Below are 144,179 nucleotides of genomic sequence, written 5' to 3'. Positions count from 1 at the left end.
CTTGCCCTTGGCCTGTTGGAGCTGCTTCCCCTGGAAATGCCTGTGAGATTATTCTCCTCCTCTGGTGCTGCCCACAGCCACGACTGACTGACATGAAGGGAGGTACAAAATTTTGGGCCCCCTTTGCCTCCAGGTGTGATAATTCTGTGGTGCCATTCACACTCCAGAACTCCTTGTGGGATCAGCTGAGGCTAGACTTCAACTGAAACTGCATCTTCGGTTGGCTTCTTCCCCTGGCCTATCCTGCTTCATTCCCTTCCTTACTCCTGAGTGCTCCTGAGAGCACTCCTTCCACAAATCATTTGTATAAGAATCTCCATTTCGGATTCTGTTTCTAGAGAAACTAAAGACACATGTTGTTAGCTGCTGTCAGATCAGCCCCTGACTCATGACAACCCCATGTACGATGGAAAGAAGCGCAGTCTAGTCCTGCACCAGCCCCATGATCAGTTGTGGATCAGATCATTGTCATCCATAGGATTTTCATTGGCTGATTTTTGGAAGTAGATCACCAGGGCTTTCTTCCTAGTCCATCTTAGTCTGGAAGCAGCATCATAGCAACATACAAGCCTCCATTGACAGACAGGTGGTGGCTGCATATGAGGTACATTGACTGGGAGTTGAACTTGGGCCTCCTGCAAGGAAGGCCAAGAATTCTACCACTGAACCACCACGCCGCTTCCTAAATGAGCTGGTGGGACAAGGTATTCATCTATGTGGATATTGAAATTTCCAGGAATTATGACAGGAATAATGTTAGAGAGAAAATGGGTACCTGGGTGTCAAAATCATTGAGAACAAAGTAGAAAGACCTGGGGATCAAAACAGGACTCCGTTTACCCCACATTTGCACTGAGCAGTTTAACATGATTGGAGAAAGACCTGTAACCACACCAGTGAGTTGCACTTTGACTTAGAGATCACAAAAGCCATATGCATTCTAGGTGCAGTCTGACCATCCTATTATATTTCTGAACCAACTTGCTGTCTGAATTATCTGTGTTTGTTAAGGCAATGTAAGCTGCTGAACAGATAACTCCCCAATCTCAGTGAATTAATGCAATTAAGTTTCTTTCTTTTCATGTAACGTCCAAAAGAGTGTTCCTGATTGGCAGTTGGCTCTACTCCAGGTGATGATTTGGGAATCCAGGCTCTTTCCATCTTATGGCCTTGCCATCTTTGACTCCTGGTTTCCAAGATGTTAGTTTGGGGAAGGAGCATGGAGGATCACACATGGGAGAATTTTATGGCTGCACATTGTTCTCACATTTATTGACTAGATGATGACTGTGTATAAGACCCTACAGTGACCAAATGACAGTATGTAAGTCTCCATGTATTTGACACAACTCTGGAGAAAGGGTGATGCTGAGTTGACTGAAATGAATTTTCCACCATTGACTGAAGGAGGGGCTGAAAACAAATTAATTTAATTTATAGAAGATAAGTCAAATGCCTTGGCAACCTGGGTTTGTGGACTGAGAGTCATGCATACTGCACATATTTGAAATGATATCTGGAGGGGATGATTCTGGATTAGAGAGAGGAAACTGGAGTAGAAGAGTGTGGATTGAGGAGCCTGATGAGAAAGTTTAAAATTGGTCCATTCAATGGGTGGACTGTAACATAGTAGTAGCTTTTGAAGCCTTTCCTGGTGAAACTCAAAAAACCCCACTAACCTGTGCAGAATTGACGCCTTTGAATTGTGATGTTGGCAAAGAATGTTAAATATACCATGGACTGCCAAAAGAATGAACAGATCTCTCTTGGAAGAAGTACAACCAGAATGCTCCTTAGAAGCAAGGATGGCAAGACTGTGTCTCACATACTTTGGACATGTTATCAGGAGGGGTCGGTCCCTGGAGAAGGATGTCATGCTTGGTAGAAGGTCAGAGAAAAAGATGAAGACCCTCAATGAGATGGACTGACACAGCGGCTGCAACAATGGGTTCAAGCATAACAACGACTGTAAGGATGGTGCAGGGCTGGGCAGTGTTTCGTTCTGTGGTACATAGGGTTGCTATGAGCCGGAACCAACTTGACAGCACCTAACAACAACAACAACCACCACCTATGTGGTGCTTCTGTTAGAAAAAGGACACAGCACTGTGTCAGGATCCATGGCTTTGGGGAGTGGAGAGTGGGCTGGGATTTTGGCTCCTACCACTCCTCTCACCAGGTGCTGTTGTGCAGGATACACCTGCATATCAGTATGTGGCAGTCTCAAAGCAGCTGCCTCTGCTCCTCCTCTGTGATAGACTGAATTAATGGACCTAATTTTTTTTATTCCTTCCTGCATCTACACCCTTTGCTGTATGACTTTGCAGTGTCTCCCACTCAAGAGGTGAACTGTATTTCTCTGATACTTGACTTTGACTTTGGCCAAGTGGTGAGCTTTGGCCGGTGGGATGTTAGCAAGTATGACATGATCAAAAGTAGAAGTACGGAGGCGGGGCCAAGATGGCTGACTAGGCAGACGCTACCTCAGATCCCTCTTGCAACAAAGACTCAGAAAAACAAGTGAATCGATCACATACATAACAATCTACGAACCCTGAACAACAAACTCAGATTTAAAGAGTTGACCTGAATGACAGAGATGGAGAACGAACAAATACGGGGAAGCAGTGACTGTTTTGGAGCCTGGAGCCAGCGTCCCAGTCAGGTAACCTTGGCGCTGGGCTTAGGACTGGGCCCAGGAGAGCTGAACACAAAATCTTGTGACGGCGCAAACAAGGGGCACAGCCCTACCCCCCTGAACTGACCCCGGAAGGGGGCCCAGCTGGTCTGCTTGGGTGGCGTAGTGACGCGGCTGGTGGGAGAAGTCCCCGGGAGGCAGTGACCGGTTTTGGAGCCGGGAGTGCAGCGTCCCAGCAGGGGAACCTTGGCGCCGGGCTTTGGACTGGGCGCAGGGGAGCTGAACACGGCATCTACTCACGGCACAAACACGGGGCACAGCCCTACTCCCCTAAACTAACCCCAGGAGGGGGCCCATCCGGTTCGTGAGGGCGGCGTGGCGACGCGGCTGGCGGGACAAGAAGTCCCTGGGAGGCAGTGACTGGTTTTGGAGCCGGGAGTGCAGCGTCCCAGCAGGGGAACCTTGACGCTGGGCTTTGGATTGGCAGCGGAGGATCTGACCGCGGCTTTAGCGGGCCAGACCCTCGGGGACAATCTCCACACAGCCAGCACATATAGGCGACAGATAAAATAGTCATCTCAAGCAAGATAAGCAACTTTGGCTATGTTCCGGGGTGCTACTCTCCTGTTTTTCTGAATCCCCCCCTTCCCAGGTGGCTTCATTAACATTGGAATTTCCTGAGCCAGAGAGAGAACGGCTCCGGCTCCGTGGCAGCTTTTCTTTTCCCTTTTTTTTTGGTCTTTTCCTAACCCATTCTTCCAGCCTGAGAGAAGCAACCACAAAAAACCCAGAGACCAAAAATCCTTCCCTAATTGGACTAAAAACACAGAACCAGCTCCAGCCAAGCATATATGATCCAAATCTTGGGCTCTCATCCTTACAGGGAACAAGGTGGCGGTTATAATCCAAAGGCTGTTCTGATAGGGATCTGACTGCATTTTTTTTTTTTAGCAGATTTACTGGAAAAACAAGTTTCCCAGGTCTGATATCTCTGCTTATTCAACAGAGTCCTAACTGACCCACAACAGGGAACTGAGGGCTGAAGCTCCCCCCAGACCACCTAGCCTATTGCCTTAGGGGTCTAAGGAGGGTGACATCTACCAATCAGTAGAGGTACTTACATTGGAGGCCTAAGGTACAGCTGCAGTGCCCTCCCACCAACGTGCTATAGGAATAGAGACACACCTACCTCACTGACACTTGGGGGAACCCTGTCAGCATCCTGCCCCTCCTGGAGTGTGAACCCCAGCTGCTAATAGAATCTGGCATACACAACTATCACCACTACCTCTTGAGGTGGATAGGTGTTAGGGTGCAGCACACACTTGATGACCCGAAATCAGATTCTACTCAAGAATAGTGAATAGACTCAGGCATATATATCTGGCAACAGCCCAAACCAGCTGGTAATAAGTCATAAGTAAGTCAAGGGCTACAACAAACAAGACAGCACAATCTAGTAGCCCATCCACGTATATTGAAAGAAAACAAAACAAGATAAGACTCAGTGAGCAATTATAGAATAAACCACTTTTTTATATCTTAGTGATGGCTCGGAGACAGCAGTCGATATCAAACCACATAAAGAAGCAGACCATGACAGCTTCTACAACCCCCCAAACAAAAGAATCAAAATCTTTCCCAAATGAAGATGCAATCCTGGAATTATCAGATACAGAATATAAAAAAACTAATTTACAGAATGCTTCAAGACATCACAAACGAAATAAGGCAAACTGCAGAAAAAGCCAAGGAACACACTGATAAAACTGTTGAAGAACTCAAAAAGATTATTCAAGAACATAGTGGAAAAATTAATAAGTTGCAAGAATCCATAGAGAGACAGCATGGAGAAATCCAAAAGATTAACAATAAAATTACAGAATTAGACAACGCAATAGGAAGTCAGAGGAGCAGACTCGAGCAATTAGAATGCAGACTGGGACATCTGGAGGACCAGGGAATTAACACCAACATAGCTGAAAAAAAATCAGATAAAAGAATTAAAAAAAATGAAGAAACCCTAAGCATCATGTGGGACTCTATCAAGAAGGATAACTTGCGTGTGATTGGAGTCCCAGAACAGGGAGGGAGGACAGAAAACACAGAGAAAATAGTTGAAGATCTCCTGACAGAAAACTTCCCTGACATCATGAAAGACGAAAGGATATCTATCCAAGATGCTCATCGAACCCCATTTAAGATTGATCCAAAAAGAAAAACGCCAAGACATATTATCATCAAACTTGCCAAAACCAAAGATAAAGAGAAAATTTTAAAAGCAGCCAGGGAGAAAAGAAAGGTCTCCTTCAAGGGAGAATCAATAAGAATAAGTTCTGACTACTCAGCAGAAACCATGCAGGCGAGAAGGCACTGGGATGACATCTACAGAGCGCTGAAGGAGAAAAACTGCCAGCCAAGGATCATATATCCAGCAAAACTCTCTCTGAAATATGAAGGCGAAATTAAGATATTTACAGATAAACACAAGTTTAGAGAATTTGCAACAACCAAACCAAAGCTACAAGAAATACTAAAGGAAATTGTTTGGTCAGAAAACCAATAATATCAGATACCAGCACAACACAAGGTCACAAAACAGAACATCCTGATATCAACTCAAATAGGGAAATCACAAAAACAAATTAAGATTAATTAAAAAAAAAAGCTCATAACAGGGAATCATTGAAGTCAATACGTAAAAGATCACAATAATCAAAAACAGGGACTAAATACAGGTGGCATAGAACTGCCATATGGAGAGTGATACAAGGTGATATAGGACAATACAAGTTAGGTTTTTACTTAGAAAAATCCGGGTAAATATTAAGGTAACCACCAAGAGGTATAACAACTCCATAACTCAAGATAAAAGCCAAGAAAAACGTAACGACTCAACAAACATAAAGTCAAATACTATGAAAATGAGGATCTCACAATTTACAGAGAAAAACGTCTCAGCACAAAAAAGTAAGTGGAAAAATGAAATTGTCAACAACACACATAAAAAGGCATCAAAATGACAACACTAAACACTTATTTATCTATAATTACGCTGAATGTAAATGGACTAAATGCACCAATAAAGAGACAGAGAGTCTTGGACTGGATAAAGAAACACGATCCGTCTATATGCTGCCTACAAGAGACACACCTTAGACTTAGAGACACAAACAAACTAAAACTCAAAGAATGGAAAAAAAATATATCAAGCAAACAATAAGCAAAAAAGAAGAGGGGTAGCAATATTAATTTCTGACAAAATAGAATTTAGACTTAAATCCACCACAAAGGATAAAGAAGGACACCACATAATGATAAAAGGGACAATTGATCAGGAAGACATAACCATATTAAATATTTATGCACCCAATGACAGGGCTGCAAGATACATAAATCAAATTTTAACAGAACTGAAAAGTGAGATAGACACCTCCACAATTATAGTAGGAGACTTCAACACACCACTTTCGGAGAAGGACAGGACATCCAGTAAGAAGCTCAATAGAGACACGGAAGACCTAACTACAACCATCAACCAACTTGACCTCATTGACTTATACAGAACTCTCCACCCAACTGCTGCAAAGTATACTTTTTTTTCTAGCGCACATGGAACATTCTCTAGAATAGACCACATATCAGGTCATAAAAAAAAACCTTTGCAGAATCCAAAACATCGAAATATTACAAAGCATCTTCTCAGACCACAAGGTGATAAAACTAGAAATCAATAACAGAAAAACTAGGGAAAAGAAATCAAATACTTGGAAACTGAACAATACCCTCCTGAAAAAAGACTGGGTTATAGAAGACATCAAGGAGGGAATAAGGAAATTCATAGAATGCAACGAGAATGAAAATACTTCCTATCAAAACCTCTGGGACACAGCAAAAGCAGTGCTCAGAGGCCAATTTATATCGATAAATGCACACATACAAAAAGAAGAAAGAGCCAAAATCAGAGAACTGTCCCTACAACTTGAACAAATAGAAAGTGAGCAACAAAAGAATCCATCAGGCCCCAGAAGAAAACAAATACTAAAAATTAGAGCTGAACTAAATGAATTAGAGAACAGAAAAACAATTGAAAGAATCTTTTAACAAAGCCAAAAGCTGGTTCTTTGAAAAAATTAACAAAATTGATAAACCATTGGCTAGACTGACTAAAGAAATACAGGGAAGGAAACAAATAACCCGAATAAGAAATGAGAAGGGCCACATCACAACAGACCCAACTGAAATTAAAAGAATCATATCAGATTATTATGAAAAATTGTACTCTAACAAATTTGCAAACCTAGAAGAAATGGATGAATTCCTGGAAAAACACTACCTACCTAAACTAACACATTCAGAAGTAGAACAACTAAATAGACCCATAACAAAAAAAGAGATTGAAACGGTAATCAAAAAACTCCCAACAAAAAAAAGCCCTGGCCCGGACGGCTTCACGGCAGAGTTCTACCAAACTTTCAGAGAAGAGTTAGCACCACTACCACTAAAGGTATTTCAAAGCATAGAAAATACTACCCAACTCATTCTATGAAGCCACCATCTCCCTGATACCAAAACCAGGTAAAGACATCACAAAAAAAGAAAATTACAGACCTATATCCCTCATGAACATAGATGCAAAAATCCTCAACAAAATTCTAGCCAATAGAATTCAACAACATATCAAAAAAATAATTCACCACGATCAAGTGGGATTTATACCAGGTATGCAAGGCTGGTTTAATATTAGAAAAACCATTAATGTAATCCACCATATTAATAAAACAAAAGACAAAAACCACATGATCTTATCAATTGATGCAGAAAAGGCATTTGACAAAGTCCAACACCCTTTTATGATAAAAACTCTCACCAAAATAGGAATTGAAGGAAAATTCCTCAACATAATAAAGGGCATATTTTTTTTTTTAATGCAAAGCCAACAGCCAACATCACTCTAAATGGAGACAACCTGAAAGCATTTCCCTTGAGAACGGGAACCAGACAAGGATGCCCTTTATCACCGCTCTTATTCAACATTGTGCCAGAAGTCCTAGCCAGGGCAATTAGGCTAGACAAAGAAATAAAGGGCATCCGGATTGGCAAGGAGGAAGTAAAATTATCTCTATTTGCAGATGACATGGTCTTATACACAGAAAACCCCAACGAATCCTCCAGAAAACTACTGAAACTAATAGAAGAGTCTGGCAGAGTCTCAGGTTATAAGATAAACATACAAAAATCACTTGGATTCCTCTACATCAACAAAAAGAACATCGAAGAGGAAATAACCAAATCAATACCATTCACAGTAGCCCCCAAGAAGATAAAATACTTAGGAATAAATCTTACCAAGGATGTAAAAGACCTATACAAAGAAAACTACAAAGCTCTACTACAAGAAATTAAAAAGGACATACTTAAGTGGAAAAACATACCTTGCTCATGGATAGGAAGTCTTAACATAGTAAAAATGTCTGTTCTACCAAAAGCCATCTACACATACAATGCACTTCCGATCCAAATTTCAATGTCATTTTTTAAGGTGATAGAGAAACAAATCACCAACTTCATATGGAAGGGAAAGAAGCCACGGATAAGCAAAGCATTACTGAAAAAGAAGAAGAAAGTGGGAGGCCTCACTCTACCTGATTTCAGAACCTATTATGCAGCCACAGTAGTCAAAACAGCCTGGTAGTGGTACAACAACAGACACATAGACCAGTGGAACAGAATTGAGAACCCAGATATAAATCCATCCACATATGAGCAGCTGATATTTGACAAAGGCCCAGTGTCAGTTAATTGGGGAAAAGATAGTCTGTTTAACAAATGGTGCTGGCATAACTGGATATCCATTTGCAAAAAAATGAAACAGGACCCATACCTCACACCATGCACAAAAACTAACTCCAAGTGGATCAAAGACCTAAACATAAAGACTAAAACGATAAAGATCATGGAAGAAAAAATAGGGACAACCTTAGGAGCCCTAATAGAAGGCATAAACAGAATACAAACCATTACCAAAAAGGACGAAGAGAAACCAGATAACTGGGAGCTCCTAAAAATCAAACACCTATGCTCATCTAAAGACTTCACCAAAAGAGTAAAAAGACCACCTACAGACTGGGAAAGAATTTTCAGCTAGGACATCTCCGACCAGTGCCTGATCTCTAAAATCTATATGATTCTGTCAAAACTCAACCACAAAAAGAGAAACAACCCAATCAAGAAGTGGGCAAAGGATATGAACACACACTTCACTAAAGAAGATATTCAGGCAGCTAACAGATACATGAGAAAATGCTCTCGATCATTAGCCATTAGAGAAATGCAAATTAAAACTACGATGAGATTCCATCTCACTCCAACAAGGCTGGCATTAATCCAAAAAACACAAAATAATAAATGTTGGAGAGGCTGCGGAGAGATTGGAACTCTTATACACTGCTGGTGGGAATGTAAAATGGTACAACCACTTTGGAAATCTATCTGGCATTATCTTAAACAGTTAGAAATAGAACTACCATAAAAAAATACAACCCAGAAATCCCACTCCTCGGAATATACCCTAGAGAAACAAGAGCCTTCACACAAACAGATATATGCACACCCATGTTTATTGCAGCACTGTTTACAATAGCAAAAAGCTGGAAGCGACCAAGGTGTCCATCAACGGATGAATGGTTAAATAAATTGTGGTATATTCACATAATGGAATACTACGCATCGATAAAGAACAGTGATGAATCTGTGAAACACTTCATAACATGGAGGAACCTGGAAGGCATTATGCTGAGCGAAATTAGTCAGAGGCAAAAGTACAAATATTGTATAAGACCACTATTATAAGATCTTGAGAAATAGTATAAACTGAGAAGAACACATACTTTTGTGGTTACGAGGGGGGGAGGGAGGGAGGGTGGGAGAGTTTTTTTTACTGATTAGGTTTTTTTTACTGATTTTTTACTGATTACTACTTTAGGTGAAGGGAAGGACAATACTCAATACACAGAATGTCAGCTCAACTGGACTGGACCAAAAGCAAAGAAGTTTCCAGGATAAACTGAATGCTTCAAAGGTCAGCGAAGCAATGGCGGGGTTTTGGGGACTATGGCTTAAGGGGACTTCTAAGTCAATTGGCAAAATAATACTGTTATTCTGCATCCTACTTTGAAATGTGGCATTTGGGGTCTTAAATGCTAACAAGCGGCCATCTAAGATGCATCAATTGGCCTCAACCCACCTGGATCAAAGGAGAATGAAGAACACCAAGGTCAAACGACAACTATGAGCCCAAGAGACAGAAAGGGCCACATGAACCAGAGACTTACATCATCCTGAGAGCAGAAGAACTAGATGGTGTCCGGCCACAACTGATGACTGCCCTGACAGAGAGCACAACAGAGAACCCCTGAGGGAGCAGGAGATCAGTGGGATGCAGACCCCAAATTCTCATAAAAAGACCAGACTTAATGGTCCAACTGAGACTAGAGGAATCCCGGTGGTCATGGTCCCCAAACCTTCTGTTGCCCCAGGACAGGAACCATTCCTGAAGACAACTCATCAGACATGGAAGGGACTGGACAATGGATTGGAGAGAGATGTTGATGAAGAGTGAGCTACTTGTATCAGGTGGACACTTGAGAGTGTGTTGGCATCTCCTGTCTGGAGGGGAGATGGGAGGGTAGAGAGGGTTAGAAACTGGCAAAATTGTCACAAAAGGAGAGACCGGAAGGGCTGACTCATTAGGGGGAGAGTAAGTGGGAGTATGGAGTAAAGTGTATATAAGCTTATACGTGACAGACTGACTTGATTTGTAAACGTTCACTTAAAGTTCAATAAAAATTATTAAAAAATAAAAGTAGAAGCACTTGGCATGATTGGGCTTGTCCTCTTACATCTCTGCTAATGTCTTGAGAATCCTGTGTACAGGCTATCTCACTGGACCCCGAAAGAGGATCAGAGATACATGGAGCACAGCCAAGTCACTCAAGCCCGGACTAGACCCTCTGACCTCCGGTCAACCCTACAGATACATAGTAAGCCCAGCAAAGATCTGAAGAGTAGCTCAGCCAAAGCTCAATCTAGATCAGCGGAACCACCGTCAACCCACCAACTCATGAACTGAATAAATGCTTATTATTGTCACTGAGATTTTGTGCTTGTTTGTTACATAGCATTATTGTGGCCACAGTGAACTGGTACACTCCTTTTGTCTCCAGGAGCCCTAGGAGTATGGAGCGTGTAGATTGTTGCTTCTGCTATGACTACCCTATCCCATCAGGAACTTGCATTCCTTTTCCGAATCAACCCCTTCCCATCCTTCCATCAGTATCAGATAAAAACACTCATTCAAAAAGATTTAGGGATGCTCAAGTGAAATGGTTCTGATGAGAAATCATCACAGCTGGTACTAGGTCCTATACCCAGAGAAGGAAAACAGTCAGAACTTATGGTCGGATAATTCTGATAAAAGAGAAGGGGGTAGTGGAGACGAGGTAGAGGGGAAATAGGTAAAATTCTCTTTCTTCTTGGTGATGAAGATTTCTCAGTGCCCCAGTGTGTCAATTCATAACTTTCCTTCTCCGGTCTATTTATAATTCTTTTCATGTAGGATTCAGAGAAGTAGTGTAATTTTTTTTGTGCAGGCCATAATTTTCTAATTATAGATAGGAGGGATGTCATTTTTCACATTGATAGAATACAGGAAATGAATATTTCTAAAACCCGTATAAAGAAACTAAAGGGACTCAGTAATTCTTGACATGTGATGCATTAGGTTGTTTTTATTTCCTATTTTTTCTGCTTGCCTGTCCTTGCAGATGAAACAGCTGGTGGCACTTTTATTGTCACTATTCACATGAAAATACATCTCCATCTATCTATCAGTGACATTGAATAATTTTATTAGCTAAATAAACATTTGAGCCATCAGTGAAACTCTCCTAGCGGCACATTGGCGAGATTAGATTGGTAGGTCCAACCAGAGCACACTGGAATAGCTGTCACCACCATAGAAAATGTCAAATGACGATTTTTTTCCTTTTGAATCTTGAAGGCTTTGGGGACCAAGCAGCAAGTCCACCCACAGCTATTGTCAAGCATATTTCTTTTTCCATCAGTAATTAGAAAAGATCATTTCCCTGCCTAAATTTAGTCATCGTAGGAAAAGATCTGGAAATGAGTGCAGCAATGTTGAATTTCTGGTGTTGTATTTTCTTCTTTTGGAAGTCTCAGTTTTTAATCTAGCCAGAACCTCAAATCCTAATATTAAACTAGACTGCCTAGATTTTCCAAGTCTTATTTACTACCTTGAACGTCCTTTCCTATAAGATTTGATGGGTAAGATAGGTGTCTTAAAAAATTCCAGTTTTCCTGTCTTTTCTGGTTGTCATCCAGTGTAGCTCATGAAAAATGACAGTTCAGTCCTTGGCTGTGCTCTTTTTGTCTGGTGGGTACCTTTGATTACATCTCCCTCAGTCTAAGGTCTAACTATATTCAGTGGGATCATATTTAAGCTGAATGGGCATAAACACTTTTATTTCCTTAAGCTAAGTGCTATCATGCATAGCAACACCAGCAGGTTGGGTTTCCTGGGAAGCCGAGCCTGAGATGGAGTTTCGTGGGCAGGATGTTTATTAAAGAGTGCCCTTGGGACCATCACATGTGGACAGGAGGAAGGAGGCATTATTGCTCATCATTTCCCTCTGCCTGGTTCTGCTTCCTTCTCCTCTCTTATACTCTTGTTTCTTTAGTTTGCATAGCATTTAAAATTAAATAATTACAATAATAACTATAATAAACAGATTTGAGAACAAAACTCAATGGATTGGTTTTTAAGCATGCAACGTAAAAGACGGGAGCTGAGCTGTGTGGGTGGACTAGAAAAAAGGCTGGTAGCTGTGCGCGTTCCAAGTGTTGTGGGCTTCCCTCACCTGGCTTTACAGAGGGAATGAACCAAAAAAAAAAAAAAAAAACTTAAAAAAAAAAGTTGCCATCAAGTTGACTCCAACTCGTGGCGACCCTGTGCATCAGAGTAGAACTGTGCTTCACAGGGTTTTCAATGGCTCATTTTACAGGAGTAGATCACCAGGCCGTTCTCTCAAGGTGCCTCTGGGTGGATTTGAACCTTCAACCTTTTGGTTAGCAGCTGAGCTAATGTTTGCACCACCCACAGATTTCCAGAGGGAATGAAAAACAAATAAAAACCCAAACCAGTTGCCGTGGAGTTGATTTCAACTCATGGTGGCCCCATGTGTTACAGAATGGAACTGCTCCATAGGACTTTCTTGACCATAGTTTTTACAGAAGCAGATTGCCAGGCCTTTCTTTTACAGCGTCGCTGGGTGGGTTTGAACCACCAATCTCTGAGTTAGTAGCCGAGGCAAACCACTTGTGCCACCCAGGGACTCCTAGAGGGGATGAAAAATAAAAAAACAAAAAACCCCACTGCCCTCGAGTCAATTCTGGCTCATTGCTACCCTATAGGGTTTCCGAGGTTGTAAATCTTTACTGAAGCAGATTGCCACATCCTTCTCCTGCGGAGCTGCTGATGGTTTTGAACCACCAACCTTTCGATTAGCAGTCAATCGCTTTAGCCACTGCACCACCAGGGCTCCAGAGGGAACAGAAGAGAAGACTTGTAGGGTACTTCTACCCTACTGCTACCTTGGAAGCAAACTGTGTCATGTCCTTGGCTGTACTTATATGCTTGGGTACAATATAAGGCACCTACAATACAATTTTGGGGCCCTATTAAGAACTCAGCTGCTAACCAAAAGGTTGGCAGCTTGAATCTACCAGCTGCTCCTTGGAAACCCTATGGGACAGTTCTATTCTGTCCTATAGGGTTGCTATGAGTCCGAATTGACTCGACGGCAATGGGGTAATAAAATTTTGTGTATTTTAGAAACATTAGGTATTCATTTTTGCTGTTGCTGAGTTAGAATTCTTGTGTCAAGAGAGTTCTAACATCTGAGGGGCCATGGGGTAGAGGTAAAAGAGAAGGAGCAAAAGCTTTCATGAGAAAAGCAGAATGTGGCAGGCTGAAGAATGGGCTATTCCCCAAGTTTCAATTAAGTGAGTAGCAGAGCAGAGATGTGTAGGCTCTTATGGCTGGAAGGACCTTAGTGGGAATATAGGAGGGTATTGTGTAAATAAAGGAGCCCCGATGGCACAATGGTTAAGTGCTCAGCTGCTAACTGAAAGGTTTGTGGTTGGAACCCACCCGGCAGCTCCGTGAAAGAAGGACTGGTGATGTCCTTCTGTAAAGAATACAGCCAGGAAACCCTACTGGGCAGTTCTTCCCAAACACATGTGGTCGCTATGAGCTGGAAAATTGACTTGAGGGCACACAACAACACCATTGTGTCTATAAGTGTGTGAATGGCCAAGTGGGGTGTGTGGGGACCAACTTTAATTCTGAATTTCATTTACTTCTTAACTGAGACTTTTAGTAATTATATGCATTAATTTTATAACTAAAATTAATTAAACACTTAGTAACCAAAACCAAACCTGTTGCCATGATGTTGATTCCAACTCATAGTGATCCTATAGAACAGAGTAGAACTGCCCTATAGGGTTTCCAAGGAGAGGCTGGTGAATTTGAACTGCCAACCTTTTGGTTAGCAGTCATAGCTCTTAACCACTGTGCCACCAGGTCTCCAAACACTTGATAAAACCAGAAACCAAACCTGTTGCCATTGAGTTGATTCCGACTCATAGTGACCTTATAGTACGGAGTAGAACTGCCCCATTGGGTTTCCAAGGAGCGGGTGGTGGATTCAAACTGCCAACCTTTTGGTTGGCAGCCATAGCTCTTAACTACCACTCTACCAGGGCTCCAAACACTTGGTAAAGCAAAAAACAAACAAAAAAACCCCAAGCCCATTGCCCTCGAGTTGATACCGACTCATAGCGACCTATACCAAACACCAAAACCAAACCCATTGCCGTGGAGTCCATTCCGAGTCATAGTGACCCTATAGGACAGAGTAGAACTGCCCCATAGGGTTTTCAAGGACTGCCTGGTGGATTCGAACTGCCGACCTTTTGGTTTCCACAGTCCCGTTTAATTAAACTGACTGAAAAATACATACTGATTTGTGAGCATACCAAACCAAGAGTGTGGATTCAATCGTGGCACTGGATTTAGCTGGGCAATGCTGGCTTCGGCAATTGATCAGAAAACACCAATAGCGTCTTCCAACCAGCTGTCATGGCATTCTGAGTCCACGGGATTTGATTTGTTAAATGCATTCTCTCAAACACACATTTAAATGAAATGATTATGGATGGAACCATTTTAATGCTGAGCTATTATCATCAAAATTGGTTTTCCTGGGAAACAAAAAGCCTGAGAAAGCATAAATTCCACTAAAGGAATTTCTGAAAAATCACAGAAATCTTCATATTTAGTAGACACTTCTAATCAAAGAGGCGAGATGGCTGCATAAGTGGATGAGCACTCACTGAGCACGTGCTTTCTTTCTTTTTGGTGCATTTTTTATGTTCTGAGAGAGCTGCTTTAAACGGCTCTTTCCCTCAGAGCTTTCATTCACGCTTAGTGCCCTTTTTGAGTCATTTTTTTTCCAGGTGGCAAAGCTGCGCGCATTAGCATAGCATTTCCTTTTACAGCAAAGGTGTAGTGTGATGGCTTCACTTTCCTCCTCTTCAGCAGAGAGAGGCAGTCAGCCCACCACAGGCACAACACCAAGGGGGCAAGAAGCAGGGAAAGGAGCCGTGGGAGGGACAATGGGGCGTGGGTAGGTAGACATGGAGGGAAGTATCGATGGCACTGCTGTTTTGTTTTTGAGTGTATGCCAAAGCAGTACCAGTTGCCTTCCAGTCTGACTCATGGCGACTCCACCTGTGTCAGAGTAGAACTGTGCTCCATAGGGTTTTCAATGGCTGATTTTTCAGAAGTAGACATCCAGGCCTTTCCTCTGAGGTGCCTCTGGGTGGACTTGTGCCTCCAACTTTTCAGCGAGCAGCGGAGTTCTTTGACTATTTGCACCCCCCAGGCATTGCCTTTACTTTGCTTCATTTGATCTTCCCAAGAGCTCTATGATCTAAGAACTATCATCTCCATTTTACAAATGAGGAAACCGAGTCTTAGGGCATTTAAGCCACTTGTCTAGGTTGCACAGGAAACATCATAATAATCTGCTGTAGATAAAAAATTGTAACCCAGGTGAATCTGACCTCCATGTATATCTTCTTACCCAGGATGCTCTGGGTAAGAGACTGAAAGTGGACAGCCAGGTGCCACGTGTGTAATGTGGGCTGAGCATTTGACAATGCTGCACCTAAAGTTGTCTGAAGCCTGTTTTTAAAACATCCTGGAGGCCAAACCGAACGCAGCCTTGGAGCTGAATTTGCACCAAGAATTAACATGCAACCTCCACAAATAAAGTTTGAAAGAAGTATTACACAGGTAAATGACACACTCAATGCTTCTTATCTTAAATTAAGGAACAAGATGGGGTGGGGGAGTGAATAAGTATGCAGGCAAATGAGAGAAAGCAGCTTTCACGGCCCAGAAATTATTTAGTGTATAGTAGAATGACCTGCCATATTTTGAAGACACATTTAAGTGGTATCCTACAGGCTAATGGAAAAGGGGTGATGATTTCCAAGTCACTGCCAATGGCTCTCTTATTCCAGGGTGTATCTGACGTAACAAAGTTCAAATATAAAAGATAGTTTTGACCTATGGAACTCGCTGCAGTGGATGCAACTATACCAGGGCTACTCAGAGTGTGGTCCATGGACCAGTGCCAGGCCGCAAATGGTTACGTGTCTGTGTGAGATAAGTACAGGGATTGAGAATAAGTGTTTAGAAACTTCTACAGCAATCTGACATTACTGTGACATCGTGTGATTAGTATACATGCATTTTGTATGCTTTTTATTACCATTTTTCTAATAATTGGAGTCCCTGGGTGTCACAAACAGTTAAGCACTTGGCTACTAACCAAAAGGTGGGAGGTTTGAATCTACCCAAAGGTACCTCAGAAGAAAGGACTGGAGATCTACCTCTGAAAAGTCGGCTATTGAAAACCCTATGGAGCACAGTTTTACTCTGACACATGGGGTTGCCAGGAGTTGGAATCAACTTAACAGCAGCTGGTTTGGGGTTTTTTTTTTTTTTTTTGGTTTTCTAATAATTTATTTCCATGGTATTTTATAAAATTATTGGTCTGTGACAACAAGAGTTTGAGAAACACTGATTTATGTGACATTTGAATTAAGAGGTTATTAATTAAGTCCTATCCCAGAACATAACTTCCCTGGGTGGCGAAAGCAGTTTACGATTGGCTGCTAACCTAAAGTTTGACAGTTTGAACCCATCCAGCAGCTCCACGGAAGAAAGGCTTGGCAATCTGCTTCTGTAAAGATTACAGCCAAGAAAACCCTATGGAGCACAGCTTTTCTCTGTCACATGTGGTCGACATGAGTCAGTGGGTTTTTGTTGTTGTTGTTATACCAGAGCAGGCTAAGACACACAAAGGTGCATAGTTTCAGTCTCTGCTTTGAGCAGTTTTTATTCTTTAAAGAGAAACCATGGGTACTGCTAGACAGACGTTAAGCCTCCTTCCTATTAACTGATTCAGTCTCAGATGCAATAATATAAAGTACAGGCACACTGGCATGCTAGAGGCTAATACGGTAGGTAAATTGGTTCTCTATTGGAGGCTGAGTACATTCCAGAATAGAGAAATAACAGCTCTTTGTATGCTCTAACAAATATCATCATGATAGCTCTAATTTTAAAAATATATAATAACACTTGAATACGCTGACTCTTAAACAGCTATTTGTTAAATGCCTCGAATGTGTCATTGTGTTTCCCTCAAGTTTTGAAAAGGAGTTTTATTTTTATCTTGAGTCTGCCTGGAATACACATTTCGTATTTACTTCTATAATTTCTCATATGGCAGCGACTGATTTCAATATCCATAAATAAACCCATTGTAACACCTAATTTGGTGCTTTCAAATGATTATTATTTGAACCCATTATTTGAACTAAATGACTTCTAGTTAATGTTCAGAAAAGCAGAGGTTGTTTCAAAATTAAAAGCTCTCTCACTGAAGGACCTGTTGTTGTTGTGGGCTGTCAAGTCGATTCTGACTCCTAGCGACCCTATAGGACAGAGTAGAACTGCCCCATAGGGTTTCCAAGGCTGTAAATCTTTACAGAAGCAGACTGCACATCTTTCTCCCACGAGTGGCTGGTGGGTTCAAATCACTGAGCTTTCGGTTAACAGCAGAGTGCTTACTTAACTGCTGCGCCAACAGGGCTCCTTGTGAAGGGTCTAGCATCAACCATTTCCCTTCCTGCAACATTCTAGAGCTATTGGCTGGTGTGCTGTTCTGGCAGGGAGAGGGGGCAATATGGGACTGGGGCAGAGGAAGATGGCTCCCCCAGATGCCACTGGGTCATAGCAAGCTCTGTGGTGGTTCTTCTCCAGTTAGGAAGATGCGTAGCAAGGTTATGGTTCAACCAATCACTGGCTCTATCTCTGGGCAATTTCTCCGTATTGCCTCTTTCCTTCTTTTTCTAAGGTCTTCCTTTCCTTTATAAAGCTATCACCTTTTTGAAGGGTCTCTCCTAATTTAGTTGAAGAATTGGGCGGGGTCTCTCCAGCTTCCTTGTTATCCTGGAAAGTAAGCAGTCCAGTTCTTTTCATTTTAAGGGTTGTTTGCCCTGATCTCTAGCTCCTGCACCCATTGCTGGGCGCTACCCAGGAGCTCCAATGCCCCCTTCTTAAGTCCCCGCTCACCTTCAGTACCTATCCGCTTCTGGTCTGGGAGATCCCTTTCTTTGCAAAATTTCCATTAGTGTCATTGATTTGTATGATGTTGGTGGTGCAAATAGTTCGCACTCAACTACTAACCTAAAGGTTAGTGGTTAAAACCCACCCAGTGGAGCTGTGGAAGACAGGCCTGTTGATCTGCTTTCATTAAGATTACAGCCAAGAAAACCCTATGGAGCAGTTCTACTTTGTAACACATGCCATGAGTTGGAATTGACTCCATGACAATGTTTTCATTGTTATTTTTTGGGGTGGGGGGAATTCTAACTAAAAATAATTTGATGTGTAATTGGTGCAAATCAGTTTTGATCAGTGATAACAGCATTCTTTCCAAATAGATATGTATTTTTCTGAAGGCAGCCCACTGTTTATTTTTTGTTTCTAGTGAGCCGTAATAGTATATTTTTATTTTATTTTATATTGCATGGTGGTAATGTTTTTTTTAATGTGTATATTTTCATAGCAATCCTTTCTAACCAGCTTTCTAGTTTATATTAACATTTTAAATGATGCAATCATGGTAAATTTACAAGCTATTAACAAATTAGCAAATACTGTGGCATTCACAGTATGCTTTTTTTTTTTTAACTGCTAAGACTCACTGGGCATGTTTAAAAAAATTTCCTGGTAGGGAACATATGAGGTCTACGTTGATTCTTCATTGAACTTCAGTGACTCATCAGAGTAAAGGACACAATTGTTCAGAAGTTGTGTGTTAATCGTGGATCCTACTTTTATAGTCAGAGAACTTTGGAAAAACAGTTTCTGACCTTCAGATTATCATGTTTTATTTACAAAATCAGAGTGTGGCGTATTTAGCTGATATTGCTTTGGGGGCTCTGGGAGCTGAATTCAGGAAGACACAACACAAAGAACCTTTTCTTTGCACTCTCAGTAAGTATGCCTGATGCTCAGAGCCAGTTCGATTTCCATGGAATCTGTAAAACAAATCAATTCCATAATTTAATTCAGCGAAGAGGAAAAAAATGTGGGTTTAACATGTAGTGATTTAAGTCCGATTAGAATGTTCATCTTTGGGGAAAACTCAGAGCCATGTATGTATTTCTTTTTCTCAAACCGAAACGTCCAGCATTTTTTTAATCTGAATTCCTGTGTTTTCTTGAACATGCCTTATATATAGTGTAAATAATTGATTTCAAGGATTTAAACAGCCAGTTAGACAACATATTCCATGACTTAATCAATGTGCATTATTGTAATATTTCAGTGGTCTTAAAACCACTCAACATAAAAAAATATGAAAATAAAGATTTTTTTTTCAGAACAGAAAAAGTCAAAGTTTTTACCAAATTATTCGTCAGTGAAAGTAATTGATCACAGGGTGATTTTTTTTTTTTACCTTGGCCTTTTCAAGGAGCTCCACTTTGATCATTCTTAAAAGCTTCTACTGTGAGCATTGTTACTTTAAATGGTCTGCTTGCTATGTTTAGCTACAAGATGCTTGACAAAGAACAGTGCACACAGTTGATAAACTCTTCATAAATTTATTATAAGGCAATATCTACTTGTCAGTCCTTGATTCATTGCTTTCGACATCGAGCTAAGATACAAATGGAAGATGAGCATAAAACCCCTGCAATTATTTTAAATGACTACCATATATCAAAAGGAGGGCTTGTTAATGAGAGAAAATGAAATTACATTTGCTGGCAAAGTGATGGTTGTGTTCGTAAAACCAAGAAGAGGTGGTTAAAATTTAAAGTTGATTAACCAAAACCTAAACCCATTGCTGTGGAGTCGATTCCAACTCGTACGACTCTAAAGGACGGAGTAGAGCTGCCCCATAGGGTTTCCAAGGCCGTAAATCTTTACAGAAGCAGACTGCCACATCTTTCTCCTGTGGATTGGCTGGTGGGTTCGAACCGCTAACCTTTCAGTTAGTAGCCAAGCGCTTAACCACTACACCACCGGGGACTCCACTTAAAGTTGATTAGGGTCTGGTGACCAAGCAGTGTCAGAATAAGTCTAGATTAAAAAATATTTTCACTGCAGTATTTTTTTCCTAAATTTCATTATGTATCTTTTCTACAAAATTTAATCAAGTTTCTCATTTGCAACTGCTGTTAAATTTGCATTCAAATTTTCCATATTCACTGACTACCCTGGTGCTGGAAACCCTGATGGTGTAGTGGTTAAGTGCTACGGCTACTAACCAAAAGGTTGGCAGCTGGGAATCTACCAGGCACTCCTTGGAAACTTCATGGGGCAGTTCTATTCTGTCCTATAGGGTCGCTATGAGTCAGAATCCTTGTGCTAGGTGCTGCTAAGGATATGATCTAGGGGTTAGCAGACATAATTTTAAATACATGGTTGTGATCATATGTTTAGTCATCTAGGGAAGGGACTGAATCCCTATTAAGATTCAACTCCCATTAAGATCAGATTTGGTGGTTTCAATAAATCACTTTACAGATTATTGAGCTAGCGTGGTCACAGATCATACATCATCCACCTCCACTGGTCCTTGCCCTCCAAGATCTTTAGTATAATTGGGAAGACAAGGTATACAGACATGAAAGGTTAAATAATCATCCTAGACAGCGATATGAGAGCGATCACAAGGGAGTACATGATTGAGCACCAGACGATGCCTCCTGCCTCTGAACTAGTGGCATTTATTGCTTGTACAGAAAGAAGAGACTGAGCCAAGAAGTGCTATAGGAGTTTAGAGGAGAGAACAGGGCTGTGGCCTGAAGTGCACAGAGGAGATTTCATGAAGGAGGCAGGACCAGAGATGGCCCTTTAGGGTGGGTGGACTTTGCAAAGATGGAGTGAAGGGCAAAGTGTGTCCAGTAACTCTATAGTTTGTACCTGGGTTCTTAATTATCTTTCTGTTTGGTTTTATTCGTATTTTCTTACTTTTCTGTCTACTGTGGAAGAGTCAGCTGACTACTCAGTAAAATCTGTTTTCTCCTCTTCTTTCTGGTCTAGACTACATTTCCCAGCCTCCTTTGCAGTTATGTGTGGTCTTATGACTGATTTCTAGCCAAGGGAATGTGAGTGAATGGAAATGTATTAGTTGCCTATTGTTGTTAGGTACCCTGGAGTGGATTTTCAACCCATGGTGACCCCATGTGACAGAGTAGAACTGCCCCATAGGGTTTTCTAGGCCATGGGTTTTTACTGGGATGGGAGCAGATTGCCAGGTCTGTTTCCGAAGAGTAGCCAAGTGCTTAACTGTTGCACCACCAGGGTTCCTAGTTATCTACTCCTGCATAACAAATTACCCAAGATTAGTGGCTTAAAACAGCTGATGTTTGTTATCTCATAGTTTCTGGGGGTCAGGCATTCAGAAGTATATAGATTAGGTGGTTCTGGCTTAGGGTCTCTTGTAAGGCTTCAGCCGAGGTGTGGGTTAGGGCTGCAGTCATCTGAAGGGTTGCCTAGAGCTAGAGGATCCACTTTCAAGATGGTTCACTCACATGGCTGTTGGCAGGAGGCCTCAGTTTCTTGCCATGTGGGCCTCTCCATAGTGTTGCTTCAGTGTCCTCATGGTGTGGCAGCTAGTTTCCCTCAGAGTGAGTAATTCCAGAGAGTGAGACCCAGACTTGGCAGTCACACACCATTACTTCTGCAGTATCTTATTTGTTACACAGGCCAGCCCTATCCAGCATGGGAGGGTACTGTACATGGACACGAACACCCGGAGGCAGGGATCATTGGGACCATTTTGAACACTGGCTACCACAGGAAGTGATGTCTGCTACTTCCATGCTTGGTCTATAAAAATCTCCTGAGTGTTCCTTTAGTCATCTTTCCTCTTCCAGTTGGCTGAAATGAAATGATCCCCAGGGCAACCTGGGACCATATTTAACCATGTTGAAGATGGTAGCACCTCCATCAGCCTGGGCTCCAAATGACTGCATGGAGGAAGATACCCTGTTTGATCTGTTTACCTGCCGAGTACTAGTAGGTGAGCAAGAAAGAAACTTTAACTGGATTTGAGCCATTATACAATTTCGGCAGTCAGTATAGTGCCCATCCAATGAGTCTTTAAGATGTCCTCTATTGAAACAAAGTCAAGCACTCTACAGTGAATTGTGAAGGTCATGAGTGACTATCTGTATTGCATTCATATGTCCTGTGGCACTTTTTCTTATGCTTTTTTTTCCCAACAAGTATCAATTGAGTACCTCCCATGTACCAGGCCTTGTTCTAGCCACTAAGGCCATAGCTGTAACAAGATAGACAAAATCCCTGCTCCTATGGAGCTCACATTGTAAGGGACCATATACTGGATGCTTCTCTATGAATGTGCCAAACAGGGTTGCTAATATTCTTATTCAAGCATTCAAAAACTAGAAAGGCATTTGCTGAATCTCTTGATCTGATAAGGGCCTGATAGATTAGTGTTTTCCCAAATTGTGCTCTAAGTCAGTGCTTCTTAAACTTGACCATGCACAGGAATCACCTGGGAATCTTGTTCAAATGCAAAGTCTGATTCAGTAGGTCTGGGGTGCTGCCTGAGACTCTGCATTCTAACAAGCTCCCAGATTATGCTAATGTTGCTGGCCTATGGACCACACTTTGCACAGGAACGCAAATTACCAGATGTCGAAGATATTGTTAGGTGCCGTTGAGTTGATTTAGACTCATAGTGACCCCACACGACAGAGTAGAATTGCCCCACAGAGTTTTCTAGGCTATAGTCTTTACTAGAGCAGATCATCAGGCCTTTCTCCTGTGGAGCTACTGGGTGGGTTCAAACTGCTGGCCTATCAGTTACCAGTAGAGTGTTTAACTGTTGTACCACCAGGGCTCCTTGATGTTAAAGATACCCTATGTAGAAAGGATTTCAGGTTGAAATAAATGAAAACATGTTGCCCTGGTTCCTGATGCTTTCTAATTCGTGGTGCCAGTTCTATCAGAAGCCCAACAGTACTTCCTTCCTGTGAGATAACCCACTATCTTTATAATACATTTCCCCTTTTTAAATTGTAGCCAATCTGAGAGGGTTTCTGTAATTTGTGGCCCAAAAAAGCTTGAGTAAAGGCCAAGAGACTCAGGCATAGGGAATAAAGGAGAAACCGAGCCAAGCTGCAGAGCAGGAGACAAGGCCAAGACCAATCAAATTGCAAGGGTAACATAAGGTGGATGCCCCAGAAGCCTGGAGTGGCCTCTGCCCTCCTTATCTCTCTAAGTCTCAGTTTCCTCACTGATAACAGAGCATTAGTTATGAGAGTCAAATGGGGTAATATGCTGGGATTACATAGCATTGATAGTCTGTGAATATGGCCATTATATTTTTCTTCATTAAATATTACCTGCATCCTAGGGTTGGTGAGAATTAAGTGGGATAATGACCATAAAACAGTGAGCAATTGGGCTGGCACTCAACAAATGTTAGTAACTGGGAACCAAGCTGAATTTGAAAGAGAAAGATTAAATAAAATTTCCCCCTTTTAGGAGAGACCTGGCATGGTTGAAAAACAGACATGAAGGTCTCCCTGGAGAGTTGGTGAAGGTCACTTATGGATGCTGCAGGAGCGAGAGGGGGTAATGGAAAGAACAAGGTTATTCACACCCCATCTGCAAACTAGCATCTCTGACGTACTATAACAGAGACGATTCCCGAAGGAATAGTCCACCTCAACTAAACAGTAGTTGCCTACCAAGAAGAAGCAGTTCCATTATTATTAAAACATATATTTTTCAGTGAGGAAACCCTGGTGGCATAGTGGTTAAGTGCTACAGCTGCTAACTAGAGGGTCAGCAGTTCGAATCTGCCAGGTGCTCCTTGGAAACTCTATGGGGCAGTTCTACTCTGTCCTATAGGGTCGCTATGAGTCGGAGTCGACTCTACGGCGCTGGGTTTGGTTTTGGTTTTGATTTTTTTATATTCAGTGAACATTATTATGTAATATAATTTGTCTATCCTCTACAATTCAAACCTCCAGGTAAAGATTGTAATTTTCAAATATTAACTCTTTTCTCTGTTTATGTATCTAGAAGAAAAAGCTCAATTAATATAAAAAACATGTCTAGTGAGCATTACTATATAATAGTCTGTCTATCCACTACAGCTCAAACCTCCAGGCAAAGATTCCGTTTTCAAATATTGGTTTTATTTTCCATGTCTGTGTACTTTAGCATCCCTAACTCTTCAGCAAAGAGAAAAAAGGATATAAGGTGTTCTCAAGAACACACCCTAGGGGTGATGGAAATGTTCTGTGTCTTGATTGTGGTGCAGGTTGCATGACTGTCTGTGTTTGTAAAATTCCTAGAACTGTACACTAAAAAGAGTGAATTTTACTGTATGCCAACGATACCACAATAAACCTGATTTAAACTAAAACCAAAACCAAACAAAGAACACATCCTTGAACATGAAGTCTGATGTTATAAAAAAAAAAAACAACTTTTTTTTAAGAGGGCACATAAACAGATTTAAAAAATTAATTTTATGACCAAAATAGGAAAGAAAGGATCCAGGGTTGATAAACCAGATTACCATAAAGGAAAATCTCCTAGGCCACCACATTTCCACTGCCTCATATCAGCGACAGCCATTTGAACACCCAGACCTGACCAGTTAGGGAAAGGACAGAGTGAGGGTCTTTGCTTTTAGACTTCTTGGAAAGACTGGACCCAGAAATAATACTTCCCCTAGCCACTGAAGCGGCCCTGGTGGCGCAGTGGTTAAGTGCTCTTCTGCTAACTGAAAGGTTGGCAGTTTGGACCTACCAGCCACTCCACGGGAGAAAGATGGGGCAGTCTGCTTTTGTAATGATTAAAAAAAAATTGTAATGATTACAGCCTTGGAAACTCTATGGGAACAGTTCAACTCTTTCCTATAGGGTTGCTATGAGTTGGAATCAACTCAATGCAATGATTTGCAAGTGTCAAAACTCTCTTGGTTGTGACTGACATAAATCCAACTCCTGCCAAACCTTTGTCTTGCTCACACCCTCACTTCATTCAGGTTTCTGCTCAAACGGCCCTCTGCAGAAAGACCTCCCGGACAGCCCTATTCCACAGAATCCACTCACTCCTCACTTCCTATCTCCTCACCCTGACAAACTTTTTTCTTTGTAGCACTTGTCCCCATGGGACATTGCCATTTATCTACATATCTAAAGCAACATCTATATCTACATATCTGTATTATCTCTGTGAATTGGCTGTCTCCCCCGCTAGACTGGAAGCTCCGTGAGGGCAGGGGCTTTGTCTCTTTTTGTCTTTTCTAGTCACCTCCGTAGCACTAGAACAGTGCCTGGCATATAGTAGGTGCTCAGTAAATGTTTGCAGAATAAAGTAAAGAGGAGAATTGATTGGCATCTGAATTCGAACCATAGCAAAAGGGAGAAGTAGAGCTAGGCCTGGAATGCTCTCAGGGCCCACTTTGATTGTCCATCCACCATTCTCTCTGGAGTTCCCTTCATTCTGTCAGTGAACTGCATAGTGACTGCCTTTGAAGCTCCAGGCTCACTGCCCTTAACACCCTACCATCAGTGGGGAAGGGTTTTGCTATCCCAGCTCCAGGCTGAAGAAGCCCTGGGAAGTGTTCTGATTGGCCTGCCTCCCTCTGACTTTGAGAGAGCGCCAGGGCAGAGTCCCATTTCTCTTCCTCATTTCTGAGTCTCCAGTCCCGCTTGCTCTATCTATTTTGGTGATGTCAGACCAATTTTAGTAGTAATGCTTGGAGCTCTGTAGCAGATGCTGGTAGAGCTCTGCCCATCATCCCCTTGGATCCCTTTAGCAGTTCTGCACACACCTGCTTCCTGAGTGGCTCTCTCTAAACAGTAGCACCTGCATCTCCTCGTGGGAGGGCAGCCCCCAGGCTGCCAGCACCTGCTTTGCCGGTACAGAGAGAAAGCTGGAAGGGCCCCGGTTAGCCCTTGACCAATGACTCACAGTCCAGATGCATAGACACTCCAGTCCCCATGCCCCTGGGTGGGGAGGATGCTGAGATATGACTCTGAGAGCTTCTAGCAGGACTGAGCCCAAGTTACCCTCCATGGGGCTTTGCTGGATGCCAAACCCTTGCTTGGCCTCCTTCCCTTTCTAGTTCCACTTCCCCATCCCCCTACTGGTTTTTTCCTGGGAACAGTTCCTGATAAAACACTTCCACATAAATTCTCATTTCAGGGTCTATGTCTGCGGAACCCAACCCAAAACAAGCTCCATCCAGGCCCCTAGCTCTCCACCTATTTATCATAAGTTGTTTTGAGGGCAGGTACCTGAGTGGTGCAAAGAGATAAGCACTCAACTAGTAAGCAAAAGATTGGCTTCAAGGGCAGTTTGAACTCACTCAGAGGTGCTTTGGAAGAAAGTCTTGGCAATCTGCTTCTGAAAGGGCAGTCTTGAAAATCCTGTAGAGCAGTTCTACTCTGACACACATGGGGTTGCCATGAGTTGGAATTGACTTGACAGCAACTGATTTGGTTTTTAATTTTTTTGTCTACCTTATCATAGATTCTAGTCTCCCTCTACACATATGCACTATAGAAATGTTTACTTGTCAGATTTTGATAGGTTTCTAGCCTTCGATTCTTCCGTTCTCTGTTTTAACTTGGGATCCTTTCATTGCTTCATTAATATGCTGCCCCTGGGCTGGTGTGCCCCTTTAGTCTAGTTTTGTTTTAAGGGCCTGTCCAATCTTGAAGGGTGAAGGGTGAGCCCCAGGAGTGACTTCATTACTGAGCTGAAAGGGTGTCCGGGGGCCATACTCTCAGGGTTTCTCCAGTCTCTGTCAGGTCAGCAAGTCTGGCCTTTCTTTTTGAGTTAAAATTTTGTTCTACATTTTTATCCAGCTCTGTTCAGGACCCTTTATTGTGCTCCTTGTCAGAGCTGCCAATGGTGGTAGCCAGGCACCATCTATTTGTACTGGACTCAGTCTGGTGAAGACCGTGGTAGATGTGGTCTATTAGTCTTTTGGACTAATCTTTCCCTTGTGTCTTTAGTTTTCTTCATCCTTCCTTGCTCCTGAAGGGGTCCATATCCTTCTTTTATATCTTGTATTATGTACTTGCTCAAGCTATTGCAAGGTCTTGCTCACCCCTACCTAAATATAATAACCAAATCATTATTAATCATACCATCTTTTCCTAGTTCACATCTCTGAAATATAGAAATGTAAAAGAGGAAACACAATGAAAAGCCATCACAAAATCCAATGGTGTCTTCTTACCATTTTCTAAAGCATCATTTAATTCAGTTTTGTTCAGCAAAACTGTTAGTAATTATCAAATGAATTTATGTATACACCATTGTGGGAAATAAAAAAATAAGCCCCAAATATCTTTGATTCAGACTTAATTAAGATTAATATTGAAACCAGAGACTACAAGTTTCAAATAGTAGTGCAGGCAGTCCCCAGGTTATGAATGTCCGACTTACGTACAACCCGTAGTTACAAATCAACTCCTGTTATAGTAAAGCCTGTTATATTAAAAATTTGAGGTACATGCAATGGTTTGTAATAACAAACAGGCACTACTTTGCAATGCACATCAAAACATTATTATTATTACTGTATTATGTTAAAATGTTTTAGTGTATCTGGAAGTGTTTCTTTAATATTTTTTATGTATGGAAAGGTACACTATATACTAAGACAAACATTTGACTAACTGACGTTAGATACAAACCATACCTAACTGTTCCGATTTAAGTACAAATTGGACTTAAAGACGGATTTAGGAACAGAACTCATTCATAATTGAGGGACTGTCTGCATATGAGAAAACACAGAGAGAAATTTTAAGATATTGGCATAAGCGTCTTTGACAATGTAAAGCACTGGAGTAACCATTAGCCTTTGCTTAGATAAGGGAGAAGTTTAGCAAATATTTATATGCCAGTTTTCACAACATTTAAGTCAAATCTTTACTTTTCCACATATTGTCATTATGAAGTTGAGTTTCTGAGATTGTTTACTAAAAAAGGGCAAAGAGCATTTCTATAGTCTTGCAAGGTTTGTTTTAATAACTCCAAAGACTGTTGACTTGTGACCCTGAGACTAGGAATGTTTATTACAGGAAACTGCATGTTAGAATGTTTGGTGTAGAAAATTGTGCTTGTTTGCTTAAACTTGTAAACTATGTTTGTCCTAGGAGGTTGATTTTCCTCACCAACTCGTTGATAATTGATCCTCCATTTTTGACCTCACTGACCCAGCTCTAATTAACTCAACAAGTAAAAGAGGATGTCCAGATAAGTTCTGAATTAAGGACATTGTTGAAGGCATTTGTTGGGAACCATGATTTCCCTGACAAAATAAATAAGCAACTCAAACAGAATAACTTTAAAACACAATACATATCGCAGTAAATGCCCCAAACTGGAAACTATCCAAATGCTGTCTGACAATAGTAGGATGGGTAAATAAATTGTGATATATTCACACAATGGAATTTTCTACTGAAATGGGAATGAACGAATTACAGCTAGACGCAATAACATAGATGAGTCTCAAATAAAATATTGAGCAAAAGAAGCCAGACACAAAAGAGAACGTCCTGTATGCTCCCATTCATTTAAGGTTCAAAAACAGACAAAACTAATCTACGGTGCGGTGACAGTGCTTATCTTGGGGCAGTAATGCCTGAAAGAGGGCAAAAAGAGGCTCCTGGGGGTGCTGATATTGTTTTATTTCTTGATGTGGCTGCTGGCTACATTACTTTGTGGAAAATAGAGTTATACATTTATTTGAGTAGTTTTATACATGTTATCCCACAATGAATGTTTTCAAGGACTCCACACGACACAGAATCTATATTCATTGAGTGAAGGAGTGGCTCTAATAAAGGGCATTAAGCACTCTGATGAATAAGCAGAGGGTGTTTGGGTGTAGTACAGAGGTGGGCACCTAATTCAGTCGGGATGGGAGGGGTTACAGAAGGCTTCCAGCCAGAGGAGATGCTTGAGCTGGGGCTTAACGGTTGTGTGGGCACACTATGAGTCAGAATCGACTCGACGGCACTGGGTTTGGTTTTTTGGTTCTTTTAGGCACTAGCCAGGGAGAGCAAGGAGCAAAGGGAATTCAGAAGGAAGACTTCTTGATGGGCAAAACCACAAAGTCGTAAGAGAAAATGGCCATAACTGGCGTGACTATAGAGTACAAATAAAGAAGTGAAGAGGTAAGCAACAGCCTGATCCAGAAGGAAGCCATGCTCATGAGCTAAGGGGTTTTGTCTTTATTCTGGGATCAACAGGAAGACATTGAAAGGTTTTAATGTTGTGATCCTATTGGTACTTTTGAGTGATCATTCTGGCTGCTGTGGGGAGAGTGGCTTATAGGTGAGTCAACAACAACAAGCAACATTCAAATAAGAATAAAAACACAAGAGGTTGGTCATAATGCAGTATAGGGTAAGAAAGGGAAAACTGAAAATACTTATTGACTGTCTGTTACAGGAAAGCACTGCTCTAGGTTCCTGTCAGTCCTTGACTGGCGCACTCAACTCTAATGGAAAGGTTGATGGTTCAAACCCACCCGGGGTACATCAGAAGAAAGGCCTGGCAATCTACTTCCAAAAGGTCATGGCCTTGAAAACTCTGCAACACATGGGGTCATCATGAGTCAGGATCGACTCCACGGCAACTATTTTTTTTTTAGGTCCCCATCAAAGATATTAGCAATCTGGATAAGCCAGTTGGTGGTCACCCATTACCACAGTGTTGCAACAGTCCTTTATTCCTGCTTTGCCTTCAACCCACAATCATTTACTCAAATATATCCATGGGAGCTCTCATTGCACAATTATCCCATAGATGCATCCAAAAGTTCTCACCATGAGAACTGTGCATAATTTCGGTTGCCTCCAGAGATCCATTGTTCAGGTCCTCGGCCCGTGAACCTATGATTCAGTAGAGAGATGCTTTAAGCTATTTAGGAACCAGCAGAAGCATATCACAAAGTACTTGTCTACCCTCCAGTCCAAGGGGTGACGTGTCAGCCCACCCCCTTGGTTTGTAAGTCCAGGAGGCTTGGAATCACTCTAATTCTTTGTTTCAACAGTACTTAGCAGGTTGTTATTTGCCAACGAATGTCTAGGTGAAAATGGCTCTTGCTTTCAATATGAGGGAAGGGGTAGGATAGAGAACAACTTCTTACCCAAAGGCAAAGTTAGAATTTACATTTGGGTGCTGTCATCATCACATTTAGCAAAGAAAAGGCTAGCTTTTACAGTGAAACCAAGACCTGGCTGTGGGGTTTTAGCTGGGCACAGTAAAGCAAAACTGAAATTGTGGTTGTGCGATCCAAGACAAATGATGTTTTGATTTTAACACTTTTGCTTACTTAGACAAGAAAGCTTGCTGAGAAATTAGAGGGGAAAGAAGCGTTCCTTAGGTGTTAGGAGAGGAATAATAGAGCCCTTCTAAGATGCTTTGTTCCTCCAAAACCCAGACTGAGATCTTCTGGTTGTTCTTAGTAGACCAAGAAGCAAAATCTGCATGGAGAAGTGTGGCATGAATCATTGCCTTTGGCTAAGGAGAATCTACCTCACGGACTCATTTTTAACTAAGCTTTGAGTCTGGTCGATAGGCAGTACGCAGACTGAGAAGCAATCCATGCCTTAGAAAAGTTGATTCACGGTGTGGAATTTTAGAGCTGTGAGTGGTTTAGAGATAATTGAGCCAAACTTCTCATTTCCAGATAAGAACACTGAGGCCCAGAGTGGTTATGTCACATGGGCCCAAGTTCACAGCCATCATGGCAGAGCCTGAACTCAGATGAAGTGACTGCTAGCATGGACGAGCAGTACAAAGCTTGAAGCCAACAAGACAGACCTTCCCCTGTTCTGTTTTTTAATTACAGCTTTATCGAGATATCATTCACATACCACACAGTTCATGCATCTAAAGTGTACCATTCAATGGCTTTTAGTATATTCATAGAGTTATGCAACCATCACCACAATCAATTTTAGAACATTTTCATTACTTCAAAATAAAATCCTGTACCTGTTAGCTATCAATCCCCATTTTTCCCAAATCCCTCTGCCCTAAGCAACCATTCTTTCTCTATAGATTTTCCTGTTCTAGACATTTCATATATGTGGAATCATGTAATATGTGGTCCTTTGTAACTGGCTTCTTTCATTTAGCATAATGTTTTCAAGGTACATCCATGGTGTAGTATTATCAGTTCTTTATTCCTTTTTATGGTTGAATAATATTCTATTAGGAAGAAGGACCCAGCAATCTACTTCTGAAAAGAATCAGCTAGTGAAAACTTTAGGAATAGCAGCAGAACATTGTCTGATATCCCCCACGCATCTGTCAGTTTGTTGTACTATGGGGGCTTGCGTGTTGCTGTGATGCTGGAAGCTATGCCACCGGTATTCAGATACCAACAGGGTCACGCATGGTGGACAGGTTTCAGCTGAGCTTCCAGACTAAGACAGGCTAGGAAGAAGGACCCGGCGGTCTACTTCTGAAAAGAATTAGCCAGTGAAAACCTTACGAATTGCAGTGGAACATTGTCTGATATAGTGCTGGAAGATGAGCCCCCTAGGTTGGAAGGCACTCAAAAGATGACTGGGGAAGAGCTGCCTCCTCTAAGTAGAAATTGAAGATTTTTACCAACTTCCGCAGTCTGAAATCGATCAAACATGCAGTCAGGATGCATTGATAATTACTGGAGATTGGAATAAGAAATTGGAAAAAAAGAAGAGGATCGGTGAGTGGGTGTGAAGTGGTATCTCACTGTACTTTTGATTTGCATTTCCCTGGTGGTTAATGAGGATCCCTGGTGTTGCAGTGGTTAAGTGCTCAATTGCCAACCGGAAAGGTTGACAGTTGAAGCCTACCAGCCACTCCAAGGGAGGAATATGTGGCAGTCTACTTCTGTAAAGATTACAGCCTTAGAAACCCTGTGGGGCAGCTCTACTCTGTTCTTACAGGGTTGCTATAAGTCGGAATCGACTTGACGGCAATGGGTTTCATTTGGTGGTTAATGATGTTGATCATCTTTTCATGTTCTTATTAGTATATATTCTTTGGAGGAATATTCATTAGCTCTTTTTCCAATTTTTAAGTTGTACTGTTTGTCTTTTAGTATTGAATTGAAGGAGTTATTTATATATTCTAGATACAAGTTCCTTATCGGATATATGATTTTTAAAAATATTCTGTAGGTTGTCTTTTCACTTCCTTATGGTTCCTTTAAAGCACAAAAGTTTTAAAATTTTGATGACATCCAATTTATCTGTTTTTCCTTTCGTTGCATCTACTTTTAGCGTCATATCTAAGAAATCACTGCTTAATCTAAAGTCATGAAGATTTATGTCTATTTTTTCTTCTAAGAGTTAAAAATTTTTTTTATTGTGTTTTACATGAAAGTTTACAAATCAAGTCAGTCTCTCACACAAAAACCCACATACACCCTGCTACACACTCCCAATCGCTCTCCCTCTAATGAGACAGCCCGCTCCCTCCCCCCACTCTCTCTTTTCCTGCCCATTTCGCCAGCTTCTAACCCTCCCACCCTCTCATCTCCCCTCCAGGGAGGAGATGCCAACATAATCCCAAGTGTCCACCTGATCCAAGAAGCTCACTGCTCACCAGCATCCCTCTCCAACCCATTGTCCAGTCCAATCCCTATCTGAAGAGTTGGCCCTGGGAATGGTTCCTGTCCTGGGCCAACAGAAGGTATGGGGGCCATGTCCACCGGCGTCCTTCTAGTCTCAGTCAGACCATCAAGTCTGGTCCTTCTATGAGAATTTGGGGTCTGCGTCTCACTGCTCTCCTGCTCCCTCAGGGGTTCTCTGTTGTGTTCCCTGTCAGGGCAGTCATTGGTTGTAGCCGGGCACCATCCAGCTCTTCTGGTCTCAGGCTGATGCAGTCTCTGGTTTATGTGGCCCTTTCTGTCTCTTGGGCTTGTAATTACTTTGTGTCCTTGGTGTTCTTCATTCTCCTTTGATCCAGGTAGGTTGAGACCAATTGATGCATCTCGGATGGCTGCTTGCTAGCGTTTAAGACCCCAGACACCACTCTCCAAAGTGGGATGCAGAATGTTTTCTTAATAGATTTTATTATGCCAATTGACTTAGATCTCTTAAGAGTTTTATAGTTTTAGCTCTTACATTTAAGTCTTTGATCCATTTTGAATTAATTTTTGTATATGGTGTAAGGTATTTATCTAACTTCATTCTTTTAGATCCAGTCGTCCCGGCACCATTTGTCGAAGGCCATTATTTCCTCAGGGAGTTGTCTTGGCACCTTTGTTGATTCCTTGCTTCTTGATTATATACTAGGATCCTGGAAACTTGTGCATATCCTCATGTGAAGTGGTTCCCCAGGGTCCTGTTGAGAGCCTTGGTCATCTGGAGTAACTCCAAGCTGATGGAGTAGTGGGCCCAAGGGTCAACTTTCCCCAGCTTCACTCCCAGCAGGGTTGAGAACAAGTCCTTCCCGGTGTGAAGACCTGGAATAAGTTAGAATGCAGCTTCTTTGGTCTCCTCATTTATTGATGACCCCAAGTAACCAGCCTCTGGATTCCCCACAGAGTTCCCTAATATAACTGTTGCTGAATAAATGGACACTTAATGAATTAATAAGTGACTATCTTCTTTTTTTTTTTATCTTCAGTATTTACCAGTAGTCATCTTAGTCTTCCTTTTTCACCACTCACATCTAATTAGTGACCAATCCAGCTGACTCCATCTTAAATATCTTCCAACCTCATCTCCCCTCTCTATCATAGCTACTGTCTTGGTTCAGACCTTCATAATTTCTGCCTAAATTAGTACAACCTTTTCAACACACCTCCGTATAAGAACTACCTCCCCCATCCAATCCATTCTTCACACTCCATCAAGAATTTGCTTTCTGTAACCCTAACACTAAGGATATTAATGGTAAAATTACATCATAACCCATTAACCCATTGCCATCAAGTTGATTCCAACTTATAGCAACCCTACAGGACAGAGTAGAACTGCCCCATAGAGTTTCCAAGGAGTGCCTGGTGGATTTGAACTGTCGACCTTTTGGATACAGCCAGAGGCTTAACCACTGTGCCAACAGGGCCCCTATATAATAATGTTTTCATTGTTGTTAGGTGCTGTTGAGTAGATTCTGGCTCATAGCAACCCCATGCACAGCATAACAAAACACTGCCCGGTGCCGTGCTATCCTTACGATTGTTGATATGCTTGAGCCCATTGTTACAGCCATTGTGTCAGCCCATCTCATTGAGGGTCTTCCTCTTTTTTGCTGACTCTCTACTTTACTGAGCATGATGTCCTTCTCCAGGGACTGATCCCTCCTGACAACATGTCCAAAGTATGTAAGATGCAGTCTCACCATCCTTGCTTCTAAGGAGCATTCTGGTTGTACTTCTTCCAAGACAGATTTGTTCGTTCTTTTGGAAGTCCATGGTATATTCAATATTCTTTGCCAACACCACAATTCAAAGGCATGAATTCTTCTTCCGTCTTCCTTATTCATTGTCCAGCTTTCACATGCATAGGATGCGATTGAAAACACCATGGCTTGGGTCAGGCGCACCTTAGTCTTCAAGGTGACATCTTTGCTCTTCAACACTTTGAAGATGTCCTTTGCAGCAGATTTACCCAACGCAATGTGTCTTTTGATTTCTTGACTGCTGCTTCCATGGCTGTTGATTGTGGATCCAAGTAAAACGAAATCCTTGACAACTTCAATCTTTACTCCGTTTGTCATGATGTTGCTCATTGGTCCAGTTGTGAGGATTTTTGTTTTCTTTATGTTGAGGTGTAATCCAAACTGAAGGCTGTGGTCTTTGATCCTCATTAGGAAGTGCTTCAAGTCCTCTTCACTTTCAGCAAGCGAGGTTGTGTCATCTGCATGAAGCAGGTTGTTAATGAATCTTCCTCCAATCCTGAGGCCCAGTTCTTCTTCATATAGTCCAGCTTCTTGGATTATTTGCTCAGCATACAGATTGAATAGGTATGGTGAAAGAATACAAACCTGATGCACACCTTTCCTGACTTTAAACCAATCAGTATCCCCTTGCTCTGTCCGAATAACTGCCTCTTGGTCTATGTAAAGGTTCCTCATGAGCACAATTAAGTGTTCTGGAGTTTCCATTTTTCACAATGTTATCCATAATTTGTTATGATCTACACAGTCAAATGCCTTAGCATAGTCAATAAAACACAGGTAAACATCTTTCTGGTATTCTCTGCTTTCAGCCAAGATCCACCTGACATCAACAATGACATCCCTCGTTCCATGTTCACTTCTGAATCCATCTTGAATTTCTGGTGGTTCCCTGTCGATGTATGGCTGCAGCTGCTTTTGAATGATCTTCAGCAAAATTTTGCTTGCATGTGATATTAATGATATTGTTCAATAATTTCCACATTCTGTTGGATCACCTTTCTTGGCAATAGGCATAAATATGGATCTTTTCCAGTCTGTTGTCCAGGTAGGTGTCTTCCAAATTTCTTGGCATAGATGAGTAAGCACTTCCAGCGCTGCATCTGATTGTTGAAACATCTCAGTTGGTATTCTGTCAATTCCCAGAGCCTTGTTTTTTGCCAGTGCTTTCAGTACAGCTTGGACCTCTTCCTTCAGTACCATCGGTTCTTGATCATATGCTACCTCCTGAAATGATTGAATGTCGACCAATTCTTTTTGGTACAGTGACTCTCTATATTCCTTCCATCTTTTCTTGATGCCTCCTGTGTCATTTAATATTTTCCCCGTAGAATCCTTGAGTATTGCAACTCGAGGCTGAATTTTTTCTTCAGTTCTTTCAGCTTGAGAAATGCTGAAACTGTTCTTCCCTTTTGGTTTTCTATCTCCAGGTCTTTGCACATGTTATCATAATACTTTACTTTGTCTTCACGAGTCACCCTTTGAAATCTTCTGTTCAGCTCTTTTACGTCATCATTTTTTCCTTTTGCTTTAGCTACTCAACATTTAAGAGCAAGTTTCAGAGTCTCTTTTGACATTCATTTAGGTCTTTTCTTTCTGTCCTCTCTTTTTAATGACCTCTTGCTTTCTTTGTGTATGATGTCCTTGATGTCATTCCACAACTCATCTGGTCTTCGGTCATTAGTGTTCAATGCTTCAAATCTATTCTTGAGTTGGTCTCCAAATTCAGGTGGGATATACTCAAGGTTGTACTTTGGTCTCATTGACTTGTTCTAATTTTCTTCAGTTTCAACTTGAACTCGCATATGAGTAATTGATGGTCTGATCCACGATCAGCCCCTGGCCTTGTTCTGACTGATGATATTGAGCTTTTCCATCGTCTCTTTCCACAGATGTAGTTGATTTGATTCCTGTGTACTCCATCTGGCGATGTCCATATGTATAGCCTCTGTTGATGTTGGTGAAAAAAGGTATTTGCAATGAAGAAGTTGTTGGCCTTGCAAAATTCAATCATGTGATCTCCAGCATCATTTCTGTCACCAAGGCCATATTTTCCAATATCGATCCTTCTTCTTTGTATCCAACTTTTGAATTCCAATCACCAGTAATTATCAGTGCATCCTGATTGCATGTTTGATCAGTTTCAGACAGCAGAAGTTGGTAAAAATCTTCAATTTTATTCATCTTTTGTCCTTACTGGTTGGTACGTAAATTTGAATAATAGTGGTATTAACTGGTCTTCTTTGTAGGTGTATGGATATTATCCTATCACTGACAGAATTGTACTTCAGGAAAGATCTTGAAATGTTCTTTTTGATGATGAATGCAACTCCATTCTTCTTCAAGTTGTCATTGCCAGCATAGTAGACCATATGATTGTCGGATTCAAAATGTCCCATACCAGTCCATTTCAGCTCACTAATGCCTAGGATATCCATGTTTATGCATTCCATCTCATTTTTGACTATTTCCAGGTTTCCTAGATTCATACTTCGTACATTCCAGGTTTTGATTTTTGCAGCTGTTTCTTCTCACTTTGAGTTGTGCCACATCAGCAGAGGAAGGTCCCGAAAGCTCGACTCCATCCATGTCATTAAGGTCAACTCTACTTTGAGGAGGCAGCTCTTCCCTAGTCACATTTTGAGTGCCTTCCAACCTGAGGGGCTCATCTTTTGGCACTATATCAGACAATGTTCCACTGCTATTCATAAGGCTTTCACCAGCTAATTCTTTTCAGAAGTAGGCCACTGGGTCCTTTTTCCTAGTTTGTCTTAGTCTGGAAGCTCAGCTGAAACCTGTCGGCCATGGGTAACCCTGCTGGTATTTGAATTCCAGTGGCATAGATTCCAGCATCATAGCAACACACAGCTCCCCACAGGAAAACAAACTGACAGACACTATTATTTATTGACCACTTTCCAGGTTCCAGGCCCTATGCTAACACTGTTACATATATTTTCTCATATAATACAACAATTCTATGAGGTAGGTATTATTATTTCAGTTTTACAGATGGCAGAACTGAGGCTCAGAGAGGTTCAATGACTCGTCCAAGGACATACAAAACTTACTCAAAGACACTTAGGCTCCAACAAGACATAATTAATCCGAAAGACCCCTCTATTTGGGTCGTTTTGTTTGAAAGAAAAAAGAGGCTGATGTGTTAAAGCTTATGGTCTTGAGATTATTATGCCACTTCTCCTTGCCTTCTTGTGCTTCCAAAGGATCCACTGCTCTGTGCTTGATCCCTTTGCTCTGTTGTGCAACAAACTAGCCAGGGCGATTTTGGTCAAACTCCATCACCAGTATCGTGAATAGAGATTCTCTCCATGTTTGGGATCTATAGAAGGACCACCCTGCCTCTTTAACCACAATCAGTCGGATACTCTTTACTCAGGACTGATTTTAACAGCCAGGTTAAAAATGAATGAAACTAAAGGAATTCAGTGTAGTGACCGCTTTCTTTGGGTTAATTGTTATAGAACCATTTTGAATGATAACTCTTCTGACTAATCTTTTAAGGCTCAAAAACATCTTAACTTTTTTTTTTAACAAGAAAAACATATCAGGCTTGAGACTAAACGACCTCAGTGGTTGACTCAATGGTCTTTGTGGCGATAAGATTAGGTATGAAGGTGAAGTGGAGTCACTGGCCCCTGGGCTCCTACCAAAGGAGAAGCAAGAATGAACAGAAGCCAGAATATGGTACTACTGTTGGCCAACAGTTAGCTTGTCCCTGACCCCAACAATCTCTACAGCAAGAGGTTGTTAAAATACATACTCCTGGGCCCAAACAAACAGACAAAAAAACCAACCCCCTGGGCCCAGACCTATTGAATTTAGAGTTTCTGGAAGATGGGGCCTAGGAATGAGCAATTTAATAGGTACACTATGTAATTCTTTCCCCCGTAAAATTTGAGAATCACAGCTCCAGAGTACCCATACTCCTTAAAGGAGTGGTAGAACATACGTGGAAGAGACAACCGATAGGCACAGGGCCAATGTCCCCTTCTCCCATCCTGTGCTCTGTGTCCCCAACCTAGCTGTATCTTGCCAAAATTGGTGTTAGAGTTTAAATTGGTAACCCCATTTGGCAAAGTGTTAACTATGTAACTGGAATTTCAACATCTATGCAATTGTTTTATCTTTGATGAACTCATTTTCTGAACTAGTTCTTTTTTGCAACATGGGATTGTATTTAGTACTTCTGAAGTCTGCAAAATATGATGCTAAGCAGAAAATTAAGTGGAACAAAGAACTGTCAACATCACACAAAAAAGACATCAAAATGACAGCACTAAACTCATATACCTATCAATAATTACTCTGAATGTAAATGAACTAAATGCACCAACAAAGAGATGGAGAGTGGCAGAATGGATAAAAAGCACGATCTGTCTATATGCAGCCTACAAGAGACACACCTTAGACTTAAAGACACAAACAAACGAAAACTCAAAGGATGGAAAAAAATATATCAAGCAAACAATAAAAAAAGAACAGGAGTGGCAATATTAATCTCTGATAAAACAGGCTTTAAAGTAAAATCCACCACAAAGGATAAGGAAGGACACTATATAATGATTAAAGGGACAATACACGAGGAGGACATAATCATAATAAATATTTACACACCCAAATACATAATACATAAAACAAACTCTAACAGCATAGAAAAGAGAGAGAGACTACTCCACAATTATAGTAGGAGACTTCAACACACCCCCTTTGTTAAAGGACAGAACATCCAGAAAGAAGCCTAGTAAAGACGCAGAAGATCTGAATGCCGCAATCAACCAACTTGACCTCACAGACGTATACAGAACACTCCACCCAACAGCAGCCAAGTATACTTTCTTGTCCAATGCACGTGGAACATTCTCCAGAATAGAGCACATATTAGGCCATAAAGCAAACCTTAACAGAATCCAAAGTACTGAAATATTACAAAGCAGCTTTTCTGACCATAAAGCCATAAAAGTAGAAATCATTAACAGAAAAAGCAAGGAAAAAAAATCAAACATATGGAAACTGAATAACACCTTGCTCAAAAACTACTGGGTTATAGGAGAAATTAGGGACAAAATAAGGAAATTCACAGAACCAAATGCCAATGGAGACACATCCTACCAGATCTTTTGGGACACAGCAAAAGCAGTGCTCAGAGGTCAATTTGTAGCAATAAATGCACACATCCAAAAAGGAGGGCCAAAATCAAAACATTAACCCTACAACTTGAAAAAATAGAAAGAGAGCAGCAAAAGAAGCCCTCAGGCACCAGAAGAAAGCAAATAATAAAATTTAGAGCAGAATTAAATGAAATAGAGAATAGAAAGACAATTGAAAGACTCAAGAAGACCAAAAGCTGGTTCTTCGAAAAGATCAACAAAATCAATACACCACTGGCCAAACTGACAAAAGAAAAACAGGAGAGAAAGCAAATAACCCAAATAAAAAATCAGATGGGCAATATCACAACAGACCCAACTGAAATTTAAAGAACCATAACAGAATACTATGGAAAAACTGTACTTCGACAAATTTGAAAACCTAGAGGAAATGGACAAATTTCTAGAAACACACTACTTACCTAAACTAACACAAACAGAGGTAGAACAATATAACAAAAGCAGAGCTGGAAGAGGTAATCACAAAACTCCCAACAAAAAAAAAGCCCTGGCCCTGAAGGCTTCAGTGGAGAATTCTACCAAACTTTCAGAGAAGAGTTAACATCACTACTACTAAAAGGTATTTCAAAGCATAGAAAAGGATGGAATACTCCCAAACTCGTTCTATGAAGCCAGCATTTTCCTGATACTAAAACCAGGTAAAGACACCACACAAAAAAGAAAATTACAGACCAATATCCCTCATGAACATAGATGCAGAAATCCTCAACAAAATTCTAGCCAATAGAATTCAACAACATATCAAAAAAATAATTCACCATGAGCAAGTGGGATTCATACCAGGTATGCAGGGATGGTTCAACATTAGAAAAACGATTAATGTAATCCATCACATAAACAAAAGACAAGAACCACATGATCTTATCAATTGATGCAGAAAAGGCATTTGACAAAGTTCAACGCCCATTCATGATAAAAACTCTCAGCAAAATAGGAATAAAAGGAAAATTCCTAAACATTATAAAGGGCATTTATACAAAGCCAACATTATCCTAAATGGAGAGAGTCTGAAAGCATTCCCCTTGAGATAAGGAACAGACAAGGATGCCCTTTATCACCACTCTTATTCAACATTGTGCTGGAGATCCTAGCCAGAGCAGTTAGGCTAGATAAAGAAATAAACAGCATCCAAAATGGTAAGGAAGAAGTAAAAGTATCTCTATTTGCAGATGATATGATCTTATACACAGAAAACCCTAACGAATCCACAAGAAAAATACTGGAACTAATAGATGATTTCAGCAGAGTATCAGGATACAAGGTAAACATACAAAAATCAGTTGGATTCCTCTACACCAACAAAGAGAGCTTTGAAGAGGAAATCATCAAATCAGTACTATTTACAATAGCCCCCATGAAGATAAAATACTTAGATATAGATCCAACTAGAGAATGTAAAAGACGTATACAAAGAAAATTACAAGACACTACTGCAAGAAACCAAAAGAGACCTACAAAGGTGGAAACATAGCTTTCTCATGGATAGGAAGACTCAACATAGTGAAAATGTCTATTCTACCCAAAGTGATCTACAGATACAATGCAATCCCAATCCAAATTCCAATGGCATTTTTTAATGAGATGGAGAACAAATCACCAACTTCATACGGAAAGGGAAGAGGCCTCGGGTAAGTAAAGCATTACTAAAGAAGAAGAACAAAGTGGGAGGCCTCACGCTACCTGAGTTAAAAAAAAAGTTGAGTTTAGAACCTATTATACCTCTACAGTAGTCAAAACTGCCTGGTACCGGTACAACAACAGATACATAGACCAATGGAACAGAATTGAGAATCCAGATGTAATTTCATCCACTAATGAGCAGCTGATATTTGACAAAGGGAAAAGGCAGTCTCTTTAACAAATGGTGCTGGCATTATTGGATATCCACCTGTAAAAAAATGGAACAAGACCTATACCTCATACCATGCACAAAAACTAGCTCAAAATGGATCAAAGACCTAATACAGAATCTAAAATGATAAAGATCATGGACTTAAAAATAGGGACAATGCTAGGAGCCCTAATACATGGCATAAACAGAATACGAAACATTACTAACAATGCACAAACACCAGAAGAGAAACTAGATAACTGGTAGCTTCTAAAAATCACTTATGCTCATCCAAAGACTTCACCAAAAGAGTAGAAAGACAACCTACAGACTGGGAAAAAAATTTTGGCTACAACAAATCTGATCAGCGTCTCATCTCTAAAATCTCCAAGATACGGCAAAACCTCAACAACAAAAAGACAGATAACCCAATTAAAAAATGGGCAAAGGATATGAAAAGGCACTTCACCAAAGAAGACATTCTGGTGGCTAACTGATACATGAGGAAATGCTCACGGTCTTTAGCGATTAGAGAAATGCAAATCAAAACTATAATGAGATACCATCTCACCCCGACAAGACTAGCATTAATCCAAAAAACACAAAATAATAAATGTTGGAGAGGTTGTGGAGAGACTGGAACACTTACACACTGCTGGTGGGAATGTAAAATGGTACAACCACTTTGGAAATTGATTTGGCGCTTCCTTAAAAAGCTAGAAATAGAAGTACCTTAAGATCCAGCAATCCCATGTCTTGGAATATATCCTAGAAAAATAAGATTCCTCACACGAATAGATATGGACATCCATGTTCACTGCAGCACTGTTCACAATAGCAAAAAGATGGAAACAACCTAGGTGCCCATCAATGGATGAATGGATAAATTATGGTATATTCACATATGGAATACTATGCAACGATAAAGAACAATGATGAATCCTTGAAACATCTCATAACAAGGATGAATCTGGAAGACATTATGCTGAGTGAAATTAGTCACAAAAGGACAAGTATTGTATGAGACCACTATTATAAGAACTCAAGAAAAGGTTTAAACACGGAAGAAAACATTCTTTGATGGTTACGAGGGTGAGGAGGAGGGAGGGGGGTATTCACGAACTAGATATAAAAAAAAAAGATATAGTAGACAAGAATTATCTTAGGGGAAGGGAAGGACAACATACAATACGGGGAAGTCACCAAAACTGGACTAAACCAAAAACTATGAAGTTTCCTGAATACAACCAAACACTTCGAGGGACAGAGTAGCAGGGGCGGGGGTCTGGGGATCATGGTTTCAGGGGACATCTAGGTCAACTGGCATAACAAAGTTTATTAAGACAATAGTATGCATCCCACTTTGGCGAGTGGCATCTGGGGTCTTAAAACCTGGCAAGTGTCCATCTAAGATGAATCAATTGGTCCTAACCCACCTGGACCAAAGGAGAATGAACACCAAAGACACATGGAAAATATGAGCCCAAGAGACAGAAAAGGCCACATAAACCAGAGACTCCATTAGCCCAAGAGCAGAAGAACTAGATGGTGCCTGGATGCCACCAATGACCACCCTGACAGGGAACAGAACAGAGCGTTCCTGACGGAGCAGGAGAAAAGTCGGATGCAGAACTCAAATTCTAATCAAAAGACCAGACAGACTTAATGGTCTGACTGAGGCTGGAGGGACCCCAGAAGACATGGCCCCCGGACTGTCTGTTAGCCCCAAACTAAAACTATTCCTGAAGCGAACTCTTCAGATGAAGATTACACTGGACTATAAGACATAAAATGATACTTGTGAAGAGTGTGCATCTTAGGCCAAGTAGATAAAAAAAAAAAGGTGAGACTAAATGGGCAGCTCCTGTCCAGGGGCGAGATAAGAAGGCAGAAAGGGAGAGGATCTGGTTGAATGGACATGGGAAATACAGGGTGGAAAGGAGGAGTGTGCTGTCACATTATAGGCGGAGCAACTAGGGTCACATAACAATGTGTTTATAAATTTTTGTATGAGAAACTAACTTGAACTGTAAACTTTCACTTACAGCACAATAAAAAAAAGATGACATTGAAGATTAAAAGTTGACATTTTCTGCAATTCCTTAGTTGGGACACATTTTCTTCTTGATCATTAAAAAGTGAAGGCATCAATAATTCAAACTCTTTGAGTAGAATGAAGTACTCGACGGGGCTGGAGTGCAAGATTGTGCCAACCGGCACATGAAAACCCATTCTGATCGAGCCGATTCTGACTCATAGCAACGCTATAGGACAGAGTAGTACTGCCCTAAAGGTTTCCAAGGCTGTAGTTTATTTTTTATTGTGCTTTAGATGAAAGTTTACAGAGCAAATTATTTTCTTATTAAACAATTAATACACATGTTACTTTGTGACATTGGTTGCCATCCCCACGACATGTCAACACTCTCCCCTTCTCGACCTTGGGTTCCCTATTACCAGCTTTCTCATCCCTTCCTGCCTTCTTGTCCTTGCCTCTGGGCTGGTGTGCCTCTTTAGTCTCGTTTTGTTTTATGGGCCTAATCTTTGGCTGAAGGGTGAACCTCAGGAGTAACTTCTTCATTACTAAGCTAAAAGGGTGTCTGGGCGCCATACTTTCGGGTTTCTCCAGTCTGTCAGGCCAGTAAGTCTGGTCTTTTTTGTGAGTTAGAATTTTGTTCTACATTTTTCTCCAGTTCTGTCTGGGACCCTCTTTTGTGATCCTTGTCAAAACCGTCAGTGGTGGTAGCTGGGAACCATCTAGTTGTGCTGGACTTAGTCTGGTGGGGGTTGTGGTAGTTGTGGTCCAATAGTCCTTTCGGCTAATATTTCCCTTGTGTCTTTAGTTTTCTTCATTCTCCCTTGCGGCAGATGGGGTGAGACCAGTGGAGTATTTCAGATGGCTGCTCACAAGCTTTTAAGACCCCAGAAGCTAATCACTAAAGTAGGATGTAGAATATTTTCTTTATAAACTATGTTATGCCACTTGAGCTACATGTCCCCCAAGACCATGGTCCCCAGCCCTCAGCCCAGTAATTCAGTCCCTTAGGGAGTTTGGATGTATCTATGAAGCTTCCATGACCTTGCCAAGGCTGTAATCTTTATTGAACCAAACTGCCACATCTTTCTCCCGTGAAGCTGCTGGTGGGCTCAAACTGCTGACCTTTCCTGCTAGCAGCCAGGTGTTTAACCACTGTGCCACTAGGGCTCCTTCCTGGAACATAGTAGGCACAAAAACATGTACAGTACCCCACGCTACCCACACCCAGTGACCACAGTGATTCTTCATGAAACAAGTTCAGGCTTCTGGTTTCATAGGTCCACGCAAGGCAGTGATTTCTATATCTTTGCTGCTTGGTTTGACCCATTTCTGTACATAAGCTAGGAAACAGGCCTGCCTCTTTAGGGGTGGGGAATTTTTGTTCTCTTTTTTCAGTGGCAATCCATGGTTTATCACTCAGTCTTTAACAAATAGAGTTGAAAAATGGAAGCAATCCCAGTTTTTATAACTAACCCCATAACCCCATTGCTGTCAAGTCAATTCTCGTTCATAGAGACCCCGTAGGACAGAGTAAAACTGCCCCACAGGGTTTCCAATGCTGTAATCTTTACCGAAGCAGACTGCCAAATCTTTCTCCCGAGGAGCAGCTGGTAGGTTTGAACAGCTGATCTTTGGATTAGCAGCCAAGCGCTTAGCCACTGCCCCACCAGGGCTCCTTTTATAAGTAACAAAGAGGCTTTTTTTCCCCCCACCAGTTTTAAGGGCGTGCAGAAGGCAACAAGCAGCTATTTTCTGGGTACTTAAAGAAGCTGAGAGAGCCACGTAAGCCTGGAATCATAACCTTGGAGCCAAAAGATGGTGGTTAAAGGCTGAGGAAAACTGGGAGATTGAAAACAAGGGTATGGATGGTAGGTGCAGCACAGATGTGAGAAACTGAAAAAGTGGAGGTTATTTACAAGACTGGAGTTGGGGCAGTCTGTCTGCTTCTATAATTTGCAGATTTAATGTTTATGGTATTGTCTGTTGATTGAATCTCTCTCTGTAGCTTTGACCTGAGAGCAGGACTCTCCAGTAGCCATTTTCTGGGAGAAGTGAACCTGCATAAGTTACACTTCTTACCTGACAAAAATAACCCAGACCTTTGGTGCCAGAGGGTCGTCAAAGCCAAGGGTTACACTGGTCAGTAGTCTCAGCCATTAAGTTTGAAATTTCAATTCTTTTCTCAAAACAGATGCACTCGTTCTAAAGGTCGGTTGCCCCAGCTTTATTATTTGACCTAAATCAATCCTTTGCCTTTTGGGGAGCTCAGCCATTCTCTTTGTCTATATAAAAGACTTACTGGTTCATCTTGAAGAGATTCAGACTGGATGAATAATTGCCTTGAAAAAAGTCGAAGCGGTGACTCATCATTCTAAAAATCCATACTGCTTGGCATTTACAGCACTCCTACTCTGTATCATAGGAGATGAAAAAAGAATTTGCTGTTTATGCCCTCTGAAGAATGAGTCCTCTTCCCATCTCTGGGAGAGTAGATACATTATCAATGAAGCGGGTCATCTCAGACCAAAGCACCGGTCCTTTCAAGGACGTTGGGAGCAGATTGTACACTCACTACATGCTTGAGGTCTTGTGCCCACAAGAGTCCTGCAACTGTGCCTCTGCATATGGTGCTAGAAACCCAGCAATGGCTGTAGTGTCGTGATTCAGATCCACATCTTTCACCTCCTGCCCCTCACCGCTGGCCTGTTCTCGGGCTCTTCTCTGAAGCCAGAGGGATTAGCGGACTTACAAAAGCAAGATAAAGAGCACAGAAGATAGAACCCGGGTCTTGTAGGGTCTGCTGGAGACATCTCTCTCCAGCCAGGAAGGTCTCAAGGGCTTCTCCATACCTAAGTGATAGAGAAAGGTTAGTGGAGAAGAGAGTAAAAGTAATAGACCTCAAATGGCATTTGTGGCAGAGATTGCCTAGCTGTTCAACACACCGTTTTCTCTTTCCCTGGGCACCTGACTAGACTATATTTCCCAGCCTCCTCTGCAATTAGGTGAAGTTATATGACTGAGTTCTTGGTCAATGGAATGTGGGTAGAAATGCTACATATGCCAATTCAAAACCTCCTACACAATATTTCCCTCTATTTCTTTGTCTCTCTCCTACCCCCTCCCCCATCTGCCGGCTGAATCCATGCTCAGAGTAATTTTGGAAGCCTCATGTTGGAGATTTTAGAGCATTCTTCAGTCTGAGGTCCTCAATGACTTTGGGCACAGAGACCTTCAGCCCTAACTCCCTGCACCAATTACTTTTTGTGATCAAGAAGTAAACCTCTATTTTGTTAAATCACCAAGACTATGGGATTAATCTGTTACAACAGCAATACAGAATTCAACATAGTAAAAGAAACACTTTTGTATGGATGTCATAATTATTCCTAGCTACTTGCAGACCTGTTTAGGTGGTTCTTTCTAGATTTCTACCGAGATGACACAATTCTAAAGACTTATGACTCCTCAGAAGGAAAAGGTTTCAGACACTGGCTAGGCCCAAAGCCTAAGCACCTGGAGAATGGGTGAAATTCCTTGGGACACAGTGACATGCCGGGAAGAAAGACACAAAGTGACCTCATTTCTCTTGATTGCAGAGATGCAGGGAGAATGGGTGGTAGCTCCTTGAATTTCTTAAAAAGATGATTCCCATTGAAACAGCCTATATTTAGAAAGTTTGAAAAGCATATATTTCAAAAGAAGGTTAACAACCCTCCACATAATTAGAAACATATGATCCTGACTGAACTCTTCCAAACTGAAGTTGATCTTTAGTCTTGAGGTTTTGTACTGAGTTCCTGGAGACTTTTTATTACCCAGTGTAGCCTATTTCTCCATTTTGGACCATCCATGACAAGCTGGGCTCTGCTGCTCTGCATTGTTAGATTCAGACTCATTTGCCTCTCTTGTGTCAGGGTGCCAGCATGTCTCAACAAATCCAAAAGAACTATATTGGTAGCTACCTGAGGCATCTGCAAGCCTCTCTGCAACTTCTCCAGGCCAACTATACTGGCCCTACTTGTGGTCCATCCTCAACAGTTTTCCTGGTTTCTTGACCACTTTTTAATTTAATTGCTCAGTTCCCACTTTCTGCCTAGCCTTCTTGCATTGGTCACCTAATATTGTACTTGCCTGGTCTCTAGCATGATGCTAAAACAAAGCTCAATTGTCTTCCAGTGCTCAGTGGTCAAAGTCAGAACATGGACTGGCCAGTGGGGATAGTTCCATGTGGGCATGGCAGGCCATGTGGCAGCCATGGCTGATTAACATGAGCTCAAAGAGCATAGTCAGACTGTGATACCTCAGGCACATCTGTGGAAGCCTCAGTGCAAAGGACACTAGTCATTTACAGGGTACCCTAAGCTTCAATTTTAGCCGCTAACTTTATTCAGTGGCTCTCAGCAGGCCTTTTACCAATGCTATTACAGAGGAACATAGACACTAATTTGAGTTTCACAGTGCTCTGCCCATATCTCTTTGGCATTACCCACTAACTTGCTGTGAACACCTGTGACTCCAACCTGAGGGCATCTATGGCTGCAACGAATACTCAGCCTGAAGTGCTGAATAGTTAATGCCCCCAGAAGTAACCCTCAACCAACAACTAATGGGGAGTTGGTGGGTAAATAGTCTAACTTCCTCGCCATCAGGTGAAAGCACTCTAAGTGCTTTCTACACAGTCTCCTAGAGTTCCCCAGTAGGCTTGAACTCTACCGTGCCCACAGTGGTAACTGGCTGGATACTTGGGATGTTTAATTTTATGTGTCAACTTGGGTTGTTTGGTAAAACACTAGACTAGTTGCTATTATAAAGTAGTTATATGTTGTTACGGATTGAATTGTGTGCCCCCAAAATATGTGTTGGAATTCTAACCCCTATACCTGTGGATGTTATCCCATTTGGGAATAGGGTTTTCTTTGTTACATTAATGAGGTCATATCCCTGTAGGATGTGTCCTAAATGTACTCATTTTTGAAATATAAAGAGAGCAGATTAGTCACAGAGAAGTAAGCGCAAATGGGAGAAACATAGGTGCCACGTGCAGATCTCAAGGAACACCAAGGAGAAGAATGAGAGAGAAGCCGAGACAAGGATTTTCCCCCAGAGTGGTCAGAGAGAGCCTTCTCCTAGAGCTGGTGCCCTAAATTCAGACGTCTAGCTTCCTAAACTGTGAGAAAATAAATTTCTGTTCCTTAAGGTCACTCCCTTGTGGTATTTCTGTTATAGCAGTACTAGATAACTAAGACACATGTGATTAAATCAGTTGGCCATAAGTAATGCCAACTGATGAGCCTGGGTGGTACAGTGGTTAAGCACTTTGCTGGTATTGAAATGTAGGTGGTTCAAACCCAGCAGCTGCTCTGCAGGAGAAAAATGTGGCAGTCTGCTTCAGTAAAGGTTACAGTCTTGGAAACCGTATGGGGAAGTTCTACTCTGTCCTATAGGGTTGCTATGAGTTGGAATTGACTCAATGGTAACGAGTTACTGATGGTGCAGGCAGTTTGTGATCGGCTGCTAACCTAAAGGTTGATGGTTCAAACTTACCCAGTGGTACCAAGGAAGAAAGGCCTGATGAACTACTTCTATAAAGATTATGGCCAAGATAAACCTTATGGAGCAGTTCTACTCTGTAACACATGGGGTTGCCGTGAGTTGGGAGCCGATTTGACAGCAGCTAAAAAAACAACAAGGCCAATTATCTTCCATAATGTGGGTGGGCCTCAAACAGCTGAAGGCCTTAGAACAAAAAAGAAGTTTCCCTAGGGTGTGTTCTGCCTCCAGACTATAAACAGACATTTTTCTAGAACACTCTTACTCTTCAGTGTTCTTGTTGTCTCATCTATGGAGCCTGCAGGAGTCTCCAGCCTGTTGCCTGACCTTCAGATCTTGGACTTGCCAGCCCTCCACAATCATGTGAGCCAATTCCTTGAAGTAAACCCATCTATCTACCTACCTATCATCTATCTACCTATCTGTCTGTCATCTATCTATCAATCAATCTATGATCTATATCTACCTATCATCTATTTATCTCTCTACCTATCATCTATCTATTTATCTCTCTACCTATCATCTATCTATCTATCTACCTACCATCTATCTATCTACCTATTTTTCATCTCAGGTTCTGTTTCTCTAGAGAATCCCAAGACAATAACATACCATTGACTTTCTTCCGTTCTCTATCTCACTTCCCCTACTCCCCAACTGATGTTTCCTGGGATTATTTTCCAAATAAACCACTTGCACCCAAATCCTTGTCTCAGGGTCTGCTTCTGGGACAACCCAAGCTAAGACACCTGCTTTCTTCTGATTGTCAAATGAAGCAGAGAAATGACTTCCAAAAAGTCAGCAAAAGAAGGAGAAAGCAATGACAGAGGTCTGAACATTTCCACAGAACAGACATGGAGCCCCTTCATAGGGATTATTTATTATTCTAGACTTGTCGTGTCTGGTATCCACTAGCCACATGTGGCTGTCAAGACACTTAAAATGTGACTAGAGTAACTGAGGAACTGAATTTTTTTCTTTTCTTTTGTTTTAATTAATTTAAATAGATGCATGTGGCTAGTGGCTACCAGATTGGACAGTGCAGACTATAGAACACCTGGGTCATCATAGAAAGTTCTATCGGACAACACTGGTGTGGAGCAAAGGTTGGCAAAATTTTTATGTAAAGGTCCAGATAGTAAATATTTTAGACTTTGAGGGCAAACTACTCAGCTCTGTCACAACTGTTCAACTCTGCTGTTGTAGTGTGAAAGAAAGCAGCCATAGACAATACATAAATGAATGAGCGTGGCTGTGTACCAATAAAACTTTATTTATGGACACTGAAATTTGAATTTCATATAATTTTTCCATGTCACAAAATGCATTACCCTTCTTTTGATTTTTTTCCCAGCCATTTGAAAATATAATACCATTCTTAGCTCATGGGACTGTACAAAAACAGGTGGCAGGCCATTGTTTGCTGACCTTTGTTCTAGATTAACATAATTATTAACTGTTACTGGAAGACTTATTATTAGGATGCTCCAATAATCCAACGAAGATCTCAACGCCAGTGACCAAGGTATCAAGTGAGATGCTGCCTCTACACCGTATCAGCCTTTTAGACAAAGGCTTTGTTCAGAGCATGAATTACTCTCAACTGAAGGTGGCAAAGAGAAATTTCTCTCTGATGTTAGCAAGGTTCCTTCCACGGTCACTGGGAATCATTAGGGCTGTTCTTGAGAAAATCACTGAAGCACAAAACATTCCTGTATCCCTACTCTGGCTCATTTTACTCCTCACACCAGCACTGTCCTCACACGGAGAGATCCAGCAGTGTTCTCTAACCTCTTGATTCCTATTCGTTTGTCCTGTCTGCTACATTTCTCTCTCCACCTCCTCCTCTTGCCACAAAGATCAATACTTAGGCCTGGCAGAGATTCACTCAAAGCTTTCAAATGGCTCCCAGCACGATAAATGTTGGTTTTCAAAAACACTGTGTTCTCAGGACAGAGAGACCATCAAAATAGCTAATTTAATCTTGAGCCACCAGGAATTATCCAGACGACAAGGACACATCTTTATTTTTGTGATCTGTTTCAGAGCCAGCTCAAAGCAAAATGGGGAGGGGGAGGGAGTCTTTCAAGCTGGACAATTTTAAAAGATGATTATAATTTTTTGTTGTCACTGAAAACATACCCAGCAAAACATACACCAATTCAACAATTTCTACATGTACAATTCAGTGACATTAATTACATTCTTCAAGTTGTCCAAGTATTCTCACCCTCCTTTTCTAAATTATTCCTCCCCCACTAACATGAACTCACCACCCCCTCAGATTCTTCTCTAACCTTTCGAGTTGCTGTTGTTGATTTAATTCCATTTAGATAGTTCTTTAAAAGAGCACAATGTCAAACTGGATAATTTAGCACAACAGTTCTACGTGTAACTCAACAGAGAATTGGCCATATCAAGTTAAAGGATCAAAAATGAGGCACCTGCCGGGGGGTCAATCAAGCAGTAGAGGAGAGCTGTTTCTGGAAAAGACGGAGTTATGTGCTCAGTAAGCTTGGGAGAGCTCCTCAAAGCCACGACAGGCAGTGACATTTTGTCAGCTCCGCCAACAGAGTGCGGAGACCCAGCTGGGGTCTCTGCATGTCAGTTGCTAAGTCTTGCATCAGATTCAAAGGTCTTGAGGTGGAGAGAAGTAGGCTTTTTTGCTTCCTTTCTTAAAAATGATGCCTGGTGTCTCAGCAAAAAAAAAAAAAATTGTAAAGGTAATATCCTCTTCAGCTGGGTTTTAAAACAGCCACTGAAAGCTCTCTGTAATCAATAACATAGATCTCATTAAGGGGCCTGCATTAAAGAGGCAGGAGCTATGTTAACTTTACAACTTCCCTGTGGGAAGAACAAAGAGATTGACCATATGTGTTTTTACGTTTCTCAGACTGAATGCACATCCTACAGCAGAAGATGACAATTGCACCTGTGGAGTACTTTATCTTTATGATGTTATCGTTTAATCCTCGCAACAACACTATGCTTTTTTTTTTTTTGTCCCAGTTGCCATCAAGTTGATTCTAATACCTGATGACCCCAGGAGTGTCAGAGTAGAATCGTGCTCCCCAGGGTTTTTATGGGTGTGATCTTTTGGAAGCAGATCACCGAGCCTTTCTTCTGAGGTGCCTCTGGGTGGATTCCAACCACTGAGCTTTCAGTTAGTTTCCCAATAGTTAACCATCTGCACTACCCAGGGACTCCAGGTTCCTTGTAGAGGTGGGGAAATGGAGCATCAGAGAGCTTGGTTTGTCCAAGTATCTCAATGAATTGGTGGTGGAGTCAAGGTGCAATCCAAGTCTCGATGAATGGATGGTGGTACATTGCCATGAGGGTGATGGTGCAGAACTGGTCTAACTTTGGTGGAGGAGCTGACACAAGGGCTCGGGCAGAACCAGAGAGCCTGTTCTAGAATGTCCATTGGCCAAACCCTGCAAACTTCACGAAGAAGCCATAAACAACTGAAATGGTTTTCTTTGAAATCCTTACCAAGGACAGATGCCCACAGTGCCTGTTTTGCAATTTGCTAGCCAATCAGTTTACCCCATAAATGTGCAAACACAATTCCCCATTCCCAGACTGTCTGCAGATTTCTCCCTCCCCCTCTTCCCAATCTAGGTCCAAGGTGGCACAAACGGTTTGCATTTGACTACTAACCAAAATGGTGGTGGTTGAACCCACCCTGTGACAACACGGAAGAAAAGCCTAGTGATCTGCTTCCATAAAGATTATAGCTAAGACAACCGTACGGAGCAGTTCTATTCTGACACACAAGGGGTCACCATGAGTTGGGATTGACTCGATGGCAACGGGGTTTGGTTTTTTTGTTTCTTTCAATCTCTTATCAGTCCTGTTTTGGCCTTGTTCTTTGATTCAGACTACCAATTGATTCTCTCCCATGCAACTTGCCTACAAAGTAATTAAATATCTGTGAGTGATTATTCAATACAGGTAACCATGTCATGGGGCAGTGGGATTGCAGATACTCTAGAACTAGATAGTGTTTAAATTTTTTACATTGAGTATTTTTTTTAAAAACTTTTCTATTGTGGTAAATATATATACATAAAAAAAACAAAAAAACTTTTTTTTTTATAAAAGCAAAAAACCACAAACCCAGTGCCATTGAGTTGATTCTGACTCATAGCGACCCATAGGACAGAGTAGAACTGCCCCATAGAGTTTCCAAGGAGCGCCTGGTGGATTTGAACTGCTGACCCTTTGGTTAGCAGCTGTAGCATTTTACCACTACACCGCCAGGGTTTCCATATATATATATATTTTCCATTTTAACCACTTTAAATATACAATTCAGTGACATGAATTATATTCACTCTGCTGTGCAACTATTACCACTATCTATTTCCTGAAGTTTTTCCTCACCCCACACAGAATCTCAACCCCTTAAGCAATACTCCTCCTTCTTCCCTCCCCTCTACTTTTTAAAAAACTAACCTTTTTATTTTGAGATATTTGTAGAATCACATACAGTTGTAAGAGATAACAGAGAGGTCCCTTGTACCCTTCACCTAGTTTTCCCCAATAGTAACATTCTGCAAAACTACAGCACGATTATGTTCACTTTCATTATAAATGAAAAATTGTTCCATTGCTAAGGGGAGGAAAGAGACGAGGGGGCACAGGGGTTTGTTTATTTATTTAAAGAAGCTGCCTTAGTTTCCCAGAAACCCTGGTGCCATAGTGGTTAAGAGCTACTGCTGCTAATCAAAAGGTTGGCAGTTTGAATCCACCAGGTGCTCCTTGGAAACCCTATGGGGCAGTCCCACTCTGTCCAGTAGGGTTGCTGTGATTCGGAATTGACTAGATGGCAACGGGTTTTTTTTTTTTTTTTTTTTTGGTCTTAGTTTCCTAGTGCTGCTATAACAGAAATACCACAAGTGGGTGGCTTTAAAGAATAGAAATTTATTTTCTCACAGTTCTAGAGGCTAAAAGTCCAAATCAGGGTCTCAGCGGGGTCAATTCCTTCCTTGTTGGTAGCCCCCTGGCATTCCTTGGTTCTCGGCAATCTGTGTCTGTTCTGCTCTTTTTATAACTCAGCAGCGAGTAGGTTTAGGACACACCTTACATTAGTATGGCCTCATTAACAGAACAAAGAAAAACCTATTTCCAAACAGGATTGCATCCACAGGATTAAGTGTTATGATTCCAACACAGATTCTGGGGGGACACAATTCAATCCGTAACAGATGGGTAAGAGTTCAGCAAGTTTAAATGATGATGGGAAGTGAGAGGGGGCTGAGTTCTCTAAGCCAGCTTGCTGTGTTCTGCCAGAAGGTTTTACTGCCACTCTGCATTTTGCACACGCTCTACTCAAATAGCAGATAAGAGCGGGCTATTTTATTTCATTCCTTTTTGGGAAAAGGGGGACTTTCCGATTGGCTCCCTGTAAATGTATTCCCCTCCGGACAGAAACATAGCCAGTAACCAGTTGCCACTGAGTCGATTGCAACTCATGGAGTGACCCCATGTGTGTCACCCTTGAAATGCTCTCCATAGGGTTTTCATGGCTATGAGCTTTTGGAAGCAGATCACCAGGCCATTCTTCTAAGGTGTCTCTGGGTGGGTTCGAACCACCAACCTCTTGGGTAGTAGCCCAGCACTTAGCCACTTGCACCACTCAGGGACTTGTGGACAGAAACATGGATGGTATAATACTTTCCGTGTGCCTGCGTAAGCTTCTCTTTTTCCTGTCCTCCTCCCATGACACTTTAGCTCCTGAGCAAGCTCATTCAGCGATGCATAATGGACCAACTTTATGCCCCCAGTTGTCTTCTAAATTATATCTCAAAAAACGAGTGGGTCCTTTTTCTGAAATTTCCTTTTCTTTTTCATCTTCACACGGAATAATTCATTAGCCCTCTATTACTGTAATATTAAAGGCATCAAGGATAATAAGCCAATTTCTATCTTAATTTTCAAGGAAGTCATGCTTGTGGGTTTCATTTGCACATCTTTAATCTTAAAGCAAAAAAAATAACATTTTAAAAGGCCACAATGAACCTTTTTTTCACTTTCAGATGCTACTTTAACTGTTATTCGTAGCTTATTGCATTTTCTTGCTTGCAAGACATGTAAATATCCCCTCTGGGTATACAAATATACTGAACAAATATTGCCCCTCACAGGAAGGTCACGCTAGATAACAGTCACTCAGGAAATTGTATTCTGATTTATTTTTGAGGATTTCATCTACAAACTCTACACACATTTTAATGTGAGAACTCCCCTGTGGTTTAAAATAGGATAAACTTATCCTTCTTCAAACTGCACCACACTGAGGGATACTAAAATAAAATTGACTTAAATAGTCCCACCTGAAAAAAAATGCATGAAGATATCCAGGGATAGCGCTATAGGAACAAGAGTTTGAAGCAAATTATACTGCATATCCTTTTCTTCCAAAATTCATTGTAGGTGGAATACAGGCATACCTTCATTTTATTGCACTTCATTGATCACGTATTTTTTACAAATTGAAGGTTTGGGTAATGCTCCTCTGAGCAAGTCTATCGGAGCCATTTTTCCAATGGCATGGGCTCACTTCGTGTTTCTGTGTCACATTTTGGCAATTTTCACAGTATTTCAAACTTTTTCATTATTATATCTCTTATGGTGATCTGTGATCAGTGATCTTTGATGTTATTATTGTAATTGTTTTCGGGTGCCATGAACTGCACCCATATGACAGCAAACTTAATCGATAAATGTTGTGTGTATCCTGACTGCTCCACTGACTGGGTGTTCCCTGTCTCTCTTCCTCTCCTCGGGCCCCCCATTCCCTGAGAAATGACAATATTGAAATTAGGCTAATTAATAACCCTGCAATGGCCTCTAACTGTTCAAGCGAAAGGAAGAGTTGTACATCTCTCACTTTAAATAAAAAACTAGAAATGATTAAGCTTAGTGAGGAAGGCATGCTGAAAGCCAAGATAGGCTGAAAGCTAGGCCTCTTGTGCCAAACAGTTAGCCAAGTTGTGAATGCAAAGGAAAAGTTCTTCAAGGAAATTAAAAGTGCCATTCCATTGATTGCACAGATGATAAGAAAGGGAAATAGCCCTATTGCTGATATGGAGAAAATTTTGGTGGTCTGGACAGAAGATCAAACCAGCCACAACATTCCCTCAAGTCAAAGTCTAATCCAGAGCAAGGCTCTAACTATCTTGAATTCTCTGAAGACTGAGAGGGGTGAGGAAGCTGCAGAAAAATGTTTGAAGCTAGCAGAGGTTGGTTCACGAGGTTTAAGGAAAAAAGCCGCCTCCATAACATAAAAGTGCAAGGTGAAGGAGCAAGTGTTGATGCAGAAGCTTCAGCGAGTTCTCCAGAAGCTCTAGCTGAGAGAATTGGTGAAGGGGCTGCACTAAACAACAGGTGTTCCGTGTAGACCAAACAGCCTTATTGGAAGAAGATGCCATCTAGGATTTTCATAGCTGGAGAGGAGAAGTCAATGCCTGACTTCTAAGATTCAAAGCACAGGCTGGCTCTCTTGTTAGCGGCTGATGCAGCTGGTGACTTTAAGTTGAAGCCAGTGCTCATTTACCATTCTGAAAAATCCTAGGGCCCTTAAGAATCATACTAAATCTACTCTGCCTGTGCTCTACAAATGAAACACCAAAGCCTGGGTGACAGCACATCTGTTTACAACACGGTTTACTAAATATTTTAAGCCCACTGTTGAGACCTACTGCTCAGAAAAACAGATTCCTTTCAAAATATTACTGCACATTGACAGTGCACCTGGTCACCCAAAAGCTCTGATGGCGACGTACAAGGAGATTAATGTCGTTTTCATGCCTGCTAACGCAACATCCATTCTGCATTTTGACTTTCGAGTCTTAGTATTTAAGAAATACATTTTGTAAGGCTATAGCTGCCATAGATAGTGGTTACTCTGATGGATCCGGGCAAAGTAAACTAAATCCTACTGGAAAGGACTCACCGTTCAAGATGCCATTAAAACATTTGTGATAAATGGGAGGAGGTAAAAATATCAACATTAACAGGAGTTTGAAAGAAGCTGATTCCAGCTGTCATGGATGACTTTGAGGGTTTCAAGACTTCAGTGGAGGAAGGAACTGCAGATGTAGCAGAAATAGCAAGAGAGGTAGAAGTGGAGCCTGAAGATGTGACTGAATTGCTGTAATCTCATGATAACACTTGGTAACAGATGGTTACCACGGTAAAGAGGAGTTGCTTCTTATGGGAGAGCAAAGAAAGTGTTTTCTTGAGATAGAATCTGCCTCTGGCGAAGATGCTGTGAACATTGTTGAAATGACAGCAAAGGATTTAGAATGTTACATAAACTTAGTTGATAAAGAAGTGTCAGGGTTTCAGAGGATTGACTCCAATTTTTGAAAAAAGTTCTACTGTGAGTAAATGCTATCAAACAGCCTTGCAAGCTACAGAGAAATCTCTAGTGAAGGAAGAATCAATTGATGTGGCAAACTTATCGTCTTATTTTAAGAAATTGCCACAGCCAGCCCAACCTTCAGCAACCACCACCCGGATCAGCCATCAGCCATCAACATCAAGGCAAGACCCTCTGCTAACAAAAAGATTATGACTTGCTGAAGGCTCAGGTGATAGTTAGCATTTTTTAGCAATAAAGTATTTTTTAATTAAGGTATGTACATTTTATTTTAGACATAATGCTATTGCACACTTAATAGGCTACAGTATACCATAAACATAACTTTTATATGCACTGGCAAACCAAAAAATTCATGTGACTCTCTTCATTGTGATGTTTGCTTTATCACCGTGGTCTGGACCTGAACCCACAATATCTTCAAGGTATGCCTGTATAGATGAAATCCAGGACATTCAACCCCAGGCTCTGGAAACACCACCCTCAGCTTGATAATGATGTTCACAAGAACCCACTTCCTTCTCTTCAACCCTCATCACATTTTGCCTTTCCCCATTTCAGATACATGGTCATCCACAGCACTGGGAAGATGGAGGCATGATCAGATTTTGTGGTGAGGGTGTAGAGGGGAAGCACAGGACCCAGGGAAAGTACCTTACTTTGCAGTATCCAATGAACAACTCTGGAGTCCCTGGGTGGTGCAAATGATTAATGCACTCAGCTGCCAATCAAAAGGTTGGAGGTTTGAGTCTACCCAGAGATACCTCGGAAGTAAGGCCTGGTGATCTACTTCCAAAAAATCAGCCATTAAAAGCCCTGTGGAGCACAATTCTACTCTGACACACATGGGGCTGCCATGAGTCAGAGTCCACTTGACAACAACCGTTTTTTAATGAACAACTCTAATGTAAATTCCCAAATGGAGGCTTATAAATCTACTCTTCTTAACTATGGCCTGCAGTTTTTTAGAAAAATTGAAAAGAAGCAAGGGGAAAGTAGTTGTATTGGTTAGGATAACACTGAATTGCAAATAATAGTAACTTCTTATAATGTGAGAAAAAGAAAAAATCTGGAGGTAGTAGTGCCAGGTGCCACGAGGGACACAGGTTTCTTTTATCTTTCCATTCCACTGTGGCTTTTATTTTGAAGGTTGTAATATGGCTGCTGTACCTCCAGGCATCATTCCCAACTTCCAGGCAGGAAGAAGGGGAAGGGTGAAGGGAAAAGGCACTGAGTTTGCCCCTTTCCATCAGGGAAACAACAGCCTTTAGGGGAGCCTCACGCAGTAGACATCTGTTTACATTTCAGTGGACAGAACTAGGTCATGTGGACTCTAGCTGCAAGGGAGTCTGGGAGGCAAGTATTTTTAATTGACCGCATTGCATCCTTGAACAATAACAGGCTCCTGTCAGTGGAACAGGGGAGAGTATGAATAGGTAACCCTCAGTATCAGCAGAATAAGTGAAGAGGATGAATAGGCAGCCATCTATTATCTACCTACCAGCTGCTGTTGAGTCAATTCCAACTCCTGGCAACCTCATGTGTGCAGAGTAGAACTGTGCTCCATAGGGTTTTTTTTTCTTTTAAGACCATCATTATTTTATTTGTCAGTATATAAGTAGTGCATATACAACATGCCTCAATTACAAGGAAATTTTTTGGAAAAAAATTGTGTTCATTATCCATGCATTAGAAGTTGTTTTAAAATGGTTTAGAAAGAGAGGTTATATTTTGTGCATCCCAGTATACTACATTTCGGAATCCATGGGAATCAGGTCTCAGCTGTGATTTTTCACTTTTATGGATACCAAATATTCACCAGTGTCTGAGTCATACCCCCTGACATTTTGGATTTAAATTTTGGTGGAGACCTGGCCACAGAGGAGTATCATGCCCACCACCAATCCAATGTGCAGTCAGGACTCGGGAATCAAGGGCAGCAGGAAGTCACTGGACATGACCCACATTTATGCTCTCTGGAGGGGACATATAAAGTGGCCACAACCAGGAGAAGAATTAAAAATGGGAACAATCAAAATCTCCCATGCCCACCTTTCTGTTTGCTACCCTGTGCTCTGAAGAGGATAGGCAGGGGACACCCCACCAACCAGGGCCCACAGGTCTTATCCCTTTGCCCATAGCTCCCTGCCACAGATATACGACACCCCCCTTCTGTTCTAGAACTTGACCTACAAAAGGCCAAGAAGAACTGCATGAGATGGAGACCAGAGGCTGCCAACCCAGAACCCAGACTGTTGCCTCATTCTCCCTTCTCCTCCAGGCTCACAATGTTTTTGCAGAAACAGAGTGGATACATGGTCTCAGTAACATTAGCATAGAACCACAAGCATGACATGTATTATACATGCAGTTATTGCATGTGAGTCTATAAAATTAGCAAAATATAAGAGGCATAAGTAACCTTGTCTCCTGCCACCAAAGAAGCGAAGGAGAGCAAAAATGCTTTAGTGGTTTGAGCCAGATCAATACTGAACTCTCAGGCAGGAAATTGTGGTGCTTTCACCCAGAAAGCTACTCAGACATCGCCTGCATCAGACGCGGAGCCAGACATCCTGACAGAGGCTAACATAATGGCTCATAAGCGGCAAGCAGCCCCTTCAATTGCAGCTGAAATGCTCCCACAAATATCCCAAACTCCGAAGCCCCTTTGCAAAGAAGCACAAGATGAAAGAGCATCAAATATCTCCAAACAAGTTTAAGTCTCCGGATTCGGGTGAATGACATCCCAGGAGACCAAAAGAGCATGCAAATGAGATGTCAGAATCACTGTTTAGTTCTTTGGGGGGAGGGAGGATTGGCAATATAAAAAGCTAATCAGTAGCAGATTCAGAAAAATCTTAAGCTGCTTAAGTAATGGCTTCCAACTACTGAAATTAAATCTAACAGGGATAAATGGAAGGTTTTGGGTATGAGGACGAAGAAAAAAGAGTCCCTGGGTGGCATAAATGGTAAAGTGTTTGACTACTAACAAAAAGGTTGATGGTTTGAACCCATCCAGAGGCACCTTGGAATAACAGCCTTGAAAACTTAAGGAGTGCCATTCTGCTTAGTGAGCACTGAACTTCTGCTAAGGGTGATGAACAAATTTGGAAAAAAATGGTGATGGTTGCACAACATGATGGATGTAATTACATTGTGATGATCAACATGTAAAACATGTTGAACTGGCAAATATTTTGCTATATATATGTATATGTGTATATATATATATATAATTGCTACAATTAAAAATAAAAAGATTTATGGTGGGGACATGGTTAGGGAAGAGAATATTGTTACAACTGTCTTCAAAACCTGAAGAACCATCCAGTGTGAAAGGAATCAGAATCATATCGTATGGCTCTGAGGCTAGAATCAGAATCGTTTTGGAGAAGCTACTGGAAGATAAAAGAAATAACATTTCCACTATTAGACTGGTCCAAAAATAGATGTGTTTTCTTCATGATCTACTGAAATATTGGTTGCTGGAGGTGTTCAAATATGGATCCAAATGAACCAAAATGTTACCTCACCTGTATCATGGAAGTAATGATAACTAGTATAGGTGGACCAAGAAGAATGTGAGTGGAGTGGTAATTTGAACATACCTGTGTTCAAATAGTTGGCACACTTCATCAGACTTATTGGTTGACATGTCTGTCTCGACTAGCTAAACAAATCCTCAGAATCAAGGACCACATCTGATTCATGTTTTTATCTGCAGCCCCAACCATTGTATCTGGCTCATGAAGGCATTCAGTAAATGCTTTTTAGAATGGGTGAATAAATGACTGACTAGAGCGACTGGACGGCACTGGGTTTTGGTAGAGGTAACAAATATAAGAACACTTTGTTATTTTTTCCCCACTTTTTTATTGTGCTTCAGATGAAGGTTTATTGAACAAATTAGTTTCTCATTAAACAATTAATACACATATTGTTTTGTGACATTGGTTGCCAATCCCGCGACATGTCAACACTTTCCCCTTCTTGACCTTGGGTTCCCCATTTCCATTCGTCTAGCTTCTTTCCTGTGTTCTCCTGCATTCTTGTCTTTGCCCCTGGGCTGGTGTGCCCATTTAGTCTTGTATACGTGGTTGAGCTACGTGTATTGTTGTTTGTTTTATGGGCCTGTCTAATCTTTGGCTGAAGAGTGAACCTCAGAAGTTACTTCACTACTGAGTTAAAAGGGTGTCCGGGGGTCATACTTTCAGGGTTTCTCCAGTCTGTCAGACCAGTAAGTCTGGCCTTCTTTAGTGAGTTTGAATTTTTTTCTTCATTTTTCTCCAGCTCTGTCTGGGACTGTTTATTGTGATCCCTGTCAGAGCAGTCGTTGCTGGTAGCTGGGCACCATCTAGTTGTGTTGGACTCAGTCTGGTGGAGGCTGTGGTAGTTGTGGTCCATTAGTCCTTTAAACTAATCCTTCCCTTTTGTCTTTGGTTTTCTGCCTTCTCCCTTGCTCCAGAAGGGGTGGGGCCAGTGGAGTATCTTAGATAAGAATACTTTTGAAGTGAAGAAAGCACACCACCAGTGAAATGTAGTCCTATTAATTCTTAATATTAATAATTAATTTCTTCCTAAATCACCTGTCAGTTCAGGTTATCTATATTCACAATTATAACACAAAAATTTATCCTTGCCAAATGGCTTTACTGGTGAGTTCTATCTAGCAAGAAATAGATTATTTTCATGCTATATAAACTGGCCAAGAACAGAAAATAAAAAAAGGACAAAAAGTTTTCCCATTCATTTTTATTACAAAATTTATTTTATGAAGCCACCATTAAACTGATACTAAAACCTGACCAAAAAAAAAAACCTCAGAAACGAAAATTATGGTCTACTGTCATTATGAATATACAGGCAATAAAATAATAGAGTAGCAAATCAAATTTAAATGCATATTAAGAGAATAACTCACCAGTAGTATTATCCCAGAAATATAAGGATAATATAATATTAGCAAATATATTAATATAATGCATCATATCAGTATGACACATAAGAAAAATCACAAGACTCTTAGATGCTGAAAAGGGAGTTGGTAATTCAATAGTTATATCTGACTTGAAAAGTAGTTTTAAAAAGGAAAAAACCCTAGTATGGCATTAATAACAATATTAGTCTCAGACTAGCAGTGCATATCCAATTAATTGTAAACATCCAAAGAAATTATTATTAACATTGTTTTGGAAGTTCTGGAAAGCCAAAGCTGAAAAACAAATAACAAAAATAAAAGAAATTTAATAGAAATAGCTATGCAAGAAAGGAAGAAACCCAAAAGAATCAATTAAAAATTAGTATAATTAATGAGATTTCAGTATAGTGGCTGGGTAGAAAACAAATGTACAAAACTAAATAGATTTACTCTGAACAGAAATAGTCAGAAGAGATTATGGAACAAAAAAATCAATTTAAAATAGAAACAAAAACAAATGCTAGCATAAACCTAGTAAGAAAAGTGGGGGGCCTACATGAGATATAGAAGATAGTAACAAATTGAGAGACCATTATCTTAATGGATAGAAATGTTATCTTAAATATTTCTATTCTTCCCTAACTAATATTTAAATTTGATGTGATTACAATAAACCCACACATTGAATTTTTTTTTGGTAACTTGATGAAATGATTCTAAAGTTTGTATGGGAGAAAAGATAGGTGAGAAGAGCTGAGAAGATATTGGGGGAAAAAAGGATGAATTAGGGGACTGCCGTCATGATGCATTAAAAACTATTATAATGCTTCAATAATTAAAACACTGTGATCCATTGAAAATGAGGTATCATATAACAATGGGGACAAGAACTCAATAAACGAAAAAGTTGGTTAGTAGGGTCTGCATTTGGGGGACTGGGGAAATCAGTTTCCTGCCATACTTTACTGGATTTTTAAAGAAATGTAATTCCTGCAGAAACACAAACCATAAGATACCAGCAATCATTCGACTGTGTGGATCATAACAAATTATGGATAACATTGTGAAGAATGGGAATTCTAGAACACTTAATTGTGCTCATGAGGAACCTTTACATAGATCAAGAGGCAGTTGTTTGGACAGAACAAGGGAATACTGATTGGTTTAATGTCAGGAAAGGTGTGTGTCAGGGTTGTATCCTTTCACCATACTTATTCAATCTGTATGCTGAGCAAATACTCTGAGAAGCTGGACTATATGAAGAAGTACTGGGCATCAGGATTGGAGGAAGACTCATTAACAACCTGCGTTATGCAGATGACACAACCTTGCTTGCTGAAAGTGAAAAGGACTTGAAGCACTTCCTAATGAAGATCAAAGACCACAGCCTTCAGTATGGATTACACCTCAACATAAAGAAAACAAAAGTCCTCACAACTGGGCCAATGAGCAACATCATGATAAACAGAGAAAAGATTGAAGTTGTCAAGGATTTCATTTTACTTGGATCCACAATCAACAGCCATGGAAGCAGCAGTCAAGAAATCAAAGGACATATTGCATTGGGTAAATCTGCTGCAAAGGACCCTTTAAAGTGTCGAAGAGCAAAGATGTCACCTTGAAGACTAAGGTGCACCTGACCCAAGCCATGGGATTTTCAATCGCATCCTATGCATGTGAAAGCTGGACAGTGAATAAGGAAGACTGAAGAAGAATTGATGCCTTTAAATTATGGTGTTGGCGAAGAATATTGAATATACCATGGACTGCCAAAAGAATGAACAAATCTGTCGTAGAAGTACAACCATAATGCTCCTTAGAAGCAAGGATGGCGGGACTGCGATTTACATACTTTGGACATATTGTCAGGAGGGATCAGTCCCTGGAGAAGGACATCATGCTTGGCAGAGTACAGGGTCAGCCAGAAAAGAGGAAGACCCTCAACGAGGTGGACTGACACAGTGGCTGCAACAATGAGCTCAAGCATAACAATGATTGTAAGGATGGTGCAGGACCGGGCAGTGTTTTGTTCTGTTGTGCATAGGGTCGCTATGAGTTGGACCCAACCCGATGGCATCTAACAATAACAACAAGACACTGAAAGAAAATGTAGATGAATATTTATTTACCTACTGTCTAGATGGGAAAAGACTTTCAAAGCCCAAATGTAACCGTAATAATCTCAAAGAGAAAACAGATGTGACTTCACAAAGTGTTTAAACTCCTTTATGTCAAAAATTATAAAAAAATCGAAATGACAAGATGGTTTTTTTTCCTATAAATATGATGAAGAGTTATCACTAATTTGTAAAAGTAACAACAAGAAATACTACAAGAACCAGAGGAAAAAATTGGTGAATGGTGTGAGCAGTTTACAAAAAGGAAAGAGAAATAGTCAACAAACAGGTGGAAAAAAATCACCATCACTGGAATTCAAGGGAACAGAAGTGGAATCCACAATTGTGATTTCTCTTATCAATTTAATGAGGATTTAAAAGAATGAAAATATTCTTTATTGGCAAGGGTATGGTGATAGACATTTTTACATCCTCTTGGTATGACTGTAAATTGGTACAGCCTTTCTAGAAGTCAAGATATATTAAAACCTTAAAAATGTTACTGCACTTTAAAAAAGTGATTCCTTTCCTGGAAATAATCCAAAATACAGATAAAGACTTAGATACAGAGATATTGATTTCAGCATCTGCTATAAGAGTAAAGAAAGGAAGCAATATAAATGTTCAATAACAAAGGAAGAGTTAAGCAAATTTGGGGATATTCATATGACAGGAACATTATGTAGCCTTTAAAATGTGTTTATAAAGATTTTTTTAAAAAGTCCTGGGGAAATGCTTATAATGTAAAATGCAAGATGCAAATTTACACACACACACACACACAAAAACACACCACACTCACAGTATACTCTGAAACACCTTAAAATATATAGACAATTTCCCTAAAGGAGATACCCACAGTGTCAACTTCCCATGCTTTCCAAAATCCCTATACTGAGCATAGATTTCTCTTATTATTAAGAAAAAAATTGTTTTAAGATAAAAATGATTATTCAAGTGAAGTTCCCAAAAGCATGTAGCATTTGAGATGCCTGTAGAAATTGGGTGAGGACGTCCAGTTGGCAAAAGGAAATATCATTCTGGCGCTTGGAGGAGCAATAAGGGTTGTACACAAGCCTGGAGACATCAGCACGTACATTTTAGCTAAAGTCACTAGGGGCAATTTAGCCCCTCTACGTCTCAATTTCCTCCTTAATGAAATGAGGATGATAATGGTATCTCATATGGCTGTTTGTAAGAATTACACGAGCTAATACAGGTAAAACACCTAACTCAGTACATAAATGTTATCTATTACCATTGTTAATTTTATTATCATTGATGAGAGCAACACAGGGGTAATATGCAAGGTGAGGAGAGAAGAGGCAGATGTTGTAGGTGCTGTGCCCTTATCCCTCAGGCCTTAACATTCTGTGCATACCAATCTGACTTCCACCCGCTGGTCCATGAGTCTTTGCCTGAGGGCAGGCTAGAAGCGCCAGGGAATTAATACAGCTCCATCCCACTTCCAGGAGCAGCCCTCAGCCGATGACTGATGGGGTTGGTGGATAAATACTTTAGCTCTCTCACTCCTCAAGCAGGCTAATTTTGGGATGAGTGTTCTACAGTGAGCCTAAGCTCCAGTTGCCAACTGTGGTAACTTGCTTGTGATCACGCCCTTTCTTGGCTGCCTTCTCTTTCTTGTCTCACTTCCCTGTTCTCCCACTGGGATCACCTCCCTAGTAAAGGATTTGCACAGAAATCCTTGTCTCAGGGTCTGCTTCTAGGGAAAGCAAAATTAAGACAGCCAAGGATGAAACCTGGTTGATGATAACATTCAAGGGAGGGCTGGGGGAAGAGAAGGCCATGATGGAACTAGAGAAGGAATAGATAGAGGTAGAGGAGAACTGCACAGTGTGGTCTAAAAATCCAAAGTAAAGGAGAGTTTCCTGAACGAGGTAGGAGGAAACAACATCAAATGCCATGGGGATGAGATGCAAAAAGAACTGGAAACTGTCCATTTGAGTTGGCAACCATGAGGTGTTAGGTGACCTCTGCCAGCAGATTTTTGGTGTAGTGGTGGAGGAAGCCAGATGGCGGTGGGTTGAGGAAGTGTATGGGAGGTGAAAAAGCGGAGGCAGCAAGTGTGGGCTACTCATTTAGGAAGTCTGGCTGTGAAGGGAACAAGAGAGAGAGTGGTAAGTAGAGGGGCACAAGGAAACCTTTAATCTCCATCTTTAAGGTAGAGAGACTTGGGTATACTCTACTTAGAGGAGGAGAGAAAAAGAACCAGTTGAAATGTGGTTGAAAAATCCGTATCCTTCTTGATATAATGTTTTCACTATTCCACATTCCAAGAGTTCCTCAATATTGTTATCTTCATCAACACCCTTTTATTGAGCATCTACTGTCTGCAAAGCACCGCTAAGTATTGGGAAAACAAAGAAGACATGATTCCTGCCCACAGAGAGAGTACACTCTGGTAGGGAGGTGAGATATCAACACATGACAAGGTTATAAAGACATAAACAAGGACATGATTATGATAAAAAGAGAGGTACAGTTAATAAATACTTTAGGGGTTTAAGGGAAGATGAGACAGGTGGGGAAAGCTTTATGGGTTTGGGGTGTAGGAGTAACAGGACATGAATGTACTTCCTTTATTGCCCAGCTCAAGGATTTAGGTGGATGAAAGGACAGTCATGAGCCAGATGATTTGGCAGCAAAACTCACCGGGAAGAATGGTTCGAAGGGAGGAATTTGAGAGGTAGAAATTGATAGCAAACAGACCTGCAAGGGGTTCGAATGCTTAACTAAATTGAAAAAAACTTGGATATCGTTTAGTTGGCAAAGAAGGAGCCACTCAGAGTTTGTGAACAGAGTGAAAGGCAGTGTTTATGGAGAAAGTACAGTAATTTGAAAAATGTATGCAGCTGGTTTGGGAAAGAAAAAAATAGAGGCAAGAGGGCTAGCCGAGGAGGGAGGAGAATTGGGCCTGGACTAGGATAGGGGAGGATGGAAAGAAGGGACAGAAGGAAGAGACCTTTTACATTACGGATATTACCATCCAACCAGTTGCTGATGAGTCATTTCTGACTTATGGCGATCTCATGTGTTTCAGAGGAGAACTCTGCTCCACAGGGTTTTCAATGACTATGACCTTTTGGAAATAGATCTCCAGGCCTTTCTTCCAAGGTGCCTGTGGGTAGATTTGAACTGCCAACCTTTTGGTTAGTAGCCAAATGCTTAACCATTTGCGCCACCCAGGGACACTACTATGGATATTAGTTTTGCTTTATTTCAGTAGCTATGAGTCAGAATCGACTCGATGGCAATGGGTTTTATATTATAAGCTGGAGCCCTGGTGGTGCAGTGGTTAAGAGCCACGGCTGCTAACCAAAAGGTTGGCAGTTCAAATTCACCAGCTGCTGCTTGGAAACCCTATGGGGCAGTTCTACTCTGTCCCATAGGGTCGCTATGAGTGGGAACCGACTCCACGGCACCTAACAACAACAACGTATTATAAGCTACTTGCACTACGTCTTGGTCATCACTGGAGCCCATATCATGACTCAAAAAAAGGTCTCCTGAATAATTGGGCAAAAGAAGTAACATGAATAAATGAATGCACGTCAAATGAGTAAGATGAACCCCCAAGTGAATTTTGGAGGAGAAAAAAATCAGAAGGATTGAGGGTTTCCAAGTGTGGTTGACTGGGAAAAGTAAATGTGATCTTATATTTTTATGATATTAAAAACAGACAAATCTGGAAGGCACTGGAAACCCACTTCACCCCTCTGGTAGCTTAGCAGAGAACTAGCCCAGCAGGTCTGAATTCACAAATGCCAGTTGCTAAGTTCCAGAGGTTCTCCCTTTCTAACTAGGGTACATCCTCAAACATCAACTTTCTCTTGGTACATAGCTCCCTAGGATCCCTACTCTCCTTTGTAGGGTATAATGGGAGATGGGATCTCTCTTCTGGAAGGCTGTCTGTCCAGCCCAGCCATGCCCAGCCTAAGTGCACATCTCTATGGGGTAATGAGAGCTCAGTAGATTGCGTGTACTTTGCTACTTCTCTGATGTAAGTCTTCCTCCAAAAAATCTTATTATATATTTACATCATGTGGTCCGAGTGTGTGTGGGACTGAAATATCTAAAATGTCATGAATAATACATAACACATACATAGTTGAGATTTTAGAGGGGGAAAGGTTTTGAGGGAAATTTTAATTTTAGACAAGATCTAGAGAGCTATCATCTGATAGAAAATGAACACCAATTGGATAGAAATCATAAAATCCTATTTAAGTTCATTTGTAAGCACTTAAATCTTTTTAATAGAGAAACTCCACAAGGTTTTTGATGAAAAATAGTCATTAAACATGAACTTCACGTGAAATCAACTGATACCTCTTTATTGATCCAACCTTATGCTATCAATTTTGGCCGCTCACTGGAGTCACTCAGAATTTTTTTTAAGTGCTAATGCCTTTAATGCCTATAAGGAGCCCTGGTGGCGCAGTTGTTAAGTGCTTGGTTGCTAACTGAAAGGCCGATGATTTGAACCCACCAGCTGCTCCGTGGGAGAAAGATGTAGCAGTCTGCTTCCATAAAGATTTACAATCTTGGAAACCCTATGGGGCTGTTCTACCCTGTCCTTATAGGGTTGCTATGAGTTGAAATCAACTCAACGGCAGTGGGTTTTTGGGTTTAATGCCTATGCCCCACCCCCGGAGATTCTGATTTAATTGATCAGGGTCATAGCCTGGGCATTGTGATTTTTTAAATCTGCACCAATGATTCTAATGGGTAGCCAAGGTTAGGAGAAAGTCGATGGAGATCCATAAGGGCAGAATCAAGCTAAGTTCAATCTTAGAATTACCCCAAGTGGGACAACCTGACATTATATACCTTAAGAAGTGATACAATAGGATGTTCCCAGCACCCCCAGGAAGTCTTCTTGCCAGAAAAACATTGAATCTAAATCCAATTAAGTCTCTAGATTTAACTACCAGCTTATAAGAAATAGCAGGCTGATACCAGAACCCAAACCCATTGCCGTCAAGCCGATTCCGACTCATAGCGACCCTGTAGGACAGAGTAGAACTGCCCCATAGGCTTTCCAAGGAGTGGCTGGTGATTTGAACTGCCAACCTCTTGGTTAGCAGCCAATCTGTTAACCACTGCACCACCAGGGCTCCAGCAGGCTGGTAGAAATTATAAATAATATTTGCATCAGTTGATTTGTAATTCGTTGTTACACAGAAATTATATAGGAGGTAAAGGAAAAACTTAAATGGCACCAAAAGGAAGCAATCAACCAAATCCCAAACATGCAACATTCAACAAGACCAAAAACCCAGTTCTCCATGAATGACATGTTGCACAAAGAAAAAGTGGGGACCGTTGTAGAATAAAAGAGCCTTAAGAAACATAACCAAATCCAATGTGTAGGCCTCATTGGATCCTATGCCAGATATCTTCTCTTCCTCCTCCAGACCTTCTCTCTGCCTTTCTCCGTTGACCTGTAGGAATGTGTCTATAGGCTCCCTTGCCCAGTGGCTTCTGGTTGGGTCTGGCCAAATGGGAGTCCCAGAAGGAGATCAGAGGGAGGGAAGAGAGGAGGATCTGGGTATCTATTCCTTAGGCTTCCTCCCTGTGAGGGCACATTGGGCAGACTAGATCCCTTCACAGACAGAAGGGCACTGTTCCTTTCAAAGAGACCTTTTCTACACACTCTTTCCTTCCAGCTTCAGTCAATTTGACCCTCTCCTACTTGTTTCTTCAGGCCTAGGGTTGGTAACAGCTCTGCTTGTTACTAGCTGAAGGTTACTATCCCCTGTAATTCACCCACCTCCCTCCCAAAACCTTTGTAAACGAACCAAAACCCCATTGCCGTCAAGTTGATTCCAACTCATAGCGACCCTATAGGACAGAGTGGAACTGCCCCACAGAGTTTCCAAGGAGTGCCTGGTGGATTTGAACTGCCGAACTTTGGTTAGCAGCCATAGCTCTTAACCACTACACTGCCAGGGTTTCCTCCTTTGTAAATAGCCTCTATAAATAAACCCTCCTTAAATTATCTTAGATGCCTAGGTGGCATGACGGTTTGTGCTCCACTACTAACCTAAATTCAAACCTGGTGTTTTGAACCCAGGCAATGGTGATTCAGAAGAAAGGCCTGATGTTCTCCTTCTGTTAAGATTACAGTCAAGAAAACCTTATGGAGTACTGCTCTGTAACACGTAGGCACACCATGAGTCGGAATCAACTCAATGGAAGGGGTTTCTTTTTTTTTTTAATTATTGTAATCTGAGCATGCAGTGTCCTGCTGGGACTCCTGCAGATCCTCACTGGACCAAACCAATTCTCCTTTGAGATGATGGAGCAATTTTGACTAGGAAGCAAACATTAACAGTTATTAAGGACTTATTGCTAATGTTGTGAGGTGTGATAATGGCAGAGTGGTTATGTAAAATGAAAATCCTTACCTGTTGGAGATACAGATTGAAGTATTTATTGATGAAATGATAAGTCTAGGAATGGTTTTAAAAATACTTCGCTGGAGAGCTGGGTATTGGCATGGCAAGGAAGACAAAAGTGGAGGGATAGATGAAGCAAGATTTAAAAAAAAATATTGAGAATCAAGGCAAGGTGATGGCTATAGGAGGTTTCCTTATACTATTCTCCCAACTTTTGTGTATGATTGGCAATTTGTAGAATAAAATGTCAAAACGGAAAAACCGATCTTTCTTAACGTTGTTTTTAAATGAAACCTGGCTTGTAATTTTTCAGTGGAGGGAGGAAGATTGGTGCACAAAATCCAAATTTATAGCAGATGGAGATCTTAAGGGTGTGTTTAAAACATTGCAATATAGGGATTTTAAAAATTTTATTCTACATTTTATTCTTTTCTGCTGAGCAAAACTGATGAGAAAAGTGTTCTCTCTGCAAACATAAACTGGATGTAATTTTTTTCTCTTTAGGTAGTCAAGCAGTCGACATATTAATTCTGTCAATATTGAAGAGAGGCATCTGCTGAGGGATGGGGGAGGAGGAGGACATGCAGAGACGAGGAGAGGAGCCTGTGGCTGAGGATGCTGGGCTTTGGGGGCTCCTCTTTTCTTCATTATTTTTGCTCTGCAGAGTCAATCTGCAACCCCAATGAGCAAATCTGTTATTGCTTGGGGCTTCCTTTTTGTTTTGCTGTGGATTTTTTTTTTTTTTGGTAATAAATACTAGGAGTAGAGCAAACTTATGCATATACCTCATCCATTATTTATAATTCTTTCAGGAGATTTAGTTGTTCCTGAGGCAGCTTAGGAAGTAAACATTACAACGTCTTCTCAACAAATGTCTCCCTAACCAAAGGAAGCAAGGTGTGGGTAGGTTCTGCTTCGGTAGCACTTTTGCTTCCCCTACACGATAGATAAGAAAACATTGTAAATATATGAGAAGAATGGATGAATACAAATTGAAAGGCGTACATATTTTGCCATTAAAATGATGACAAAGCAAGTAGCAGACAACAATAAGGAAAATATGAGTGCAAAGAATTCTGTTACCGGCTCAAAAGTAAAACAAGATTAAAAAATACAAGCCAAAGCACAGGGTCTGTTGGGTTCATTAGTAAAAGTTGCTTTGTTTTTTTATAATAATAAAAGTTGGCAGGGCTCCATCTACATTAAAATATTTCATGGCATAATGTTCTTCACTCTGGTTTCCCCCACCCCTTTGGTAAGCAGGTTATTGATATTACTATTAATTGGTGGTTACTAGATATGATCACAAGATGGATTAGGAAGGAGAAGTTGAAGTTTGTTTATGAAATAAAAAAATGATGCTCTTTTAAATGTAGTATTAATATAAGAACCTCAATTCACCAAGGTAAAACCAAGTATTTTCCATATTTTTTTTTCTAGTATAGGTCATAGTAAATGGTGAAGATAAGGATCAATATTGGAGAAAACAATCGAGTAGATTCAAGGGCATTTTAAAACATTCTTACCCTAGAAATGATTCTGAAAGAAAGTCTCCACCTCCAAATTATTCCTCTATTAAGTATCCTTTTCAAATATTGATCAGGATATGGGACTGAATAGCTTAGACTTTTGTATTTGGTGACCCAAAAAAACCCAAAGTTAGTGGTATAAAGAAGCAAGCCTGCCCTGGGTTCAAATTCTGACTCCACCACTGAATAACTAGATTGTAGTTGGCGAGTTACTTGATCTCTTGAAATCCTGATTTGACTTCCTCAGATGAGAAATGGGGCTGATAACAGGGTTGTTGGGAGAATTAAATGAAATAAATAATTTAGACCAGTACCTGACACATGGTGTTAAAATAAAAGCAAAACTATTACTTGACACTTTAAAGTGTTAAAAAGCAAAGATATCACTTTGGGGACTAAGGTGCGCCTGACTCAAGTCATCCCATCATATGCATGCGAAAGCTGGACAATGAATATGAAAGACTGAAGAAGAATTGACACCCTTGAATTGTGGTGTTGGTGAAGAATATTGAATATACCATGGCCTGCAAGAACAAGTAAGTGTGTCTCGGAAGAAGTGAAGCCAGAATGCACCTTAGAAGGGAGAATAGCGAGACTTCATCTCACATACTTTGGACATGTCATCAGGAGGGACAAGGCCCTGGAGAAGGGCATCATGCTTGGTAAATAGAGGGTCAGTGAAAAAGAGGAAGATCCTCAACAAGACGGACTGACACAGTGGCTACAACAATGGGCTCTTGCATAGCAACGATTGTGAGGATGGCGCAGGAGTGGGCAGTGTTCCGTTCTGTTGTACATAGAGTCACTACGAGTCAGAACCAATTCGTGACAATGTTGTGATTTCAGATCCTCATAAAGGGATATAATCCAGAAAGGAAAGAGCTGAAACAAATTACTTTAGACAGTTGAGTACTTAGTTTTTTACAGGATAAGACTATTATTTTGTCATCTTAAGTCCTATTATTGTGACTACTTAAGTAGATAAGTAGTCAACAAATCAGCAGGACAAGAGACCAATGAAAACTATCAATACGTCAACATTAGTAACAGTTCTGGAGGCTGCTCCCATGAGAAGATCTGCTCTCTCTCCGAAAGAAAGCAGTCAATAGCACTGATTTTGAAGTTTCACAGTGTATTGTTACTAGGTGCCGTCGAATCGATTCCGACTCATAGCAACCCTCTGTACAACAGAATTAAGCCCTGCTCAGTCCTGCACCATCCTCAAAACCATTACTAGTTTTGAGCCCATTGTTGCAGCCACTCTGTCAATACATCTCATTGAGGGTCTTCCTCTTTTTCAACGACCCTCTACTTTACCAAGCATGATGTCCTTCTCCAGGGACTGATCCCTCCTGATAATATGTCCAAAGTACGTAAGATGACGTCTCTCCATCCTCCCTTCTAAGGAGTATTCTAGTCGTACTTCTTCCAAGACACACTTGTTTGTTCTTCTGGCAGTCCGTGGTATATTCAATATTCTTTGAGAATACCGCAATTCAAAGGTGTCAATTCTTTGGGTTTTCCCTATTCATTGCCCAGCTTTTGCACACATATGAGGCTGTTGAAAACATCATGGTTTGGGTTAGGAGCACCTTAGTTCTCAAGGTGACATCTTTGCTTTTGAACACTTTAAAGAGGTCTTTTGCAGCAGATTTACCCAATGCAATACGTCATTTGATTTCTTGACTGCTGCTTCTGTGGGCATTGGTTGTGGATCCAAGTGAAATGAAATCCTTGACAACTTCAATCTTTTCTCCGTTTATCATGATGTTGTTTATTGGTCCAGTTGTGAGGATTTTTGTTTTCTTTTTGTTGAGGTGTAATCCATACTAAAGGCTGTGGTCTTTGATCTTCATCAGTAAGTGCTTCAAGTCCTCTTCACTTTCTGCAAGCAAGTTTGTGCCATCAGCATTCACAGGTTGTTAATAAGTCTTCCTCTAATCCTGAAGCCACATTCTTCTTCATATAGTCCAGCTTCTCAGATTATTTGCTCAGTGTACATATTGAATAAATATGAAAGGATACAAACTTAATGCACCCCTTTCCTGATTTTAAACCATGCAATATCCCCTTGTTTTATTTGAACACCTGCCTCTTGGTCTATGTTCAGGTTCCTCATGAGCACAGTTAAGTGTTCTGGAATTCCCATTCTTCACAATATTCCCCATAATTTGTTATTATCCACACAGTCAAATGCCTTTGCATAGGCAATAAAACACGGGTAAACATCTTTCTAGTATCCTGAACAGAATATTTCAAAGGGCAGCTTGAGAAGGCAAAGTATTATAATGAAGTATACAAAGACCTGAAGTTAGAAAAGCAAAAGAGAAGAACACGCTTGGCATTTCTCAAGGTGAAAGAACTGAAGGAAAATTCAAGCCTGGAGTTGCAATACTGAAGGATTCTATGGGCCAGATATTGACTGTTGCAGGAAGCATCAAAAGAAAAAGGAAGGAATACACAGAGTCACTATACCAAAAATAATTGATTGACATTCAACCATTTCAGGAGGCAGCATATAAACAAGAACCGATGGTATTGAAGGAGGAATTCCAAGCTGCACTGAAGGCATTGGTAAAAAATAAGGTTCCAGGAATTGACAGAATACCAACTGAAATGTTTCAACAGATGGATGTAATGCAGGAAGTGTCTATGTCAAGAAATTTGGAAGACAGCTACCTGGCCAACCAACTGGAAGAGATCCATATTTGTGTCCATTCCAAAGAAAGATGATCCAACAGAATGCAGAAATTATCGAACAATATCATTAATATCACATGCAAGTACAAGTTTGCTGAAAATCATTCAAAAGCAGTTGCAGCAGTACATTGACAGGGAACTGCCAGAAATTCAGGCTGGATTCAGAAGTTTCATAGTAGGACTTTTTTTTTTTTTTGGCATTAAGAATTATGGAATCTCATCAATTAAGTTAGTTATTACTCAGGGTCAGCAGCTAATTTGAAATTAAGTTTCAATACCAAAAATGATAGACACTCAGGCTGAATTTGAATCAGGAATGAAGTCATCAGAAGGACTTTGAATGTCCTGCTGTCATTCTGCTTTTACACTCAAAGGAGGGTTAACAATGAATCAAGTTACACTAAGATTTAAGTGCAGACCCAAAATGAAGTCAGCTTCACATTAATTTACTAGTGCTGCATTCCCTCCGCCTTTCGCCAGCAGGACCAAGTCATGATTCAGAAGTAGCCCACTGATGAGTTATCAGCTGGTGACATTTAGATTGGTCAAAATGCCCTGAGTGGGTTAAGGCCAAGAGCTTCCTTTGGTGTGACATGTCAGAGCCCCAGGGTCCAGGCTGTCAGTCCCATGTGGTGAAAAAATGTGAACGTGTTCACTACAGATGATCTGGCAAGCAAGGTAAGCACTGTGCTTACCTTACTTATTGGATTATCCACCCCTGGTGGTACCTGTGCACCATCTAGTTCTTCTGGTCTCTGGATAGACAAAGACATGTTTTGTGTAGACTGTTAGTCCTGTAGACTAGTTTCTTCTCCGAGTCTTTGGTTTCCTTCTTTCTCTTTTGCTCTGGACAAGATGAGACCGATAGTTGTATTTTAGATGGCCACTTGCAAGCTGTTAAGACCCCAGAGGCTACTCACCAAACTAGGATGTAGAACATAAACTTGTGAACTATATCATGCCAATTGACTGAGTTATCCAATGAGACTATGGTCCCAAGGCTTCAAACCCAGAAAAACAATCCCATGAGGTGTTTGGTTATGTCTAAGAAGCATCTGTAACTGTGCCCTCATGTGCTTTATTATGTATATGAATATATATGCACACATGTATGTGCATATACATATAGCTACATGTATATATGTAAACACATATATGTAAATATACACATATTTGCATTGGGCAAATCTGCTGCAAAAGACCTCTTTAAACTGTTCAAAAGCAAAGATGTCACTTTGAGGACTAAGGTGCACCTGACCCAAGCCATGGTATTTTCAATCACCTCATATCCATGTGAAAGCTGGACAAAGAATAAGGAAGACTAAAGAAGAATTGGTTAGTGAAGAATATGGAATATACCATGGACTGCCAGAAGAAGGAACAAATCTGTCTTAGAAGAAGTACAGCCAGAATGTGTCTTTAGAAGGGAGGATAGTGAGACTTTGTCTCATGCACTTTGCACATATTATCAGAAGGGACCAGTCCCTGGAGAAGGGCATCATGCTTGGTAGGGGGTCAGCAAAAAAGAGGACGACCCTCAACTAGATGGATTGGCACAGTGGCTGCAATGATGGGCTCAAACATAGCAACGATTGTGGGGATGGTGCAGGACTGGGCAGTGTTTCCTTCTGTTGTACATAGGGTTGCTATGAGTCAGAACCAACTCAATGGCACCTAACAACAAGATACACATATATGGATACATACATGCAGATGTAACCACACACACACATATATATATTTAATAATTTTTATTGTGCTTTAAGTGAAAGTTTACAAATCAAGTCAGTCTCTCACACAAAAACCCATATTTACTGGGTTACACACTCCCAATTACTCTCTCCCCTAATGAGACAGCCTGCTCTCTCCCTCCACTCTCTCTTTTCATGTCCGTTTTGCCAGCTTCTAACCCCCCTCCACCCTCTCATCTCCCCTCCAGGCAGAAGATGCCAACATAGTCTCAAGTGTCCACCTGATCCAAGAAGCTCACTCCTCAGCAGCATCCCTCTCCAACCCATTGTCCAGTCCAATCCATGTCTGAAGAGTTGGCTTCATGAATGGTTCCTGTCCTGGGCCAACAGAAGGTCTGGGGGCCATGACCACTGGGGCCCTCCTAGTCTCAGTCAGACCATTAAGTCTGGTCTTATGAGAATTTGGGGTCTGCATCCCACTGCTCTCCTGCTCCCTCAGGGGTTCTCTGTTGTGTTCCCTGTGAGGGCAGTCATCGGTTGTAGCCGGGCACCATCTAGTTCTTCTGGTCTCAGGATGATGTAGTCTCTGGTTCTGTGGCCCTTTCTGTCACTTGGGCTCCTAATTGCTTTGTGTCCTTGGTGTTCTTCATTCTCCTTTGATCCAGGTGGGTTGAGAACAATTGATGTATCTTAGATGGCTGCTTGCTAGCATTTAAGACCCCAGATGCCACTCTTCAAAGTGGGATGCAGAATGTTTTCTTAATAGATTTTATTATGCCAATTGACTTAGATGTCCCCTGAAACCATGGTCCCCAGACCCCTGCCCCTGCTACGCTGGCCTTTGAAGCATTCAGTTTATTCAGGAAACTGCTTTGCTTTTGGTTTAGTCCAATTGTGCTGACTTCCCCTGTATTGTGTGCTGTCTTTCCCTTCACCTAAAGTAGTTCTTATCTACTATCTAATAAGTGAATGCCCCTCTCCCACCCTTCCTCCCTCCCTCCCTCCCTCTGGTAACCATCAAAGAATGTTTTCTTCTCTGTTTAAACTATTTCTCGAGTTCTTATAATAGTGGTCTTATACAATATTTGTCGTTTTGCAACTGACTAATCTCACTCAGTGTAATGCCTTCCAGGTTCCTCCATGTTATGAAATGTTTCACAGATTCCTCACTGTTCTTTATCAATGCGTAGTATTTCATTGTGTGAATACACCGTAATTTATTTATCCATTCATCTGTTGATGGGCACCTTGGTTGCTTCCATCTTTTTGCTGTTGTAAACAGTGCTGCAATAAACATGGGTGTGCATATATCTGTTCTTGTAAAGGCTCTTATTTCTCTAGGATATATTCCAAGGAGTGGGATTGCTGGATCTTATGGTAGTTCTATTTCTAGCTTTTTAAGGAAGCACCAAATCCATTTCCAAAGTGGTTGTACCACCACACATATATTTTTTGGCTATTGCTGTTGTTGCAAAGTTATATATTTTCTAGCATTTACCAAAAATGTCCTTTTTGTGTGTGCATACTTCTTAGTGACATCATTTACCTTGGTCAAGCTGTGTGAACTTTACCCATATTCAGTGTTACCTTTCCCATCACCAAAAATAACAAGTGCCTACCATCTTGTCATGGATTGAATTGTGTCATCCCAAAATATGTGTCAACTTGGCTAGGGCATGATTCCCAGTATTGTGTGATTTTTCACCATTTTGTCACCTGATGTGATTTTCCTATGTGTTGTAAATCATACCTCTATGATGTTAATAAGGCAGAACTCAATCTGCAAGATTAGGTTGTGTCTTAAGTCAATCTCTTTTGAGATATAAAAGCGAGAAGCAAGCAGAGAGGCAGGGTGACCTCATACCACCAAGAAACAAAAGCCAGGAGAATAGAGTGTCCTTTGGACCCTGGGCCCCTGCACTGAGAAGGTTCTCAACTGGGGAACATTGATGACAAGGACCTTCCCCCAGAGCTGACAGAGAGAAAGCCTTGCTCTGGATCTGGCATCCTGAATTTGGACTTCTAGCCTCCTAGACTGTGAGAAAATAAATTTCTCTTTGTTAAAGCCATCCACTTGTGGTATTTCTTTTATAGCAGCACTAGATAACTAAGACACATCTAAAGAGTGATTCTCCTTCTCCCCACTCACCCATCCCTGGTAAACACCAATGAACGTTGGCTTCTGTATGTATAATTATTTTTTGTCATTTTATAAAAGTGAGATCATGCAATATTTGTCCTTTTGTGATTGACTTATTTCACTCAGCGTAATGTCCTCCAGATTCATCCATGTTGTAAGATGTTTCAAGGACTCATCATTATTCTTTATGGTTGCATAACATCCATAGAGTTGTCAATGGCTCATTTTTCAGAAGGCCTTTCTTCTGAGGCACCTCTGGGTGGACTTAAACCTTTAACCTTTCAGTTAGCAGCCAAGTGCATTAACAGTTCGCACTACCCAGGGACTCCATAAAGCACTTGGCATTCAGTAAATATTCAACAGATGTCTTATAAAAACACTTCAAGCGATCCTACTTTGCAGCCAAGGTTGTGAAGCACTAATCTAATCCAACAACTGCATTTATGCACATAGTGGCCCACAAAAGCAAAGTGCTCTGTTCAAAGCCACACTTCTATCCAGTCAAGTGTTAGAACTTGAGTCCAGCCCCTCGTGACCCTGTGGGGTAATGGGGAAAGGCTTAGGCTGTGGAGGTGGAAGACCCAGATGTTGAGTCCTGGTACTACCACATCACCCACTGGGAGACTGCCCAATTCTAAACTTCTCTCTAGGCCTCCGCCATAAAATGAGGATGACAACAGCACCTACATCACAGGGTTGTTGCCAGATTAAATGGATCAATGCCCACAAAGCAATCAGCATAGTCCCTGGCCCCATCATAAGCACTCATTCAGTGGAATCTGACTCTCAGACCAGTGCTCTTCTCATCTCTCTGCCAGAATGTAGAAAACCTCTTGGAATTGTCCTCATCGTTTGTCTCATCCTTCATGGCTACACTTGTGGGAATAGATTTTTAGATATTGAACTGAAATAATTAAAAAGCTGGCCAGTTCTTGCTCTCTCTGTGGCTGACTATACCAGGAATTTGAATTAAATGAACCAAAAATATCCCTGTACCAAACGTCCCAGCTCACACACGGGCCTTTGACCAGCTGCTGTTTGTGTTCTGTCACTGGGTTTTTGATGTCACCATTTCCTGTGTGTAATCAGTAATCGACACCAAAGCCCTGACAAAATGACCGTTTTTAGAGTGCCATTAGCTGTCTCCCTGGGCTTGGCTGTAAATGTAACATAAGTAGGAGCTTTTATTACATCAATTTCTTACTGCTGTCATGTGGATCTTCCCAAAGTAAAGAGCTGTGGAGAGAGCTGAGTGGGTGGGTATTTTGGCTTGTTTTTCTGTTAAAGGATGACTCTGATGTTGTTTTTTACTACTACCTGAAATCCTCATGCTATTACAGACACGCCCGCCTCAAGGGGAAAACATGGGTGCTACCGGGGTGCAAATGTTTTCTTGTGTGTGCAGATGAAGGAAGAGATTTAGAAAGTTGTTTCTTCTAGAAAAGTTGCTTTTTCTAGAAAGTCTCCTAGGTAATTTGAATACCCTAACCCTGGATTGGAAATCATGGTGGCTTAGTGATTAAGAGCTATGGCTGTTAACCAAAAGGTAGGCAGTTTGAATCCACCAGGTGCTCCTTGGAAACTCTATGGGGCAGTTCTACTCTGTTTTATGGGGTCGGTATGAGTCGGAATCGACTCTACAGCAACGAGTTTGGTTTGGTATCCCTGGTTAATCACCATTTGCCACCTTTCTCCTGTTTCATATAGAGGACAGAGATTTCATATTGGAACCCTGGGAGGAAAAATCATTTTCTTCAGTGTATATAAAATTTTAATTACTGCCAGAAACAAGGTAGCTATCTAATTGCCAAAGCCAAAACAAGAGGTTTCTGACGGTGCTTTAATTAGAGTTTGTTTACATTGGATCTTATCACGAAATTGAAAACACTAACCATGAAAACTCTCCATGCATAAGCTTTCTTGGCTTTTTGTTCTGTGCTTCAGAAAAGATTCATATAGCTTAGAATTACAGACTTAATATCAAGAAACATAAACTTTGTATTTTTAATTTGGATGACTGTGAGGGAGGGAAGTTGATTTAATATAGGAAAAGAGCAATGAAAACATTTCGAAGGTTTTGGTTATCCTGGGTTTCTGATTAAACAAATATTGAAGTCTATAGAAAAGCCACTGCAGTTAATTTGGTGGTTTGAACTTGTACAAAGTTTGGGATTTCAGTATAAACCCATCTCTCTGGAAAAGTAGCTAATTTCTTTCATGTTACCCAGTGCATGGGGGTGGAGATGGGAGGAATGAAATACAAAACCACACACCTCAGTGCTCTTTTATGAGTCACATTTACTTGAACACAGAAAATTTTATTTGCAACTATTGTGACTCCCCTCCCCCGAAGTAGTAATAACTGAGTGAATAAGCATTTGGAGGAAGTGAGTTCTTTGCAACTGATAGCATCCAAAACTTGCCCTTATTTTACTGTCAACAAAGCACTCCTCTACACTTAAATTGCCCATATTCTCAGAAATTGTAATTGTGATAGAGTGCATTTGTTTTGGTTATCTAGTGCTGCTGTAACAGGAATACCACAAGTGGATGGCTTTAACAAACAGAAATTTATTCTCTCACAGTTTAGGAGGCTAGAAGTCCAAATTCAGGGCACCAGACCTGGGGGAAGGCTTTCTCTGTCTGTCGGCTCTGGGGGAAAGTCTCGGTGTCAATCTTCCCCTGGTCTAGGAGTTTCTCAGTACATGGACTCTGGGTCCAAATGACACAGTCTGTTCCCAGCTCTTCTTTCTTGGTGGTGGGAAGTCCCTCCTCTCTGCTTGCTTCTCTCTCCTTTTATCTCTTGTAAGGTAAAAAGTTGTGACTCAAGCAAGAGTAGTGCCTCTCACCCTAATCCTCATTAACAACCTAATCGTGCCTCATTAACATAACCAACAACTCAATCCCAAATGGAGCCATAACCCCAGGAATAGAGGCTAGGATTTACAACATATAATTACATCAGATCACAAAATGGAAGACAACCACACAATACTGGGAATCATGGCCTAACCAAGTTGACATGAATTTTAGGGGACACAATTCAATCCATGACATCCCACCCCTTGGCCCCCCAAAATTCATGTCCTTGCCACATGTAAAACACATTCACCCCATTATATCATCCCAAAAGTCTTAAATTGACTCCAAGTCCGACATCTCATCTTCTGAATCATGTAAGTCAAATATGGGTGAGACTTAGGTGTATTCCATGCTGGGGCAAAATTTCTCTTCATCTGTGAACCTGTGAAATCTAGACTACAAGCTATGTTTTTCCAAAGTAGAATGGTGGAACAGGCACAAGGTAGACATTTTCATTACAAATGGGAGGAATTGGAAGGAAAAAAAATGGATAACGGGCACCAAACAAGTCCAAAGTCAAACCCAGAAGTACAGTTTACATTAGCTTTCAAGGCTTGAAAATAGTCCTCTGTTCTCTGAGATCATCTAGACAATGGCTATGCCCTCTGGACTCTGGATATTGGCCATGCTCTCTGGATTCTAGGTGGAGGTCCCTCAGCCCTGGGCTTCAGCTCCACCTTCCAGGCCCACTGGAATGGCAACTCTGCTCCCTTGGTTTTGGGCGGCCCATTTTCCTAGTTCATTTGAGTGGCGACCCCACTTCCTTGGCCCTGGCAGGCCCCAGTCTTCTGCCCCTTGAGCATGCCAACCCTGCCCCTTCAGCTTTGGGCAGTAACCTCATCCCCCTGGCACTCTTGAACAGCAGCCCCACATTCTGAAACTGAGTTGGTGAAGATCTGACCCTTCGAAACACAGGAGGCCTACCCTTTGAGACCCAGCAGGCTGTGGTTCCACCCTTTGAGACCCCAGAGGTCATGGCCTTACCCTTTGAGACCTAGGCAGCTCTGCTTCCCGTGTTCCTTGTCTCTTCAGCTTCTGCTTCCTGGTTCCTTGGCCTCTCAACCCCTCAGTCCCTTGGGCAGGCCTGGCTTCTGCCCTGCTCAGGCAAGTGTTACAAAGCTCTTAATTTCTCCCAATAAATGCCCAGAGGTACCTCACTCTGCCAGGAAGCCTTGGCCCAAAGGCACTCAGTTCTCTCACTCCATGGGTTGGCTCCTGTGCCATCTTGCTCTGGTCTCCTGGCTCTGCTACTGCCGTTTCTCTGCCACTTCTTCTCGCCATCTGCACTGTCTCCAGTGATACAGCTCTCCTCACTTCCTTCTAAGCCCCCACCAGAACTGCCTTTGATGTCCATAATTCCACCAACAGTCTCTTCAAGGCAATCTAGGCCTTTACCATTAAGCACCTTAAAACTCTTCCAGCCTCTACCCATTATCCAATTCTAAAACTGCTTCCATAGTTTAGGTATCTGTTAGAACAGCATCCCACTCTCCTGGTACCAAATTCTGTCTTGGTTATCTAGTGCTGCTATAACAGGAATACTACAAGTGGATGGCTTTAACAAACAGAAATTTATTAGCTCACAGTTTAAGAGGTTAGAAGTCTGAATTCTGGGTGCCAGCTCTAGGGGAAGGCCTTCTCTCCCTGTCAGCTCCGGTGGAAGGTGTCTGCATCAATCTTCCTCTGGGTCTAGGAGTTTCTCAGTGCAGGGACCTCCTACCACCAAGAAAGAAGAGCCAGGAGCAGAGTGTGTCCTTTGGACCTAGTGTGTCCTTTTCACAACGTTGAGAAACTCCTAAACTGTGAGAAAATAAATATCTGTTAAAGCAAAAGACCAAGATGGATGTCATAGGAGACTCTGAAACTTGCTCGCGAACCTTGAGCAGCTAAAGCAAAAGGAAGAAATGATGAAGTAAAAGAACTGACCAGAAGATTTCAAAGGGCGGCTCGAGAAGACAAAGTAAAGTATTATAATGACAAGTGCAAAGAGCTGGAGATAGAAAACCAAAAGGGAAGAACATGCTCAGCATTTCTTGAGCTGAAAGAACTGAAGAAAAAATTAAAGCCTCGAGTTGCAATAGTGAAGGACTCTATGGGGAAAATATTAAATGACGCAGGAAGCATCAAGAAAAGATGGAAGAAATACAGAGTCATACCAAAAAGAATTAGTCGACGTTCAACCATTTCAAGAGGTAGCATATGATCAGGAACTGATGGTACTGAAGGAAGAGGTCCAAGCTGCACTGAAGGCATTGGTGAAAAACAAGGGTCCAAGAACTGATGGAATATCAATTGAGATGTTTCAACAAATGAATGCAGTGCTGGAGGTACTCATTCATCTATGCCAAGAAATATGGAAGACAGCTTCCTGGCAAACTGACTGGAAGAGATCCATATTTATACCTATTCCCAAAAAGGTGATTCAACCGAACGCAGAAATTATAGAATATCATCGATATTACATGCAAGCAAAATTTTGCTGAAGATCATTCAAAAACAACTGCAGCAGTATATCGACAGGGAACTGCCAGAAATTCAGGCTGGTTTCAGAAGAGGCCATGGAACCAGGGATATCATTGCTAATGTTGGTTGGATCCTGACTGAAAGCAGAGAATACCAGAAGGATGTTTACTTGTGTTTTATTGGCTATGCAAAGGTACTCGACTGTGTGGATCATAACAAATTATGGATAACATTGCAAAGAATGGGAATTCCAGAACACTTAATTGTGCTCATGAGGAACATTTACATGGATCAAGAAGAGGCAGTTGTTCAGAAAGAATAAGGTGATACTGACTGGTTTAAAGTCAGGGAAGGTGTGCATCTGGGTTGTATCCTTTCACCATATGTATTCAATCTGTATGCTGAGGAAATAATCCAAGAAGCTGGACTATATAAAGAAGAATGGGGCATTGGGATTAGAGAAAGACTCATTAGCAACCTGCATTACGCAGATGACACAACCTTGATTGCTGAAAGTGAAAAAGACTTGAAGCACTAATGAAGATTGAAGACCACAGCACCTCAGCATAAAGAAAACAAAAATCCTCACAACTGGATCAGTGAGCAACAGCATGATAAATAGAGAAAAGATTGAAGTTGTCAAGGATTTCATTTTACTTGGATCCACAATCAACAGCCATGGAAGCAGCAGTCAAGAAATCAATAGACGCATTGCATTGGGTAAATCTGCTGCAAAGGACCTCTTTAAAGTGTTGAAGAGCAAAGATGTCACCTTGAAGACTAAGGTGCACCTGACCCAAGGCATGGGATTTTCAATCGCATCATATGCATGTGAAAGCTGGACAGTGAATAAGGAAGACCGAAGAAGAATTGATGCCTTTGAATTGTGGTGTTGGCGAAGAATATTGAATATACCATGGACTGCCAAAAGAACAAACAAATCGGCCTTGGAAGAAGTACAACCATAATGCTCCTTAGAAGCAAGGCTGGTGAGACTGCGTCTTATGTACTTTGGACATGTTGTCAGGAGGGATCAGTCCCTGGAGAAGGACATCATGTTTGGCAAAGTGCAGGGTCAGCGGAAAAGAGGAAGACCCTCAAAGAGGTAGATTGACACAGTAGCTCCAACAGTGAGCTCAAGCATAACAATTATTGTAAGGATGGTGCAGGACCGGGCAGTGTTTCATTCTGTTGTGCATAGGGTCACTATGAGTTGGAACCGACTTGACAGTACCTAACAACAACAACAACAACAAAGCCATCCACTTGTGGTATTTCTATTATAGCAGCACTAGTTTTTTTTTAGTCACGTAACTAAGCAGTGTTATTGGCCCCAATTTTCACCCCTCCTTGTATCGTACCTTTTGTTATGTGACTCTGGAGTTCCTCCATAAAGACCAAGTATATTTCTCATCCCTTGTCTTTGGCTAAGCTGTGTGACTTCCCTTGGTTAATGGAACAGGAGCAGAAGTGTCCTGGTGCCAGTTGGAAGCCTCAGCCTTAAGAAGCTTGCAGGTTTCTGCTTGCCCTCCAGTGGCTCTGCCATTCCATAAGAAGAACATACCTGAGGATGAGGGATATGTGGAGGAGAACCTCCCTAGCAGAGCCCAGTGTAGATCAGCCAAGCCCTAGCCAACCCACAGACTCGTGAGCAATCAGAAACAATTGTTGTTTGAAACCACTGATGTTTGGGGTGGTTTGTTATGCAACAGTAGTTAACCCACATACTACTATAACAAGTGATTGACCTAGGCTGCTCCAAGCTGGTGATCTGTCATTATACAGAATGTAGGGCTGGTCTAGCATCTATAATGGAGAAGTTACTATCCAACTATTACCTCAGTGATTGGTAGATTATTTCTTTATGATGAATCAGAAAATGATTTACCAACTCTCTATTGTGGGCTTATTGCTCTGCTGGGTGCTGGTACAGAGGGCGGAATACAAAGAATTAGTCCCCAAAGTCCCAGAGCTTGGCGTATACCCACAAGTAACTGAAAACAGGAACCACAACTGCAAAGGTCATTCACACGCTAGAGGCTGGAAAACTTTTTAGAGTTCGGTTTCCTATAGCATAGCATTATATAATAGCTTGGTCTTTATTTGAAAATTGAACCCAGTGTGGCAAGCATTCCCTCTTGCCTGATTCAGCAGAGGTTCAGGAAATGACTCTTGCCCTGATTTTCTATGGAGGGAACTGGTTTAACTTAGGTGTGAGTCTTGGTTACCTAGGGCTCCTGTAACAGGAATGCCATAAATGGGTGGCTTTAAAGAACAGAAATTTATTTTCTCACAATTATGGAGGTTAGAAGTCCAAACCAGGGTCTCAGCTGAGTCTATTCCTTCTTGAGTCTTTCTCCTAGTTTCTCCTATTTGCCGGTAATCCTTAGAATTCCTTGGTGTTCCTTACAGTTCCTTGGCATCTGTCTTCCCCTGTGTGTGTCTCTTTGTATACTCTGCTCTTTTATAACTCAGAAGCGATTAGGTTTAGGACCCACCCTACTAGGGTATGACCTAATTAACATAACAAAGAAAACCCTATTTCCAAACAGGATCACATCCACTAGTGGCCAGGGCTTCAACACAGATTTTGAGGGACACAATTCAATCCATAACAGTGTGTGACTCATGGGAGAATGGGGAATTCTTAGAGGCCAAGAGCCTCTCAGTACATTCAGATGTTAGAGAGAGGCTGGCCTGATGTGTAGTCAGATGGGTATCAAGGTGTGCTGGGAGTAGAACTTGGAGGAGATCACTATTAACCGTTAGAGTAGACAGACGGGGATGTGATCTCTGAGAACGGAGCCACTGGGCAGAGGTAGGATGGGCGAGGGTGTGCTTACAAAGAGGAGGCTAAGGTGGAAGGAAGGGGAGAGGGAGAATTTATAATAGTTTTTTTTAAATAATATTTTATTGTGTTTAAGATGAAGGTTTACACAGCAAGTTATGTTCCCATTTAATAATTTCTACACAAATTATTCAGTTCTATTGGTTACATTTTTCACAATGTGACATCATTCTCGTTCATTCCATCCTGTTTGTACTATTTTCAGTACACCTTACCTTCTCCTCTTTGCTTTAATTTTTGACCATTTGGTTTCATACAGATGATTTTTTAAGGAAGCTCATTACTCATGGGTGACATTCTTTACTTTAGGAGGCAATCTGTTGTTTAGCTAAAAGGTGACCTCAAAGGATAATTTCCATTTAAGGTTTAAAGAGTAATGGGGCGGCAGCCTTGGGGAGTCCTCTAGTCTCAACCAGCCCAGGAAGTTTGGACTTTTTAAGAATTTCAGTTCTGTTCCACATTTTTCTCTCATTCTGTCAGGATCCACCTATTGTGGTCCTGATCAGAACAGTTGGTAGTAGTAGCTGGGCACCACCTAGTTCTTCTGGTCTCAGGGTAGATGAGGCTTTATTTCATTTTGTTTGCTTGCTTGGATGGTTTTCAGCACCAAGTGGGGTTTATCACCTTGTAAAGACTTTCAGCTATGGTGTCTTGGGTAGTCTTTGTTCTGAGGCATCCTTTCTGGAACACCAAGGACCAGGACAATCTGGGGAGGAAAGACTGTTCTTCTGGCTTGGATATTGTAACTTTTTCGGCCCATGAAGCCTCTGTGTCTGTCAAAGACTAGGGACTGTGATGCATCCTTTGGGCACAGGGAAGCATCATTCAGGGACAGTTGGAAGTTGAGTCCTCTGAGAACCAGGGATATTATTTGCCAAGTTCTTCTTCTGGGTCCTGGGACACACTGTGCTCCTGGCTCTACTTTCTTGGTGGTAGGAGGTCTCTGCACTGAAAAACTGCTAGACCCAGGTGAAGATTGATGCAAAGACCTTTCCCCAGAGCTGACACAGAGAGAAGGCTTTCCCCTAGAGCTAGCACCCAGAATTCAGGCTTCTAACCTCCTAAACTGTGAGCAAATAAATTTCTGTTTTTTAAAGCCATCCACTTGTGGTATTTCTGTGATAGCAACACTAGGTAACCAAGACAGAATTTGGTACCAGGAGAGTGGAGTGCTGTTCTAATAGATACCTAAGCTGTAGAAGTGGTTTTGGAATTGGGGTAGAGGCTGGAAGAGTTAATAGTAAAAGCCTAAATTGCCTTGAAGAGACTGTTGGTGGAATTATGGACATCAAAGGCAGTCCTGGTGAGGGCTCAGAAGGAAGTAAGGAGAGCTGTAACACTGGAGACAGCACAGATGGTGAGAAGAAGTGACAGAGAAACAACAGCAGCAGAGCCAGGAGACCGGTGCGAGATGGTGCGAGAGCCGATCCACGGAGCAAGAGAGCTGAGTGCCTTCAGGCCGAGGCTTCCTACAGATTAGTAAATAAGCACAAATAAGCCCATGCTTACCTTGCTTACTGGGTCATCCACCTCTGGCTACCACTAACAACTGTTCTGATCAGGGCCACAATAAATGGATCCTGACAGAAAGGGAGAAAAATGTGGAACAGAACTCAAATTCTTAGAAAGTTCAGGCTTACTGGATAGGTTGAAATTAAAGAGCACCCAGAGACTATTGCCCTGAGATACTCCATAAACCTTGAACTGAAGCTACTCCCCTGAGGGCACCTTTTAGCAAAATAACAGATTGGCTCACAAAAGAAAGAATATTACCAGTGAGTACTGCGTACCTTTTTTTTTTTTTATTAACTTTTATTGAGCTTCAAGTGAATGTTTACAAATCAAGTCAGTCTGTCACATATAAGTTTATATACATCTTACTCCTTACTCCCACTTGCTCTCCCCCTGATGAGTCAGCCCTTCCAGTCTCTCCTTTCGTGACAATTTTGCCAGCTTCCAACTCTCTCTATCCTCCCATCCCCCCTCCAGACAGGAGATGCCAACACAGTCTCAAGTGTCCACCTGATATAATTAGCTTGCTCTTCATCAGCATCTCTCTCCTACCCACTGTCCAGTCCCTTTCATGTCTGATGAGTTGTCTTCGGGGATGGTTCCTGTCCTGTGCCAATAGAAGTTTTGGGGACCATGACCGCCGGGATTCCTCTAGTCTCAGGCAGACCATTAAGTCTGGTCTTTTTGTGAGAATTTGGGGTCTGCATCCCACTGATCTCCTGCTCCCTCAGGGGTTCTCTATTGTGCTCCCTGTCAGGGCAGTCATCGATTGTGGCCGGGCACCAACTAGTTCTTCTGGTCTCAGGATGATGTAGGTCTCTGGTTCATGTGGCCCTTTCTGTCTCTTGGGCTCTTCGTTGTCGTGTGACCTTGGTGTTCTTCATTCTCCTTTGATCCAGGTGGGTTGAGACCAACTGATGCATCTTAGATGGCCGCTTGTTAGCATTTAAGACCCCAGAAGCCACATTTCAAAGTGGGATGCAGAATGTTTTCATAATAGAATTATTTTGCCAATTGACTTAGAAGTCCCCTTAAACCATGGTTCCCAAATCCCCGCCCTTGCTCCGCTGACCTTTGAAGCATTCATTTTATCCTGGAAACTTCTTTGCTTTTGGTCCAGTCCAATTGAGCTGACCTTCCATGTATTGAGTGTTGTCCTTCCCTTCACCTAAAGCAGTTCTTATCTACTAATTAATCAGTAAAAAAAACCCTCTCCCTCCCTCCCCTCCTCGTAACCACAAAAGTATGTGTCCTTCTCAGTTTATACTATTTCTCAAGATCTTATAATAGTGGTCTTATACAATATTTGTCCTTTTGGCTCTGACTGATTTCGCTCAGCATAATGCCTTCCACATTCCTCCACGTTATGAAATGTTTCACAGATTTGTCACTGTTCTTTATCGATGCGTAGTATTCCATTGTGTGAATATACCACAATTTATTTAACCATTCATCCGTTGATGGACACCTTGGTTGCTTCCAGCTTTTTGCTTTTGTAAACAGAGCTGCAATAAACATGGGTGTGCATATATCTGTTTGTGTGAAGGCTCTTGTTTCTCTAGGGTATATTCCGAGGAGTGGGATTTCTGGGTTGTATGGTAGTTCTACTTCTAACTGTTTAAGATAACGCCAGATAGATTTCCAAAGTGGTTGTACCATTTTACATTCCCACCAGCAGTGTATAAGAGTTCCAATCTCTCCGCAGCCTCTCCAACATTTATTATTTTGTGTTTTTTGGATTAATGCCAGCCTTGTTGGAGTGAGATGGAATCTCATCGTGGTTTTAATTTGCATTTCTCTAATGGCTATTAATCAAGAGCATTTTCTCATGTATCTGTTAGCTGCCTGAATATCTTCTTTAGTGAAGTGTGTGTTCATATCCTTTGCCCACTTCTTGATTGGGTTGTTTGTCTTTTTGTGGTTGAGTTTTGACAGAATCATATAGATTTTAGAGATCAGGCACTGGTCGGAGATGTCATAGCTGAAAATTCTTTCCCAGTCTGTAGGTGGTCTTTTTACTCTTTTGGTGAAGTCTTTAGATGAGCATAGGTGTTTGATTTTTAGGGGCTCCCAGTTATCTGGTTTCTCTTCATCCTTTTTGGTAATGTTTTGTATTCTCTTTATGCCTTGTATTAGGGCTCCTAAGCTTGTCCCTATTTTTTCTTCCATGATCTTTATCGTTTTAGTCTTTATGTTTAGGTCCTTGATCCACTTGGAGTTAGTTTTTGTGCATGGTGTGAGGTATGGGTCCTGTTTCATTTTTTTGCAAATGGATATCCAGTTATGCCAGCACTGTTTGTTAAAAAGACTATCTTTTCCCCAATTAGCTGACACTGGGCCTTTGTCAAATATCAGCTGCTCATATGTGGATGGATTTATATCTGGGTTCTCAATTCTGTTCCACTGGTCTATGTGCCTGTTGTTGTACCACTACCAGGCTGTTTTGACTACTGTGGCTGCATAATAGGTTCTGAAATCAGGTAGAGTGAGGCCTCTCACTTTCTTCTTCTTTTTCAGTAATGCTTTGCTTATCCGAGGCTTCTTTCCCTTCCATATGAAGTTGGTGATTTGTTTCTCTAGCACCTTAAAAAATGACATTGAAATTTGGATCGGAAGTGCATTGTATGTATAGATGGCTTTTGGTAGAATAGACATTTTTACTATGTTAAGTCTTCCTATCCGTGAGCAAGGTATGTTTTTCCACTTAAGTAGGTCCTTTTGAATTTCTTGTAGTAGAGCTTTGTAGTTTTCTTTGTATAGGTCTTTTACATCCTTGGTAAGATTTATTCCTAAGTATTTTATCTTCTTGGGGGCTACTGTGAATGGTATTGATTTGGTTATTTCCTCTTCGATGTTCTTTTTGTTGATGTAGAGGAATCCAAGTGATTTTTGTATGTTCATCTTATAACCTGAGACTCTGCCAAATTCTTCTATTAGTTTCAGTAGTTTTCTGGAGGATTCCTTAGGGTTTTCTGTGTATAAGATCATGTCATCTGCAAATAGAGATAATTTTATTTCCTCCTTGCCAATCCGGATGTCCTTTATTTCTTTGTCTAGCCTAATTGCCCTGGCTAGGACTTCTGGCACAATGTTGAATAAGAGCGGTGATAAAGGGCATCCTTGTCTGGTTCCCGTTCTCAAGGGAAATGCTTTCAGGTTCTCTCCATTTAGAGTGATGTTGGCTGTTGGCTTTGCATTAAAAAAAAAAATGCCCTTTATTATGTTGAGGAATTTTCCTTCAATTCCTATTTTGGTGAGAGTTTTTATCATAAATGGGTGTTGGACTTTGTCAAATGCCTTTTCTGCATCAATTGATAAGATCATGTGGTTTTTTTCTTTTGTTTTATTTATGTGGTGGATTACATTAATGGTTTTTCTGATATTAAACCAGACTTGCATACCTGGTATAAATCCCACTTGGTCGTGGTGAATTATTTTCTTGATATGTTGTTGAATTCTATTGGCTAAAATTTTGTTGAGGATTTTTGTATCTATGTTCATGAGGGATATAGGTCTGTAATTTTCTTTTTTTGTGATGTCTTTACCTGGTTTTGCTATCAGGGAGATGGTGGCTTCATAGAATGAGTTGGGTAGTATTCCGTCATTTTCTATGCTTTGAAATACCTTTAGTAGTAGCGGTGTTACCTCTTCTCTGAAAGTTTGGTAGAACTCTGCCGTGAAGCCGTCCGGGCCAGGGCTTTTTTTTGTTGGGAGTTTTTTGATTACCGTTTCAATCTCTTTTTTTGTTATGGGTCTATTTAGTTGTTCTACTTCTGAATGTGTTAGTTTAGGTAGGTAGTGTTTTTCCAGGAATTCATCCATTTCTTCTAGGTTTGCAAATTTGTTAGAGTACAATTTTTCATAATAACCTGATATGATTCTTTTAATTTCAGTTGGGTCTGTTGTGATGTGGCCCTTCTCGTTTCTTATTCGGGTTATTTGTTTCCTTTCCTGTATTTCTTTAGTCAGTCTAGCCAATGGTTTATCAATTTTGTTATTTTTTTCAAAGAACCAGCTTTGGCTTTGTTAATTCTTTCAATTGTTTTATTGTTCTCTAATTACTTTAGTTCAGCTCTAATTTTTATTATTTGTTTTCTTCTGGTGCCTGATGGATTCTTTTGTTGCTCACTTTCTATTTGTTCAAGTTGTAGGGACAGTTCTCTGATTTTTGCTCTTTCTTCTTTTTGTATGTGTGCATTTATCGATATAAATTGGCCTCTGAGCACTGCTTTTGCTGTGTCCCAGAGGTTTTGCTAGGAAGTATTTTCATTCTCGTTGCATTCTATGAATTTCCTTATTCCCTCCTTGATGTCTTCTATAACCCAGTCTTTTTTCAGGAGGGTATTGTTCAGTTTCCAAGTATTTGATTTCTTTTCCCTAGTTTTTCCGTAATTGATTTCTAGTTTTATTGCCTTGTGGTGTGAGAAGATGCTTTGTAATATTTCGATGTTTTGGATTCTGCAAAGGTTTGTTTTATGACCTAATATGCGGTCTATTCTAAAGAATGTTCCATGTGCACTAGAAAAAAAAGTATACTTTGTAGCAGTTGGGTGGAGAGTTCTGTATCAGTCAATGAGGTCAAGTTGGTTGATTGTTGTAATTAGGTCTTCCGTGTCTCTATTGAGCTTCTTACTGGATGTCCTGTCCTTCTCCGAAAGTGGTGTGTTGAAGTCTCCTACTATAATTGCGGAGGTGCCTATCTCACTTTTCAGTTCTGTTAAAATTTGATTTATGTATCTTGCAGCCCTGTCATTGGGTGCATAAATATTTAATATGGTTATGTCTTCCTGATCAATTGTCCCTTTTATCATTATGTGGTGTCCTTCTTTATCCTTTGTGGTGGATTTAAGTCTAAATTCTATTTTGTCAGAAATTAATATTGCTACCCCTCTTCTTTTTTGCTTATTGTTTGCTTGATATATTTTTTTTCCATTCTTTGAGTTTTAGTTTGTTTGTGTCTCTAAGTCTAAGGTGTGTCTCTTGTAGGCAGCATATAGACGGATCGTGTGTCTTTATCCAGTCTGAGACTCTCTGTCTCTTTATTGGTGCATTTAGTCCATTTACATTCAGCGTAATTATAGATAAATAAGTGTTTAGTGTTGTCATTTTGATGCCTTTTTATGTGTGTTGTTGATAATTTCATTTTTCCACATACTTTTTTGTGCTGAGACGTTTTTCTTAGTAAATTGTGAGATCCTCATTTTCGTAGTGTTTGACTTTATGTTTGTTGAGTCGTTACGTTTTTCTTGACTTTTATCTTGAGTTATGGAGTTGTTATACCTCTTTGTGGTTACCTTAATATTTACCCCTATTTTTCTAAGTAAAAACCTAACTTGTATTGTTCTATATTGCCTTGTATCACTCTCCATATGGCAGTTCTATGCCACCTGTATTTAGTCCCTCTTTTTGATTATTGTGATCTTTTACATATTGACTTCAGTGATTCCCTGTTATGAGCATTTTTTAAAAAATTAATCTTAATTTGTTTTTGTGATTTCCCTATTTGTGTTGATATCAGGATGTTCTGTTTTGTGACCTTGTGTTGTGCTGATATCTGATATTATTGGTTCTCTGACCAAATAATATCCTTTAGTATTTCTTGTAGCTTTGGTTTGGTTGTTGCAAATTCTCTAAACTTGTGTTTATCTGTAAATATCTTGATTTCGTCTTCATATTTCAGAGAGAGTTTTGCTGGATATATGATCCTTGGCTGGCAGTTTTTCTCCTTCAGCGCTCTGTATATGTCGTCCCATTCCCTTCTTGCCTGCATGGTTTCTGCTGAGTAGTCTTAACTTATTCTTATTGATTCTCCCTTGAAGGAGACCTTTCTTTTCTCCCTGGCTGCTTTTAAAATTTTCTCTTTATCTTTGGTTTTGGCAAGTTTGATGATAATATGTCTTGGTGTTTTTCTTTTTGGATCAATCTTAAATGGGGTTTGATGAGCATCTTGGATAGATATCCTTTCGTCTTTCATGATGTCAGGGAAGTTTTCTGTCAGGAGATCTTCAACTATTTTCTCTGTGTTTTCTGTCCTCCCTCCCTGTTCTGGGACTCCAATCACACGCAAGTTATCCTTCTTGATAGAGTCCCACATGATGCTTAGGGTTTCTTCATTTTTTTAAATTCTTTTATCTGATTTTTTTTCAGCTATGTTGGTGTTAATTCCCTGGTCCTCCAGATGTCCCAGTCTGCATTCTAATTGCTCGAGTCTGCTCCTCTGACTTCCTATTGCGTTGTCTAATTCTGTAATTTTATTGTTAATCTTTTGGATTTCTCCATGCTGTCTCTCTATGGATTCTTGCAACTTATTAATTTTTCCACTATGTTCTTGAATAATCTTTTTGAGTTCTTCAACTGTTTTATCAGTGTGTTCCTTGGCTTTTTCTGCAGTTTGCCTTATTTCGTTTGTGATGTCTTGAAGCATTCTGTAAATTAGTTTTTTATATTCTGTATCTGATAATTCCAGGATTGTATCTTCATTTGGGAAAGATTTTGATTCTTTTGTTTGGGGGGTTGTAGAAGCTGTCATGGTCTGCCTCTTTATGTGGTTTGATATCGACTGCTGTCTCTGAGCCATCACTGGGAAACTTGTTTTTCCAGAAAATCCGCTGACTGGGACGCTGGCTCCAGGCTCCGAAAACAGTCGCTGCTTCCCCGTATTTGTTCGTTTTCCGTCTCTAAATCTGTGTATGTTGTTCAGGGTTCGTAGATTGTTATATATGTGATCGATTCACTTGTTTTTCCGAGTCTTTGTTGCAAGAGGGATCTGAGGTAGCATCTACCTAGTCCGCCATCTTGGCCCTGCCTCCAGAACCACTGCCTTGATGCGGAAGCCACGCGGAGGGCGCAGAGCCTGGCGCCGCCAAGCGTCGCGCAACTCCTGCCTACTGTGTAAAAAAAAAAAAATCATCTACATGAGACCAAATGGTCAACAATTACTTTAAAGCAAAAATGAAAGGGTAAGGGGACAGGGAAACCAGATTTTTGGAAGTGAATCATCCAGAAGGAAACTAATGAGAATGCTAACACATTGTGAAAAATATAACCAATGTCTCTGAACAATTTGTGTAGTAATTGTTAAATGGGAACCTAATTTGCTGTGTAAACTTTCACTGAAAATGCAACAAAATATTAAAAAATAAATAAATAAAAACCCTATGGAGTCTGTTCTACCCTGACACACATGGGGTCGCCATGAATTGGGCTCGACTCGACAGCCACTGGTGTAAGTGGTTTATATATAGAATCTCATTTGATTTTCTCAGTAGCGCTCAATAGACAGCTCATTGAAGGAATGAGGAATACCTGGTCTCTTGGAGGAAAAATTGAGGCTCGTGAAGTTTGGTAATTTGCCTAGGTTATAAAGCTCCTGGAAACCCTGGTGGCATAGGGGTTAAGAGCTATGTCTGCTAATCAAAAGGTTGGCAGTTTGAATCCACCAGGCACTCCTCGGAAACTCTATGGGGCAGTTCTACTCTGTCCTAAAGGGTCGCTATCCTTCCGACGCGATGGCAACAGTTTTGTTTTTTTTTTTAAATAAAGCTCCTAGATTCAGGCTCGGCTGTTTCTGTTGGCCAATCCTGGGCTTTGAATCCCTGGGACAAATTACTCTCACCCTTTGTTGGCTCCTGACTGGTCTCCCTGTCTCCGGGTGTAACCCCTGCTAATCTGTCCTCCCCATTGTTTCATAAATGCTCTTTCTGTAGAGTGGACTCCGACTTACGATGGGTCCGTGTGTGTCGGAGTAGAACTGTGCTCCACAGGGTTTTCAATGGCTGACTTTTTGGGAGGTAGATCATCAGACCTTTCTTCTGAGGAGCCTCTGGGCGGACTTGAACCTCTAACCTTTGACTTAGCAGCTGAGTGCTCAACTGTTTTTGCCACCCAGAAACTCCTACATCTTGAGAGCTCTCTGGCTGTTTCAAACTCTTGAGTGTAGTGCACGGCACACTTCATCTGGCTAGTTCTCTAGTTTCATTCCTGGCCAGTGCCTCCACCTTCATTTGGCTCAAGCAAAGTGTGTTATACAGTTCCTCACATCTGCATCTTCACATATGTTGCTGTTTTTTGTCCCAGAATGTCCTTTTCCTCTTTTGTTTTTCTAGCTTAATTCCTACTCATCCTCAGCTCAGCTCAATCACTTCCACTTTCTCTAAGATTCCTTCAGCCATGATGGGCACTGCTAGGATGCCCTTACTTGTTCCCACAGCACCCAAGGCCCTCCTTTAAAGTAGTTGGTTTGAAAAGTCACTTCTTCTGAAGCATTTGCTAACACTCCAATGTATAATTGACTTGTGTTGCTGTCCAGTCGATTCCAATTCATGGCGACCCCATGCGACAGAGGAGAACTGCTCCATAAGGTTTTCTTGGCTGTAATCTTTATGAAAACAGATTGCCAGGCCTTTTTTCTGCAGTGCAGGTGGGTGGGTTCAAGCTGCCAAGCTTTTGGTTAGTAGACAAGAGCATACTGTTTGTACCACCTAGTGACCTATACTCAAGCCACCGTGATCCTTTAAAACATAAGGCAGATCCTGTGACTCCTCAGCTTAAAACCCCAAAATGGCACCCAACTCATCCCCAGTCAAAATCCAGGTAGCTATAAGGCTCGAAAAAGGAGCCCTGGTGGCACAGTGGCTAAGTGCTCACTGCTAACTGAAAGGTCGGATGTTGGAACCCAATAGCTGCTCAGTGGGAGAAAAGACCTTGCTATCTGTTCCTATAAAGATTACAGCCTAGGAAATCCTATGGGGACAGTTCTACTCTGTTGTATAGGGTTGTTATGAGTCGGAATCGACTCGACAGTACATAACAACATAAGGCTCAACATTAGCAGTATTCAAACTTTCAACAGCATGCAAATCACCTGGGATCTCATTAAAATACAGACTGTGACATAGTATGTCTGGGGCAGAGCCTGAGAGTCTGCATTCCTAACCAACCCCTAGGTGAGAATGATACTCCTTGGACCCCACTCTGAATGGTAAGGCTCTCCATGACCTGGCTCTCATCACCTCTCTCACCTCCTCTCCTTCTATTCTCCTTCTTGCTATCTATACTCCAGCCATACTGAACTCCCTATCGTTCAGAGAACACACAAGAAACGTTCTCTTACCTTAGGGCCTGTGCACTAGTTATTCCTTTTGCCTAGAAAGCTCTTACCTCAGATATCCACTGGGCAAATCTCTCACTGGAGCCCCTGGGTGGTGCAACCAGTTAACAAGCTTGGCTGCTAACTGAGAAGTTGGAGGTTCGACTCCACCCAGAGGTGCCTCAGAATAAAGATCTGGGTATCTACTTCAGAAAAATCAGCCATTGAAACCGTTATGTAGCACTTCTACTCTGACACACATGGGGTCACCACGAGTCAGAGTCGACTGGACAGCAACTGCTGCTTTAACTCTCTCATTTTAAGTCTTTGCTCACATCTCTCCTTTTCAATGAGGGTCACCCTGACTCAAAACCAAATCAAACCCACTGCCATCAGTTGATTCTGACTCACAACAACTCTATAGGACAAAGTAGAACTGTCCCAATAGGGTTTCCAAGGCTGCAAATCTTCACAGAAGCAGACTGCCACATCTTTCTCCTGCAGAGCTGCTGGTGGGTTCAGACTGCCAACCAGGGGTGGATAAACCAGTAAGTGAGGTACACATGGGCTTATTTTCACCACATCATGTGAAATTGCGCACTACAGATTAGTAAGTAAGCACGCATAAGCCCGTGTGTACCTTGCTTACTGATTGATCTTCCCTGCCGCCAACCTTTTGATTTGCAGTCCAGTGCTTAACCACTGTACCACCAGGGCTCCTTACCCTGACTACTGAGTTAATATTGCAACCTGCCCTCTATTTCCCCCAATCTTGTGTCCTGCACTTCTGAACCCTTTATCTTGCTCTTCTGGTCTTTTTTCCCAAACCTCTTATGATCTTTTAACATACTTTATAAATTTACTTATGCATATATTTACTAATTTTTTATCTAGCTCCTCCCCAATTCGAGGAAGCCAGTTCTTTAAAGAGTTCTTTGTGTGTGTTGTTCACTGATGTTCCCCAAGAGTCCTGAACAGTTGCCAATACATACCATTTGCATTTTTAAATTTGAAAGTGGTGGAGGAGGGAGAAGAATTAAGATAATGTGGCGTGACTGTGTATATTCCACTGAGTATCTTTCCCCAAGGGCATTTGGCTTGGTGCTTGGCATATTGATAGGAGACATTGCTTTGCTCATTGCAAAGGCTTTTTTCTGGACAATGCTGGGCAAAGCACACCTTGCTTGAGACCTTAGAAAAGAAGCGGGGCTCCCTTACCTTTATCTCCAGACGACTCGAGGTAAAACGTTCTCTTCTACCAATAAACTTGCCGTTATCACCAGAGATAAATTTCAGGAAGGAAATAAAAAATAGTGTTTGTAATTACTGCCTTCTATCTTACCCGTGATTCAGATGGGCAAGTGCTGCTTCTGTACTTAATTGTCTTCAAATTTAGTAAAGCAATCAGGTGTGCCTGTTCAGATGGCAGACGTTGACTCCCTTTTAATTTTACCACTTTATCCTCCTTCTCGCTTCATTTTCCTCAATCCTCCTACATTACCAAGCTTTTGCCAGGCATTGTTTGACTGACATTGTAGTTAGTGTTTTTATATAACTAAGAAGATTACATCACTGGATAATGACACAAGCTAACTTCTCCACAGATTTAACTCTTGAGGTGATTTTGGGCACTCTGTACAAAGATCAAGAAATTGTCTTGATTTTCTGTTGGATTTTCTACTTTTTCTTCGTCAAAAACAAACAAAAAATAATCTTTATTAGGTTGAACCATATGAAATCGCCAAAATTCAACCATTTTGATCTATAAAAGCAGTTTCATATGGTTCAACCTAAATATAATCAGGAGAGTTTCTACCAGGGCTTTGAACCGGTTCTTCCTGGCTCAGTCATGGCCAACGAAGCGAAACCTGAACAGGTCCAGATTTTTAAAATGTGAGTGAAGTGGGACGACAAGCGGAACAGGAAAAATTACAGGTCGAAGCCCTGCAGGAAACTTAACCTCTCTCTTAGAAAACAAGGGCAGCGTGCAGGTAGTATAGCAATCACATCTCTTGACTGGCAGACTTGGAAACAGCGACGTCTTTCTCAAAGATGGCAGACAACCGTGCAACTTCGAAGGTGTTGCTCTCCGCAGTCCTGGCAATAATCCAATCTCCCACATCAGGGCTCACCATGCCTCTTCAAGTCTCCCATTCCAGGCCTTCGACCTGTAATTTTTCCCATTCTGCTTATTGTTCCGATTCACCCAAATTAAAAAAAAAATTTGGGTCTGTCCCAATTTTACTTGGTTGGCCATGATTGAACTGGTTTGAAGTCCTGGTTTCTACCCACATTTCTTTAGAAAGCAATTTCTTAGCAAAGAAGCAAGGCTTGTAAGTTGCAAAATAAAACCTTGCTGAAAATAGGGCTCTTAGCCTTCATGAAGAGAGAACACTCTTGTTGTCCTCATGTGTTATGAACTGAATTGTGCCCCCCCCCGCCAAAAAAAAAGATGTCAAAATCCTAACCCCTGTATCTGTGAATGTGACCCTGTTTGGGATAGGGGGTTTTCTTTTGTTATGTTAATGAGGCCTACCAGAGTAGGGTGGGTTCTAAACCTAATCCTTTCTGTGTAGCGTCTTATAAAGGAGCCCTAGAGGCACAACGGTTAAGCATTGGCTGCTAACTGAAAGGTTGGTGAATCAAACCCACCCAGCCAGTCCACAGGAGAAAGACCTGGCAATCTGCTCTTGTAAAGATTGTGTTGTTGATAGGTGCCATCAAGTCAGTTCCAACTCATAGCAACCCTATGTACAACAGAACAAAACACTGCCCGGTCTTGCGACATCCTTACAATCATTATGCTTGAGCCCATTGTTGCAGCCCTGGTGTCAGTGCATCTCATTGAGGGTCTTCCTATTTTCTGCTGACCTTGTACTTTACCAAAAATGATATCCTTCTCCAGGGACTGATCCCTCCTGACAACATGTCCAAAGTATGTAAGATGCAGTCTCACCATCCTTGTTTCTAAGGAGCATTCTGGTTGTACTTCTTCCAAGACAGATTTGTCCGTTCTTCTGACAGTCCATGGTATGTTCAATATTCTTCGCCAACACCACAATTCGAAGGTATCAATTCTTCTTTGGTCTTCCTTATTCATTGTCCAGTTTTGTAAAGATTACCACCAAGGAAACCCTATGGGGGAGTTCTACTCTGTAACACATGAGGTCCCTATGAGTCAAAATGGGCTTGACAGCACCTAACAACAACGTAACACAGAAAAACACACAAGGGAAAGACAGGTATCATGTGAAAATGTATTTACAAACAGCCAAGGACCACCAAGGAACTCCTGGGGCTAACAACAAAGAAAAATCCTCCCCTAGAGCCAATGTCCTGATTTGGATTTCTGTCTTCCAGAACTGTGAGAAAACAAATATCTGTTCTTTAAAGCCATCCACTGTGGTATATTTTGGTATGGCAGCACTAGGAGACTAAGACACAATGACCAGTCTCATCCTGACCACCATGGGCCCCTTGAGCTAGCACTGGGCTGGGAAAGAAGTTTGGCTGACAGCCATGGATAATTAAGGCCCTGGGGGCCTTCTAGTCACCACACTGGAGAGAAATATTCTCAGTCTCTTAGCCCATTCAGAGAAACCCATCCATCCATCCTTTCCCTAAACCTTGTCACCAAACCTCCAATTTTCTTTCCTTCAGGCCATGTTTACCTACTCAGATTTTTAGTCACTGCCAAGGAATTTGTATGGATGCTGAGCTCAGGCCATTTCCCTTTCCAGACAAAGTGCAGACAGAGATGCTTTGCTTAAAGTTCTATCGAGGAGATCCTTCTTCTTCACTGTCCTTTTGGGCTATACTGCAGGGAGGTTATGTTCTGGTTATCTACCAAGGTCTAACAAACTATCCCCAAACATGGTCATGTACAACAACCATTTCATTATGCTTGTGGATTCTGTGGGTCAGGAATTCCGACAGGGGACAGCAGGAATGGCTCCACCACGTCTGGGGCCTCAGCTGGGAAGACTCAAAGGCTGGAGTTTACTCCATGGCTGGGGGCTGGAATCCTTTTGGGTGCATCTTCACTTACATGTCTGGTTTTTGATGCTGGCCATTAGTGGGACTTCAGTTGGGCTATCAACTAAAACATCTACATACGGCCTCTCCATGTGGTCTGAGTGGGCTAGTCTGGGTTTCCTCACAGTGTGCCCATTAGGTTTCAAGCAGGGCTTTGAACTGGTTTCTTCTGGCTTGAACCACTGCTGAGAATTTGCATTTCTAACAAGTTGCCTGCTGAGAATTTGGATTTCCACTCCAGATATACTGAATCAGAATCTACATTTTAACAAGATCCCCAGGTGATTCTTACTAAACTTCTTGGGAACTTGTTAGAAAGAGTAATTTGAACCAGTTTGACACCCCCAGTTTCAAGAGCAAGCAACTCAGGAGAACCAGGCAGAAACTGTATCTATCACCTATGATGACCTAGCCTCAGAAGTTACGTAGACCACTTCCACTGTAGTAATACGCCTGCCCAGGTTCAAGGGGAAAGAACATAGACCTTCCCTCTCAATGGGACGTCATAAGAGACGTGCATGGGATGGGTGATATTGCTGCAGCTCTTAAATATTAGCTCTTATTATTAGGCATTACCAGGCTATTTTCTGAAATGAAAACTATTGAAATAAATATTCTCAATGATTGATTTTCACTTATTAAATATTTTAGTAAACACCAGGAGATGATTTTTGCAATCTTTTATGTGTCTTAAAGCATTTTTGCTCATTTTTCAGAATTGGAAGGATTTCTATTATTTGTTTTTTTAAGTTTCTAATTAATTAATTAATTTAATTTTAGCTCATTATGCCTGCTGAGCTTGTTTACAATATTTTTGTCTCTTTAAAATTTCTATTTCTGACTCTAAGTGAATCATCTAAATAATAATTTTGTCCCAAACCACTATTTCAAATCATTTATTATTCTCCTTCCTTTTTGTTTTTACTATAAACCTTGGGTCCAGAGGGTAAATTATCATTCTCCATTCATAGCACATTATCAAAGTTTGTGTTATTGGTCCCAATTCTTTATCCCTTTCTGCATCCACTCCTTGCCATGGCCTCATTGGAGGCGGAATGTGCTTTCCTATCCCTCGACTTTAGGCTTGACTACGTGGCTTATTTTGGGCAAAAATGATGGCGTGTCAGTTCTGAGCATAGGCCTTAGGAGACCTTACGTGTTTCTGCTCGCCCTCTTGTCCTGCCTCAGAAGTCACCAAAGAAGAACATGCCCTGGCTAGCCTGATGGTCCAAGGAAGATGAGAGTCACATGGAGTGGAGCTGCCTCAGTCCAGCCACCCAGCCAAGGCCAGCTTAGATCAGCCAAACCCTTGGCCAGCCTGCAGGCATATAAACAATACTTGATTATTGCTGTTTCAGTCCACTGAGTTTTGGGGTGTTTTCTTATGTAGCAATGCCATACTGATCTACACATTATCCTCAATACTCTTTCTAAGACTCCTCTAACTACCTACTCATCTACTTATTTAGTTTTACTCTTCTAATCTGATCTTCTTCCATTCTTCTTCCCTCCATAGATACCCACTTGAATGTGCATATGTCTTTAAATTTACATATATTCTTTAAAAATATGTAATCTAGTTTATTTGTTTTTTTTAAAAACTACTTATAAGGCATCATCCTCTGAATCTTTGTCTTCTTTGCTCTTTTCACACATTATATTTTAAACATCCATCTCTGTTATTATATGAAAATAGTTCTTTGCTTCTAATTTGTTTCATAGTATTTCATATTCTCCACCCCTACTTCCCATTTTACTTATCTATTACCCTAATAAGGAGCCCTGGTGGTACAGTGGTTAAGTGCTCAGCTGCTAACCGAAAGGTTGGTGGTTTGAACCCACCAGCTGCTCTGTGGGAGAAAGATGTGGCAGTCTGCTTCCATGAAGATTTACAGCCTTGGAAACTCTATGGGGCAGTTCTACTGTGTCCTACAGGGTCGCCATGAGTCAGAATGGACTCCACGGCAATGTTTTTTTTTTTTTTAATTACCCTAGTAATGGACATAAGGCTGCCTCCAGTTTCTTAGTCCCACTCTCTCACATGCCCTTCATGGCATGGAAATTTCTCTGAGATTCTGTTATCCTAAAGCATTAAAAAAACCCCACTGCCATTGAGTCGAATACGACTCATAGAGATCCTATAAGACAGAGTAGAACTACCCCATAGGGTTTCCAAGGAGCAGCTGGTGGATTTGAACTGCTGATCTTTTCAGTCACAGCCAAGCTCTTAACCACTGCACCACCGGGGCTCCATCCTAGGGCATTAACACTCTTAATTTCACTAAGTACTGCCAGATTTCTTTCCAGAATGGCTATACCTCTTTAACTCATAACCCATTGCTGTCAAGTTGATTCCAACTCATAGTGACCCTATAGGACAGAGTAGAACTGCTCCATAGGGTTTTCTAGGCTGTAATCTTTATGGGAGCAGACTGCCACATCTTTCTCCTGCAGAGCTGTAGGTGGGTTCCGCCTTTTGGTTAGTAGCCGAGTGTTTAACCACTTCACCACCAGGGCTCCTTTGTACCCATTTACATTCACAAAAGCAGGGTTTAAGAGTTCCTGAGTTCCCACCTCTTTATCAACATTTAGAACTATCTGCCTTATAAAATTTGCTACTATAACAGGAATACAGTAATGTTCATTGTTGGTTGAATTTGCATTTCTCTTACTATTAGTGCATTTGAGCATCTGTTGATGTTCTAGTTAGCCATTCTGGCCTCTCCTTCTAGAATAACCTATTAATATTCTTTGCCAACTTTTCTATTGGGTTTGCTATCTTTTTTTGTACATTTGTAGCAGTTGCTTGAATAATTCTTGATAGTTTTTCCACGTTAGTGTTCGATGTTTTATGTCCTCTCTCAGGCTGTCATCTGTCTTTTAACTTTGCCTGTGGTGTCTTCATTTAATAGAAATCCTTATATTTGTTACAATAAATCTATCAGTTCATCTCATGGTTTGTTATTTGGGGGATCTTATTTAAGAGGAAACATCTTAGTTTGCAAACCTACTGTTCTATATTGCCGTCAATTGCCTTAATGGATCATCTTCCATATTTATGTCTTTGAGGCATCTGTTATATATGCCTTTTTATATGGTGCAAGATGTGAATTCACACTTCTATAACTCTTAGAGTTTTACAACTTGCAATACCTTCAAAGGTAATTTGGTCTGCTAATTCTCTTTAATTTTTATCTTAAATAAGTTTTTAACTTGAGATTCTCATTTTACCTATTTGGTGATGTTTTCACCATTTTGGTTATATTTCTTTGACATTTAAATAAATTTAAACCTTTTATTGCTTTTACCACTCGGCGACATTACATTGCCCTCATTAGACACAACTTTTGCTGCCAGGACTGAAGCTTCTACTAAAATAAGCCTCATGCTAATTTTCAGACAAAGTTAGGCTTAGATATGAAGTTCAAACTGTGTATAGAGGTATCAATAAAGAAATGTCAGCTGGAAAAGTGGCCTTCTATAGATAGCCCATGGGGTGAGTCTGGGGTGATAGAATTATCTCCAGACTTGGAAAAAAATTAAGGTTTATTTTTTATTGAATTCAAACTACAACCAGTGACATTGATGACTGATAGTCCAGCACCCATCAAAATCATATGAGGATCCATGTTTGGAACCAGTTTTTCTATCTTTCTTAAAATCCAAGAAGAGATTTCTGTCTCCTATTCAGGAGCAAAGCAAGCATCATATCTACCTGTCTTCAGGCCAGCAATACAACCAATTCCAAGCTTGTCCTTGTATTCCAATTGTGGTGGCACATGCTTTGTGTTACAGCTTCAGTCTTAACAGCAAACCTTGTATGAATGTTGGCAAAGTAATGTCAAATAGGGCTAAGCATATTTTAAATATAAAATAAATATTTATACTAAGACAGTAAAAACATGGGTAAGTGTCTTAGTCATATAGTGCTGCTATAACAGAAATACCACAAGTGGATGTCTTTAACAAAGAGAAATTTATTCTTTCAAAGTCTAGTAGGCTACAAGTCCAAATTCAGTGCGACAACTCCAGGGAAAGGCTTTCTCCCTCTGTAGGCTCTGGAGGAAGGTCTTTGTCATCAGTCTTCCCTTGATCTGGGAGGATCTCAGCACAGGAACCTCAGGTCCAAAGGATGCACTCTGCTCCCAGCAATGCTTTCTTGGCGGTATGAGGTCCCCATGTCTCTCTGCTTGATTCTCTCTTTTATATCTCAAAAGAGATTGGCTTAAGACACTACCTAATCTTGTAGACCTCACCAACATAACTGCTGCTAATCCATCTTATTACATCATAGTAATAGGATTTACAACATATAGGAAAATCATATAAAATGGTGGACAATCACACAATACTGAGGATCATGGCCCAGCTAAGTTGACAGACACTTTTTGGGGACACAATTCAATCCATGACAGTAAGTAAATTAAGTGAATATTGATAGTTGAAAATGAAAAGTAGGAAAAGGCAAGTGAGAAGATAGGCAAAATCACTTTTTAAAATGTGTTTAAAATTTGTATAATTATCCTAGGTTGCACAGAAATTATAGAAACATGGACTGGATGTTTTAAATATTAATTCTTACACTAATTAGCTTTTAGACAATTCATTTAGGGTTAGAGGCAAATGTAACAATTCATTAAAGCAGTTGTAAACCAGCACAGCAGGAATAAGTGGTTGAGAATGAATTATAAATGAGAAAAAGTAGTGTGTGTGTGAAAATTCAAACTTTCAGAGGGGAAATGGATACAGATGCTTTGAAATACCCAAAGGATTGGAAACCTACCCCATTCCCTAATCTCCATAAAAGAAGACACAATATCTGTCTCATTTACCATTCTATCTCCAATTTATATATCTTCAATTAATTATTTAATAGCATCCCTTGGTGGCACACACGGAGAAGCCCTTGACTACTAGCCAAAAGGTTGGCTGTTCAAACCCACCCAGAGACTCCTCAGAAGACAGGCCTGGCGATCTGCTTTCAAAAGGTCACAGCCTTGAAAACCCTATGGAGTCATGCTAGGCAAGGCATGATTGTAAATAAAAAGGGCTGTGAGATGCAGCTCCCACTTTCATTTTTTTTTTTTGCAATTTATTTGAGAAGAAAACTGTGAATTTTTTCTTAAGATTTAAATAATAGGTCAAGACAATATCACAAGGCTCCATATTATTAATAATAAATCAGTTGTAAATTTCCATTCCTTATAATGTGGTATGTTAGGTAACTTTAACCATCCCAATGCAAAACACTAAGAAATAATGGATAGAACATAGTAAATATTCATTTTTATAAAATCTGGGCTAACAGGAAACTGAGGGAGTTCTCCCCAAAAACCGAAAATGAAGAGGAAAACCAAAAAAAGCAGAGTTCTAAGGGGGAGGTTGAAGTTCTTGCTGCTCGGGGGGAGGGGGGGTTGCTGGTCTCTGTAACCAAGGAATTAAGTTTTAGTAGCCAAATGGGGCCAAGAACCTACACTTCAGGCCAGAGCAAAGCAGAAATGGATGACTACATAAACCTACAATCCTTAAGGGGCTATGCCACAGTGAAAGGATGGGACAGAAGCAAAATCTGCCACTACTAGGAAGACAACCTCTCTGTTCTCTGGGTAGAAAAGAAAAAAATATGACGATCCCACCTGAAAGTTGGGGCCTTAGTTTTGCTCTCAGTTCAGTTCATGGCTCAAATGCATGTGGTCTAACAAACCACAATCCATAAAATGAATGTAAAAAATGGCCCCATCTTGTGATTCTCCTGGTTGAAGGAAGTGTCAGTCTTGCCTGGAGAATCACACCCTCAACCCTGGCAACAAAGGATTCCCGCAGACAAACTCACCAAATGTGAGCTCACCATTAAAAAATAAAATAAAGAAAAGGTGCATAAGGATACAAGCCCCTATGAGTGAGAGGCAGTCAACAAAATAAACAGTTGGATTAGACCCTCATGTCCTTCAGACGATGAGATTATTAAATATGTACTTTGAAATCATTATTTAAAAAGGAGCCCTGTTGGCCCAATGGTTAAGTACTTGCCTGTTAACCAAAAGGTTGGTGGTTCAAACCCACCTAGTGGCTCTATAGGAGAAAGACCTGGTGATCTGCTTCTGTAAAGATTACAGCCAAGAAAACCCTATGGGGCAGTTCTACTCTGTCATATGGGGTTGCTATGAGTCAAAACTGGTTCAAGGGCACCCAACAACAACAACAAGCATGTAAGAGAGAAATATGATACAATGTAAAAGCACTACCAAAAAAGACCAGACAAGCTTGAAAAAGAACCAGTCTATCTGCCTTAAAACAAAAAAATAGAGTCACTAAAATACAAGCTCAGTGGCTAGATCAAACCACAAATTAGAGAGAGCTGAAAGGTGAATTAGTGAAATGGAAGATATAGCTGAAGAATTTAACCAGAATGTAATACGAACAGATAAAAAGATGGAAAATATAGCATAGATTGAGAGATTTGGGAGTTAGAAAGAGAAAGTGTAATATATGTTTAATTAGCAATTCAGAAGAATTGAATAGAGAAAATTAGGGTAATGCAACATTTGAAGAAATAATGACTGCAAAAATTTCTAAATTGTTGGAAGATGTAAATCTTCAGATTCAGGAATAATAACAAATTTAGATCAGGGTAAGTAAAAATAAATCCATTCCCAGACATACCATAGTGAAATGGCAGAATACGAAAGAAATGAGAAAAATCTTAAAAAGAACCAAAGAGAAAACACAGATTTACTACAAAGAACAATGATCAAAATGACAAAGACATCCAAACAGCAAAAATGAAACCCAGTAAACAGTGGGATAGTATCTTGAAACTGATGAAAGGAAATAATAACTATTTACTGAGAATTTATACCCAGATGTAATCAATAATGAAAGAAAAAAAGAACTTTAAAATAATTAAGTAAAAACTCAGAGAACTGATCACTCTCAGTGCCTCATAGAAGGAACTTCTAATGAATGTACTTCAGAAAAAATAAAAAATCAAACTGCAAAGGACTGAAAATCAAGAAAGATTGCTAAGGGAGGGATTCACCAAATAAGTCAGTTGTATAGTACTGACATTAATTTCTGTGGCAGGAACCACTTGAGACTAGCCCAATCAGAGGAAGTATTGTGGTGGTGACATTTCAGCTGAATCTTAAAGCCTGTGTGACAATGGGTCAAAGAAGGTACTTCATAGGAGTGGCCCTAATTTCAGAGGCTAAATTCAAGCCTTGTTTAGATCATGGTGAGTTGACTCCTTTGGCTGGAACGGAGAGTTTGTGTAAGGAAGTAGACAGAGATAAACTTGATTAGGAAGGTCAGGGCTAGGCCTAAAGTCACATCTGCAATGTTGTCACAATCACATAAAAACAAATATGGTTTTAAAAAAGCAGACATATGGCACAGTGGTTAAGCGCTCAGCTGCTAACGGAAAGGTCAGCAGTTTAAATCGACCAGTCGGTACTTAGAAACCCTATGGGGCAGTTCTACTCTGTCCTATAGGGTCGCTATGAGTCAGAATCAACTCCTCTCCAATGAGTGTGGTATTGATTCTGCTGTGCGGACATTGTATTTCTTTAACATGTGACCTCCAGCTTGGTTGGCCTCGAGCCACTTAAAACGGAGTGGTCTTGAACCCACTCTCATCCTTGCCCTTATCCTCGCTCCTTTTTGTTGTTGTGTGCCATCCAGTTGATTCAGACTCATAACAACCCTATAGGACAGAGTAGAACAGCTCCATAGGGTTATACAGAGGTACATTTCAAAAGCTTTCAGGTAGAAACCTGACAGAAAAGAGAAACAAACTCTGAGAATGGCATTAAAACAGTTCATAACATTTTTTCTGTAGAACAAGGCTCTATATTTTTATCTTCTTAAATTAATTCTCAAAGGTAGGGAAGGTTTGGCTATCTCGACTTCCTTTCCAAAGGAAAGGTGGGATGGATCCTGGCCCTGAAAATGTCATACAGCCTCAGAGGAAAAAGCAAATTTCTGATTCCCCAGCAAGAAATGAACTCAGTTCTGGGTGAATTCTCTCCCTGCCCATCTTCGCATGGCTTCCACCTATGCAAACGAATGTAACACTCTGCCCTCCAAAGGGGAGGAGGGTGGACTCATCCTGGAAAAAGTGGGAAAAGTGTCAATGAAAATTTACCCACACAAGTTCTGAGTAACCATGCAGCCATAATGCACCTAAATAAACAGGTAGGTAGATAATTAGATAGATGAATCAATAAGAGAATGAAGGCTGATAAAAAGCAACCAATAATAATAAAATAAAAGGCAGAAGAACCCCCAAATCTAGAAGGATAAGAAAGAAATTCTTTATGTGTACTTCATGTTGTTAGGTGCCGTTGAGTTGGTCCTGACTCATAGCGACCTTGTGCACAACAGAACAAAACACTGCCCAGTGCTGCGCCATTGTCACAATAGTTGCTATGCTTAAAGCCATTGTTGCAGCCGCTGTGTCGGTCCATCTCCTTGAGGGTCTTCTTCTTTTCCGCTGACCCTCTACTTTACCAAGCATGATGTCCTTCTCCAGGGACTGATCCCTCCTGTTAACATGTCCGAAGTATGTGAAACATAGCCTCGCCGTCCTTGCTTCTAAGGAGCACTCTGGTTGTACTTCTTCTAAGACAGATTTGTTCCTTCTTTTGGCAGTCCATGATATATTCAATATTCTTTGCCAACACAACAATTCAAAGGCGTCAACTCTTTTTCGGTCTTCCTTATTCATTGTCCAGCTTTCTCATGCATATGAGGCCATTGAAAACACCTTGGCTTGGGTCAGGCACACCTTTGTCCTCAAGGTGACATCTTTGCTTTTGAACACCTTAAAGAGGTCTCCTACAGCCGATTTGCCCAAAGCAATGCGTCTTTTGGTTACTCGACTGCTGGTTCCATGGGTGTTAATTGTGGATCCAAGTAAAATGAAATCCTTTACAACTTCAATCTTTTCTCTGTTTATTATGATGCTGCTTATTGGTCTAGTTGTGAGGATTTTTGTTTTATTTATGTTGAGGAGTAATCCATACTGAAGGCTATGGTCTTTGATCTTCATCAGTAAATGCCTCAAGTCCTCTTCACTTTCAGCTAGCAAGGTTGTGTTATCTGCATATCACAGGTTGTTAACGAGTCTTCCTCCAATCCTGATGTCCTGTTCTTCTTCATATAATCCAGCTTCTAGTATTATTTGCTCAGCATACAGATTGAATAGGTATGGTGAAAGGATACAACCCTGATGCACACCTTTCCTGACTTTGTTCTGTCCCCTTGTTCTGTCCGAACAACTGCCTCTTGATCTATGTAAAGGTTCCTCATGAGCACAATTAAGTGTTCTGGAATTCCCATTCTTCACAGTGTTATCCATAGTTTGTTATGATCCACACAGTCGAATGCCTTAGCATAATCAATAAAAGAATTAGCCAATGAAAATCTTATGAATTATGTATACTACAAGTTATAAAAGATATACAAGAAGTAATAGAGGAGATGGAAAAACCAGGGCTTTGAACCAGTTCCTTCTGGTTTGAACCCCTGCTGAGAATTTGCATTTCTACCCCAGAAATACTGAATCAGAATCCATAGTTTAACAAAATCCCCAGGTGATTCTTATAATAAATTTTGAGAACCACTGCTCTATTAGTGGTTCTCAGGATTGGTCCCTAACCAGCAGCATAGCATCACCTGGGAACTTGTTATAAAAGCAAATTCATAGTAGGGATTCTGACAAATGAACCATTTCGAAGCCCTAGATAAAACAACAAAGAGGGAAAGGAAGTCGCTTACCATTTGTTATGGATTGAATTGTGTCCCCCCAAAATATGTGTTGTAAATCCTATAATACTCATGTTTATAATCCCATTTGGGAATGGATTTTCTTTGTTGTGTTAATAAGATAGGATTAGTATAAGGTGTGTCTTGAGTCAATATCTTTTGAGATATTATTATAATATTATTAGGTGCCACATCCTTAATGTGGTAAAAACAGGTGAAATTGTGCAGTACAGATTAGCAAGTAAGCCCATGCATACCTTGTTTATTGGTTAATCTTCCCCTGACATTGACTGTACTCATACTGTAGATCCAAGTAAAATGAAATCCCTGACAACTTCAATATTTTCTCCATTTATCATGATGTTGCTGATTTTGAAATATAAAGAGATTAAACAAGCAAGTGAGCAAGCAGAGATGGGGGAAGAGAGATGCCAAGCTGCCTGAAGATTGCCCAGGAGCAGAATCTCAGAAGAGACAAGGACCTTCCCCAGAGCTGACAGAGAGAAAAAGCCTTCCCCTAGAGCTGGCACCCTGAATTTGGACTTCTGGCCTCCAAAATGGTGAGAAAATGAATTTCTCTTTGTTAAAGCCACCCATTTGTGGTATTTCTGTTATAGCAGCACTAGGTAACTAAGACGCCATTACATGTTGATAATTAATTAGAAACAGCAGAGAACAGAATGTTGAGGGCTGAAAACAGGCACAGAAAAATATTTGAGATACTCTCAGTATGTTGTTGTTGTTAGGTGCCATCGAGTTGTTTCTGACTCATAGCGACCCTATGTACAGCAGAAGGAAATACTACCTGGTCCTGCGCCATTCTCACAATCATAGCTACGCTTGAGCCCATTGTTGCAGCCACTGTGTCAGCCTATCTCATTAGAGGTCTTCCTCTTTTCTGCTGACCCTCTACTTTACCAAGCGTGATGTCCTTCTCCAGGGATTGGTTCCTCCTGATAACATATCCAAAGTTCATGAGATGAAGTCTCTTCATCCTTGCTTCTAAGGAGCATTCTGGTTGTACTTCTTCCAAGACAGATTTGTTTGTTCTTCTGGCAGTCCATGGTATATTCAGTATTCTTTGCCAACACCGTAATTCAAAGGCATCAGTTCTACTTTGGTCTTCTTTATTCATTGTCCAGCTTTCGCATGCATATGAGACGATCGAAAACATTATAGCTTGGGTCAGGTGCACCTTAGTCCTCAAGGTGACATCTTTGCTTTCTAACAAACACTTTAAAGAGGTCTTTTGCAGCAGATTTGCTCAGTGCAATACATTGTTTGATTCCTTGACTGCTGCTTCCATGGGAGTTGATTGTGAATCTAAGAAAAATGAAATGCAGCGCTGGAAGTGCTCACTTGTCTATGCCAAGGAGTTTGGAAGACAGCTACCTGACCAACTGACTGGAAGAGATCCATATATATGCCTATCCCAAAGAAAGGTGATCCAACTGAATGTGGAAATTATAGAACAATATCATTAATATCGCCCACAAGTAAATTTTTGCTGAAGATCATTCAAAAACGGCTGCAGCAGTACCTCGACAGGGAACTGCCAGAAATTCAAGCAGAAGAGGATGTGGAACAGGGGATATTGTTGCTGATGTGAGATGGATCCTGGCTGAAAGCAGAGGATACCAGAAGGATGTTTACCTGTGTTTTATGGACTATGCGAAGGCATTCGACTGCGTGGATCATAAGGAATTATGGGTAACATTGTGAAAAATGGGAATTCCAGAACACCTGATTGTGCTCATGAGAAATCTGCACATAGACCAACAGGCAGTCATTCGAACAGAACAAGGGGATACTGCATGGTTTAAAGTCAGGAAAGTTGCGAGTCAGGGTTGTATCCTTTCACCATACTTATTCAATTGGTATGCTGAGCAAATAATCCGAGAAACTGGACTATATGAAGAAGAATGTGGCATCAGGATTGGAGGAAGACTCATTAACAACCTGTAATATGCAGATGACACAGCCTTGCTTGCTCAAAGTGAAGAGGACTTGAAGCACTTACTGACGAAGGTCAAAGACTACAGGCTTCAGTATGGATTACACTTCAACATAAAGAAAACAAAAATTCTCACAACTGGACCAATAAGTGACATCATGATAAATGGAGAAAAGATTGAAGTTGTAAAGGATTTCATTTTACTTCGATCCACAATCAATGCCCATTGAAGCAGCAGTCAAGAGATCAAAGGACACATCGCATTGGGCAAATCTGCTGCAAAAGCCTTCTTTAAAGTGTTCAAAAGTAAAGATGTCACTTTGAGGGCTAAGGTGCTCCTGATCCAAGCCATGGTGTTTTCAATCAATTCGTATGCATGTGAAAGCTGGACAATGAATGCAAGATGAAAGAAGAATTGATGCCTTTGAATTATGATGTTGGTGAAGAATATTCAATATACCACTGACTGCCAGAAGAACAAAAAATCTGTCTTGGAAGAAGTACAACCAGAATGCTCTTTAGAGGCAAGGATGGACATATTATTAGGACGGACCAGTCCCCGGAGATGGATATCATGCTTGGTGAAGTAGAGGGTCATCAAAAAAGAGGAAGACCCTGAATGAGATGGATTGACACCATGGCTGCAACAATGGGATCAAGTATAACAACGATTGTGAGGATGGTGCAGGACTGGGCAGTGATTCGTTCTGTTGTACATAGGGTTTCTTCGAGTCGGAACTGACTTGACGGCACCTAACAACATAAGAGATTTCATGAGAATATATCATATGGCGCCCCACGTTAAGCAATTTTTGTATGCTTGATAGTAAAATATTTGAAGATTTTTTTGTAGGTACAGCTTGTGATGGAAGTTCTCAACTTCAGAAACTTCAAAAGCTTTACAAAGTCATATCAGATGAGTGTATTTTTTTTTTTTGGTTTTTTTGGTTTTTATTGAAATAGCTCATGGGATTTTGGGAAACACTTGTTCAGAGGAGTTCTGATAACAATTATTACTACTTCTACTAAGTAATCCCCCCAAAATAATTGGTATTGACGAAATGTTTTTCTGCTGAAGACTTCAGAATATTTTGTGATATTCATTACCTATAAATTTAAGCTCCAAAATCTAATTTTAAGCAAACCTTTAAATAAACATTTGACTTTCCCACTGTTTGCCTTATGGTGACAGAGTACATTATTTTACTTCATTTAAATGACATTTTAAATAGTACTGTATTTCCAACAGTAATGAAATTATGTAATTTCTTTTCCTAGGTAAAAATTATAGTTCTACAAGTTAAACAAAGCAATACTCTTTAGTCAGATGAGTGTATTTTTATGTCTTCTTCAAGTCAACGATCTACAATATGAAAGAATAGTTTTCCTAATTGCACATAGGACTTTTACTAATATTCTTAGTTTTGGTTGAAAAATATTTACTTCTTACTACTTCTAAGAGCCTAAATAAGAAATGAGTTTTATCTTCATCCACTCTCCTCCCACTCATGCCTACTTCAAAATTCACTTTCTTGATGAATTACCATCCTCCGTTTTACTTAGCCAGAAACTCTACTATCTTCCTTCTTTCTTTCCTCCCCATCCAATTGTTCACCCGGTCCTATTAATTCTAGGCCCTAAATACATTTGCCATCTTTCCTCTAATCTAAATTCTTGCTCCCATTCTCACTGTCTTGGCTTAATTCCTATATTTACTTACTATATATTTCTTCTATTGTATTTGTAATACGAATACACTATGGTAAGAGAAGTGGGTCTCCGGCCAGTCAGCCTGGTTAAGAGCCTGGCTCCAGCACATACTCTGTGTGACCCTGGGGGGAGCTACATGACCCCCCTGAGCCTCAGCTCTCTCATCTGTAAAATGAGGCTAATAATAGTAACTTGTAGAGTTACAGAGAAGAGTTGTTGTTAGGTGCTATGGAGTCGATTCTGACTCACAGGGACCCCATGTTAACAAAGTTGAACTGCCCCTTAGGGTTTTCTAGGCTCTAATCTCTTACGGAAGTAGATCGCTAGTTCTTTCTCCAGAGGAGACCAGTGGGTGGGTTCGAACCAACCTGTTGGTTAGCAGCTAAGCGCTTAACGTTTGTGCCACCAGGGCTCCTTACTGAGAACAGGAAATGAGTTAATACATAGATGGAAAGCACTTAGATGAATATCTGGCACATAGGAGCCATTATGTAAGTATTTATTATTATTATTCTTTTTGTTACAACATAATATTTTTTGCTGTTGAGTATTTAAGTGGCTGTGTTTTCCCCAGTAGACTGGGAACTTTAAAGGCAGGGCAATGTCATTGTTATTAGTATGTTTTTAAATATTAGCATTAGTATTTTAATTAGTAACTGCACTGCGTGGGGGCATTTTAAAATTAAATGAATTTCACTTACCAGTATAAGACAGTTCTACACTTTAGTCACTAGAGGGCAGGATAACCCTTTGTAAAAACCGATTTAAACCAGAAATTGCTGCAGTGTACTGACGATATATTCCTTTTGTCTCCTTTATTTGTTCAACCGCATTGTCAAGAACAAAATAACAACGACAACATCAACAACAACAGCAGCTACAACAGAGGCAGCTCATACAGAGGTCCAGAAGTTTGCACATTCAACACAATTCAGAATTAAACTTTTGGAAAGCCTGTGCTACAGAATTGAGAAATTATTAGTCAAAAAACGTTGAAAATATCTTCACTGATTCAAAAGCCAGCTGCCACCCACCCACATTTACATAAAAAACTTCAAAAGCTCGTCATGGGAAAGATGTACACTCCCACCTCTATGTTGAGTGTCTGTCACATAACCACTAGTTGTCCCTGCAAATGACACAGCTCTCTGCACTATCAATGAGAAATTATTATTTTTCTCTATTCTTTGGGATGGGGGTAATTTATAGGTGTTCAGTGGTTTAATTACTGAGTTTACTTTCCTCTCAGAGTTTCGTATGTTGCTTCTGTATCTCATCCTCTAATATATATTTGGTGTCTTTCGTTTGAGGAGGAGCCTTGATGGTGAAGCGGTTAAAGCATTTGGCTGCTATCCGAAAGGTTGGTGGTTAAATCAACCAGCTGCTTCAAGGGAGAAAGATGTGGCAGTCTGTTTCTGTAAAGGTTTAGAACACTGGAAACCCCACAGGGCAGTACTACTCTGTCCTATAGTGTACCTATGACTCGGAATTGACTCGACGGCAGGGGGTTTGGGTTCATTTGAGGTGAAGGGATTCATTTCTTTCTCCCTTGCTTATTTCCAAGGGTCCTCAGTCTTTTCCTTCTCCATGTGATTCTCATGTATGCCACTCTCACATCAGTGACACCTCCCCTTACATTATTGTCAGCAAAGAGTCTCAATGGGAAAGAGCTGTGTGTAGTTTGAATACCCCTCCCTCAGATTCTGTTAGGTTCCCAGGATGTGTTGTTATTGTGTAATGTCAAGTCAATTCCAACTCCTAGTGACCCCATAGGATAGAGTAGAACTGCCCCATAGGGTTTCCAAGGCTGAAATCTTTACAGGAACAGACTGTGTCACATCTTTCTCCCATAAGTGGCTGGTGAATGTCAACTGCCAACATTTCAATTAGCAGCCAAGTGCTTAACCACTGTGCCACCAGGGCTCCTTTCAGGACGTGTTCTCTAATTAACTCTCTAATTGACTATTAGAGTCCTTGGATGGCACAGTTAATACGCCCAGTGGTTAACTGATAAGTTGGTGGTTCGAATCCACTTACAGATGCCTTGGAAGAAAGGCCTGGCAATTTACTTCCCGAAAGTGAGCCATTGAAAACTCTGTGGCGCATAGTTCTACTCTGACGCACATGAGGTCACCCTGAGTTGGGGGTCAACTGGTTGGTTGGTTGGTAATTGACTATTTAGCAATACGTTGACACACTGTCTTTCTGTTAGAGTGGGGCTTGCTCTCTCCCCTACCCTTAAATATTCCTGGGCTCTTTCCCTTCTCATCTCTTGACTCTCTTTTCTTTTCTCCCCATTCTTTCCTTTCCCCACTCCCTCTCTACCCCCCTTTCTCTCTCTCCTTCCTCTTTCCTCTCCCTCTTAAAATTCTACCTTCTACAACGCAATGCCATCTTAACCACACATCAAGAGAACATCCATATAATATAAATTTGCTCTCAACAGTGAGGAAAGGGTGTTTTCTTGCATACTAAATATAAGTGTGTGATATCTTGGTAGAAAAAAATTATTTCCATTTCAAAGCAACACTCAGTCATTGCTATCATCACCGAACACTGAATAAGCATCAACTGAATGCACAGCAGAGGCGAGTGTGACGACCTACTTAGAACCATCCCACATAAAAAAAAAAACACATTACACGGATTAAACATGACTTCAAAAAAATTTTTTTTTTCCAGGTGGAGGGAGGCTCTACTTGCCTGCTCATTTCTCAAACCACATCTCCATCTGAGATTTGTTGTTAGGTGTCATCAGGTTGATTCTGACTCGTAGCAATCCCACGTGACAGAGCAGAACTGCCCCACAGGGTTTCCTAGGCTGTAATCTGTGTGAGCATATTGCCAGGTCTTTCTCCCACAGAGGTGCTGGGTGGGTTTGAACCGCCAACCATTCTGTTAGCAGCCTAGCGCTTTACCATTGCATCACCAAGTTTCCTTATCTGAGATTTAGGCTTCTTTAAATGTAGTCCAGAAAAGTCCCTGGTGGCCCAAATGGTTTGCACTTGGCTAGTAACCAAATGGTTGGCAGTTCAACCTCACTCAGCAGCACCTCAGAAGAAACAAATCTGGCGATCTGCTTCCATAAAGGTTACAGCCAAGGAAACCCTATGGAGCAGGTCTACTCTGTAACACATGAGGTCTCCTAAGCCACAAACCAACAGCAAAAGCAAAATCAACAACAATGAATGCAGCCCAGAGCCTTAGCAGCCATGATTCAAGTTACCACAGTTGAAGTCGATTTCTCACGATGCCCTGTTGGCAGCTCATCCAGCCGCCAACAGAGAAAACTCATCCCAGGAGCAGGAAGGATGAAGCCGGGTTGCCCTCCTGTGATCATGGCTGCTCTTTTCACCTTAGCTATTATTACAGATTAAATTGTGTCCTCTCAAAACGTATGTTGAAGTCCTAATCCCAGCACCGGTGAATGTGACCTTGTTTGGGGAAATGGGGTTTTTTCTTTGCAGATGTAATTAGTCAAGCTAACGACGCCTTACTGGAGTAGGGTGGGTCTTAAGCCCCTCTGAGTGGCGTCTTAGAAAAGGGGGCTCAGGAAAGGATCGTGAGAATGGTTACACAACATGAAGGATGCAATCAATGTCACTGAATTATATGCAGAGAAATTGTTGAGTTGGCGAATATTTTGTTGTATATAGCTTCACCATGATAAAAATTTTCTTTGAAAAAACAGGACAGACACAAACAGTCACACACAGGAGAATCCATGTGAGAATCCATGTACAAGCCAAGGAAAGCCAAGAGACACCCGGAGCTACCAGGGTCTTCATCTAGAGCTGATGAAGAGCGGGTGCCAAACAAACAAACGCCCATTGCCTTCAAGTCAATTCAAACTTCTAGTGACCCTATAGGACAGAGTAAAACTGCCCCATAGAGTTTCCAAGGAGCAGCTGGTGGATTTGAACTGCTGACCTTTTGGCTAGCAGCCGTAGGTAGTCCTTAACCACTACACCACCAGGGTTTCCAGAGAGAGGGTAGGCCCTAACCTAATGCAAGTGGTATCCTATAAAAGAGATGCAGAGGGACAGACAGGAAAACAGCCATGTGACAACGGATTTATGCTGTAGCTGCAAGCCAAAGAACGCCTGGGGCTACCAGAGGCCAGAATGTGGAGAAGGAATCTTCCCCTAGAGACTTGGGAGGAAGCATGGGCCAGCCGATACCCTGAATTCAGACTTTAGCTTCCATAACTGTGAGACAATAAATTTCTGTTCTTTAAAGCCGCCCACTTTGTGGCATTTTGTTATGACAGCCCTAGAAAAGACACCCACTAAACACGTGTTTGCCTGATATTAAAACAAATGAGCTAAACCCATTACCAGCTCCCTAAACAAAACAAAACAAAACAACCAAACCCATTGCATGGAGTCAATTCCTATAGGATAGAGCAGAACTACCCCATAGGGTTTCCAAAGAGCCACTGGTGGATCTGAACTGCTGACTTTTTCCTTAGCAGCTGTAGCTCTTAACCACTACACCACCAGCTCCATGTTATCCTTAATAAAGAGTTAAAAGAGATTTCAAAGAAGGAAAGCAGGTTTCTGCATTCCCCCGGGGGCAAGCTGAATTCAGCTAAGTATTTAGATCTCGGAATGCACAAAGCTATAGAGATTCTATTCACCACCGGTGGGCTGGTCTGCTGGCGCAGGCACCTGGGTTTGCCTTGCACTGGGGACTGGGGGAGGATTCTCCCAGCACGTGGCCTCCTTGCTGGCCACCCACTGCCTTATGTAATGCGGGCTGTTCGCTGCTGGGTTCCTGCTTGATTGGTTCTAGAGTGGGGATTGCAAACCCTGTGCACGTCCCCGTGAGCGCGAGCCACGGCCAGCTGATTTGATGTATTTTGCACGCACCGAGAGGTGAAACTGAGCATCGCTCAGGGAATATATGTGGGTGTATGTGCACAGTGTGGGGAGGAAGCATTTGGAGGAAAACTGGAAATAGTTTAGGAGGTCTGGATTAGAGGTGGCGGGGGGGGGGTTGTCAAAGGAGAAGCAGGGAAGGGAATTTGGAGGGAGTTGGTATCCAGTGTGAGCAGGAACCAGGGAATGGAATATTGTTGAGTCGAATGCCTAATAAAGGAATTGGCTTTCTCTCACTGCCCTTTCCGTCTAAATACTTAAGACGCCGGAGATGGCAAAGTTTTCATAAGGAGGCAGGAAAGTAAAAAGACAAAACCATCAGTAGAGGATTTGTCATCGATAGCATCGCTTATTTTTCTGTACGGGAGGGGAAAACAGACAAACAAAAAATCCCAAACCTCATTCGTTTCAGTCAAAACTCTTTTCGTAAAGTCTATTTGCTCTGGAATTGTTTGGTCCATCTTCCCAAATTGAGGTGACTGCACCCTGCTTCTGACTATTTTGTTTAAGAGTTGAACATAAATAGCCGAAATCTTTACAGTCCTGCCCCTCCGGAGTTGCTTTATTTTCACCCCTCTATTTTTTTTATTTATTTATAAATAGGCCAAGCAGCAAGGTCTTTCGAGAGCTCCCCGCGTCACAAAAGTGTGTTGAAATTCTCTTCTGCAAATGGCCAGGAGAGCAATCCCAACTGTCTCTGGGTCTTCCGTAACCACGCAATGATGGCTATAAAGTCGAACATTACTGCGTTCTTTATAGATCTTCGCACCCCCAATAAAAAAAATTCGTTTTGGTATGGTAATTTTGTTTACTTCTCCCGAAAGCCAGTCGTTACAGCAATTCCTCACCAGAGGGCGCTCGTTCACAGGCAATACAGCCGTTCACAGACAATACACCCGTTCCCAGCTCCGGCTGATAGCTTCCCCTCCCTTTTGCAGGATGGAAGAAACAGGTTTTTATTCAGAGGTATTTTCAGTTCAAATTCAAGTTCTAGAACTTTAGTTTATTATTAGCCTGTTCTCTTACTTGGGTGGAGGGAATGAGAGAAAAACAGGTCTGTCTGCAACTATTATGTTCTATCCCCATTCGGGGACAGCCTGGGAAACTATAAGTTTTCATAGATAATACAAATGAGCTTGGTGGTGCATGGGTCTGAGAGCTAGGCTATGGCCTCTCTAAAATGACAGTGGCCTCACCTTCATCAAGAAACACAGAAGATCCACACCCCCCGCCCCGCACTCCTCCCCCCATGCCTTCTCCTGCCACAAGTGATTTGCAATCCCAGACAAGGATTATATAACCATGAAGCAGAAGCAGAAGCTTCTGCTTGTTATTTCCTTGGGAGAAAAGACATTAAAAAACCTGTTATTGTATCACGTTTTAAAATACCTGTGAGAAAAACATTTCCGAGAATTGTTGGAGATGCTGGGCAGTGGACTGATGGCAATTTGCATTAGTGCTGAAGATTGTGACCAGCAGCAATTACTAAGGGGACAGTTTGAATGAAAAGACATGGCCTGGTGGGGCGAATAGACAAAGCAATAGATCTGAGGTTGGGGGAAACGTGGGGCCTAATTCTTTCTCCACTACTAACCAGCTAGCTCCTTGAGTAAGTTATTTAACTTCTGTGGGCCCCAGTTCTGCAAGCTGGCAATTAGATAATCTCAAATTCCTTCCATTCTATCAGGTTATCTTTCTTTCAAGAACAAATGTAGATGACATTATTAGTTTGACTTCTCCTTGGGGAATACAGCAGTACCCATTAATAAATCAACCATTTTGCGGAGTATTATAATATTTCAAACAGCTCTGAAGTACTCTCTGTATCCCATATTTTGAAAATAGCCTATTATTTAGCAATCATTTCTTTAGTGTTTTTATGTCAACGGACCCTGGAATATTTTGCTCCAGGGAATATTAGACACTGTGGTATGGTATTAAAAAAACAAACAAACTTAAATTGGACTCTAGATCTGCCTTTTATTTGCTGTGTGACCTTGGACAAGTTACTTAATCATCCTGGGCTTTTTTTTTGAGTTTTAACACTGCAAAAATCTCTTTGGGTTATAGTGAGAAGTGATGAGTTAGCTAGATGACTGGGCACATAGTGAGCCATCAATAGATGGGAACTATGTATTATTGATATTATTGTTACAACTAAAAACGTCCAGTCTACTGAGTTATTCAACCCAAAAGAACTATGCAATATTTAGCCTCCCGGTTATGTTCCCTGACTTAAGAACTTCAGAATTACAAAATTTTGAACCAAGAAATTTAAGGAAGCAACCTAAGTGCCTATCAATGGATGGATGGATAAACTGTGGTATAAACACACAATGGAATACTACACAATGATAAAGAATAACAATGAATCTGTGAAACATCTCACAACATTGATGAATTTGGAGGACATTATGCTGAGTGAAATAAGTTAATCACAAGAGGACAAATACTATATGAGACCATTATTATAAAAAAACAAGAAAAGGTTTATACATAGAAAAAAATATTCTTTGATGGTGACCAGGGATGGGAGAAGGAGGGAGGGAAAAATTACTAGCTAGATTGAAGACACGTGTTAACATTGGTGAAGGGAAAAGCAATACACAATAGGGGGGAAATCAGTACAGCAAGACCAAGACAAAGGAAAACGCTGATGGGAATGCAAGAACAAAGGGCAGCTATGGTAGTTACTATAACATAGACAATCCTGCAAGAACAGTATTAACAAACCTTAATTTACAAAGGAATATATAGGTAGATGGGTAAATGCTAAAGAGGTGTGGGAGGGTGTAAGGAAGCACATTCACCTGTAGATATAGGTTTGGTTGTGGATATTCTACATACATAATGGGAGGTGCTGCATGCATATTAATATAGACAATAGAGCACACAGGGGCACAGTCACGGAAACTTCTTAGACATATCTAAACACCTTGCGGAATGAAGTTCCTAGGCTCAAAGGTGAAGGACCATAGACTCGGGAGACATCTACGTCAACTGGCACAACATAGTTCATAAAGAAAATGTTCGGCATCCTATTTTGGTGAGTAGCGTCTGGGGTCTTAAAAGTTTGCAAGTGGCCATGGATCTAAGATACAGCTATTGGTCTCTTCCCAGCTGGAGCAAAGGACAGTGAAGAAAACCAAAGACTCAAGGAAGCAATTAGTCCAAAGGATTAATGGACCACATGAACAACAGCCTACACAACCCTGAGACCAGAAGAACTAGATGGTGCCCAGCTACCACTACTGACTGTTCTGACTGGAATCACAACAGAGGGTCCCAGAGAAAGCGAGAGAAAATGCAGAACAAAAATAAAATTCACAAAAAAGACCAGACTTATGTCTGACAGACACTGGAGGAACCCCCAAGTCTATCACCCTAAGACACCCATCTGACCTGGAACTGAAGCCGTTCCCAAAGACCACCTTTCAGTCAAATAATAGACAGATCTATAAAATAAACAGAAGCACCTGAGAGGAACATGTTCCTTAGAACAATCAATTATAGGAGATCAAAAGGACAACATTTGCCCAAAAGCAAACATGAGAAGGCAGGAAGGGGGAGAAAATCAGAGGAAAAGAAATGAGAAAACCAGGGCAGAAATGGGGAGAGTGCTGACACATTGTGGGAAATGTAACCAATGTCATGGAAAACTTTATGTACAAAGTATAGAAAAGGAAACTAATTTGCTCTGTAAACTTTCACATGAAGCACAGTAAAAAAAAAAAAAAAGTAAAATGAAATATCAATATCCATTTAAAAAAAAAGAAGAAGAAATTTAAGGAAAGGCTTTCAGAGATCAGGATCCTGTCTTGGAAAATGGTATCATCCTGGTCTCCAAAAGTTGGAATTTAGGGACTGTTAGAGTATCTGGTTTTTGCCACCTAATTTAGTTTTTTTTTAAGAGGACAGTGGGAGAAATCTTTTGATGTAGGGAGGGTACAAATTTCCATGGTGAAGTGTGATGCTGGCAGGTAGGAAGTCCAGGTGTGCCATGGGAGGGTATGGGGATCCCACTGTTTTTGGTAGTAGCAGCCCCACCATCATTCCTGTGTCTTCTTCAAAGTTCCTATTTCCCAGCTGGAGAAAGAAAGGAAAGAATTACTGGAAAAAAAAAATGGAGAAAGCCAACGCTAAGAAATACCACTTTGGTAAGCTAAGTCCAGAGGGTAGTGTTTGAAGTGGTATCATTTAACCTGTGTGTTCAGGGAGTTGGAATTTTTCTCTCTTTCCTCTTTTGCTTCATGGACCATATGTGTGTGTAGCAGCTGCTCTTGGGGACCTGTCCACACCCTTGGTACTCCCCTCTACTGGCTGAAGGTTACATTTGGTGAACATCTTGGACTCTGTGCCCGGCTCTTTTTTTCTGCTCAGGGAGCATTCTCAGTCCGTTCTCAGGGCAAGCTGTGAGCGCCACAGCACCTCTCAACCTATGACAGAAATGGGAGTTGGTGCAAAAATATCTTGGTTTCCTTGTCTATCAGTTGGAGTAACTCTGAGGCAAGTTCTTCACTGTCTCTCAGAGTTTCTTAGAAGATGTGCACCTTTAGGGGCTTCTTCTCCTTCTATATATCACTTCTCCTCTCCCTTGCTGATATATATAAAGCACTGGCTCCCTCATCTTTGCCTCTGCGTTTGCTTCTGGGAGAACCCAGCCTAAGATACAGGTCTAGGCTCTTTCCCTTGACTTATGGGGCTAGAAAGAGAAGTTGGGTCCATGTCATGAATGGCTTTGGATGCTGAGGTCTTTAGCCTACAGAAATTAAAGCCACTGGGAGTCTTTCAAGAGGAGAGTCACATTACACACTGTGTGTCTTAGGAAGATAATAATAATTGGCAGCAGTGTGAACAACATCTAGGAGAGGAAGAGTCTGGTCCCAGGGAGACGCTGGGAGGCTCTTGTGATGGCTCATAGGCAAGGAGGTTTGGATATAAACCAGAAAAAGAGTAGCACCAAAGGAGCAGGGGAAGGATGATTTCGAGAGCCCTCTGGGGTACTAATTTGAAAGAATCTAATGACCAAATGGATGTGGGGAATGGGAGGAAGAGAGGGAAAGGGTGACTGTGGATGGCTTCTCTTCAAAATCCATATGTGATTTTCTGCATATAGAATGTGAGTTGTAGTGCCATAGAGATCTAGGTTTGAAACTGGGCACTTCCACTTAATAGCTTTGTGACTTTGGGTCAAGTTCTTCAACCTTTCCAAGATTCAGTTTGTTTATCTGAAGAATGAAGAATGCAATGATAGCTGGTCTGTTATTGATGTGATTATTAAATACAATTCTGCAAAGGAAGCACCTGGCACAACGTCTGACTCACAGGCAGTCTTACCTTGCAAATAAATATTGGCAGTCACTACTATTGTTCTTATTTCCCCTCTTAATGTACATTAAACCAAAACCTGTTGCCATTGAGTCAATTCCAACTCCCAGTGGCCCTATAGGATAGAGTAGAGCTGCCACATAGGGTTTCCAAGTATGTAATCTTTATGGAAGCAGACCACCATGTTTTCCTCCCACAGAGTGGCTGATAGTTTCAAACTGCTGACCTTCTGGTTAGCAGCTGAGCACTTAACAACTGTGCCACCAGGGCTACTTCCATAACATACATAGGGAAGCTCTTATATTGGCTACCAAAGATGTCATCTGGGGTACCATGGAAATCAGAAGAGAAAAATGACAATTTGTAGCCTTTTCATTCCCGTGGCAGAACATAATTTCCTCAGGAGCATTAACCTGCATTAAAAAAAAAAAAAAGAAAGCCCTATGAGCAGGAAAAAATGGAGATGCAGGAGCATTAATCTTCATTAAAAAAATAATAGTAATACTCTGAGCAGGAAGAAATGGAGAGACAAAAAAGCCACACCAATGAAAGTGATGTGCCCCAGTTGGGCGCTGAACATGATAGGTGTGCAAGGGGATGCAAGGGGAGCCGGGATAGTGCACAAAACCAGCATCGGAGGCGTTATTTTTAGAAGCTGGAGAAATGCTGGGGAAGAAGTAAGAGGGGGAAATATGCAGGATTTATGTAACATATTTCCAAAGAGCTCTGAAAGGAAATCTTATATTTAATGGAGTTGTTCACAAATGGGATTGAAAGCCTAAAATAGAAGTAAGAACACTTAGCCAGCCTGGGAGTGTTTTGTTGGGTCTGCTGTGGAATATTAGGTTTGGAGAAGCTGAATGCAGGGATAGGTAATATACATGGAAATTAACATAGCAGTTATTAAATTCCCTTTGGATTTTGTCTTAAGACTCTTACTAATGATTGTTCTCCATCCTGTTGATTGGACCCTATCACTCCCTACATGACATCACCAGCCTTCCTTGCCCATTAGCTTATCTCTTCTTTAATAAAATATTATTTTCAACTTTCATGCCTTTGCTCAGGTTGCTTCTCTGCTCAGGCACGCTTTTCTGCTTACTCTTCTCCCACAGAAGTTCTAGTCTTCAAATTTCTTCTACTACTGGAAGCCCCAGACACTCTTTACCTTGATTTGTGGGGCTAGAAAGAGAAGTCAGGTTCATGTCATGAAGGGCTTTGGATGCTGGTATGCAGCCTATAGAAATTGAAGCCATTGAGAGTCTTTCAGGAGGGGAGTCACATTACCTGCTGTGTGTCTTAGGAAAATAATAACTCTGGCAGCAGTGTGAACCACAGCTTGAGAGAGGAAGGGACTGGTACACAGGAGAAGCTGGGAGGTGCAAGGAAATTAGGATGTAACTGGCAAAGGGGCAGAAGGAATGATTTTGAGAGCCCCCTGGGGTATTAATTTGAAAGGACTTGATGACCAACTGGATGTGGGGAATGGGTGGAAGCGGGGAAGGGTGACTGTGGGTGACTTACGATGCAACAGATTAGTGGAGGGCAGTGAGAGAGGGCAGGGGGTGGGTGAAAGAGGTAAAGAGTTTAATTTTGTATGTATACTGCTTGGACATTCATTTACAGTGATCCCAGTGTACAGCTATGGGTCTGAATCCAAACAAGGAGAGAGGAAGTTACGTAGATTTCGTAGTCATATTGGTTTCCTAGGGCTACCATACACATTACTACAAATTAGAAAAAAAATTTTAGGTGGCTTAAAACAGCAGAAATTTATTGTGTCACAGTTCTGGAGGCCAGAAGTCTGAAATCAAGTTGTTGACAGGGCCATGCTCTCTCTGAGGCTCTAGGGAAGAATTCTTCCTTGCCTCTTCTAGTTTCTGGTGGCTCCCACCAATCTTTGGTGTTCCTTGGCTTGTAGCTGCTTCACTACAATCTCTGTCTCCATCCTCACATGGTCTTCTTTGTGTGTCCTCTCCTCTTCTTATAAGGACATGGGTCACTGGATTTAGGGTCCACCCTAATCCGGTATGACCTCATCTTAACTTAATTGCATCTGCAAAGATTCTACTTCCAAGTAAGGTCACATTCTGAGGTTCTCAGTGGACATGAATTTTGGCGGGACACTATTCAACCCAGCGTAGTAGTTTTCTCTCAAAATTTGGTTAATGGCGTTATTGGGAAAGAGAATGAGTAGGAAAAGATCTTTGGCAAAAGCTATAGGAAAATCCAGTATTTAAAAGGCTGATGAGGGAAGAGAAAACAGCAAATGAGAAGCAGAAGTGGTCTGAGAGGTAAAAGGAGAATCAGAAGTGGGTAGCCTCAGATGTTGAGAGAAGAACTGCAAAAAGAAGGGGCTATGTGAAAGCTGCAAAACTGTTTAGTGAGATGAGAACTGAAGGAAGCCTATTTGACTTGACATCTTGGTGACCAACAAAGTTTCTAGGTAGAGGCAGGTATAGAAACCTGATTGCAGGAAACTAAAGAGGGTTTAGGATGGCAGTTTGAATCCACCAGCCGCTCCTTGGAAACCCTGTGGGGGAAATCTACCCTGTCCTACAGGGTTGCTATGAGTTGGAATCGACTTGATGGCAAAGGGGAGAGAGTGATGCTAAACAACTTCTCAGAGGACTCGGACCGTGAAGGGTCACGGCTGAATCAAAGCTAGACCCAGTGGAACAGGATGGAGCTTCTATGTTGACCTTTGCTAAATGCGGATTTGGTTCTGTTGTCTAAACTGTCAAGATGAAGAGTGAACCTGGAATGTAGAAAAACAGAATCGAGAACCCCTAGGGCAAGGAGTCCTGCCAGGTACTGTCACAAGAAATCTTTGAAAAAGTAGAACAAGAGTATCCCAAGGTGTCTCCTATGTTGTGTAAACCAAACTTCCTTTTGTCCCCCATCACAGAGGGGAGGAATATATAACCTTCCCCAAATGCTCAATTGTGTAACCAGGGAAATAATTTGCATGTACAACCCAGGTAATAAATACCATTGGGAAAACTGAACCTGAAAACTTTATAAGGAAATTTAAGCAAATGTAATGGAAGTATTAAAGCTAATCTTAGCCTTTGCAGCCACTCAATTCCAGGTCTAGCAATTTCTTCTCTTATGAATGTGAGGAGGAGAAAGTAATGACTAAATCAAAAGGAACAAGCAGCCTAGGTGTTGGGGTAGTGGTGAAGTCCTTGACTTTATAATAACGAGAGTAGAAAAGCATACATTCCTTTGGATAAATTACATTTTAAAGGAAATGTTTTTGTTTTTTATTTAATTTGACCAACAGTTTTAGAGCACCTGCAGTGTCACAGGCAGTATGCTCTCAGTACTGGGGATGTAAACACGAATGAAATGTGATCTCTTTCCTGAAGTGGCTAGATCCCAGCCCTAGATATATAGCTCTTAATCGTGTCAAATCTAGTTTCTAAAAAATATTGGTATAACTTAGTAAAATCTTGTCCTAAAAAATGGATCTGGGCAATGATTATCAATGGCTAACATCTCAAAAAGAGAAGCAACCACACACCATATGCCCCTAATGGAAGTACAAAATACCACCTATGAAATTGTCTTATCAAAATATCTAACTAGAGTCTGATCAAGCTTCTAAATTGAACTACCAATATATAGGGGACAGAGGAACATGTCAAACGGCACTATGGGGATGCAATTAGCAAAATTCAGACTATCAAAACTCTAAGGATACACAGTCTGCTTTCTTCAACAACAAAACTGCAATGAAAAAATGAGAGAATTAGAAGCTAGAGATTAAAAAGAGTCTTAAAAGACATCAACTGATTGCAAAGTATGGACCTCATTTTCATTTTAATTCAAACAAATAAACTATAAAACATGAGATTGTGGGAATTTAAATACTGATGGGATATTGAACGATGTTAAGAAGTAATCGTTATTTTTTAGTTGAGAATAATGATATTATGGTTATGCTTTTAAAAAGAATCATTGTTTAGAGTCACATGCTGAAATCCTTAAAGGTAAAATGATATGATGTCTGGAATTTGCTCCAAAAATAATATAAAGGGAGGGGGAAGTGGGTAGGAGAATATAAAAAACACATTTGGTCGTGAGTTGATAACTTTTTAAACTGGGTGATGGGTACATGAGTGTCCTTCTTTTGACTTTTGTTTGTTTTTAAAGTTTCCATAATAAAAAGTTGGCATAAAATAGGTCTAATGTCACTCAAGATGATTAAGTATTAAATTTATATGCCTCCCCCCTACCCCGCCACGAAAGTACTAGTTATAGAGCTATTATGTGGCAGGTACATGGTACCTTTGTTCTCCTGGGATGGGAAGAATGACAAATTTAGCTACGTTCCCCATGGCTTGAATTGAGACATTGCTGGCTTCCTTTTATCTGTTTTTCCTTTCATCTTGAAGATGTTATTTTAGATGTTGATGTGCATCTTGGCATTGAGTGGGCTGAGCGCAGTGTTGCTACAGGCACAAGGAACTCAGAAAGAGGGAGTATGGGTAAAAGAGGAGGAGGCTCTGCCTTCACTTGACCCCAGACCTCTTTCCTCTGAATTTGCCTGGGAGGCCATCAGGTCCTTTGCACTGGCTGTGAAAAGGGACCACTCTAGCCACTTAATCCTGGGCTGAAGATGTTTATAAAATAGAGTGAAATAATAGTAAGAGTAATCATAATTGTTTATGAAGTGATTTCCACATGCTAGAATGTGCTAAGTATTTTACAAGCATAGTATAGTTTATTCCTCACAACAATGCTATAAATTAGATATTATCACTGTGGTTATTATTATTATTTCCATTTATAGACTTGAAGAAGGTAAGTGACCTTTGTAGGACCATACAGCTAGTGGCAGAGCTGGATTTAAACCTGGATCTCTCTCATTCTAAAGTCTTTACTGTTTTCTTTACTATGCCAAATGCCTCTTAGCCTTTCTTTTCAGTATCTTAGGAGTTCTGATGAAGACAACCCAACAGATTTAGAGGGTTGCCTTTGCTCTATTTTTTTCTCCTTTATGTTATCTGTAAGTTCTCCAAATGCTATTTCAATAATGATCCTGGCTCTTTGAACAGAAACCCCCGGAAGTTCCGTCTGGTGTTTAGCCATTGCACACATGGCTTGCTCTTTGGATAGGAATTTTCCAAACTTACCTTTGGCCCAGCATGGGGCTCGCTGCTCATAAGAAACCTGTAAGATTGTGGCCCACTTAGGGTGCCCGTACAAAGCAGTCCCTGGAAATCTGGCTGTATCTAACTGGGCACAGAATTACCAATTACCAAGGACTTCTCTTATGGAAAATTGTCCGTCATTGTCGGTACTTGAATCTGTGATGTCATTTTCACACTTACGTTTAAGCAGTGAGCCAAATAGTATGTTATCATTAGAGTTAACTGATCTAAAATTGAGACTGTAGGAGATCCTAGAGTTTAGAATGTGGGCTTTGGAAGCAGACAGGTCTGGGCTCAGATGCCAGCCCTGTTAATAGCTGTATGGCTTCAGGCAAATGAATTAACTTCTTTGAGCCTCAGTCTTTTTAACTATCAAATGGAAATAATAATCTCCAGCATATGATTGTTGTGAGTATTAAAGGGCATGGCATGGTGTCTAACACACAGTATGAACTCAAGAAGTGGCTGCCTTTGTTGTTTTAGCATTACTCTTGGCTATTATTTCATTGGCTTCTGGATGGTGACTTTAAGACTGAGAACCCCCTTTGTGAAAAGACTCGAATACCTCGGTGTTGAGTGTGGAGATGGAGGACAGGGTTAGGGGAAGTGTAGCAGCAAAGGATGAAAATAAACTTAAGGGAAAGAGCAACTGAATAAAGGTTGACTCAGTAACGTTGTGGATTCCAACATAGCCAGGGAGAGCAAATTCAGAGTAGACCAAGAAAGTATCATGTATGACCACATATCTTCAAGATTGTTCCTTCGGGAATTAGGAGTTGCTTTATATATTTTTTATATCTTTATAAAGTCTCTGGTATATTTTGAATAAAGAAAGCACAGTTGAGGAGGAACATTAAAACAACCTAAATCAGTATTAATTTGGGAAGCTTATACAGGGCTCTTGACAGATCAGGTAAAATGAAAGCAAAGCAATTTAGCACAGATTTAGTAGTTATGACTGGGGTTATGACCCCATAGCAATTGTTTGGTATTGTGGTAAACAAACCTTTTAGAGATCGCTTCATAGAGCAATATATTTAGGTGCTCCATGAAAGAAGGGGTGATTATAATACCCATAAACCAATTGCCATCGGGTTGATACTGACTCATGGTGCCCTCATGTGTGTCAGAGTACAACTGTGCTCCACTGAGTTTTCAGTGGTTGATTTTTTGGAAGTAGATCGTCAGACCTTTCTTCTGAGACACCTCTGGGTAGATGCGAACCACCAAATTTCAGTTAGCAGCTGAGCTTGTTAGCTATTTGCACCACCCAGGGACTCTCTATCTATATTATACCTCAATAAAAATGCTTTTTCAAAAGGAAACGCTGGTAACTTTTTCATACTCTGCCAATTGGGCCTTGGGCATATGGAGTTGTTAATGCTGCTGCGATCTATACTTTTTCTCATTTTTAAAAATGGTTTTGTTTTTATGTGTTTATGTCTTGTTTCTCTAATTAAATTTTAAGCTGTTTGACGGGGATGGCTGTGCCTTGGTTTCTTTGTATTCCCCACAGCCGAGCAATGTGCGTGCTCATTAGACATTTGTTCATTTATCAGGAGGAAAAGCAACCTCACCTAGCTACCTTGTGGAAGGGTATGGTTTTCATGTTTAATTGTAGCAGAATCTTTTAATAATTATGTTCCTTAATTTAAGACAGCCTTGGAATAGGGTGGATATTTTGAGCTCTTAACCTTGTGTTTTACACAATCTGATGTGCCAAATACTTTGACTAAATTCCCCTGAGGTAAAACAGCAGCTTTGGAATAGATTTTCTGAGAAGCCAACTTTGAGCACTGGCAGGATGGAGTGGCCGACTGCCAGTGGGGCTGGGGAACTTGCTCTGAACTTGGGTTGACTACCTCATTCACTCACTGTGCTGGGGGTGAAGGCTTGCTGCTTCTCCAGTGCTGGTGCTGGGAGAGGGAGGGGCAGGGAGCGGAGGGGACAGACAGGCAGAGGCAGACAGAGGGAGAGACAGAGGGACAGAGAGACAGAGAGTGAGTGAGACAGAGACAGAGAGTGAGGCAGAGACAGAGAGAGAGAATGAACAGAGAGAGACAGACAGACAGCACAGAGAGACAGAGGAGAGAGGACAGAGAAACATATAGAGAGAGAGAATCAAAGAAAGATAGAGGAAGAGAGAGAGAGGGAGAGAGAAAGAGGGGTAGATAGAGACAGATAGGGAGAGACAGAGAAACAGAGAGAGACCAAGACAGAGAGAATCAGAGAGAGAGAGAATGGGCAGTTTATCTGAGGAGCAACTCACTGTGGGGCATGGTGAAATGAGTCACATATCAGCTCAGACATAGGGCAAAGTCTCTGCAAGTTAACTATAATTGGAGAGAAAATTTACATAAAACTGAGAGCAGGCACTCATCCTCCCCCTTAAAGTAAAAACAGGCTTTGGTGGAAATATTTTATACCATAAATAATTTCCATGAAGTTATAATTGTAAAACCGTGGGATCTATAGGAGATATTTTTAAAAACATCTTTTCTTTTTTTGAGGTTTTACTCTGAAAATAAAATGGTTGATTCCTTTTAAGGTGACATGTAAAAAGAACCTTCCCAGACCCTAGGTTACTAAATCTTTATGCTAAAGAAAAATGTAAACAGATATATTTGGAAAACGGATTTTTCTGAAACCCAGAATCCTTCTAATCAATTCCAATTTGAAATTCTGTTGTGATGCTCTAGTGTAATATTTTTCCACTTGGAAACTCAGAACTAACTCTGCCTGCTTTTGTAGTCAGCATGTGGGAGCAGCCGAAGGAAGAAGAATGGTGTCCCAAGTGATTCTGTAGAATGCTGCCTTGATTTCTTAGTTTTATGGACACCATTTTGGGGGCATGGAGCTTCCCTCACAATTTACTATTTCTTTTTCCCTTCTTGAAAACACACACACACACACACACACACACACACACTTTTTCGAAGGCAGAATCAGTCTCAGCAAAAATTCATTTGAAGTTGGACTTCCTCTACGTGGGGGCTGGGAGAATTTGTAGAGTGCCAAAATCTTCAACGCGTTTCCAGGAGTCTGGAAAATTCTGGAAGCTATTAAGGAGGGCTCATAGCGACCCTATAGGGTCCCTATAGGGTCGCTATGAGTCGGAATCGACTCGACGGCACTGGGTTTGGTTTTTGGCTTTTGGTATTAAGGAGGGCAGAGAAGCATTGGAGAAGAAATGTGTGTGGAATTCATTGATACTACCTTCTCATTTCCTTCCCGTTCTTCCATACCCTGAAAGTATGACCTAGGCAGTTCCTAGGCCAGCCCTTCATGCAAATTAAAGGTAACTCTTCCTGCATTCAGAAAAAAGAAAACTTCAGTTGAGTTGGAAACACTTATGACCTCACATTGATTTTTTTTTTGAGGTAAAGTAGGAGAGATTTTAATTGATTTTTGAACATCTCTTCCTTGAAACTTTCAAAGCTTGCCAGACTTTTCCCATAATGTATAGCTTTGGGTTTTGCTGTTATTCAGAGGCATGTATTTAAGGAGCTATAATTTTGAGGACCATGTTTCAAGATAGCCTCTTGTCACCTCTGCAGCCCAAAATGCAAATAAATGGGGGCAGTTGTGTGCTCTGATTACTAGTTATTTACATAGCATTGTATGAATAATTAAAGAACATGACAAATTCACCAGTTTAGACAGTTTGGGACTCTGAATGCTCAGAAATGAATAATGAACTTCTGGGTTTGTAGGCTTCATAGTAGATGACAAAACTGAGGAGAAAGCATATATTTCAGGATGAGGGTAGCGGCAGGTTGCCTTCTTTAAGTCTAGGGGCTTTTGGATAGGATGAACGGGACACAGGGTTTCTAGAATTATCAGGGAAAGGAACTTGGGGTAATAAGCTTTCTGGGGCACTTTACACAGAGGCCTGTGTGGACTGGTCCAGAGCCTCTGTTGGCACCATGTCTGTCTTCACTCCCTATACCGCACCTTTGGAAGGGACCTACTTCTCAGTAGGGTTCCTCTGCACTCTCTGTTTTGGTGTCCTACCATCCTTCTCTTTTACAGCTCTCCCCCTTTTTCCTCCTCAGTCCTAGTCCCTTCTAACCTTATCCACCTCACCTCATCATTCTAAACAGAGTATTCAAGCATGTAACAGCTGCAGTTTTCTTGATTTTCTAATTCAATCTAATGTTCTCTGGTTTTAAATAGTGAGTTTAGAACACTTATTATAGTTACTCTTATATTATGACTTATTTATACTGTCATATTTCATGCTTTCCATTTACTATATTCTTTTTCTTTTTCTGTTTTTCTCCTTCCATGCTTACCATGGAAGGAGCAGTGGTTAAACGCTTGGCTGCTAACCGAAAGGTCAGCAGTTTGAATCCACCAGTCACTCTGCAGGAGAAAGATGTGGTAGTCTGCTTCTATAAAGATTATAGCCTTGGAAACATTATGGGGCAATTCTACTCTGTCCTATAGGATCATTACAAGTCAGAATCAACTAGATAGTAACAGGTACTAACCAAGGTGTAAAATCAAGTTTTCTTTTGGGGGAGGGACTGATGAAGCTTTTATATATCCTTTAATTACTTGGCCCAGATAGGCCTTGAAGTGGATATAAAACTATAAGTAGCTTTAGAAATGTTTCTTAAAATAACTATCTACTGGTTAGGTGGGTTTTCCCTGCTACTTTAAGATCTAGATGAGATTGACACTCACTCCATGCCATGAGGATATCCAGAGTAGGGGACCCTCTTGATGTTGGGTTGGTCCCAGGGGATTCAGTATTGCTATGGACAAATGAATGCCATGTATTCCCCGTTCTTTATGAATGGGAGTTTCTATTATTGTTATCCTGTCTCATTCTACCTGTGTGTGTCTGTGTGTGTATGTATAATACACACACACATACACAGACATTTTTCTTCTCCTTCTGACCCTTCTATTATCAGGATGTTTTCACTTCTATCCTCCATATACATTAGCTTTTGTTTTATAATTTCTTTTCCTTTATCCTTTCCTGCTGCTTTATGACAAAGTACTTCAATGTGATTTTTCTCATAAGTCTTAATATGAGTAACTGTAATAAATGTGAGTGTTCCAAACTCATTATTAAAAGCCAGAGAACATGAGATTAATTTTTTAAAAAAGATTAAACAATATATGATCCACCTGAAACACAAAAGAGTAATGAAAAATTAAAAACAGAAAGGATGGGAAAAGATATATCAAGTAGATACGAAACAACAGAATATGGGGCAGAAGTCTTAATATGTGATAAAATAAAAATTGAGCAAAAAGTCTCGTAAGGGAAAAAAAAGGTCTTTGTATGCAAACAAAAGTTACAGTAGGATCAGAAGGAAAAACAATCATGAATATATGTGCATTTAACAACATAGCCTCAAATGTATAAAGCAACTACTCACAGTATTATAGGGAAAATGAATTACTCGACAATGATATTTAGGTATTTAAACACACCTTTTCCCAAAATTTATAGACCAAGCAATCAAAAACAAGCTGTGACAGGGAAGGTCCGAATAATAGGTCTTAATAATCTTAAGCCATTAGGTATTAATTAAATTCAAGGCATTCTTTTTGAGCACACTTTTAAAAATCGACAATGTAATAGGCCACGAAAGAAGCTTCAATAAATTTTAAGGAATCTATGTTCTCCTACCATAATGTAATAAAATTAGAACTTAAAATAAGAGAATTGCTAAAAATTCCTGTGAGGCTGGGAACTGAATAGCACACCTATAATAACCTTTTGGTTAATAAGTAAAGCATTAAAATGAAATACAAGTGAATGACAATGAAAACATTACTTGTCAATTTTGTGGGACACAGAGCAATGTCCTCACGTAGAAGGAAATTTATAGCTTTTAATGCATTTATCAAGAAACAAGAGCTGTTGAAACAAAATGAGCTACACTTTCAAGTCAAGAAGTTTTAAGACTATAGATAAAATGAGACTAAAAATAATAAAAGAGCATAATGAATAACTCTAAGCAATTAAATTTGAAAACCTAGATGAATAGATTATTTTCTGGAAACAGATTTTTTTTTAATGCTAAAATTCTCCTAAGAAGTTGGTTAAAAAGAACAGGAAGCATTAAAAAATGGTAATAAGAAATCTTTTCCCATTTCAGGACTATATACATATATATATATACACACACACATACATATACATATACATACATGTATATATATACACATACGTATATACATGTATATGTATACACATATATAGAAAAGCACTATAACCCAAATCAAACTCACTACCATCGAGTCAATTCCGACTCACAGCAAAAAGCACAGAAAAGCACTATATACGTATATATATACACATGGATACATATGTGTGTGTATATATATAGTGCTTTAGGTCAAAGTTTACAGAGAAAATTAGTCCTCAGGACCATATTTTTATAGGTAATTTATACCAAACTTTTAAGGAATAGTTCATTTGTATCTTAGATAAGTTGTTCTCGAAAACAGAAAAAGGACAGAAGCCATCCATTTCGTATTGTGAGGCTAGTGAGCACTGGTTTTCCAAACTGGACATGGACAATAAAGGAAAAGAGAAATTCACAGGCCTATCTCACTTATGAATACAGATGCCAAAATTCAGCTGGAGATAAAGATTATTCTCCCAATGGATACAGAAAATGAAAATGCACTTGACAACATTTAAAACCTTTTCATGATACAAGTCTTCACGAAGTAGAAATATAAAATAATTTTCCTTATTGTGGGAAAGGTTATACACCAAATTCCTGCAGCAAACACTATATTTAATTGAAATATCATAGGGAAAATTTTAAGATCATGAACAAGACAAGGATGTCCCCATCACAGCTACTACTGAATGTAGTTACTGGGACCTCCGGCCAGAGCTATAAGAAAGAAAAACAAAATAAGATTATAAAAACTGGAAGATTCTGCCCTGATGGTCATGCTGAGCTTTTGCTGGGAAAAGTCTCCTTCAAAGTTCCTTGCTTTTGGCCGTACTGTGAAGGGTTAGGCTTTCCTACGCTCCCAGCTCTTTCAGGTGTCACTGTCAGTCTGATCCAATTGAATTTATAGCTACCAGATAGCTCTTTCTTTTCTGGTCTATTGCTGTCACCCATCACAGATTCCCAGCCGACTGTGGAATTATTTTTTTATATTTCTTCTTCAATGGTTTTTCTAAGAAGGAGAGGTAAATGTCTGTGTTCACTCAATTATCTTGAATCAGAAGTCTGAAAGATTTATTATTTCCTTTTTAATTTTGTGCTTCAGCAGTCTTAATCTAAATTTCAAACCCAGGGTTGTTGAAATAGCCTTCTTAAATATTTTAAGCCTGGCTTCTGAGAAAATTGCTTTAAACTCAGAACTCCAACAAGTTTAGGCAGATCTAGTATTCGTGGGTTTTTAATATGCCCTCATGCTCAACATCTGGGCTGCAAATTTGAGAACACTAAGCTGTCTTTAAATTGCTTTAGTACTTGAAGTGAAATTAAATTCATAAATCAATAAGGAAAAGAATGCAAAAATGCATAAAAGCAGTGATTGATTTATGGATTAAGTGCTAATATTGACACATTTCCTTATACTTTTTTACATTCCAAGAATTTCCCAAACTTGATTATTTTAATCTTATTGCTACTATTCTTGAAATACAGTTTTATAAAAGAAGCTTTTTTTAAAAATTAAAAAATAACATAATTTTAAAAGTGCACAAATCATAAATAAGTACACAGCTTGGTGAATTTTCAGAGTAAATAGATCCATGCATAAACACCAACTAGATCAAGAAATAGAACTTCACCGACCTGAGCCCCTAGGAGGGCCCCTCTACCAATGCGCACTCACTTACACCCCTTGCCAAGGTAGCCACTATCCTGACTTTTAAAACCATAGATTTGTTTTGCCTGTTTTTGAACTTTATATAAATGGATTGAGACAAAACACATTCTTTTGTGTCTGGGTTCTTTCATTCCACATTATGTATGTGAGATCCATCCATGTTACTGTGTATAGATGTGGTTCCCTTAATTTTCTATAGCTGTATCCTCCTGTATGAATATGCCACTGTTTTTTCTTCATTTTTATACCATTGATGGCTATTTGGGCGATTTCCACTTTTGGGTTAATAAAAATAGTGCTACTATAAATATTCTTCACATGTCTTTTGGTGCACATATATGTTTGCTTCTGTTGCTCATGTACCTAGGAGTGAGATTTCCAAGTTATACCAAACCCAAAGCCATTGCCATCGAGTTGATTCCAACTCATAGCGACACTATAGAGCCACTATAGAGCAGGGTAGAACTGCCCCATAGGGCTTCCAAGGCTGTAATCTTTACAGAAATAGACTGCCACATCTTTCTCCCCTGGAGCTGCTGGTGGGTTCAAACCACTGACCTTTCAGTTAGCAGCCGAGCGCTTAACCACTGTGCCATCAGAGTTCCTTCTGGATTATAAGGAATGCATATGTTAAGCTTTAATCCCCCCCAAAAAACCCAAACCCAGTGCCATCGAGTCGATGCCAACTCATAGCAACCTTATTGGACAGAGTAGAACTGCCCCATAGAGCTTCCAAGGAGCGCCTGGTGGATTCGAACTGTAGACCTTTTTGGTTAGCAGCCCTATCACTTAACCACTATGCCACTAGGGTTTCCTCGGCTTTAACAGATACTTCCAAACAGTTTCCCAAAGTGGTTGTACCAATTTACATTCCCACCAGCAGCGTATGAGTTTCAGTTGTTTCATATCCTTGTCAAAACTTGGTATTGTCAGGTCTTTTAAATTTTAGTTTTTTTTCTTGGGTCTGTAGTGGTATCTCATTGTGGTTTTAATTAGCATTTTTCTGATGACTACTATGATTGAGCACATTTTTATATGTTTATTACTTGGATATCCACTTTTTGGAAAAGCTTAGTTAAGTCTTCTGGCCCATTTTCCATTGGACTGGCTTTTTCTTATTTTTTTGTAAGAGTCTTTCTTCTTTAAGAAAATATATTCTGAATGTGAATCTTTTGCCATTTATATGTGTCGAAAAATATTTTCTCCTGGTGTATGGATTGTCTTTTCACTCTTTGAATGGTGTAGAAATTCTTAATTTTGATGTAGTATGATTTATGGATAGTGCCTTTTTGCTCTGTTTATTATTATTAAAAAAAACCCCATTGCCATCGAGTTGATTCCAACTCATACTGACCCTATAGGACAGAGTAGAACTGCCTCACAGGGTTTGCTTATATTTATGGATAGTGATATTTTTGCCTATTCCAAGGTCATGAAGATATTCTTCTATGTCATCTTCTAGAAGCATTATTGTTTTGTCTTTAACATTTCAAATTACAATCCACTGGAATTAATTTGTTTTGTTTAAGGGTCAAGTTCTTCCATCCTCCCTCTCTCCCTCCCTGCCTGCTTCCCCTTTTCCTGCCTCTCTCCCTTCCTTTATCCTTACCTCCTGCCCTTACTTTCTTAATTTGCATATCCCATTGGCCCACTGTCATTTATTGAAAACACTTTCCTTTCCCACTGCTCTGTGTATGTGTTGTAAATGAAGATATATGGAACTATTCTGTCCATTAGTTTTTTTAAATCAATCCTTGTGCCAATAGCTCACTGTTGTAATTATTATAGCTTTATGATATGTTTTGATGTCCTTTAGTGTGTCTCAATTTTGTTCTTTTTTTAACATCATCTTGGTTATTCTTTAGCCCTTTGCATTTCCATAAAATTTTATAATTAGCTTGTCAATTTCCACAAAAAGTTCTGCTGGAATTTGGGTTGGGATTACATTGAGCTATAGTTTAAATGGAGGAGAATGATATTTTTAAAATACTGTGTCTTCCATTCCATGAACATGATTAATTCCTCCCCTTATTTAAAACAAAACAAAACAAAAAAACCGTTGCCGTTGAGTTGATTCCAACTCATAGCAACCCTATAGGACAGAGTAGAACTGCCCCATACAGTTTCCAAGGAGTGCCTGGTGGATTCAAACTGCCGACCTTTTGGTTAGCAGCAGTAGCTCTTAACCATTATGCAACCAGGGTTTCCTCCCCTTTTTTAGGTCTTCCTTAATTTCTCTTGGAAAAATTTTGTAGTTTCCTATGAAGAGGGCTTGCACATCTTCTATATTTCTTTCTAGTCATTTGATGCTTTTGATGCTATTCTGAATAGTATCTTCTTAAAATTTCACTTTCTTATTGCTTGTTATTAATAAATAGAAATAACATCAATGTATATGACCTTGTATCCAGTGAATTGATAAACTCAGTTATTAAATATAACATTTTTGTTTGTAGGTGCTTTTGGGTTTTCTAGATACAGAGTCGTATTAACTGTAATTATAGTTTTGTTCCTCTCCCACCCTTATTCTTTTTTCCTTGCCTTATTTCACTGACTAGGATCTCTAGTACAAAGTTGAATAGAAGCAGTAAGAACAGGCAATCTTAACTTGTTCCTGATCTTGGGGGGGGGCATTTGAATATTTCATGCTTAAGAATATTTATTGCAGGTTTTTGGTAGATACATTAATAGGATTAAGCAATGTCTCTTCTATTCCTTGTCTGCTAAGAGGTTTTCTTTTTAATCATGTATGAAGTTTGAATTCTATCAAATGCTTTCATTGTGCATCATTTGAGATGATTGTACACCTCTTCTTTATTCTGTTAATGTGGTGAATTACACTGAATTTTTTGAATATTAATCTGACTTTGCATTCCTGGCATAAATCCAACTTTTCATCATATATAATCCTTTTTACATGTGGCTTGATTCAGTTTGTTACAATTTTATTCAGGATTATTGTATTTATCTATGGGAGAGAGATTAGCCTGTGATTTTCTTTTTAGAAAAGTACTTATTAGGTATCAAGGTTATGTTGGCCTCTTTTAAAATTTATGGGTATACACGAACCACGGCCTCACCTACCTTGAAACCAAAGAAGTTGTTGGTACCAGGCTACCAGTACTGACAATTCTGACCAGCAACACAACAGATGGTCCCAGATAGAATAGGAGAAAAATATAGAACAAAACTCAAATTCCTTAAAAAAAAAAAAAAAAAGGGCCAGGCTTATTGGACTGATAGAGACTAGGAGAACCCCCGAGACTATCACTTTCAGATACCCTTTAAACTTGGAACTCAAACCAATCCTGGAGGTCACCTTTCAGCCAAATGGCAGATTGACTCATAAAATAAATAGTATCACCCGTGAGTACTGTGCTTCTCTTAAATAATCATCTAAATAAAACCAAATGATAAACATGTACCCTAGACCAACGATGAGAAGGTGAGGGGGGACAGGGAAGCTAGATTAATAGAAACAGAACAACCAGAATGAAGAATGTAACCAATGTCACTGAACAATATGTACAGAAATTGTTAAAGGAGAGCCTAATTTGCTGGGTACACTTTCACCAAAAACACAATAAAATATTTTTAAAAAATAATAAGATTTATGGGTATAAAGTTGTTATAATATTTTCTTACCGTAATTTTAATGTCCATGGGCTCTGTAGTGATACCCCCACTTTTCATTCTTTACATGTATATTTGTGCTCTCTTTCTCTCTCTCTTTTTCTTGATCTGTTCTGCCAGGGAGTTATACATTATTTTTAGTGTTTTAAAGAACAAACTTACGGTTTTTGATCCTCTATATTGAATAGGCTCCTGTGGCCCTCAATGTCACTGCTGTTGCTGTTACTCTGACTGCCACTACAATATTGTCTGGAGATTGGAGGGCAAGACAATGGAGGAAAAAAAAAAAAAAGAAACAAACAAAAAAAATGGAAGAATTTCCCGTACTCTCACTCAGGATTCTGAATCTCTTCTCATTCACCTAAACCAAACTCCCTGCCACTGAGTTGATTCTGACTCACAGGGACTCTATAGCCAGAACTAAAAGGCTTCTCCTAGAGCTCTGTCTCTCCATGCCTGGGTGCCCACTTCCTGATTTTGAGTCCATGCCAGGAAATACTAGAGGACAAAAAAGGATGAACTTACTGCTGGCTCAGTGATACTTCAGGTTCTGGTCTTCTTCCCACATCCACCTCCTAGAAGTTACTTTTCAGAAACTCGAATAGCTGTTGGATCTATTCTGGCCAGATTATAGTTGCATTCAGTGAGAGAGACAGGATAGAATTGTGTGGACTCTATCTTAGCCAGAACTGGAAGCCCCTTTTTTTCTATAGTTTCTAATTCTCTACTAAAATTCTCCCCTTGGAATTTAATCCTTTGAATATATTATCATGGCTATTTTAAAGTCTTTGTCTGATAACTCTATTCTCTGAATCTCCTGTGAGTCTTTTTCTGTTTTTTTCCCCCTCTTGGTTTTCAGTTACATCTTATTTCCTGATTATTTTTAATTGAGTGCCAGATACTTGCTTTACACATTTTAGAGATATTTCAATGCTCTATAGAATGCAAACTTTCTCCAGAGAGGACTTAATTTTTGCATTTGTCAGGCAACTAGACTTGGGGATGATCACTTTTATCCAGTTAGGAATTGAGATGACTTATCCCTGGGTGGTGAAAATGGTTAATGTGCTCAGCTGCTAACCCAAAGGTTAGAGGTTCAAGTCCACCTAGAGATGTCTCAGAAGAAAGGCCTGGCAACCTAATTCCAAAAAATCTGCCATTGAAAACCCTATGGAACACAGTTCTACTCTGAAGCACGTGGGGCCACCATGAGTCTCCTAAAGCGGCATCCTGACTAACAGCTTGGGATATTTACCAGGGCCCCTTCTCCTTGGCAGTCTGAACTCCAATTTTTGTTGCCTTATGCTTTGCTTTGCTCAGCTTTTCAGATTCTCAGCTGCTGCTTTCACTTTTGTAACTGGCAATTGCCTCCTCAATGGTAAAAGCTTAGGCAGTCCCCGGGTTACGAACAAGACCCGTTCCTAAGTGTGTCTTTAAGTTGAATTTGTAGGTAAGTGGGAACGAGTGCAGAGGGTTCTCATTTAGCCTTACTTTAGCACAAAGAAAGGCTCCAAACCTTTTCAATGATTTAAAAGCTGCCCACGCAGCAAGCGAAGGTGATTGTGAGGAACAATCTGTTTCAAGTAGAGGTTGGTTCAATTGTTTCAAAGTGAGGCATATTTACATAACATTAAAAGGCAAGTAACAGTTGTCCATAAGTCCCACATAACCCGGGGACTTACTTTATTCCCAAATGCCTGCCTCAGGTCTCTTGGCTTTCCTCTTCTGCTGGATCTCACTGCAAATTCTCACTGCCTTGGTAGTTCTGTGATTCATTCAAGTTTAGGTATTTTATGTTTTTTTTCCTC

The sequence above is a fragment of the Elephas maximus genome, chromosome X (assembly GCF_024166365.1).
Source record: "Elephas maximus indicus isolate mEleMax1 chromosome X, mEleMax1 primary haplotype, whole genome shotgun sequence".
In the NCBI taxonomy this organism is placed as follows: domain Eukaryota; kingdom Metazoa; phylum Chordata; class Mammalia; order Proboscidea; family Elephantidae; genus Elephas; species Elephas maximus.
This window is presented reverse-complemented; position numbering follows the sequence as displayed.